Here is a 116995-nt window from a genome sequence, read left to right on the forward strand (position 1 = left end):
TTTTTTTTGTAAGATTACTAGCTCCGGTACCTATTTATGTAATGTAAACAAGTATATGAAAAGTAAAAAAAAATTTTCATAAAAATTTCTATTGATCATATTTTTTAAACATAATTTATGTTTGTTTTTTAAGACATTTTATTCGTTTTAAAAAAGTAATACTTTGAAAATTAATTTTAATGTAATCATTTATTTAATTGAACAATAGAAGATAAAGCCCTAAAATTCATTTCATGTTACAGTTTTTTAATTTTTAGGAAGCTAAAAATTTTACAGCCTCAAAATAATCAAGAAAAATTTTCGAAAGTAAGTGATTATTAGTTGTCTATTATTTGATATTGATAATGATGTATTTGAATTTCAAAATACATTTATCAAATTTATCAAGTTACGACTTACGCAATTAGAAAATTCTCAAAAACTTACTAGTAAAAATAATTGATCGATTTGGCTCATCTTCAAACTTAATCAAAGTACTCGCCTATTTAGAAAAAGTATAATTATATTATGATTTGTGACTTCAAAATATAAATTCGCGACGTGAATTCAAACCATTCAACAAATTCCTGAGAAACTTGAAAAATTATAAATTTTTAGTGGAAATTGAAATTTTTACATGCAATATTATATAGTATTGACAATATTGATATTAAAATTTACAATATAAGATAGCAATAGTTACCATCATCGATGGAAAAAAATATAGTAACTATTGCCATCAATAGATGATACACAGTAAAAAATTTTTCGTCATTGTGTAGAGTGTTAAAATTTGTGTGTTGAATATTACACTCTAGTGTGTAGAATTTAACACTCTCATGTGTTAATTTAATGATTTAACACACTAGAATGTTAAATTCTACAGACTTAAGTGTAATATTCAACACACAAATTTTAACACTCTACAAAATGACGAAAAATTTTTTACTGTGTATTTATTACCAAAATATTTTTATTTGACAAGATATATTGCCATTTCGTAATCATGGACATTTTTAAAGAGATAAGCTTATTCCGATGTTTCACTCATCGAGACCTGCCATTGGAGTAATCATGTGAATTTTTCATATTTTTACTAATTGTTAGAATTTAGTTATCAATTATAATCTTTAAGTTATTTTGGAAAATATCATAAAATTTTAATTTTAATTTTAATGAAAAATTTTTCCACACACCCACCACAACTTTGGAATCGGAATAATGGACCGCATTGACCCGTAACCGTGTTGACAAGCCCGATTATAATTTTATGTAAATTCCAACATAAGTACCTCTGTAACGGGCAGATTTCTAAAGAAATTTACCTAAAGAACTATTTGAAAACAATATTGAATTCTTTAAATACACGATGGTAACCATTACAATCATAATGGTAACCATTACTATCATAATGGAAACTATTACTATCATGATGGTTATTATTACTATCGTGATGGTAATAGTTATCATGCAAGATTTTAACCAATGACATAAAACTAAATAATATTTAAATTATTATCGGCAATGGCAATCATTAAAAATAAATAATAGTAATCATTACCATAAATTTCTCATCGTGTATTGCTTCGGAATTGGATTGATTAAAAAAAAAATCAATAGAAGAAAAAATCAATGGTAGCAAACAGCGAAAAAGTAATATTTTACACAAATTAAAATAAAGTGACACTTATAAATACCATATATGTAAACGTTTTATAAAAGGTTAATAATAAATAGTTCTTTGATGACCTTTTTCACGTTAAACAAATCATTGAATAAAATATAACGCAATTAACGTGATAAAAAATTTTATAATTATCACTTTTATTGTTTATTATTATTATTAGAGTACTTATTCAAAATTCATAACCATTTACATAAAAAATGTGTTTATAAAATACGTAGCGCCCGTTTGCAAAATTATACTTTTACAAATTTTATATTTCGAACTGAACAGAGATTGTTTTAAAAAAACTTTTTTATTTTTACATTATTACTTTTTCTCAGTTAATTCAGTGAAAAACTATTTTCATGCATATTTTTTTAGCTTCAGTAGTGCGAATATATTAGTAGCAATAAAAAATTTTATTGAATCAAATAAAAAGTATAATTAAATAATATCGATATACATTTGAAGTTTAATCAAATATTTACTTAATGTGATAAAATGTCCATCAAATAAATGTATTCATTTGAATTACACAATCATTCATTAAAATTTTTTTTTATGTAACACATATACGTTGTAACTTCATAAGTACTCGTTTAATTACATACATAGATGTACATTTTTTGTCCACGACTCTTGTTACTTCCATAATACTCTCCCTGGTGGATGATTGTAGAAATAAACGAAACTAAATATCCTATAGTACTTTTTAGCATCCATGCGGGAATGTAGAGACAGATAGAGAGAGAGAGAGAGAGATGTCACTTATCCTTACGTGTGCGTGAAAAGTAGACTCAACTATAGATGACCAGATATCATTCATTTTACCCCTCCTAACTATAGCTCGAAAATCCAAGTTTCGCGGTTGGTATTACAAATAGTATTTTTCTTACCTAGGGCAGGAAAATAAGAAATGTCTCAGATTACATGTAATTGTTGACCGAGGCGAAGCCGAGTGGTGTCCGTGGAAGTCCGTGGTGAGAATACTATTTTTCTCCTCGACGGAGGCGGAAAGCGGCATTTTCATTTAGCGCAGCGGGCGGAAAATTGACGCTTTCCGTCCGGAGGGAAGAAAAATTTTTTTCAACTTGTAATATATCAATGTAACATAATAAAACGGAAGTATCACAATGCAGACGTAAAGTATCCCAATATCGATTCACCGAAAAGCAAGCGGGTTATGATTATTATCCGGTTAAAAATTAATAGTAAAATGTCCTAAATCAGGCAATTAACAGAGGCACACAAGCGATAAGCTGCTAACGTAAAAAATTTTTTTCGTCTTAAAATGATTGAGTAGCTGTCTACCATATGCGGTGTTAATTGCTTTCTTTTAGACATTATATCCCTATTTTTTTCCCCCTCGCTTATAAATCTACTTGTGCAGTTTCCGTGAAACGGGACGAATGGGCTAGCTTTTGCCTATACAGATATACACTCACATATCTAACTTGCGAGACCACATCGAGTGGCTAATTCGTCAACGGTGCAACTCTATCCGGTCTTCATATATGTATTAGTATTAGTATTACATATATATGATAGTCATCTATATTATTAAGAGAATAAGCAAAATTTTGTGGCCAGTGTATTTATATGGTAAAATGGGTTTTTATGGTTAAATTTGGTATCGTTGGAAAAGTCTTGACCTTGTGCCTTTTCATGGTTTCATATCATTCTCACCAATAGTCAATTTATGATGATAAGTATTTAGGCTGCATTCGAAAATATTTCTATCTCTAGATAACATAATTAAGAAATGACCTTGTATCTCGTGAACTATTGACTTTTTTAAAGATATAACCTCATCCCAATGTTACACTCATTGAGACCTTTCATTTGAGTACCCACATCAATTTTTCATATATTTATATGTATTATATATATGTATATATGAAAAATATATCAAAATGCATGTGGGTACTCAAATGAAAGCTCTTGATGAGTGTAACATCGGGATTAGACAAAAGTCATTATTTAATAAAGCAAAATTTTATTTATTTATAGGTCAAGGCAGTCACATAGTGACTGCAAGGTTACTAGTATTCATAGTATCGGTAGAAATTCGTATACAAGTAATGAAGAATTAATATATATACACGAATAAACCAATATGTACTAATACTGAAGCATCTAAAACTCTTATACACAGAGATCTTTCTGTATAGTCATTGCGTGAATGTGAGGAGAAAAATATTTCGACGGAATAAAATTTACGAGCGACACGCGACAAAACCTAAAGCTTAACTATAATAAATATTTGCATCTATTTCTTTTGTTGATATTTTTTTTGACTTTAACAATGTATGGATTTATATTGTGTATACACACATATGATATATGTAATATAATAATAAAGGAGATATAAGATATATATTTATCCTTCACTTTTATTCTGTTGATATGTTGTGTATAAAAATAAGACCAGTTATATGATACATCTAATAATAAAATGACAAGTCATTTGCGTGATGATATAATTAAAAATTTTAATGAATATGTATGTATAAATAAATATATATTGAAACAGAACACAAAGCTTAATAATAAATATATATAGATGTATATACGGAGGAATATTAGATGAAAAACATTCACCTGTCACAAAAGTTGATTACTACTTTCAAACTGTCTGTATGAGTAAATTAAAACCCTCTAATCTCAGTAACCCGCGTGGCTCCTTGTCGACAGCCTACTAATTTTATCTTCCGGACATTCCTTGCCACCCTGAACTGACAGCAGCTCAAATTAGTCAGCTGATTAGTCAACAGTAAAGTTCTGAGGATGCAATTTTGTCGGCAACTTCCAAGAAGGAAATTTACTCTTTTTTTTTTTTTCATATAATTAAAAAAGCAAAAAATTAATTCAAATGAAAAACGGATGAATGAAAATTGTTAATGGTCTTGAAAATGAGGAAAAAGTTGTTAATAGAGTGAATATCATCAATCGGTGGGTACTGTGACAAATTTTTTTTTCTACTTCCGTAGACTTCTTTACGTTGCAACGAGGAAAAATTTATTTCTGAAATTACTTCATTATAGAATTTTAATTATTTTTTTTATCGTTTTATATTTTAGCTGTGGATATTTCAAACATTAAGTTAAAAAGTTTGGAAAATTCAAAAGTGCACGACTCATAATCCCATAATAAAATTGAGATGAAATGTATGTGAAACCAAACTATTCGTGATGTGATTGGTCGAATATATCATATGCATGAAAATATATGCAAAGTCTATAGTCAAGGCGCGCGCTTGCGCAGGCAAATTTGAATTCTAGTGCTCATTTAATTATGAAATATAAAAAAAAAAAAAAAAAAAACTTAAGTCGTTCAAAATTAATTGCCGAAAAAACAGCTGTAGTAGGAAGGTACTGCACAAGCGCCCCTGGTGTAATAAAATGTACATAATATCTATAGATATAGATATATCACCATCCATGTTAATTTTACATGGATATATATAGATAAATACAGTCTTGTAGTTTTCGTTTTTTATTAATTGCAATTAAACGACACTGAATTAATTAATCATTCGCATTCAGTGACCTACAATCGTCGATTAGAATTTAAAAAAAAAAAATTTAACTCAAATAATGGATTTTTTCACAAGTTACAGTGTTTCCGGGTTTCACACATGACGGACAGGAAAATTTTTTGACCTATTTTGGTGTTTTTTTTCCAATTCTATTGCAGTAAATCAATTTTTAAAAAGTATGAAATTAATCTCCATTAAATTATCTCGACAATAGTATGCAAAATATCTTGATTCCGTGAACTAACAAGGCTATAATAATAAAAATAGTCGCCAAAATGAGGCGAAAAAAATTTTTCGATCGTAAAGCACTCTCTGATGCTTCGCATCATGAGTCGTGCAAAATAAAGATATTTTTTTTTTGTAATAATACAAAAAATATATAAAAGAATGAGACAATGAAGTTTGATTTTTTAGAAAAAATAGTAATTTATGTCATTAAGTTGTAAAAGAGCGATTTTCCGACAACTTCAATGTTGCGACATGAGTAAGATTTGTGGCACAAATTTACACCCGTTTTCGTAAATTACCATCACAAACTTTAAAGCAAATATCGTAAAATCAATATTCTCGAATCTTCTCTTAGCTAATGAATAACACTCAATATTTTTTGTCATTTATCGCTCGAAGATCTCAAAAATTCACCAATCCCAAGCGGCACAAAAATTTTTTTGGTGATGCTTTGTTTAATTTAAGTTGACAATTACAAATTTCTGACTTCTTGTTGAATAAAATCTCCCAAAAAGTCAACAATTTTTTGTGACGCTTGGGATAGAAAAGCTTTCGAACGTTTCAAAACGAAAAAAGCGAAAAGTTCCAGAGATGGCCTGCCGGTTGACCGTTTTTCAGATTTTTTTAACGGCAAGTTAAAATAATTTTAGTAAAAAAAAAAAAAGACTGTTTTTGAGTTTTGAAAGTCAAGAATTGTGACTGATTTCTCTAACACATAGTCTTTTTTCATATAATTTTAAGGTACACCTATACATATACAAAAAATGTAATGTATTTTTCTAAATGATGAAAAGTGAATGGAGTTTGTTTAATTCATTAATTAAAAGTTTTTATATCTCATTACGACCATCTTTCATAAAATTTTAAATTTCGAAAAATCATTAAAAGTTTTCGCAATTTTTAGGTTCCTTTACTTTTTTCTAATGATGTAAATATGTAATAGCTAGGTTTTATTCTTTTAATAAATAAACACGAGTCCTCAAACTTTCAATTAATAATTTACTCATATCATAATTTAAACTGAAACAATTTATATATTATTCAATTTTATAACTTTACTTCTTATATGATCTGTATCTTATCATAAAATTAAAAAAAAACAACATATTTTCTTAAATAAAAATTGGTGATTCAATTTTTGAGTTTAATTTCAGTGTAGTTGAATCTAGCTGATGAAATTATGAATAATCGATGTCTTATCAAGTTTTCAGCGAGAATCATAGATAAGAAGTATAACGCTCCAGGTAAATTCAATCTATTACCGATATAAATTTGTAAAAAAAAAAAATCATCACTAGTATATCCTTTTCTGTCGACGTTTCCGGATAACAAATTTCCTTTCTTCCTCAAGTCTTATAATTTCATTTTAAATAAAAGTGTGAGATCTCTGCAAGCAAAATTTTTTTTCTGTTTAAATTATTATTATTAATATTTAGCAAAAATTTAAATGATTTTTTAAAAAAGATAATGAAGATAAATAATAGAAGAAAAAAACTCGGTTTTTATAGTCATATTTGAAAGCAAGTTGAGAAGGGTTATCAAAAACCAAAAAAAAAAATATTATTAGTTTAATTTAACGGATATAATAAACGGGTGGTGTTGTCTTTGAGTTAATATATGCATGTGTATTTTATAGAGAGTAGAATGAGCGCGCAATAGTCCGTGAAAGTTGACTGGTGGAGAGACCGCAAGATGAGGGATGTTGCCGTGCCAACTATGTTAATTAAAATGCATTACTAGCTCCTGCATAGCCCTAGAGTACTCGGAAAGGGACAAAAACCATTTCAGCAGATAAAGAAAGGAATAGAAGAGAAGACAGCGCAGAATAATGAATGAGAGTTGGAAGGTAAGGGTAAAAGAAAACGAAAAAGAAAACAAGAGGAAGGCCATAGAAGTAGCTGTGAATATAACCAAGAAACGGCTGCACGACCCAAATGAAACCTTCCTGATGGCTAATAACATGTCCCGGGCATGACAAACGTATGCTACTCAACCATCCCATCATTTTCTTCTTTTATTTCTCAACCCCCTTTTATTTCTCTTCCATTCTCCGCTAATATTATATTACATTAGTAAAAGGACTTTTGCTCACCATCACCATCATCACCAATGTCTTTGACACCGTGACATTCTCGAGCTTTGCATCTTGCACACTAAAATTCCAATGCATTTCTTTAATTTCTTCTTTAAAAATTTCTATTATTATTTTTTTAATTACTCGTTATAATTTGTTTAATATTGTTTTACACTATTGTATAAAAATTTTTTGTATTTACCTTGGAGGGCCGCAAGGAGTCTCGACTCCATGGCCTTAATAAATAAAAAATAATAATAATTTATAAAAAAAAATGCACTTATATCAAGTGATAAATTTCCAAAAATCCTGATAATTTTAACAGTTCATGAGAAGATATTCGAAAATCAAATAAGAAAGTTTTCTCGTCCATCAATTTATCTGCTGCATGAGTTCATGTGAAAAACTCGACAATCGATCTGATTATTTTTCTATTAGCTCAAGATTTTTGTAAGATAGAGTACTATTGACTTTCATTCTTATAATCTTTATCTGTAAATTAAAACAGTATCAGATAATTGTTTTTGAAAGAACGAATAACTAACTTTACTTTGTTTCTTAGCATAGTAAGTAGAAAAGTTACACGTGAGACTCTCAATTCCGTTAGCCAAAGTGACGAATAGTGCAAGAACCGCTAAAAAAAACTGACCCATAAAATCTAACAAAAATGGGGATATTAACTTTGGTTAGTAAAATAAATTTCCTGGTAAACGTTTTTGTTATCATTTGAGGAGCCACTTATTACTTATTAGCAGTTTTTGTTGATGATAACGGTTTTTAACCATACGATTTTGAAGGACAGTCGCATTCATAATTATCCGAGTTAAAAAATTAAAATAGAATGAAAGTAATTTTTTTTTTAATAGATAAAAAATGAAAATTTTTTACTACTTAATATATTTTTTGTAATTTTTGTAATGATTAATTTAAAAACACCAATTGATTTTATAAAAAATATTTTAAGCTTTATTTATCTATAAAAATATATTTTACTAATAATAAATTTATGTCAAATTTATGAGACCGATATTATAAATTTTTGATTTTTTAAAAAATTATATTGAATTGACTAATTTTATTTTTTATTATTGAAAAAAAAAACCAGGTAATTTATTTGAGAATGATGTTTTGCAATCATCGACTTTATAGTTAGGTTTGATAGAATTTTCTCTAACTAGGCTGCGAATATCCTGAGTTGTCAGAAAAGCAGACTCTAAATTTTCATCAGCAGAAGATGAGTCAGAATTCCTATAAACATCAGCAGCATATAAGTTAGAATTCCTATGAACATCAGCATTCGAGATATCGCAATCATCTTGATGTTCTTGAAATTCTAGAAAATCCATTCGACTAGATTGTTGATCATTTTCTATATTTTCATTTTGAGTACTAGTTATCAGAGGGTTAATTAAATCAACGTCATCATCCTCAAAATTTTCATATTCTTGAATTAATTCTTGATCACTAATGATTGTTCTGTCAATCGCGTCTGACACTCGATTATCATCAACAAGTTCTTCTGGGATTTGAGTAATGACACCATTTGGAAACTCTAACTCTGAATTAACTTGATTGTTGATTTTTGTGTTGTTAGACGAACACTTTGGCGAATGTGCCGATGGAATTTCACTCAATTCTGTAGAATCTTCCAATTTTTTGTTAGTTTCAAAATAATCATGATCCAAAAGCTGGCTATTGTTAGGAAAAGAATCATTTAACAACGAAATGATTTCAATAGGTTCTTCTTCAAGAGGTTTAAGTATTTTAATAAATTTATCAGGAACTTGAGTAGTTTCTTTTTCATCTAGCTTGCGTTTCCTATTCAACTTTTCTTTACTTTCTGAAGATTCTTTAGACTCATCTAGATCTGAAAGTTATAAATTTTTTCATTAGAATCAAATAGTTTTCACTAGCTCTCATGAATTTCAAGAATCATTATAATTTAAAATTTTTTATGATTTAAATTGTGTAAAAAGTTTATTAAGATTATAAATATATCATGTTTGCACCAACTTACTTTTTTCATTCAATATTTCAACTTTTTTATTACTCTCCTTTGGATCAGAGGCAGCTTGTGAAAAATTTTTATTTGGTATCTCGACTTGCACGTTACTTATAATTTTTATACCTTTACCACTTTGGCTGGAATCTAAAAATAAAAAAAAAATCCTTGCAAATCATCATCTTTACAAGCAATTAAAGATTAAAATATTATTGAATAATTAACGTCTACAAAATAAATAATTTAAGTAAGATCAGACCTTTTTTAGATTGCGTATTATCTAAAATATCTTGATTATTTGATTTGTCAACATTTTGATTTTTCGATGATATTTTCTTGGATACATCTAAAACACCCAAAATATCTTCAAACCTCTTTTTACGGCGAACTTCTGCACGCGACTGTGTACTTGGAACTAGATATAAAAATCATAAGTTTTAAATTAATGTCGATAATTTTTCAACGCCATCCGTACATTTCAAAGTTTTTAATCAGTTTATAAATATAAAGAATAATTATTATAAACTTAATAAATTGAAATAAGGCCTTATCATTTAATTTTTCACCATTCTTAACTAATTATAATTAAATAAAATTTCTAAATAAATTAGAATAAGAATTATTTTAATAGAAGAAAAGTTTTAAATAATATAATTCAGATTGAGTTCATGATAATTGATTTTATTTTTTATGGTATTAGTTTGTATCAATTGTATTTCATTATAAAATGAATAAATGAGCTTCTCTTTTAATCTAATCAGCATAATTGATCCTGAAACATTAGCTATGCACTTAGAGCAAACTCAAACAAAATTTATTTAATAAATCAAAATTAAACTAGTTAAGGATGTACGAGAACTGTGATAACTTTAAAATAAAGACTTGAATTTTTTTTATTATGTGTATATGTTTTAAAAACGTACAAAAAAGTTTGAAAATTTGAATGGAGGTAACCCAGGTGTTTTAATAAATAAATAATTGGTCTTATAGAGTAACATCTAAACATTGACACGTTCTTACATAATTAAAAGTAGAAATGATGATTGAAAAAAAAAAAAAAAAAAAAAAAAATGCATACTTAATTAAATAATTTAACCAAAAAATTTATATTCAAAATAAAAATACATGTAGCTACTAGCTAATGTTAAATAAATAGCTAGGGTAAAAGACCCCATTAGTGGCAGGGACCCTATTACTGACACTTTCTTTGATTTTGGTACTTATTCAATTAATGAAATCATTCATTTCAATAATGAATCTATTATTTCTAATCTTTAAGACCTTTAGATCAAAAAAATTTTTAATTTTTATTCCAAGTAGAACATTTTTTCATTGAAAGAAAAAGCGCCACTAATAGGGGTTAAAGGTGCCACTAATGGGGTCTTTTACCTTATATACTATGAAAAATCGAGCTGTTACTGTTTTTGTATTTTTTAATGACTGAAAAGAAAATAATTTATACATATAATACTGAGTGAAAAAAAAAATATTTTAAATTTAAGTAGTAAAATATCTAAACTACTCTATAATAGTTTTTGTTTTTAAATATTAAAATTTATGTAAACAATATATCGACTTAACAACGTATTTTTCGTATTATCAATAGCTTTACAGCATATTCGAACGTTCTCGTTAGCGTTCAGTTAATTAATTTACATTATATTAAAGAAGGTTCAGTTTTGCTCGAAAAGAAAACTTTTCTTTTTACTTAACTTACGTTTCTTTTCTAATTTTTCATCTTCGATATCTTTTGATATTTTATTCCTAGAATCTTTTTGAACTGCCGAAACAGTATTAGCAGATGATTTTTCACTTTCATCATCACTGTGATTTTGAACAACCGAGTTGACTTCCTGATTTAGATCTGAAATTAGTCTTTTAATTATTAATCTATTTTTTTAAAATATTTTTTATTTAACCTTAGCAAATTTTTATAATGAAAAAATCAAAATTTTTTTTAGATAAATTATCAAAATTTTTAATGTTGTTTATTAATAAAACTTACTTTTGTTCTTCAATTTTGGTAGCTCAGCTCTTGATAATTTTTCAGAATGTTTCGAAGTAGCTTTTGTTGACTTTCTACTTCCAGCTTTGCTATAATTTGCAAGATCCGACTCTTTATTTTTGTTTCGATCTAAAAATTATAAATTTTAAATAAATTTCCAGTATTACAATAATTTTTTATTAAACTTACATGTTTTATTCTGTGTCCCAATATCTTTTTTATCTTTCGATAATTTTATAACAGCCTCCTTTGGATTCTTTAAAACATTTTCACTTGACGACTTTCCACATTCGTTTTGCTGATTAGTTTCACCATTAAGTTTCTTATTTTTGTTTATGTCTGAAAATTTATTTTATAAAAACAATTATAACAAAACAGTAGAGCAAAATCCTAATTGTTTAGATTTTGAGCAGTATGAGTAACAATGAAAGTTAATTTTTACAATAGTAAAAAGCCTGGATCCTACCAGACTTTCCGCTCTAATCTCAAGAAACATATTTTGCAATATTATTAATAACACTGTTTATTTATTAATTTTTTAATTTTTTCTAGGCATCGCCAAATAAATTAATTATTTTGATTTTTGTTTAATTTTCGAGCCAAAATTTCAGAATTTAAAATTTATAATTCATATATTATAATTTAAGAAATATATTAATTGTTGTATAATGCCGATTGGCGTTCAAATGAATGAATAAATAAATAAATAGTTTCAAGCTTTTATTCTTAAAAAATTTGTAAATATTCAATTGTATAAATTTAAATCACATAATATTCATACTTGCCTGTTCTTTTGATATCAGTTGTCGACATCGCCTGAGATTTTTGCCTAACTTTTTGCGAAGCTTTAACATCAACCCATCTATTTTCACTAACTGGAGTATCACATCGAGATAACTCTAGACGAAGTTCTAACTTTTTTTGAGGAACATTTACTTGACCATCAATTATTTTTTCAGAAACAGGTTGATTTTCTTTCTGACGAACATGATCAAGCGCACCTTTTCTCTGATCTTCATTTATTTCTACCGTTTTTTGTACTGTTTTTCGTTTCTTTTGTGGTGAATCATTCCAAAATCGATTATGAACTTTTATTATTGAATTGCAATATTTTTTGGTAGAGCAGAATAAAATAGCACCCAATATTTCTACACAACGAACCATCCTCCTATTTTTTTCCCTGAGAGTTATCTGCAGAGCGTAATACTCTTTATCACTAATTAATTTTAAATTTTGATCCTGTTTATTCGGATAATATTCAATTATAATCATGTTTGGTTCCAACAGATCTTCTGTATCAAATGTAAACTTATGATACAAGAATGATTTACCGCCAGCAGCTTTAATGATAAGTCCATAATTATTACACTGTTTGGTTGAAAAAAATATAAAATTATAACCATCAAATATTCTTCTCCTATCGTCTGTTGAGTACAAAGGTGCATCTTTAAATTCTTCTGGAAGACAAGCATTTGTTATTATAAAATCTTCAACTTCAGGCAATTTAATATTTTGTTTAACAGAATGTAGAAAGTAGTCCCAATATTTTTTGTCGGTAATCGGCAGCCCATCAATAACTGCTAATATAAATTTAGGTGTTATTCTATTGCACATAGATAAATAATGTGTACATTTGCTGTTACATTCATTGAAGACTGTACCACCGATATCTTCAATAGCTTTAACTAATTTTTTTTTATTATCATGGTCATGACCACAACTTACAATACCTATTTTAGTATAATTTAATGTCCAGATATTCTTATTGCTACTAAACTTTATTTTATCACCTGGATTTAATTGAAAAGGTTGCGACGGTATTAATTTTATCTCCGTATCTCTGATAACATACGTTGAATATCTCGATCCTTGATCTGTTATTTCACAAATCGAATTATCCGTATTGCTATTTTCAGAGTAATTGCGGCTATTTTTGGTGTTTTGGTAAACAGTTATTTTAGCATGGTGTCGACTTATTGTTTGATCAGATGTTAAACACAAATCAGAAGATGGATTACGACCAATTTGAATTTCTTTTTTTTGTAAAGTTATATACACAACCATTCCATTTGGATGCACCAACGACCACATTTTGGAATTAATTTATTATCAATTTTACTTAAAACATTTCATGCAAAAAACATAACAAAAACTTTATAATCTTTACATTTAATAGGTTAGTTCGCAATTTATAGTTTGTTGCTTTTTCCGGAATTTGAATGTGAGACCTCTATTCAACTAATGTCGGTAAGGTAAATTATTAATGTTCTTAAGATCGGTATTAAAGTATGACACATTTAAAAAAATAAAAAAAAATATGATTCTGAAATTGGAACATTTGTTAATTTTTTAAAATTTTATAACAAATAAATTATAGCAGTAAAAAAATTAGAAAAAAAATTCCACATGCAGAAATTGCAAAATGATACTGAAGTCAGCTGACAACTATCAATTTAAAAATTTTTTTTTTCAAATCAATGATAAAAAAAAATGCTTCTAAAAATTTTCACTAATAGTTCTTTTTTAATTTCCATTTGCGGAATTTTTTATGACACTGAAATTAGCAGACACGACGGTTTTTTTATTTTTCTTGAAAAATAAACAAGGTGTAAAAAATTATTTAAAAAAATTTCATTTTTAATTTTTAAAAGCTCTGAAATGTGATATTTTTTAAATAATTTTTTTTGTGATAAATTAATTTGTTAAAAAATTTTTAAAAATTATTAGATGTCTTTCAATTTCAGTGTCATAATTTTTTATTAAATTTTTTTTTTCATAATTTAATTGCTATAAAATTCTAAAAAAATTTGTTATGTCTATCAACTTCAGTGTCTTAATTGTAAAATGTTTTAAGTTCAATCATTTGAAAATAATTTTTTTGTTAAATAAAATCCAAACAAATTAAAATGTCTGCTAATTTAAGTATCATTTAAAAAATAAACATAACAGAAAATGCATGAAACTTCGATTGTAATACAATTTATGCTTACTTAAATTTCTTATCTCATTCAATAATTTAGATATTTTTTAAAAATATTTGTGTTGTAAAAAAATAACTTTCTAACTTAAGATACTTTTTAACTTTTACACAAAAAATATTATTATTATTATTACTATTATTATTGTTAATTTTAGTAACCTTGAATAATAATTATATAAGAATTAGAATTTCCTTAGTCTATAAAGAAACACTCTCTGTATAATAAGCATTAACATTTAATTTTGTATACTTGTTACAAAGTATTATATGGGTTATACATATCTCTCATATTTATTTTAACATAAATGCATTGTCGGACAGATACAATAAAAAAATTTATATTCAAGTGTAATAAGATTTCAAAACATTCTATTTTATAAAAACGAACATACATGAAATCACTCATAAAGCACTATTATGTAAAAAATTCGTTTATCGATTCGAGTATTTTGACACATTAATCATGTTTGTTAGGAGCTGTGGTTACTGACCCTTAATTTAATTGAGTATTGTTATTTCAAAGTTTTTAGCACTTTATGATAGTTAAATTGTAGATTTAATAAAGCTGTAATTCAAAATGAATAAACTATTCGACACACAAAAAGTGAACAACCTTTTTTGATTTAATTCGTAAACAATCAATTTGAAAACGAAAAAATGTTTGACCATTTTTTCGTCTAAAAAATGTTGTATACTTTTTTTAATATTCATAAGCATAAGAAATTAAATAGCCTTAACATGGCTTATAAGTTAATAAGCAATAATTGATTAAATTGCATTGTCAGTAAAATTAAAAAAATTACTGAACTTAAAAATAACACAAAATTCAATGAAAAAAAATACGTTTTTAATAAAATCCTTTTTTGGCCATAATATCAAATTCTATTTCCAATGAAGCATTTCTCATTACTTCAGCGTAACTTTGAGAAATAATTTTTTTGTCGTTTTCACCTAATGACTCCCATTCATCTGCTAACTGGTTCATTAAAGCTTTTCTCAAGTCGTCACCTTCTGAGATTGGTGATTTTTTATCTTCAGCGATCCACTTTTCCCAAATACGTTTAGCGTCTTCACTGAAATTAAAAATTTAAAAAATATATTAATTATTTTTTAAAAATATATCTGTAACAAACATTATGTCTATTTATTATTTTCAATAAAAACAAAGTTGTTTTTTTGTTTCCGTTAATAATAAGTGATCGTAAAAAAAAAAAATCAAATAAAAAGAATATAATAATAAAAAAAAGTTACAAGCGACATTATAATCTATATTATTAAGTAGATAAGGGGCATTCCATAGTGACTAGTGGGACATTTGACTCTAGAATTCCATCAATTATAAGTTATAATTATGGGACTGAAACTTATACTACAGTAAAATTTATCTTATAATATATAATAGAAGAATAACTAAATAACAACATCCCTTTGTCAAAAACCTCCATTACTTTTTAAGTTTCTCGTAATTATCATTTGACTGAGTGTGACTGGTGGGACTAAGAAAAATCCTTCTCTCTTACCAAAGGTATACTTAAAGTCCAATTTCAGTTCAACCACTAAACTTTTAAAAAATACTTCCCTCTCAATACAAAATTTATCTTACAAACATTGAATATTATGAAGAATTAGACTGATTACCTACGTAAAAACAATTAAAATAATTTTTTTTATTGTGACTGGTGGGACAGGCATTTGTGACTGGTGGAACAAGTTCAAAATGTGTACATGAAGTTGTTTATTAAAAAGACTTTTATATTATTTCAACCTTAGAAACATTATTGTTTATATATTTAACTATAAATTATTTATGATATTAAAAAAAAAACTAATTAAAAAACACAAATAAAGGATTTAGCATGCTGACAACACGATCTTGATAAATTTAGGTGTTAATTAATAACGAACATAAGAAAATTTCTTCTTAAAACTATAATAAAAAATATGTTAGTTAATAAAAAACATAAAATGAATTTTTTCTTATAACTATTAAAACAACATTTGACCCGGATACAAATTAGTATGGCTGAAAAGTTACTAGGAGAGAAAAACCGATTTTTTTTATTGATTAAAAAAATTTTTTTTTACAAATTAGTAAAATATAAACTTTTAATAATAAATTAGGACTAAATTAAAATGGATTAGAGAATTTTTTAAATTTTAGTCATTTTCCCATTTCACATGGAATGCCCTATAAGCAAAATTTTGTGGCCAGTGTATTTATATTTATATGATAAAATGAGTTTTTATGGTTAAAATTTGGTATCGTTGGAAAATTTTTGACCTGGAGTTGTGCTTTTTCGAGGTTTCATGTCATTCTCACCAATAATCAATTTATAATGATATTTAAGCTGCATTCGAAAATGCTCTATCTCTAGGTACATAATTAAGAAATGACCTTGTATCTCGTGAACTATTGACATTTTTAAAGATATAAGCTCATCCCGATATTACACTCATCAAGACCTTTCATTTGAGTACCCATATCAATTTTTCATATATTTATATATTCTATACATATGAATATATGAAAAATAAATCAAAAATGCATGTGGGTACTCAAATGGAAGCTCTTGATGAGTGCAACATCGGATGAGCTTATATCTTTAAAAAGATCAATAGTTAAGAAATGACATTGTATCTTGTCAACTGATGACATTTTTAAAGATATAAGCTTATCCCGATGTTACACTCATCGAGACCTTTCATTTGAGTACCCACATCAATTTTATATATATTTTATATATTTATATATATTATATATATGTATGTATGAAAAATATATCAACATGCATGTGGGTACTCAAATGAAAGCTCTTGATGAGTACAACATCGAGATGAGCTTATATATCTTTAAAAAGATCAATAGTTAAGAAATGACATTGTATTTTGTCAACTAATGACATTTTTAAAGATATAAACTTATCCAGATGTTACACTCATCGAGACCTTTCATTTGAGTACCCACATCAATTTTTCATATATTTTATATATTTATATACATTATATATATGAAAAATATATCAACATGCATCAGGATTAGCTTATATCTTTAAAAACGTCAATAGTTAAAAAAGCAGAGTGCAATTTAACAAAATTCATTATTTAATAAAGCAAAATTTTATTTCTTTATAGTTCACAAGTCACGGCAGTCACATAGTAACTGCAAGGTTCCTAGTAATAAACAATGCAAGTTACATTAAAAACAAGAGAAACTGGCTTTCAGTCGCATTTCATCGAGGTATTTCTGAATAATTTTGGCACGAGAAACATTAATCAAAGTATAGACTACATGCACACATTGAATCGCGAGTGATTCACTGTTACGACATCATCAAAAACCCTTGGCATTGCTTAGACGGTCATGTATCGTAGCTCATAATAATTATCCACTTGACTTATTTTTACAAACGTATGTCATGCATCAATAAAATAAAAATAAGACAATATGATATAAAAATTACCTGTACATCTTTGAATCAGCGCATGTATCTTCGCGTTCTTTAAGCTGAATACTACGTTTCTCAATATTGTTTAATGCTGCTTCCTTGCTTGACGGATCAATATGTAAATCACGTCGTTGATAAATTTTTTTCTCCCTCAAAAGCTCTAAACGATTTCGCATGTCTCTCAAGCGCAGAGTCTCTTCCCAAAGATGTTTCAAGGATGCACGACTTTCTTTTACCTCAAGGTCTTCAATTTTCTTCTGCAAATCATTGTACATAAGATACAACACCATCATATCTGAAGAATTAGTGATCGTCGTCAGGGGACCTTTCTCTTGTTCCGGGTAGTCAGACGCAGTTTCCTTTGAATTATTCATTTCTTCACCGGGATTACTTTCTTGATTGTCAACGTTTTCACTCGAAATGAAATCAACTAAATCGTTTCCTTCTTGATTTTCCAAATTACTTTTATTATTCATACCGTCATCTGAAGCCTCCACAGCTGATATTTCGTCGCTCATAGCTTGTTGTTCATAAATGTCATGTGTATGCCCAGCAGTATCAAAAACATTTGTGTTTTCAAGACTTCTGTGAGCGTAACGTTCTTTAAATTTTCTATCAGGCACAAAAGCGGGATCTTTCTTCGAGTAATCCATTCGATCGGACATTGAATATTCACGATTTTCATTGAAAGCATCTGCTCTTTCGTCAAACGCTTTTTCATTTTGTTCATTAGAGTAATCCATTAGTGATGATTTATAATTATAAGGAGTATTACAATTGTTTTTAAATGGCGAGTCTGATCTTCTTTTTTTTAGATAATTTGAATTATCAAAAGACAATCGGGATAAATTACGAGTGATTGGCTCAGCGATATTATGTAATTTCGAATCGACACGTTCTGTTTCGGCAGGATTAGTAAAATATGATTTTAATCGGCGATGAATATTAGGATTATACAAGCTCAATTCTGCGCGTTTTTCTTTTAATTTTTCTTCCAACACCTCCAATGGTATCTTGTCTTTTGTAACTTTACGTGCTTTTAATTGATCACACTCTCGTTTATATGCTTGTTCTTCGTTTCTTAAGAGCACTTGGAGTTTATTGCGCCTTGAGTTGAGTGTTTCTGCTTTTTTTATATTATCCCAACGAATTGACTTAACATCAACGTTCCAGGTATTGAACTGTTTGGTCTTTTGAGATTCACGCTCAAAATATTGGGCAGTTTGACTGTAGTAATTGAATTTTTGATCTGATATATTTCGTTTGTGAGCTGCTAATTGATATCTTTTTTCAGATAGTGACCTAAATAAAAAATATAAATTCAATTAATATAAATTTATTATTTGTCATCTAATTATTTTTATACATACTAATAACTAAAAATAAATTAAATTAAGCGAATGGATAATAATTAGGAAAAGCAAGCATAGAAAGTAGGGAATAATTAGAGAGATTGAATAGTTATTAAAAAGAAGAATAGAAACTAAGGAATTAAGCAGAAGATAATAATCGTAGATATGAGAAGTTTGTGATGGCGTCCTAGAAGACGTCGATCAGCTATTTTTGTACTCTGATTTCGTGACGTCATACTCCGAAAATATAAAGTTTTTGGCCGCAACAGAAGGAGGAGGTAACTTAGTCACGGCCCTGGCGAGAAGTCCAGGTCTCGATCTTTCCTGACTTGAGAAAACTACAATTTTCCAAGCAAACCACCAAATAATAAATTCAGTGTAGGCAAGCTAATCAGTGCGCTAACCAGTGTTGAAGCTATCACGAGTTTAAACTCTTGTATCTCTTTCTTCATTTTAAATATTTTATACTAATATTATAATATTATAATTATAATTATATTTAAAATTCGTATTCTAAATAAGTATAATTTATTTTCGGAATCATGATCCCAGAAGTTATTGAATAAATTTTATTAAATATTTTAAATAAACAAATATAATTTAGTCTTTTTTTAAATTAGTGATTATTTGAACCGTCAGGATTGAATTTGGTTTTAAAGCTAAGAAGACAAGTATTTAGATAACGCAAGGTGATATTTAAAGAAGAAAAATAAAATAGGAGGGCAAAAAGCCACGAGAAAAACGATGCCGGGTGCGGGAGGTCAGCAACCTCAGAGAACAACATTTAGACCGCCGTGGGTCAAGGATGGACCAAATCCACTACCAATGCCCTCAGCACCGTGGGCACTTAATTCTAGAAGAGAATCTAAGACAAGTAGTGAAGATGCACCGGCATTCACTAAAGTCACACTAAAAGTAATTATTTATTTATTATTATTAACTTTGTATAAAACTGTTTCACATAAGATTCATCTTTTTTTACATCTAATTTTTATTTGTATTCAATTTCGTTGACAAAATCTTCAACTTATTTCAAAATAAATATGACGATATCTTTTAAATAAAATAAACAATAATTAACAAATTTATTTTAATAATTCTTCATTTTCTTTAACGGCAAATGTTAATTTAATGTTTATTACGTGCAATAAAATCAAATATAACATTGATTGAAAATCTGTTAACATTTTATTTAATTTTATGGCACAGTGCCACAATTGAAAATATGTTTTTAAAAATTATATTGAAAAAAAAATTTAATAAACAAAAAAAAATAATATTAAAATGTATTTTTAAAATATCGAAACATAAATCAGTGTATATATGTATGCTTATAAATAAATGATAGATTAGGTTATTTTCATTACATTAAGAGACGGAAAAAGAGACAGTGAGGAGTAAAAGATTCAAAGTTAAGCACCGAGACAACGTCTTAAGATGTAAAGTGAAAAGTGGCTCGTATATATATGCCTCTGGGTCATGATTATTTCAAGCACACGCCTCGATTTCAAATGTCTCTGAGAGTGTATCTCTTCCTCTTCGTTATTTGTATAAACTAAGTAATTTAATATGTTTTCATTTTTCATTATAATTATCGTTTAAAACTTTTAGATTCAATTTATCAGCATGATACAATACATTTTTTTTTGTCAAGATAAATTATTAAAAAATAATTAATCTAATAAATTTACGTAAACTATTACGACAACTCATAAAATATTAATAAATTGCGACACATAATTTTATTTTTAAATAAAAAAAAAAGTAATGATAATAATTCACATAAATCCTTGCGAATGTAAATGATCTATTTTTTAAATATATTTTTAAATGATGATGGTTAAGTTGATAAAAATAGAAATTTTAAACAACGAATGCACGTCTGGAACTGACATGATTGTACAAAAACATACGGTATTAGTAACTATTGTATTTGTTAAATAATAAATAATAAATAAAATTTAAAAATATAGTTCTATGATGACAAATTATTGGTGTCATAATTAATCATGCAATTATTTTAATATATACTTAAATATATATCTAAGTATTATTTAAAGAAAATAGAATGACGCCAAATTATTTTTTAAAGATTACTTTAATCCAAGATAGATCATTAGTGGTTTTAATTTTGAAGAGACGGCATTTAATAAATTCGATTATTGAAATAATAAATTACAATGGATATCGCTGGTTCCAGTTTGGATGAACCAAGCGAAATAACTTTTAGATGGACTAGTGATAATTTAGATAATCCAATACGAACAGTTAAACGTAGCAGTTTAAATATTAAATTAGTTAAGCGAATAAATATTTTTTTATTTTACAATAAATCCTATTTAATCAAAACGTCAAAAAAATAACATTAGTAATAATGCTAAAAATAATAATTATGTGATTATCGATACGTAAAAAAGTCCTAATAAATTCACCGCGTGAATATAAAAGCGTAGATTATCAGGACTTTTTTATATGTGAATATAAGTGTCCTAATAATTATTATTTAAAATTTTTTTCAGAGTGTAGCGAAACCGGCAGACGCTGTGGCACCACAAAAACAACCAGCAGAGCCTCAACCAAAAAAGCTAAGTAAAATAACTATCGTGCCAACGCAACCTAAAAGCGATAAGAATGCAACTAGTAAACTAGCAACATCAAACGTCAAACAGAGTGAGAATGAAAGAAGTAAAACATCAACGGCTCCTAAACTCGGACAGAAGAATGAATCGCGTACGGAGACACCGTCTTCGAAACCTCAGCTTGAAAGGCAGATTCGCGTTGAAAAATCTCAATCGCGTAGTGACAACAGAGTTCCTCTTTCTAAAAGTGAAAGTTCAACAGGTGAGAATATTTATAATATTTAAATTGTTAAAATTAAAATTGTTTTTTCGATTGTAATTAACGATACGAGATAAAATTTATTGGAATCAGAGCACAGTGAGCAAATTGAGTTATTTCGATCGTAACTGTCCTCATTGTCAGTATATTTATTTCACCGACCCTGTTAATTAGTTTAATTTATTGATTTGTTTATTCGTGTATTGTTATGGACTTAGGTGCACCGACATTATCAAAAAGTTCATCAAGGGCGGCGATACCACCGCCTCCACCGCCACGACCTCCACCACCACCTCCTGCTCGGGAAGTATTGAAAGATTTACCCGAGCTTACGAAAACGCAGCAGGAAAAATTGGAAATGCTTAAATCGAGGCCAAGAAAACGTCCTGATTGGGCTTGTATGATGAAAGAACTCGAGAGTAGTAAAAAGCTTAGGCATGTCAAGTGTAACGACAGAAGTGCTCCAATCATTGAGAGGGTTAGCAAAGTTACTGCCGATCCAGGTATTATTTAATTTCTAAAATAAAAAAATTCTTTTAAAATAGAGATAAAAATAAAATTCTGGATTTTATAGACTCTTTGATACTTTTCAGGAAACGCACACTTTGTTTTTGAATCAGAAAAATCAAACATGCATAATAAATTGCTGCAGCAGATTCAGTCGGGGGTTAAGTTGAAGAGTGTAAAGACAAATGATCGATCAAAACCAGTGTTGGTGGGATTGAGGAAATTTAGACGGCAATTAACTATTGAAGAACAGATGCACAAAGCAGATACTGCACCTGTCGATGATGCTGTACCCGATGAAATGGATGATATTGACGCAGTAAGAGATGACTTGCAAAGCACTAAACAGATGCTTGCATTGGAACTGAGAAATAAAGAGGCATTGGAAAGAGATAACAAGAGGCTACAGGTAGAATTAGATATGCTATATAACAAATATAATATTTCCATTTTAATTATTAGATCAAGTCATGAAGTTCATGTATGACATAAAAGTTGGGTTTTGCAAAGCTATTTGTTATAATTCCAGACAGAAAAAAAAGTTACTTGAATCAAGTAAATAATTTTGAAGAACTTAATTTTTTTTATTTGAGTAGAAAAATTCTTAAGGTAGTTCTTTCCCAACCTATAGTTTATGCTACTGCTCTCTTTTTCATTCGCTAGTATCGTCTCTCTTACGGGCTATTGCTCACTTACTTCCACGAACGACTTTATTTGTTTACTTTAATAGTTTATCAATGATTTCTCAAAAACTATGTGGTAGGGAATTCCAGAATTTTTTGGGGTAATTATACATCTATTAATCTAAGTAATATTAGTTTTTCGTGAAATTCTTAAAATTTTTTCAATACAAAAATAATAAAACTTCGCGGTTTTCTCTCTCTTTTCCCATACCACCTGTGTAAAAATGTAATTTTCAATTGCAATTATCTTTGGTGAGAAGTGGTAAATCGTCTCCAAATTTTAACAGCATGTACATTATGCATTTAATTACTTATATTATAAATTTGGAAGGTTTCTTGAAATTTAGCTCGCATGACCCAACTACCTTCTTAAACTAACTTCTTAACTATTTCTTAAACTAAAAAATTTTTCTTGGTTTAAGTAAATTTTACTTGATTAAAGAATTTTTCGTCTTGATTCAAGACAATGAATTTTTTTAAAATTATTTTCGTGGTTCAAAAATTTTTCGCTTGATTTAATTTAAGTTTTTTTTCTGTGCACCCATATTTAAATATGAATAATTAAATTGTTGGATTGAATACTTTGTATAAAAGCACAATGAATAGCTTCACAAACAAATTTTTTTAGGATACACTTTCTTTTGTTCCATGACTAAAAAAATGAAATAATTGTGAAATAAATTTTATTTTTCATCAGTCACCGTAAACAATCATTTAGAGAGCGGTGTTATCATGATTTCTTAAAATCCCATGAATTTTCTTAGATTTGCTATAATTTTGTATTATGATATGAAAATATTGTTTTTAAATTTTTATGCGGCTGATTAGAGATAGAATGCTTAATATTCAATTGATAAAATGATGTAAATTATCTACAATTGAAATAAATATACAATTAATTTCAGGCAAGACTTTTAAATTTGGAAGCAGAGAATGAAAGGTTGAAATTGCAACAAAATGTAACAGAGTACAAAAAGCAGGACGAAAAGATAGTAGAATCATTGAAAAATGAAGTAGGTCAAGCGCGAAAAGATGTTGAGAAAATAGAAAAAGAATTTTCAGTAGTTGCAGAAGAAAGAGATAGGACAAAACTTGAATTAGAAGATTTGAAAAAAATGTATGCTGCATTAGAAAAACGTATGAAGGCTGGTAAGTAGTTTATTTTGTTTTTTAATAAATTAAGTTTTTTAGTTGCTATTAATTGCGCTAATGCTGATAATTTATCGCTTATACTAACGCTTGCTTCAACTAATTTCGCTTAATTTTTTTCAACCTCGCAAACAGACTATTATTGGGATTGGGAACAAGTTGAACCTGAACCCATAGTAGAATTCCCACCAGAATCGGAAGCAACGTGGTATAATGTTTCAGGAATGGCATTAGCTGGATGTCCAAGTGCTAAAGATGTAGCAAAGATTGCTTCACAAAAAAGTATCGAGAAGGCAGAGAAGACTCCGAGTGAATCGGAGGAAGAAGAAGAGGAAGAAAGTTCTGAGGAAGAAGACGAGGATGAAGATCCGGAAGCTGTTGCTGAACGGAGAGCATTAAGAGAAATTAAATTATTAACAACTAAAATTAAAAATTTCAAGTAAATTTTTTATGGTTAATTAAATATAATTATCTATTAATTCAATGGAGGTAAAAATAACATTACTTTTAATATTTCAGAGATAAAGAAGACAATTCTAAAAAGGAGAGACATGCATTGAAAGAACAAATAAAACAACAGTTAAAATTATTGAAGGAAGAAAAGAAAAAGTACAAATCACTCCAAAAAGAAGTTGATAAAATGGCCAAGTTGATGGCTGATACTGACGAAGAAGATGGAGATGAAGAAGAAGAAGAGGAAGAAGTAGAAGAAGAAAGTGAATCTGAAGAAGAATCAGAGTCTGAAGAGTCTGAAGAAGACGAGGAATCAGAAATTGATGATGAAACAGCTGATTCAGAAGATCGAAAGACTAAACTACAGGTTTATTTTTTTTTTTAATTTCATTTTTATTAGTCCAAGTCCTTAGATTGATGTTTTAAAATGAAAATTTTATTTTTTTATTTGTCAGGCAATCGCAAAGAAACACGAAGGACGTTTAGCTTCATTGAAGAAAGGAAACTATTTATTAAAAGCTCAAGTTGATAGATTGAAAGACGATTTAGCTAAACAAAGAGAAGAAAGTTTATCTCTGCAGGAAGATCTTGATTCAGTACTGGCTGAATTAGGTTAATTTGAGTAGCAACTAAAGGTTATTTACAGTCGAGCACCCGTCATAAGCGTCCCCCTCATAAGCGTATTTACCTTACTCCACAGTAAAAGTCGATTCGCATTTAATGCAACGCATTATGAGTTCACTCTTTGTCAGACCGTATATGGAGGTTTTCCATACACCCTCCCTACCTGTGTGCTACCACCCATACGATCGGTCTCATAACGAAATTTTACTGTACTAAGTGAACAAAACTTTCCCGACTTAAATTAACTATTCCTTTGTGTTTTATACCAGAGCACTCAGAGTAAGTCTTTGTTAAAACTGTAAAAATTATGGTAATACACGGTAATATCGCCGGACAAAATATTACCGAGCAAAACATCACCCGATAAAATATTTGCAACATGTCGCAATACAAAATGTCTCCCGAAAAAATATTCCTGGAAAAAAATATTACCAGACAAATTTTTTTTTTTTCTCTATAAAATATCACCGTGATTTAATATTTATACAGAAAAATATCTAAATTAATGTGTTTTAAACAAATGAAAAATAATGAAAGTTAAGTTAGCCGACATCTAAAAATTGTTATAATTTTTTTTTATTGAAAAATTTTTTAGAAAAAAATTTTCATTTGTAAAAAACTTGAAAAAATTCAAGTGCAATTAAAAAAAATATTTTTTTGTTCCAATTTAATAAATAAAAAAAAAATACAAAAATTAGAAACGTCGGCTAACTTTAGTAGTATTAAAAAACATGCGGCTTTGCGGATATTTTACCAGAGGAATATTTTGTTTGAGGTATTAAAGCACGTAATCCAAAATTATAAACTTAATTTATAATAATTAATTAAATAAATTTTCTCACTCAACAACGGATGACTCTTCAAACTTAATATAGCGTTTTAATCAATTGAAAATCAAAACAATGTTGTATAACTACTTGAGTGCAGCGTGGACTACGGTAAAATAGGACCGGCTTATAAGGAGTGTTCAGAAAACTAAACTAATGGCGTAGTAGTAGGAGTACGGAAATTTCCAGAAATTTCTCCTACAACCCCTGCATCAGGCTTACGACCGGTACTCGAATGTGCCATCATACTATTTTAATTATAATTATACATTTAAAATAACTAAAATATTTATAATTATTTAAAACACACTTATACATGCACATTATTTATAAATTATATTAACTATCATTATAAAATAAGATTTGACATACGTTTTTGAATTTGACGTGGACAAAATGATGAGTTTATTTGAATGATGGATAAAGTTTATTGTTTTTCCTTTTTTGCTATTATGATAGTCTAAGATATTTTTTAATAAAGATTATTGGACATTACTAAACAAACTTATATTTTTTTTTATTTTAGGTTAGAATATTGTTTATTATTAATTGACTACTTACATTCTCTAATTATCGATCAAACTTTCAGTCGCAAAGCAACAACCAACCCATTTTAATATTTTGTTATCAAACAATTTATTTTGTTGAATGTTGTGACACGTTTGTTTGTACGCGCCAGAATGTTTTTGTTATAACCGACAACCGACACGCAATTTCAGTAGGTGTTATTGATTTTTAGCCCTTTTTGTGGCTGGCCTTGAATTCCCACTCTAAATTTGTGTCGAGTGTCTTCGTCTTAGAGTAAGAAAACTATAGGATATTTCGTGAAGAGGGGGCAAAAAAAATAGTAGGGGGCGCATGCAGGCTCTACCAAACTGTCTCAAAGGGCTAATTAAGCTTACCAACGACACAGCACAGGTAAAAAAAAAATTTGGAAAATCTAAAAATGCATGACTCATAACGCTCATTTAATTATGGAATAATAATAAAATATAAAATTAAAGGAAAATAAAAAATTAGAAATAGAGCGAATGTAAAAAAAAAAATATAAAACAGCTGAAATAGGACGATAACGTCCAAGCGCCCCTAGTGGGATAAATGTACACAATATGTATAGATATACAGTTTTTAAGTTATGATATTAAAGTTAGCTGTCCCTTGACCATTTTTTAATTTTATTTAACAAAAAGTTTTGTTCCAAAAAATTATTTTTAAAAAATTGCATTTTTAATTTATTAAAATTTCTAAATGTCCATTTTTTTTCTTATTTTTTTTATGCAGTAATTTATTTATTAGAAAAATTTTTAAAATTATAAAATATCTGCTAAATTAATTTTCATTTTAAGTTTTTTTTTTTTAATTTTATTAATTGCAAATAATCGAGTTACCCAACCATTCGCATTCGGTCTCCTATAATTTTTTCTAAGAATTAAAAAAAAAAAAATTTGACTCAATTAATGGATTTTTTCACAAGTTACAGTGTTTTCAGGATTTCATACATGAAAATGACGAACAGGAAAATTTTTTAATCAATTTTGATATTTTTTTCCGCTTCTATTGCACTTAATAAATTTTTGAAAAGTACAGAATTAATCTCCATTAAATTATTTTGACAATAGTATGCAAAATATCTTGATTCCGTAAACTAACAAGGCCACAATAATAAAAATAGTTGCCGAAGTGAGGCAAAATAAAGCACTCTCTAATGCTTCGCATTTTGAATCGTGCAAAACATAAATAAAAACAGTGTAGCCAACTGTCCTTGCAATTGCGGGAAATTATGAATACATCATTACAGAGTTAGAAATTTATTTTATTATAAAAAGTAATTGATAGTTAATAGTATAAAATATTAATGAAGAATCATAGCTTTTAAAAAATGTATGCAAAGCCGTTATTACAATAAAAATTTTCTAGTAAGGAAATTATACAAAAATAAAATGAAAAATGTATTTTAAATATTTTAATTCGACATAGAGATCATTAATTCCATATTTATATAAATATTTTTAACTTATTTTATTAAATCAATTTAAATACTACTAATTATAAAACTATGAAAAATTTAAACAAATTATATAAATTTTATCTGATAAATTTGTAATTTCTATATTAAATTTAAAAGAGGTGAATGATTAAATGATTAATTCACAAATTTATTACAAAAATTAAAACACAAGTTATATTAACTTAATTACTTACTTACACAAACTATATTTTAATATCCAGCGATAATGTGATGTAAATTAAGTAAGATATTGTTTTAAATGGCATTACATCATTCTTATGTGTAATAAATATTGCAGAATTATTATCTTTAAATTAGCATGAAAATTTCCAGAATATCATGCGTATGGGTCCGTAGTTGTTTATATTTTTTTTTTTTTTGAAATCACATAAATTAATGATAATACTAAAAATGACATACATACATACACATAAATAATTGCAAATATTACTATATCATTAATTTTTAAATAATATAACTAAATGTTGCTTCACGTTAAAGATAAAATTATCATACTATGTGATGATAGAAATTATTTTTATAAAATTAATTATTACTTAAATATAGAATTTTAATGGTTATTTACAACTAAATCACTTCAATAAAAACTAAGTTTTAGCAGCTAATAAATAAATATTGGTATTAATTACCAGAATATTTATTGAAATGAATTTTGCAATGAAATGAAAAGGTAAACGTTTCAATAGAAAATGTATGAATGATAGTGAGCTTTTCGAAAATGCGATTATTTTTAAATACACATTTTTATATACAACAATAATTGTACCATCGGCGAAATTCTATTTTTTTATCACTTTAGTTTTGTTACACTATTTTTTTAAATTCAATTATTATCGCACATTAACTATTCACAATTAATCTTTTTTATTTTTAAATACTATTGTCGCAAAACTAATAAGACTAAAATATCTTACAATAATATTTAAACTAAACAATATAACTATTGGTCAATAATTTTATAACCAATCAAATGAAAAATTTCTTACCAATAATTTTGTTTTTTTTTTTTTTTTACGTGTACCCAAAAGTAATAATAGTTTTCGGAAGACAATAATAAAAGTAAAATATTTTGTTATTTTCGATTGCACATAACAGACTGCTTCAAAACTATTAAAATTTTCAGTTGACATAAAATAAACAACAGTACTTTTTAAAAAATGAAAAACTATAAAAGTATCTATAATTATTGAAATTATTATTTAATTAATTATATTGTGAGAAAAATACTAGCATTTATCGCTGACTTTATATCATTTATGTTAGATTGATTACTATTCCAGGTACGACTTTTGTAATTTTATTTATATACCTCACGTTCTCTTGGTTTCTCTTTTATTTTTTTTTCTTCAACAAGTTTAACATCAGTAACATGTAAACTATGGATACTTCGTGCGGCAAATTTAATTACACTTTGAGTAGATACTTGAGTAGTATGTCGAAGATCAAGCCGTTTTATAGCTTTACATCTAGTTAAATGTTCTAAAGTAGTTTCTGTCAGTAGGCGACAGTCTGACAAGTTGAGAGATACAAGATTATTAATGGCTTGTGCAGGAGGAGTAGCAATTTGTGCGACACCAGCATCTGTAACTCTACCACATGAAGATAAATCCAGATTTTCTAGATGAGGCAGATGTTGAGCAATGTATCGCAAAGCTACGTCTGTTATATTACAACCAGCGAGAGATAAAATTTTTAGGTGTTTCAATCTTGAAGTCTTGTCAATCAATCCTGGTCTTGAATCAGGAGGTGGACTCAATACTTCTCTAACACTTGAATCATTGAGTCCAGAAACAAAACCAAGATCTAAGCTTGTTAATGGTGGACATGTACAGGTTTTCAGAGCACAAACTCCAGTAGCCCAATTGCAACCTTGCAGTGATAGATGCCGAAGTTGAGAAAGTCTTCCTAACAGCCAAGCTAATTGTCTTTTAGCAATATTGGTCCAGTCTAAACATAAACTAGCAGGTTGTCTTCGAACAATTCCAGTCAAATGTGCAGCAGTTAGATGTGTCCGCGTTAAATTCATATGCTTCCAAAGAATTGGATCAATACTATACCTCGCCCAAGTCCGGCAAACCAAAGCACACGTTGCTAAATCTTTTGGATTTAAAAATTTAAATATGGCGAGAAGTACTGTCCTATCATATATCGGTGGCAACTGACTATTAGGTTCAGAACGTTGAGCTAATGGTAACTGGACGGGTCTAACAACTACGTGAGGTTTCTTTAGAGATTTATTGCTTGAACCAACTAATTGCGCAGCTAATTGAGTCCTCAAAGCTGTTCGTTGATCACCTTCAGCAGGTTCACGGTCGTTCCATGTCTAAAATTTTATAACTATTGTTATTATTATGTTAATAAATAATTTAAGCCTTTCTGACTATTTTCTGACCAATAAATATTTTTTTTTTGAACCACGTTTTAAATACTTTCATTATTGAGCAATTATAAATGTAATTTTTTTACTGTTTGTAGAACAAATATTCTACATCTAAAAAACAAAAAGTTTGTTGTTCAAAAATAATCATAAGGGCTTTTATTGATGTGTTAAAAAAATTATTTTTGCACTGACCGATTAAAAATAAAAAAGGAATTAATAAAATAAAAAAATTTTTTAATTTTCTAATTGATTAATTAAAGTTACCTCAGTCGGCTCGGGTCTTGCTCTTTTACTTGGTGTCGTAGCTCTTTCAGAATCAGTCGTAGGAGCAGATGAGGCAGCGCTAGACACCGAGACTTTGCGAATTCGTGCTTTTACCTGACGTGGTCTGTGATCTAGATTTCGGCCACTCTGAAGACAAGACGGACATTCCCAACTGTTGGGTACGTCGTCACTAACTATTACTTTTTGCAGTTCAACTCCTAAACACTCTGGATGAGCGATATCGAAACAAATAGAGCACTCCATCAAGCTCGATGGCACTCCAGATATTGGCTTGCCTAAATTCAAATTTATAATTTGTTTTACATTGATATAACTGAAATCTATTATTATTAATAATAATAGAGTTGACAAAGTAGTGTTGATATAGTAGTGTTGACAAAGTTTTAATTAATTGATATTTGATATTTGTTTTATTAATTATTAATGAAATATTTATTAATTAAAACATGAATAAATTATTTTTGGATATTATGGGAATAAGTTCAGGTTGTTAGCCTGCCTTGATTTATTTAACATCATTTTAATAATTGATGTTTAATAATTGAGGTATGTGTTTTGATGTATTCTTAGACTTAGTCATAAATTTAATTTTTGAGTTGAGTTTATACTGTCCAAGTTATACAAAGTTATGATAATATTTTGTAATGTAATTATAAGAATATTACTGTAAATTATTTTGTATTTAATTGTTCTAGCACCTGAAGAAGTCGGGTGCACCAACGAAACGTTGTGAAAATTTAAATAAACATCGAATAAATATTTTCATCAAACTGTGAATTGTTATTATTTTATGAATTAATTATGGATATGAAAAACAAGACAATGAATTATTAATAATATTTACCCATCAATGGTGCCGGTTGCTGTCCCCAACCATCAAGTTTACATAGCTTACAAGCTGCAGTTACTGGCAACATTGGCCTCAAACACTGGCGAGTGATACAAGTTTGTTTAGCTCGTCCACTGCCACCGAATTTAACCATATCTTGACAGTAAACACATTCTCCACAATCTTGTCGCGTACACGCCTCACATTTTTTGCACCTCGTTCGTCGTCTTCGAGGCATTGACTTGGTTTCTAGTTTTGGAATCTTCGGATATTGTTTTTTAGGTACTTTAAGAAATTCCTACAGAAGAAGAAAATACTTGTAAATACTTTGTAATTACATATAAAAAATATTATGTTAAAAAAAAATTATTTACTCGTTCAGCAATGCTCATAGGTGGTGGTGCCGGTAAAATTGGATGACCCGTAATAGCTGCATCAGGATTATCGTGTCTGTGTTGCTCAACTAGGCCTCTTACGTCATGAATTAAAGCTACAGGATCACGAATTAATTCTGGTACATTTTTTTTTGTTGATGGTAGCGAATGTAAATACATAACTATTGATTTTAGCCCATGTAATTCAAACGGCGTTAGATGTTGATGATATTGCGGTGGTGATAAACGGTACCAAGAATGCTGACGATGAGCTTCTGGAACGTCTAAATGACTACGCCCCAAAAGCACATGAACATAACGCTCTAAAACGTACCTAAAATAAAATAATATAAAGCATATAAATTATAAATTTAAATTAATTAACAACTAAAATAAAAGTGAATTTCTTACCAAAGCATTTCTGTAAAAAATGGGTACCGATATTTCTGAGGAACTTTTGTATGCTCCTCAACTTGAGCAACTTTGAGTTGTTTTTCAATCCCAAAACTGTGTAAAAAATTACCACCAAATACTAAAGAATCTGCTGGGGTATAAACTGCGTGGATCCAACCAGTCGGAATAAAAAGAGTCATACCGGCTTCAAGGGAGACCCGACCACAACGATCAACCATATCACCAAAAAACACATCTGATTGTTTGCCACTTAAAACCCATTCTTGATATAAGTCTAAGTTTTTTTCAGTGGGTGGAATTAACCAAAATACTTTTTTTCCCCTGAGAATATGATACCAAACACTAGTTCCACCAAAATCAACATGAAAATCAGTATAACAACCTTTTACCGACATTAAACAATACAATTTTACTTTTGGATACATCATATCTCCTAGTACATTTGTAGATTCAGTTTGTGCTTCTATTAAATGCTGCGGCCAAACTGTATCGACCCAATCTAGTCGCCTTACTATTGTCGGAGATTGAACATAATTTTCCAGCTTTGTATGACTGAATTCTAACGATATTACATTGAGTAATCTTTCTTTTTCCGGATCTTCATAATATTTTTGCCAATCTTTCATTGACATTTCTTCGTTCTTCTGTGTATCTACATCCATAACTTCTAATATTCTCTTTGATCCTAAAAGAAATAAAAATTCATTTATTTACTTGTGTATAAAAAAACTTATTCATCATGCAGGTAATATCAATAAATTTACATTCAATTTTTATACTACAATTATAAAAGTTATTTCATTAATCTAAGTCATCAGTATTCTATAAATAAAATTGATTACTCATTAAATTTAGGCATCAAACATTTTACTTTAAAATTTAATGAAGGAATTTAATTTCAATTTCTTTATTTATAATTTAAAAGTAAAACCTTAATATTTATACAACTAATAATATTCTAAAGAATTGAACATTTGCAAAGTAATCAAGGATACATTAATAAATAATACAAATATTATCACTCACCAACACAAGTTCTAACATCGTTGATTGAAAAATTAGAACTTGGAACTCTTAAACCGAGTCCAGAACTGTCTCTAAAAAGTAATGGAATATTTAAGCCATGTTTTTGCACATAGGCAAGATTTAGCTCTGGTCCAGTCATTTCACGAAAAAGTCCCGAAAAGTTTTTAAGGTCATATCTTTCACATTCTATTTTTTCATCGAGTTGAAAAGTTCTTTTACCCTCAATTTCTTCATCACCATATGTGAAGTCGTCAGTATATAATTTCCTTGTTCGTTCTCTCTGTAAAAAATAATCAACATTGCAATATAATTATTATTCAGTTTATAATTTAATTGTTTATTTGATGTTTAATAAAATAATCGATTGTCGGCAAATATTTTCGGCCATTTGTTTACCAATTGACGCCGCCTGGGCAAAGGAGTGGTATTATCGGCCATTACGCACACGCTGTCAGATCACGTAACCCTTTAATTTCTAAATATATCGATTTATATACTATTATTAATTTTTAAAATACTTCTCAAAATAAGAAGTAATGGTTTTTCACTAAATAAATACATGTCACATTAATAAATTACAATAAAACAATTATTATTGTATGAGTACTTATTTCATTACGACTAAACAGCAAACACTGTCGCCATTTTACTACAGTAACAAAATAAACAACTTTTTACATGCGCGCACAAATCTAAATCTCACTAGGATAAGTGCGCTAGAGACATTTATAGTTTAGGAAAAAGAGCGGTATTATTTATAATTGTTTGGTCGATAACCTGTATTGAAATTTTATCAAATTTGACAGAAAGTTTTATAATTTCGCCTGACAGTTAAAATATCAGATATTATAAATAATTATATATAATATAAATAAAATAATTCATTGAAGGAACGGTAAAAAATTTTTAACTTTTAATTTTCAATAATTTTTTTTTAAATAAATTTTTAATTATAAAAATATGTTTTTAATAATACTATTTTTTTTTTAATTCTAATTTAACATTTTTTTTTAATTTTATAAAATATATATTTGTTTATAAAACTAGTAATAACTTATTATTTTGTTTTTCAGATAATATGGAGATTTTAAAGAAAAATCCAAAAAGTTTAATTCACCGAGCAATAATTAGTACTGACTCACGAAAATTAATTACAGAATATTTTCACTCAAAATTTGAGAATGACCAGATAAAGTGAATAAACAATTTATTAGTAATGGAAAAATAATTCTTAATTTAAAATAATTTTTTTGTTTCATCAGAAAATATCCAGAATTTGATGTTGCAAGATCTGGCCCTGAAATAGAATTATTAAAAGCGTGTAGAGAGTTATCACAAAATGAAAAAGAACTTGATGCAAAGCATGAAGAGTATGAGGAAAAACGAAAATTTATGAATCAACAATGGGCTGAAATGAGACGTAAAGAATCTTTATTACGGGAATCTTTTATAAAATTTGATAATTTCGTCAAGGAAAATCATGAAAAACGTTTGCGTGCTCAGAGAAAAATCAATGACGAAAAACATAATCAGAAAATATATCAAAATCAAGTATTATTTATTAAATAAATTAATTGATTTAACCAACATTGATAAATTACTTCTCTATATTTTTTTTTTTTTAGATTGCAGAATTTGAGGAAAAACTTGTATATCTGGCTGCTATTCGGGATAAAATGCAAAAGTATGTTAAAGATTATCGACCAGCTCAAAATTATTTAGAATCAGTTGTAAATGAGATTGGAGAGTTTCAATCAATCAGTCAGATTTTTAACCGATACGAAAATTTAATGGAAGTGAGACAAAATGTGGCTGAACATCAGGATAAAAATTTTCATACTCTAGAAGAAATTGGCATCGAAATGGTATTCAATTTTTTGTTATAATTTTTATAATTATTAGAATGATTCTCTAACGTTTTGCAGAAGTAAATTCAAAGTTTTTAATAGTTTAGAAGAATATTTTTTTTTTCTGAATTAATTTTTTCACAATAGCTTACTCAATTTATGTTTATAAGAAACATTGCAAAACATTATTTTCTAAGTTGGTAAAGAGTTTAAAAAGTGAAGAAAAAGTTAAAGAGTCATCAGTCACTGTGTTATGTCCAGAAACTAATGAAGCGTTTTTTAAATGTCTTAGTATAAGTTTTAAATGAGAAAGGTTTTAGAAACAATCCAGTCATCGTGAATTGAACAAAAATATATCATACTTCCTTTACAACTAGGATTCTTCGGTATAGATAATAAATATTGGGATAGCTCATAGTTTTTAAGATTTTTGAGACTAGTAAAAAATTGCTATAGTAAAATGAATTTTTTGTTTTGGTAATCTTTACTATTTTTCATTCTCACTCCATTAAATGAATCAAATAAACTAAACCATTGAAAATAAAATAAACTGTTGAAATAGCAACAAACTTTTTTTTTTTTTAGACTCAAATAAAAATCAATAAAAATAAAACATCAAATATGAAAAACTTATCAATTTTTAAATATTATTAGAATTAAAATATTTTAATAGGCTTACTTACTTTATAATAACTTTAAATACTTTTAAAGAACTGAGCGTTATTAAGTCCTCTGGTGATTGAACATTCATAACTTACATTCACGTTCATAAGGATTCTTTTATATCGACTAAAAGATATAAGTGATTAACTTAAAATCTATTTGTCAAGGTTATCTTTTTTTAAAAAATTTATCGTTTGAATAAAATCGCGGTTACAGTTTTTGGCTATACAATTACTAATTTTCTCACAATACTTATTTATTATTGTCATATAATTTACATGTAATTGGGAAATTTTTTTGTACATTCTCTGTGTATTATTTAATATCAAAAAGTATGTAAATAATTAAAATATTTGTGATTTAAACTTAAATCAAACAATTCTTATTCTATAATTTTCTATTTTATTTAGCAACGAATCACTGAAGGAAAAGGTCACACGTTGATTAGTCTGAACAATCAACTTGCAACTCTACAAAGCCGATACGATCGTGTTAAAGTAGAAGCATTGAAGTGGGAAAGTGCAGTATCGCGAATAAAATCCATTGCAGCTGAAAAAACTCTTGAATTAATTAGAATTCGTCTGGCATGCTGGAATCTTTATACTCAGATGTGCAAACGCAAAGGAATTCCAATAGACGTATCAAAAAATGACATTGAAAATCAATTAGTTCACATTAAACGAACTATTGTAGAGCTGAAACGAATTGTGAAAATCGCTGAAAAACGTTTTACTAAAGTAAATAAAACTCTTAAGAAATGGCAATAATCATAAATAAATAAATATTGATTACTTAAGATCATTAAATATTTTCGTAATTTAAATAATTCTAACTTTTTTTTTTTTTAAGTGTTGTTTGTTATATAATTGTATAATTTTAACTTTATAGTTATTATAATAACTAAAGTAATTGTTTCCTAAAAACATAAAACTTGTTATGAAAATAATTATCGAAACAAATTCAAGTTAAATTACAAATTTTGTCTGAGTTTTAACGTCGCAATTCTCTGTTAAATTATACAATATCCCGTAAAACGTGGGAATGTAAACTATTACGCTTAAAAAACAAAGACGCAGCTATCAATTTACAATAATGAATAATAAATGAATTATAAAAATTTATTGATATCGTTTTTGCATAATTTTTCGGGCTGCTGGTAAGTAACATCCAGAAACATTATGTAATAGCTGGGAGTTATCATTAATTGATTGAGCTGTATAAAGTTTCTCTTTGATGTCTTGACGTGTTAACGGAACTTCTAAACCTTCAGATACAGATTGGAGCACTTCTTTTTCAACACACCTGTTATTTATAATTAACCCAAGGGATAATTTAATAATCAAGGAAAATTTAAATATAGTAATGAGGAAATTGGATGGGAATAACTTATAATTATAAGGAACTCACAAAGAACATGGTTGGGTAGAAGCTATTTCAGATAACACAGGAATATTTAATTTTGGTTTACGTTCCTCATCTAGTCTAATAGTATCAGATTTTCCATTTACATCAACCCAGTGGACCTTGTTAAGCATTTCAGTTATTCTTTTTTCAATTATACCTAAGTAAAGCATGATGTTATTCATTGTAACGTGAGTATTGTCACCAAGAAGATTTAAAATTGAAGAATTATCACAGCCAATTGAATGAAAAAGTGCATCTATTCCTTCGAGTAATTTCTCTATTACTTCATTACACTAAAAAAATAAATTCAAGAATTTAAAACCATAACAATAATAGTTTAATTAAGGGGGTATTCTAGTCTAGAAGCATAAATTTCAGGTAACTACGGTCATCCCCAAATTTCAATTTTTACTATTTTTAAAAAATTCGAAAAAGTCAAAAAAAGTAGTAAAAAAAATATTTTTTTTTTTTTTTTTCAGACAGTCGCCATTTTGTGAAAAAAATTTTTTTTCAACTTTTCCTTAGTTCATGCCATAGCGACATTACTCTAGATTAATAATATTTTTTATTTTTTTATTTCAGAGTGCTAGGAGGTTTGGAATCGTGGGCATGGTCACGTGTCAATTTTTTGAGACCCCCCACTTCATCAGCTGCTAATTTTTTGAATCTTCAACTTTTTTATTTTTTTTTTGTATTCTTGTAATGTTAATAAAAAACTTATAAAAAAATGGATACTAAAAATATTGATTGTCTGTTTTTTACAGCATTTCAAAAAATGACCTGAAATTCATGCTTCTGGACTAGAATACTCCCTTAATTGAATAAATGAATAATAGCAACCTTAACTAAATTTTCTTCAGCATCATTTGCTTTTTTTTCCTGTTCTTCTAAATCTTTGGCAATTTTTTCAAGCGTTTCAGCTTGCTGGAAACCTCGACGAGCATTTAACGCTCGTGCTTCGTCGATATCATCTCGCAATTGTGCTACTCGTATTTGTAAACCTTCTAATTCATCATTAAGTTCATTAACATAACTGAACAACGCAAAATTTTCTTCTTCTTGCTTGAGAAAATACGTCGACAGATTATCTATGTCATTTTCACCTAAAAATAAAAATTACATATTATTACTTAAATTACTGACATTTATTAATAATTAAAAAAAATGTGTTACTTAGCCTGACCAGTAAATTGCTTAATTAAATTTAAAATTTCACTGTATGACGCTATTTTATTTTCTTTTTCTTCTTGTTTTGTACGAAGCTCAGCTTCTTTTCTAGCATTTAAATCAGCAGTTTCTCGGTACTGTCCTTTAATCCCAAGAAATTCTTGCAACTTCAATTCATTATCAAGCGTACGTTGTAATTCACACATCTCTGAGGTATGAGTTTTCAAATCTCTTGTACCTCTATAAAATAATTTTTAATAAAATAAATCAAAGTTATAAGAAAATTATGCTAAAAGTAATCATGCAGACTATTCATACCGTTCTCTTAAAGCATAAATTTTATTTAGCTCTTCGTCACGTTGATTAAATGTTATTGTTGCTTGTTCAATAATATCACTGATTACCATTTTACCAGTATTCAATTGACCAATCATTTTAGCCCAAAGAATATTGAATTGAGCACGTTCTTTAAGTAAACTGTCAATCCGAGCACGAAGTTGTGCATTCTCAGCTACCACAACATTAAATCGCTTTGTCGCAACGTCTAATCGATTCTCAAGTATTGCAATCATACGATGATGCTTTTCAGTTATTTCTCGTGACTGTGCATCTGTTCTTATTTTCATTTTTAATCCTACAACTTCCTTTGATACCTTTATTATTTGTTCTTGCAATTCATCAATCTGCTCTTTTTCATTATTTATCATTTTGATGTATTTTGATCGCTTGACTAGCAAACATTTCAATTTTTCATCCATTTCTTCGTCTTTTTTTGCATTAGATTCAGATTTTGAAGTTTTTATAGCCAATACAAGCTCAGATTTTTCAAATTCTAAACGTTCAATCATATTCTGCTGATTACGAAGTTGCAGACGCGCTTTTTCTGCATAAGTAGTACGATCGTTTTCCATCATTCGATATTGACGTTTTAGTCTTGATAACTCAGCCTCTGCCATTGTCTCCAGCTCCAATTCATCTTGAATAGGTTGTTTTCGATACGCCATTGCGAATAATTTAATTACGAATTAAAAAGGCAAAAACTGAAAGAATAATAAATAAATCATTTGTAAACAATTAACGATTATTATAATAGTGGTTTTTTAAATCAATCGAGTATCAATTGTGTTAATTTTACCTTTAAAAATTAGTTGATTATGAGGTTAGGATCAAAATTTAAAACGTGTAATACTGCATCTGCCTTGTTATACTTCCCCGGAAGACATCAGAGTACTTCCTTATTAATGAGTGTTACAATTCTCCCTCAATGCGCGTTCGTTTTTAAAGGGACATCTGCTACTTATATTGTAACCCTATACAGCTGAACAGCAGGACTAACAAAACTGTTTTTATTTTTCGTTGCACGAGCATCCAATCGTTTCCATAGTTATTCCGATCTTTAAATTTAAAATTTATTCCCGCTCATATCTACCAGAACAATTTAACTTATTCGTACTAATATTAGTACTAGCAACCTTGCAATCACTATGTAACTGCCGTGGCTTGTGAATTATAAATAAATAAAATTTTGCTTTATTAAATAATGACTTGTTAAATTGCACTGTACTTTTTTAACTAATGACTTTTCTAAAGATATAAGCTCATCCCGATGTTACACTCATCAAGAGCTTTCATTTAAGTACCCACATGCTTTTTTGATATATTTTTCATATATACATATATATAATATTTATAAATATATGAAAAATTGATGTGGGTAATCAAATGAAAGGTCTGGATGAATATAATGTCGGGGTGAGCTTATATCTTTGAAAATACCAATAGTTCACAAGATACAAGGTAATTTCTTAATTATGTATCTAGAGATAGAGCAGCCTAAATACTTATACAGCCTAAATTTCGAATGCAGCCTAAATACTTATCACCATAAATTGACTATCGGTGAGAATGATATGAAATTTTGAAAAGGCACAAATTCAAATCAAGACTTTTGCAATAACATTAAATTTTACAAAAAAAAACCGATTTTATCATGTGACTATCCTGGACACAAAATTTTTTTATTCTCTTAATAATATAGATTATTAATCGAAATAAAGAAGAAATGCTTAAATTTTCAACTTTTAATTGAAATGTTCCCACTAAATTTAGAGTCAACTAATTTAAAAGCCTTAAAATCTTGAAAGAAGTTCTGACATTAGTACCAGTAATTAATTACCAAATGATAATAAATGTAAAAGGCCGCTTTCATATAATCATCTATAATTCATTCGTCCGTGTGTATTCAGTCAGTGTATTCATCAGATAATATTGTATTAAATGATTCCATTGGTTGTCTTGAATAAAAGTAATTTACTCGATTAATAGAAAAAAGTAATTTCAAATCCAATAATCACTACCGGTTTTTTTATTGACCTGTTTTTTTCTTCACACCTATATGAGTGATTCATTTTAATCTCTGTCTTTAAAATGTTTTCAGCTGTATGTCAAGCACGTGTCAATACTGTCATAACTTTTTTCTATTTTTCTTTACACGTGTTTTATACTTATTGCTACTTATTTCTTAACTGGTTCGAAATATAATATATTTTTAAAGAAATATTAAATAATTTAATAAAACTATCTAAAGTATTTAATACAAAATATCTTTTTTTTTTCTATTTCTTCAGCTGTTGTTGTTTTATTAAGTTAAAATTTTTATATTTATTAAATAAAAATAACAATCTTAAGGCAACATTATACTGCAATAAAAAAGTATTTCAAAATACAATATAATAAATATTTCTATTGGTTTCAGGAAAATATAACAAACAGAACAAAAATAAAAAATTTAAAAACTGAAACAATTAGTAATTTCATTATATTTCTCAATTAAAAACATACTTGTAAATTTAAAGAAAATTCATAATGTTAATTTAAATCTAATCGAAAAATAAAAAATTAAATCAGCATGAAAAATATTTATAATCGAAGACATTCACTTGTAAAACATTTTGTAAGTATAAAATTATTAGGTAAAATTCGATAACATCGTATTATTCAAAAATATTTAATTATTATTAGTCATCTTCTCTCAACCACTTGCGTACACATAACAGTTTTTAAAAAACGAATATATTTGGGTGATATTAGTCATACGTGACTTTACTGGGTAGTTGAGTTTTTTACCAAATTACCATTATGTGTCAAAAACACACGACGGATTTTCTTAGTTAATAGAAGCGTTTAACTCACTATCGTTAAATTATTATTTATAAAAAACTAATATATGACTGTGGATTTTTTTGTATATCTATCTATACATTTTATTATAGTATTTTTTTTCCTCACCTTAGAGTTATAACGCCACTAAACCATAGCAGAGTTTTCTGTTTTTTATTATTTTGCTTTTTATCTTTTATTTTAATGAATTTTATTGTGGAAAATGAGATTATGAGGTGTGCACCTTTGGATTTTCCAAACTATTTTTCTTCTATTCACTGAATAAAAGTGATCGTTAAAAAACACGATTTAAATCTTGGTCAATAATTTTTTATAAATATAAAAAAAAGCAAATTTTTTTATAGAGATTAAAATCAATCATTAAAATATTTAGAAAGATTAAGATCAAATATTCTAAATGCAAAAAATCTACCAAAACTTTCATAACCACGGTGCATTATTCCTACACCTCCCAGAGGAAATTCAGGATAACCTTCAACCTCTAATGAATCAAAAAATAGGACTGTCGATTAGCAATCGGAAATAAAAAAATAAAAAAGATTATTAATCTAATAGTATTAAGAGTAATTTCGCTATGGTTGGAACTACAGTCATCCCCAAATTTCAAGATTTACTATTATTTAAAAATTCGAAAGTCAAAAAAAGTGGTAAAAATGTTTTCAGGCAGTTGCCGTTTTGTGAAAAAAATTTTTTATTTAAAACAATTTTTTTTAAAACAATCTTTTTTATTTTTTTGTTTTCGATTGCTAGAAGGGTTGGAATCGTGGGTATCGTCACATGTCAATTTTTATCAACCATCCCACCTCCCTTCATCAGCTGCTAATTTTTTTGAATTTTCAACTTTTTTTATTTTTTCTGTATTCTTATAATGTTAATGAATAACTTATAAAAAATGGATATTAAAAATATTGATTGCCTTTTTTTTTTACAGCACTTTAAAAAATACCTAAGATTTCATGCTTCTATAGACCAGAAAACCCCCTTAAATAATTGATTTGTAATAAAAATTAAAAAAAATTGTTGTTAAGAAATTGCATATCCACAAATTAATAATATATTACATACCTAAGCCAGTGAAGTAAGAAAAGTCACATGTAATAGTTGACCGAGGCGAAGTCGAGTCCGAAAAGAACTTATAAAAAAAAATTGAAACTAATCACCAAACTTCTGATCCAATACTTCGCCATTATACTTGCATAAAAAAAAAGGTAAAGTGCGCTCGCCTTTTAGTTAAATTTAACAGTAATGTAGTGAATCCCAAAGGTGTCAATGTTGTCCATCCACTTGAATTTTCGGTCATATGTAGTAGCTGGAGGATCACAGAACTTATTAAGTTATTCGTTTGATATAAATTTACGTTTTACCAAGGACGATTATGTAAAGGGCGTAGATATTTTCGATTTCCTATTTGATTTACCTGATGAGAAGCCCACTCCACTACATTGGGCAACAGCAGTGGATGATTCACCCACCATCAAGATGTTGATTGCACATGGAGCTGACATCAACGCGAAAACAAATTCAGATATTACTCCCTTGATGATTGCGGCTCAAGTAGATAATTTAAGGCCATTGCGAATTATTTTAGAACGAAAACCATTAATCGATGACGTAGAAATCTTCGGAAATAGAGCAATTCATTACATCTACAATGTTCGCGAAGCGCGTGAATCTCGTTACTTATATTTACAATCATCTGATCGGCAAGATGACAAGGATAGATTAGAGTTATTAGTTAACGCTAAGGCTAATATTGACGCCATGTGTTCGTTTGCATTCAACAAAGACTTGAAATCAATAATAGACTTAGCAGCCCATTTAGGAACGGTTCCAGCAATCAAATATCTTCTTTATGAAACGTGCTTGGGCGTCCAACAGCTAAAACATTCCCTTTCAAACCTTGCAAGCTATGATAACAATGCCGCTGATGCTGCATTAGGGAATAGTGACGATCTCAAAAGACGTTTACGGGATGAAGTCCTGCAGATACGAAGTTACTCTATACAACGAATAATACACTGGAACAAATCAAAGACTTTATTTCTCAAATGAAAGAAGATAATTTAGATTTCTATTATAATGATCATAGAAAATCTATGCTGGAAAGCAAAAATTATCTGAAGAGTTTACTAATAGGAAAAAATGGGCATACTTGCTGGGATTTCGTCGTTAAAAACCGTGAACAATTAGTTAAATTTGCTTTTGATGATAACTTAGTAGCTGATTTTAATTCATTAAATTTATCTCTTGATAAAAAAACATTTTATTATGCCGAAATATTGTCCGAAAATTTTAACTATGCAATGGCGAAAAGCAGAACCTTAAAAAAAATAATTGACATTATTTCGAATCTATTTATAACGCTAATCCCTTACGATTGCAGTGAGCGTATTGTTAATTGTTTTAATGATAAGGAATTAAAACAATTGATACAAAATTTTAAGCCACCTCACTTCAATTATATTAAGTTTTAAAGATTGACATTAGAAGCTCAATTTTGACTGTACATGCTATCATGTCTAAATCATCATCATTAAAAATATTAAAATCACCTTCGATCGATCCCATTGTGAAAAATCACGTTTAAATTTTAATTTCTTAATTTAATCATGGGATCTCATCGCACAACATACACCGAAGGTACTGGGCTACACTCGATATCACGCATCAAAAATATTAGACTAAAAATAAAAAATTAACTTGAATCAAATAAATAAATTTAATATGTGCGATTGCAAAATATTTTACTTTCTATGAAATTCGTGAAATTAATCTTCTAGGAATTGAAGAAATCTAAAGTACACAAAGACCCACACTAAGTATGTTCTGAAATGGTTCCTTTTAAACTTTAAATTTACATTTACAATAAAATTTTTAATTAAAAATTTTTCGTCAATTCAAAAAATTTGGAAATTCCAAAAGTTAACGCCTCATAATGTCATTGATTAAAATAAAATAATAAAAAAGGAAAAACTCAGGATGGAGTGCAATACCCCCTTCTTAGTTTGAAAATTCACATTAGCTCTCATTTTTTTCAGACTTTTGACTATTTCCAAACTATTACCCCGAACCGTGTATAATAACGGAGATATTAATAAATTATTTATCTTTTCCTTCTCATTCGCACTAACATTCATTTTGATGAACAGCCGCGCGATTTCAAATTGTTTTTGTTTAATTACTAATGATATTGGAACACTGAATTTAGCACCAATTTTGCTTGATATTTTATTAACTTTTTTCACATTTCTGGAGATGATAGCACTGATTAAATTTTTTCGAGCCTCCATAATTTTAGTTGGTCATGCACTATAAAAGAGTCTTAGATTTTAGTTTGTAATTTACTTTTAATTTTTCTATTTCTAATGACAAAAGAAGATGACATTAAAAATTTATAACTAATTTGTAGTCTGGGAAAATTTTATTAAATATGTTAAATTTTATTTTTCATTAATACTTCTGTTTATTATTGGGATAAATTGAAATATTGGCGCTTGAATCAAGAGTATTAAAAAATTTTTAATAAATAATAAAAAAAGGTTAGAAAAATTAAATTGTCAATTTTTTTAAAAAATTTTAAGTCGTCAATAATTAAATTCAATAAACTATTGATTTTTAGCAAAAGTATTTGTTTATTCAATAACTAAAGTTGAAGCGTTGGTCGTAATATAAAAATTTCTCATTAAATAATCATTTTAGGTCCTTCTAATTTTACCTAGTCATGCACTATAAAAGAGTCTTAGATTTTAGTTTGAAATTTACTTTTAATTTTTCTATTTCTAATAACAAAAGGAGATGACATTTAGTAAGACATTAAAAATGTATAACTAATTGTTAAGCTACGGAAAATTTTATTTTTGGTCTGGGAAAATTTTATTCTTAAATTAAATATATTAAATTTTATTTTTAATTTATTTATTTTTAATTTGACAATTTTTTAATTTTAATTGACAAAAAAATTAGTTTCCAAAAATTATTTTTAAGAAATTGAATTTTTAATTTATAAAAATTTAAAAATGTCAAATTTTATGACCAAAAAATTTTTTTTTTTTATTATTATATTATATTATATTTTTCAAATATAAAAAAATTATGCAAGATGTGTTGGATGAAGAAGACTTGCACGATGATGACAGATTCGCTCAAATCGTGAAAGACCAAGCAGCCAACGACGAAAAAGTTCTAAGACGCGATAGAATTAATTAGCCTTTACTTCTCTTAATTTTTCCTGAGTTTCCCCGTAAAAATTTCCAAGGTTCTTTTTTTAAAATATATTTTCTTAATTCAATAAGCAAAAAAGGGAGTAAATAAAAAATGAAATCACTGCAGTGTATTTAATCCGATCAAAAACAATTCCACTGCAAAAAATAGCGCCAAGTCCACGTTCATATATATAATATATATGAAATATATGAAAAATTGATGTGGGTACTCAAATGAAAGGTCTGGATGAATATAATGTCGGGATGAGCTTATATCTTTAAAAATACCAATAGTTCACAAGATACACGGTAATTTCTTATTTATGTATCTAAAGATAGAGCATTTTTGAATGCATCCTAAATACTTATCATCATAAATTGACTATCGGTGAGAATGATATGAAATTTTGAAAAGGCATAGATTCAAATCAAGACATTTGCAATGACACTAAATTTCACAAAAAAAAAACCGATTTTGTCATGTGACTATCCTGGACACAAAATTTTTCTTATTCTCTTAATAATATAGATTATTAATCGAAATAAAGAAGAAATGCTTTAATTTTAAACTTTTAATTGAAATGTTACCACTAAATTTAGAGTCAACTAATTTAAAAGTCTAAAGATCTGGGAACAAGTTCTGACATTAGTATCAGTAATTAATTACTAAATGATAATAAATGTAAAAGGCCGCTTTCATATAATCATCTATAATTCATTCGTCCGTGTATTCATCAGATAATATTGTATTAAATGATTCCATTGGTTGTCTTGAATAAAAGTAATTTACTCGATTAATAGAAAAAGTAATTTCAAATCCAATAATCACTACCGGTTTTCTTATTAGCCTGTTTTTTTTCACACCTCTACGAGTGTTTCATTCACTTTAATTTAAGTTCTATAAAATGTTTTCAGTCATTTGTCAAGCACGTGTCGAAATTGTCAGGATTTTTTTCTATTTTTATTTACACGTGTTTTATACTTATTGCTACTTATTTATTTAATAGAACTATCTGAAGTATTCAATGTAAAATATTTTTTTAAATTGTTTTGGTGTAATCTTTTTTTTTTTTTTTCTATTTCTTCAGCTGTTGTTGTTTTGTTAAGTTAAAATTTTATATTGATTAAATAAAAATAACAATCTTAAGGCAACATTATACTGCAATAAAAAAAGTATTTCAAAATACAATATAATAAATATTTCTATCGGTTTCAGGAAAAGATAACAGAAAGAACGAAAATAAAAAATTTAAAAACTGAATGATAATATAAATATAATTGAAAAAGAAAAAAATTTTCAATAAAAAATTAAATCGGCATGAAAAATATGTATAATCAAAGACATTCACTTGTAAAACATTTTCTATATACAAAATTATTAAGTAAAATTCGATGACATTGTATTATTCAGAAATATTTAATTAATATTAATCATCTTTTTTCAACCACTTGCGCACACATAACAGTTTTTAAAAAACGAATGTATTTGGGTGATATTAGTCATACGTGACTTTACTGGGTAATTTGAGTTTTTTACCAAATTACCATCTAAAAAAAAATTGCAAAAAGTTTTTAGAAGTCATTTAAATATTATCTTTCGTTTTATAATATCCACTGAAAGTAAATATATTTAAATATGTGCATCCACATTCAACTAAAACAAAATTCTTGAAAATTTATGGTTCTCATTTAAATTTATTTGACATAAAATTTTACAACTAATTCAAGCGCGCTGTAAAAATAATAATCTTAATTTAAGAGAAAAAATCATAAATCAAGAAATTGATTTTTATGAATTAGATAATCTTGAATCAAAAAAGTTTTTGTATTTTGTGTTTATGCAAATTTTAATTGATTCAAGAATTTGTCTGCTTAATCCAAGTGATTCAAATTCTTAAAAGTAATTTTCTTGGTTCAGAATTTTTTTGGGATTGTAATTTTTATCAATGCACAAAATTTGAAGATGAAAATTTTTCGACTGATTATTTGACTGACATTAAAGATAGCAGTCACTTTACCATTTTTTTATTTTTTTAACAAACAAATTTGTGCCAAAAAATTATTTGAAAAAAAAAAATTGCATTTAAAATTTTTTTTCAATTTCTACATCAATTTTTTTTGATTTTTTTTGTCATTATTTACTTGTTACAAAAATGATTAAAATTATCAAATATCTGCTAAATTAATTTTCATTAATTGACTTCTAATGTCATCTAATTGGATGTCATTACATTATTCATCTCATTATCATAATTATTGCCTTAATGAAAAGTGAATTTACTATATCGTATACTTCTCTAAATTGAAAGCCACGATGTAATGCGGTAGTGATAGTTTTATGCTTCATATCCATTACATGTATGATACAATTTGTATAAATACAAAATGCGGAGCTATTTTGCGGTGTGGGAGTAATAGTCATATAGCACAATATTCACCTGGTTACCAGGTGGTCTGGAGGGGGATCAGAGCAGGTCGGGTGTTCTGCAGTTATAGTTATAGACTACAGTAGTAATATGTATATTATGCATACATAAGTGTTTAAGTTCGTACTACACTCATACTACGTTACTTTTAAGTAAAGTAAATTTAGTACCTGGTGGGGACGAGCATTGACCGCATAGAGGGGGTAGCACAGACAGGTATCGTTCTAAACCGGGTACCAGCTGCGCACGAGTCTACCACACCAGACCAGTCAGCAGTGAGTCTGTTTTCGAGTGGAGTTACGCGGAGTAGCATAGTTTTAAAGTTTTGTTATTCTGTTTTTAATCTGGATTTTATTCTTCTGGTAATCCAAACTGATTACTGATGGGACTTAAAATTTTTCACCATTTAATTTATTTAAATTTTCGCGGGCAACACGACTGGATTTTTTACTTCATGCTCAAAAATAAAAAATAAAATAAATTATAACAAAAACAAAGCGTAAAGGAGAACGCCGGAGTGTGACGTTGATCAGTGAAAGGAAGAAATATATGTACCTAGAAAAGAATAACAGAAAAAAAGGAGTTAGTGGTGGTTCTTGTTGTTATATTACGATTACCTCTACTGTTCCTGTTCGTTCATATTAAGACGCGGATCCAACACTCCTTGTTCTCCTGGTGGTCGCTTCAGGATGCAGGATGATTCCGCAACGTTTATTTTCTGCTCACGAGAACTCTGAGTCACTCTCCATTACATGTACAGTAAACAAAAACAAAAATACATAAATAAAAGAAGAAAGGATTGAACGGCGAGACAATTTATTGCAAAGAAAAGGAAAATTATCAGTACATAATAAAATGGAATTTTTATTTTTAATAACGTCACATGTAAACAAAGTATTATTATTTTGCACTGAGGGTACAAGTATGATAAATAAAATCCATTCATCACGTGTAAAGTATCATCGATAATTTTATCACTTTAATAATTGGATTTATATTAAGTTAAGTGAACGTTAATGTTCTGCAATAAAATATCAAGAGGATTTATATCTATATTTCGGTTGAAATAATCAAGTTTCTTAATATTATTATTATTTCAAATTAAAATCATTTGAATAACAATAATAATTTCATTTCATTTTTTAGTTAAATTAATTTCCTGTTTTTAGTGTTTATTATAACACGGTGACGGATACAATAGTAAATAACAACCGAACCAAATCCAGTGGAATTTTTATATACATTTGTATATAATATTCAAATACAACCAGTATAATTGTGTGGGAACACTTGTATTTACGTTTTATTCACTGGTTTATTGCTCAATCGATCGAAGAATATTAAAAAAAAAAAAGGAATAATAATACTACAAAAAGCAGAATAGAGTTATCATTAAATAACTCTAATGTGGTTTACAACGAATAGATCTCAGTGTTATAGTAATCAATAAATAACTTGCGTGACACCACCTACGAGAAAAATATACATCAGAAGAATAAACATCGAAGGTAAATTTACGAGTGGTTGACCGAAAATTATTATAAAAACATTGACTCATAATTATAATAATCTGAATGTAGAAAAAAATTAATATAAAAAAGTTTATAGACAGTGAAATTTATTGCAAGTGTTACATTGATTACGATGTATTTATCTAATGGAAAAGCCTATGGAAGATGTCTGCGTTTTGAAGGTATAATGTCATGGACTAAAAATAATAAATTAATTGATGAGGCCACGTGGTTTAAGTTTATGTAAAAAAATAACTCGTGGTCGATCGATTTTACCTCGAGGCAATTAATTATATTGCTTTTATTATTATTTCATGACTCACTGTGGTATCCAAACACACGGAATATTGGCACTGTTAAAATTAGTGTACATATTTTATGATAAATACAAGTAAATTATTTATATTAAGTATTAAATTAATAAGTTTGTGATTTAGAGATAATAAAAAAAATCTGAAAATATCGATTAAAATTATCTTATAATAACTAAACGTGACTATATCTAGGTGAGTTGTAGAGTAATCGAGAACGTGTAAGTCAATAAATACCATCGTAAGTTTGTGACGTAATAGTCGATAATCGATGTCGACAGAAGAATGTTCATGGGACTTATTAAAACGTCATAGATTTATAGCAACACTAGTTGATATAAAAGTAATAATTGCGACGAATCAATAGCGATCATTCGTACGATACAACGTCATTGAATGTATTGACGTAGCATTGATAACGTCGCGGTGTAGCACCCGCGACGATATAATTTGCAGGTGGAAAACTGAACGTAATAAAGTTCGATATACAATCGACTTGTCAGCGTTTAAAAACATAGTTGTAACAATGCTGCCAAAGAAAGATGGTCAATTAGAGCCATTTTCCCTCGAAGATATGATTTCGGATCTGCAAACAAGAAGACACTCTTTGGATAATGATGATGACGTTGGAAACCCCCATGAACTTCTCAAGCAGCGTGAGAGAGATCTTGTGCTTGCTGCTGAACTTGGAAAAGCCTTGCTAGAAAGGAATCAAGAACTCACACGCCAGAGTGAAGCCATCGCTGAAGAATATGCAAATAAACTTGAGGTAAGTGTTTGTATCAGTATATTCTTGTTTAGCTACTCGATTAATGTCCATTATTTATTTTTATACAGTTAACTGCGTACCGGTCAGCATAATTCTATACATTTATATTCATAGTATATGTCAAATGTCAAAGTGCATACAACATAATGTATGATTATAAATGTATTCGATGTTGTGTAAATGATTACCGAAAAAATGTTCACCCCAGTGACTTAAACACTGAATTCGTGATATTTTTATACAGATTTCACTTTCACCAACATTGCTATCGGTGATCTCATTTTCTCTATATATTTTAATTTTACTTGTATTCATTCAATCTATTTACATTACGTTACCTTCGCTGATTTTTTATTTACCAAATTTCCATTTTAAATTTATTATAAAATACTTGATAGTTTAGATCAACTTTTATAAATGTCAAAAAAAAAAAATGAATTTAAAAGCAAATTCATATACATTTTTTATGAAATTTATTTACGAATCTGAAACTTGAAATTTTAGAGAAAATCCACATCAAGTTTATAAAAAAAATTTTTGTTTTATTGTTGATAATATCTCAATGAATTCCATCTTCAAAATAAATTCAAATTTTTTATTAACTGTTTCCGCGTTGATTTCCAATTAATTGAATGTTTTGGTAAAACAACAATAAATAATCGAATGTTATCCATTGTTATTTTCAGATATTTAAAAAAAAAAAACGTGATATCTTTTGTTTTTCTTGATAAAATATATAAGTATATTTATTGACGTAAATCAAAACAAAAATAATGAAACGCTTACACACATTCACTTCAACAATTGTCTCTTGAAGATTCCTTTACTTCAAGCGATGGTAACCCGAGTCGAAAAATAACTACGGTTTTAGGTCTCAAAATGCTATAAAATGAGGTTTGTCTCAGTTTAAGCCTCGCCATTTAAAACTCATGCCAGGAAAAACCTCATTTAGTACGCAATATTCCGGATTGAGACAAAAATGAGACATTTCTAAAGAGCATTTAAATTTGAAATGAGGTTTATCTAATACACCAAATTTTCTTACTCCGGGGCCCAAAGTGAGATATGTCTCATATACGGCCTCAACATATGACTGTAGATCGATAGAGGCATGTCTCACACACGTGTCTTAATTTTAACGACGTATACCTGAGACAAATCTCATTTTTGGTCAGACTGAAAAATCTTGTACTATATGTATATAATTCATAGTTTTATTTTATTTAGATTAGACTTACATTTATAAAATGAAAAGTTCGAATTTAATTCAATTGAAAAAAAATTTTATTTATTAATAATAAATCGATACCAATACATACTAGAATGAATACTAATTAATTTAATTTAATAACTGATCAAGTACATTACTGAATTTTGTAAAATTCTATATATAACTATGAATCAATTGAAGAGTTTTTGAGATAATTTTCATCATTATTATCATTGTCATCGTCATCATAATCATCATTATCACTTCTGATCCTATAAATCCGCGACCAGTATTTTCATCAACAGAATTATTGTCCAGCAGATCTTTATCATCTGGAATAACATTATTATAATTTATTTTAATTCAAAAATAGTTTGGTTTTGTACCATCCAAATTTACACTTATATAGTTACTTACCACTTATTTTCAAAATTTTAGAATCTAACACTTCAAATAATTTTGATCGTTCATTTTTCCACTTTAACTTTACACTAGCGTTTTCATATCGTGAATGGACAGGTATGTTTGAAGTTTTAATTGTCTGTAATTGTTTTGATTTGGTCCAAAAAATAAGCGCATATATTCCAGACATTTTTACAAAAATTTTTCATTTTAGTCAAGGAAATCAACAATAAAGTTAAAAATAACAAACTGATCACAATTAGTTTATTTGAACTTTTCACTTTATAGAATATGAGAAGTGCTCAATATGAAAGCCTAAAAAGTACTAACCGGGATATTCTTGAGATTGTTTAACTATGCTCGATTTTACTTGGTATGTATACATTGTTGTACATGTATACATGTTGTACATAGCCAGACATATGGCCAAAATTTTTTTGAAAGTAGTGTAGACAAATAAAATTTTTATAGCTCTTTAAAGTATTAGAGTCGTAAAAGTTGAAAGGCTTTCTTTGTATTTTAATTCTTTTCAAGGGTACAAAATTTTTAAGTATACGGGTTTCGGAAAAAATTGTTCCAATATTTAAACATTGTGTTTATTACTTATGAAAATTTATTATTTATGAAAATATATTTTTGATTTGTCAGCTATTTTAATTTTTTTATTAAGAAAAAAAATGAATAATACTTTCTGTCATTAAGTCATGCGATTTCAAGTATGGATCACCATATAAATTTATGAAATAATTCGTTTACACATTTGAGAGTTGTCGCTTACTCTGTCTCAAGTAAGAACTAGAAAAAGCATAAAATATAATATTTCAAGTAAACTAAAAATATATAATAATAAAATTCGACATAAATAATACCATAAATAATAAAATTCAACATAAATAATACCGTACTTTTATACACATTTTAACATCGTTATAAGAAAATATTTCTAAGTTCCAAATTATACCTTCTATCAAAAGAGAAAATTTTTCTAAGTGTATAAATGTGGAAATATTTCTAAGTTCCACATTATATATCTCATTTACTTCTCACTTCAAAATATTTGGATTAAGAGCGAAATGAGACTTTACTCGTAAACCGAAGTGTTTGAGGTCTTCTTGAAACTATTCCGAAAAATAATGACTATTTGAGACATGAATGAGACTTAAACTCACATTTGAGACCTAAAACCGTAATTATTTTTCGACTCGTGAAAGTGGTCGAAGACCCTGTCAATATTAGAGTCCTTAAGAAAATATTTTCATTTCATAGACTGAGATTAGTATATTTACAAAAAAAGTAGATAAAGAATAACCTGACTTTGGAAATTCCTTACCATCGCATTAATACTTTTTACAACATGTGAACAATGGAAGTTTTAAAATAATAAAAAATTAAATCGTTATCAAAATTGTGTTTATCATAAAACTGGTTTTTTCTTACGTTGTATTTGTCAATCTTTTTATTAAAAATTTTTTTATTTCTAAAAAATTATGCTGTCCAAATATTTTAACGCGATATGATAAATAATTTATTACGATAATTATTATTTTACATTACAATAACGATAAATTATAAAACGTTTTGTTATTTCGATAAAATTTTATCAGGTAAAAGCTTCGAAATCTAAAAAAAGTAGTGAGTCATATTAAGAAACACATATAAACGTAAATTACTAACGATTAATGACTAAAAACTTGTTGCAATAAACTTAGAAACTGATAACTTGAAAACAAGTTGTATGAACGTATATTAACAATATTTTCTTTAAGATATGTCAGTATTTTTTTTTCGATTTTGAATGAATCAATAAAACATCTATTGTTATATTATCATTATTCTTACATTCGCAAAATTATAAAATATTTCACATTAACTCAAATAATATAATTAAAAAATTAAACTAAATAATCAGTACATGAAACATTTAATAAAAATAAAAATTTCAATATGGAACATTTTACGCCAAGTCGAACACTATTTAGTTTTTGCATCTCCAATTTATTTCCGAATTTTTTATGTTATAGCATCAGTTGAAAGAGGCCTCCCTGATTTTTTTTTCTCCAATCGTATTCAAGATATCGATTTCCAAAAAAATACCTTACTGTTTTTTGCAATGCCCATAATTTTGCAAAAAATGGAATAAAAATTTTTAGAAATGTATTTCAACAAAATTTTGAAGTTTTTCATTTAAATATTGATTTTCAAAAAATGTTTAAAAAGAAAAATAAAAAAAAACATCCCTATCAACCCATTTTTTTTGTAAAGTTATGAGTTATGGGCAAAAGCCAAATGGTATTCGATTTGGTGTGGAATGTTTCATAGTTATAAATATTAATTTTTCGATGCATAATCTGAAGAGCATTAATTCAAATTTTCAATTTTACATTAAATAATCATTAATAATTTTTTATAGTTAATTATCATATAAAATACCACCATTTTTTTCAACTTATCATTTGCTGAAATCATCATTAGTTTCCTTGTTTTCACCGTCTCTTTTGCTATTACCATCACCATCATAATTAGTTTTGTAGATTAATTTATAATGAAAGCACATTAATTAAATTGAATTAAAAAATAAATTGCCTTGTTCCTAGTAGAGAATATGCACATGAACTTTAGTTACGACCTTGAGGCCTAGAGAATGGACATAAATAATGCACGCGTTATCATAAAGCGAGTCATGTATAATGAGTAATGATAAGATAGTTTAATATTGATACTACTACCGATGAGATTTTATTATAAATAAAAGTATATAGTATATTACACACCTAGGGAAGTAAAGTAAGAAATGTCTCAGATCACATGTAATTGTTGGCCGAGGCGAAGCCGAGTGTATACTATTTTTTTGCTCGATGAAGGCAGAAAGGGGCAACTTCGTTTAGCGCAGCGGGCCAAAAGTTGACGCTTTCTGCCCGTCGAGCAAAAAAAAATTTATTCCGCGAGTAAATATAGCTGACATACTATTTCATTTTAAATTTATTATCGCTTGAAATCTGTTTTTTTAATTAAAAACAAATTTGGCGGTCTATTCAAAAATGAATTCGTAAAGATAATGAAATAGAAAAATAATAGCTATAGTTATTGTGCACGCTGACACTTAAAAACCTATTTATCAAGCTAATTAATGATTTTTATTATGAAATAGTCAAACTTATGAAACAAATTTTTAACTTCCCGCTAAGAAAATTGAAAATTTTCAAAAATCGGGAAGTTATTGGTTTTACCCCGTTTTTCGAAAATCGAGTTTTCATCGGATCCCGACGTTTCGAGGTCCTAGGAAGCTTTCCTGACTATTTTCACGATGATATCCGTACGTCTGTGTGTGTGTGTGTGTGTGTGTGTGTGTGTGTGTGTGTGTGTGTGTGTGTGTGTGTGTGTGTGTGTGTTAACCTCTTGTAACTTTTGAACGGCTTGACCGATTTCATCGCGGTTGGTGTCATTCGAAAGGGCTTCGCCAAGTTTATATTCCCTGTAAGTTGGAACCGATTCAGACCAGTAGATTTCGAGAAATTTCAAAAAAAGTGACAAAAAAATTGTTTTTTTTTTTTCATTTTTTTTAAATATCTCCGAATTGGCTGAACCGATCAACTTCAAAAACTAATCAGCTCTTAACCTTAAAAACCCGTATCGATCGCCACATAGAGCGTCAGAATCGGTTGATGCGTTCGTGAGATATCGTTGTCGAAAAAAATCGAAAAAAGTGTTTTTTTTGTAATAACTCCGAAATTTTTCATCAGATCAATTTTTTTGTTCTAAATTTTTTATAGAGCTTTAAAAACCACATCGATCGCCGTCTACCGAGTGAAAATCGGTTGATTTATTAAAAAGTTAGTTTGAAAATTAGAAAAATCGTGTTTCATCAAATTGTGATAAGATTTTTGAGCTCGAAGAGCTCCAAATCATAGCAAAGCTATCTCTTTGAGCTCGGAGAGCTCAAAGTAACACATAAATTGTATTTTTGAGTTCGAAGACGTCAACCGTTTTTCTAATTTTTTTTTTTAAATATTATAATTGAAAAATAAGCAAAGTAGTATGAAAATAAAGTGTGGTTACATAGTAAATTTCAATGTGTAATGCATAATTGTGATTTTGTACGATAAGAATTGAAAAATCTATGAAAGCGTGGAAACAAGGTAGTTTGGCTTAAGCAACATATTGAAGAGTAAGAAAGACAATAGCCGGTAACACGCTCTGTCTGCCTTTCCGTGCTTTACCGTTCGGCTCTTTTTGACCTCTATTTACACAGTAAACACACTGTCATCTTAACACCTTACAATATTATATCTTGGTTCGCTTTTAAGGTGGTCCCTGCCACCATTTGAAGCTATGAGTCTGAATTATATTTATCCTTTAGATAAAAATAAAATATAACAAAATGGAAACGGTTATGCTGCATTAACTTACTCAGTCATGTGTGACTGGATAAAAAATTTTTTTCGAGAGATGATGAAATATTGTTAGCTTAAAAATTATTTCCTGTATCTTATGAAAATATATAATTGTGATGACAACCCGAAGCTAAATTTATTGTATTTATAAATTTTTTAGTTGAGGATCGGGAAATATACTAATTTTATTTTATCGAACACTTGAAAATAAACATTACATCCACTTCCTGTTATTTATTAATTATCGACTGTATGTTACATATTATACACTTATGGTACATAATCAATAGTTATAAATTATTACTGGAAGCATTAGAGAAAAATCGATATCATCGAAGTAGAAGTATAAGAGTAATCTATACTACCTATCATGCAGATAGGCTATGTATGCTCTACTTTAAAGTGAATAATAAAATCAGAAATACTTAATATAATTAGAAATCTGCGGATTTTCAGAAAATCCTATCAATATTTTAAAATTATGCAAAATATCTGTGAAAATTCCAAATCAATTTGAAATGTTTCTAAATTATATTTTTAAAATGATTGAGAATAGTCAACATTAATTTAAAATATTTTTTAACGATTCAGAATAATATTGAACAGAATAAAAAAATATACACTGTATTATAACTTTCATTATTTTTAATTTGAAAATTTTTAATTGATTATTATTTCAATCAAAACTTTTCATCTTTACGAATGATGAAAAAATTTTCTTTAATATTAAATAAATGTTTAAAGTGGAAATTATTCATAAATTCAAAATTCATGGTATAATTTTTTGAAGCAGAGAAAATATGAATATAGTAAATCTTGAAAATTTCAAAGAATTTTTTTTAATTTAAACAAAAAATATCTTGGATTGAAATTAACGATTGTTTTCATAAATTTTATGATTACAATCAATCTCTGTTTTGTCCTTCTTTTTCCATTGTATTCAAATGAAAATATTAATAATAATAAAAAAAATTGTTCGTAAAAGTACACGGAGAAAAAAATTTTGCTATAGGAACTCTATAGTAGTTAGTTAGTTGTAAAAAGTTCCAGTAGGTTAACGTATCCACAGATTCGGTAGAATCTGGCGCCAAGTTCCGTTCAAATCCGTTGTAAACGGAGCGCCAGACTACCGACTGTGTTTACTGTAAGCAGAACGGTATTTCGAGGTTGCAAAATTTTATTTAATTATATGGTTCTCCTTTTTCCAAAATAATATATTATAAAAGTAATTTATACTTTATTTTACTGATATTAATTAATTATAATCAATTATAACACTTAATTCACTTAAAATTATTAAATTTTATCAGCACAAACTATAGTAAGCCCAGAAATTTCGATCCTGACTTTTTTTTCGATGGGGAATATCAGCGCCACAGACTAGATAAAATAAAAATGTGTAGTAATCCTTCCTATAGACACGCAACTACAGTAAAAAGTGATTCATAGCTTGCATCTATGGCCGCCAGGGTGCACTGGAATTACATCTACATAAACTGTAGCTTTAAGGGGATAGTTTGCAGTAAAAAATGCAGTCAACACGAGATTTAAGTTGTTATCAATTGTAAATTTTCATTATAATTACAAAAAATACTAAAATCCGAACAAAAACAGTTTCACTGTAAAAAAGTCGCACCAAGTCCACGTTCATAAGACTATTAGGAAAAAATTTTTTTTCTTTACAAAAGATACAAAATAAAAAATTAAAAATCCGAGTAACCGATATGATTGTTTATGATTTTCGGAAATTAAAAAATTTTTTGTAAATTTAAAAATTAAAAAATTTTAGAACGTACTTGGTGTGCGTCATTGTGTATTTCAATTTTTTTTAAAGTCCTAGTAAATAGATTTTACGAATTTCATTAAAAGTAAAATATTTTGCAACCACGCACACTAAATACGTTCTAAAATTTTTTTTTAATTTTTAAATTTACAAAAAAATTTTTTTTAATTTCCGAAAATCATAAACAATCATATCGGTTACTCGGATTTTTTAATTTTTTTATTTTGTATCTTTTTGTAAAGAAAAAAAAAATTTTTTTTCCTAATAGTCTTATGAACGTGGACTTGGTGCGACTTTTTTACAGTGAAACTGTTTTTGTTCGGATTCTTATAGTAACAATACCGTTTGGCTCCTGCAACTCTACATCGTTGAGCTCTGAGAGCTAAACGTTATTTGCCTCTCACAACTCTACAGGATCGTTCTTATCTGAGACTATAATAAATTTTTGGAAGTCTGTTTAGTAATTTTTTTTTACGATTTAGCATTGATAATTTAATAAATACATGCAGCAGAATGAATTTATATTGCCAACAATAATTGTATATGACAAATAAGAATAGTATTATAATAGAAATAAAATAATAATAGAACTTATATTACAAATAAAAATTATTTGTAAAATAAAAATATGGTCGTCACAAAATTATCTTATTTTCTTAATTATATCAATAAATATTGGACATAAAATCATTACCGTATATGCACGAGAAAAGATAAATAAACGAAAACAAATTTTATTTTGTGTTAAATTGGGTCTTTTTAATGTATTTCGATAACTTATCACTTATCACAATATATTCAACTAATAAATTAAATTAATAGTCACTGCAAATGAACCTTGAAAAACCATAAATACAAAACTGTTCTAACGAAATTCAATTTGACAAAAAAAAACCTATTTCCTTAAATAAATAAATTAGGAACTTAATTGTCCTCATATATTTTTAATAATATAGATTAGTAAAAAATAATTATGTTTGGCATTTTAGAAGATTATGAAATATGTCAGCGCACTTTACTACTGCGCAACGTAGAGCGCTCCCAACTATACCGTTTGGCTCTAAGAACAATCCCGTAGAGCTCTGAGAGCTCAACAACATTGAGTTATCAGAACTAAATAACATTTTTTTACTGTAACTCTACAACGAACAGTAAATTGTGTATAGTTTTGGTAACTCTACAGTTACGTTACCAGAACGAAATTTTTTTTTCCGTGTATAGTAGTAAATTGACGAAATTAGAGAATAAAGAATGTTTCGCATTGATAAAAACTTATTGCACAATATTTCAAAAACTAGTTTCACAGTATGTAAAGAATCAAAGAAGCCAAGAAAATGAAAAGCAGTGATCCGTAAATCCAGTTTGCAGTGATCATTGAATTGCTGGTATATCTTACTTTTTATACATCAAACATCTGTCGCACAAGTAGATTAAAAAGTTTAATGTATTGATAACAAAGCTATTTTGCATTTAGCAATATTATTCATGTATGAACAATTCTATTCAAATATTTATTCAAGTTATTGGAAAAAAAAAAACTTATAAAATAATAATAATCATATTATAATACAACATAATACCCTTTTTCGTTTATAAATAAATAGCACAATTTTTCTTTCTTTTTCATTTTAGAATTCGGTTTTAAACATGCGGAAACGCCGTATATTTTTATGCGAATAAGAAGACAACTTCTTCTTCTTCTTCTTTCACCATTGTTCTGTCGATGTGTAAATTATACACGACTACACTACGGAAACTTGATCTTGTGGATATCCTGTGATGATGTAAAAAGTAGATCGTACAATAAGTGAATGACATGCACGCATATACATCCGGGAATAAATTTGAGTATCAATTTATCATACGTGCTAATTTTAAGATGAATTCTCAAAATTTGGCAGATGTTAGATTTTTTAGTAATTGAAAAGAAAGAATTTTGTGGTTTAAGTGGCCAACAAAATTGAATACATGACAGTATGTATATTTATTTATACATAGATATATAATAGTGATATATGTATTTGTAGAATTATCATAATATAACGATAATTATCTTTCTTTACATAAATACTTAACGAATTTTTTTTTCTATCATCCGGTTTTTCTATTGCTGGTTATTTCTACGATTGTTTAACGTTAACCCACATGGCAATTCACTTGAGAAAAATAGGCTCAGAGAATTAGCTAATTTAGAGTTAGAATTATAAAAATGTAAGGAAAAGATACACAAGCTGCGTATCCGGGCTATGAAACTGTAGAATTATATGAGATGAGGACAAAATAAGATTGAATAAGGAGAACGGAACATGCAAAACACAACGGAATTAATCAATTAACTTATTATATTTTATTCGTAACATAAAATTTATATTCGCGATATATTTATATATACATGTATTTAAATATTTAATTATTTTATTAAGTATTTATATAAAAATATCTAAGGAAATATATTCCAATACTATGTTAATACGATTTTAACACTGAAAGTGTTACTATTTCATATATAATCCATACTCACGCCTGTTATTGCTTATTACAAATTCTAAGTAAACTTTTCTTTCTCTCACATTTAATGAGCTCGAAGAATTGTACAACACATTGTCTGTAGTTTTAATGCCTACTAACCTATTTTACATTCAGTCATCATTAAATGCTTTAATTTGATTTTTTCTTAGATTCATTAATTAGCAATAAATGTTTATTTAATTATATTTCACGGCTAGACGGATAGATGACACTGATTTTATAGCTTTAATTAGGTTAATATATCATCAATTTTCTTCCACTGTAAATATGTTATTTCTTACTACGTTTTACAATAAGAAAATAAAAGAAAAACAATGACTAATAAATTTGATTGTTTTAAATATTATAAAAAAATTAATACACACAGGCAAGTTGAGGCCTCTTAAAGTTTTCAAAACCACATTTTTGAGTCAAAAATTAGTTCTTGGGATCTTTTTTCTTCGATTATTTTATAACATTTGCGTCTCAATGAAAATATAGTTCCATTAATAAGTACTTAATGGTAGATAAGTAGTTTTTGTATATTAATTAAATTTATATTCGTTCATTCCGACCTTCAAAGATTTAGGTTTATTTATAGAAATATAATTTTATCTCTTCAGCAATAATCAATATGACATTGATTATATTAATATAAAGTTTAAAATCAACAATTCGAAACGATAACAGTAACGATATGAAGGTTAATAACATTAAAATAATGAAACTTTATTAATGAAGTTATTAACAAGGTAACAAAAAAAATCATAACTTTTATGAAATTTTGTTGCAAAAATGATAAATCGTAATATATCTTAAGAAAAAAGTTTACCAAATAATAATATATTACATGCAGAAATAAAAAACATTTGCCTAATATTAATCTCCGAGTAAAAAAAAAATTTTTTTTTAAATATCAAAGTTTCACCTTAAGAAAAAGTAAAAATATTACCAGACCACAAAATTAGGAAAATTTCCTCGCTTTTTTGACATCCACTAAGTAAATACATAACTTGGAGTATAATCTAAATAAGCGATAGTAAAATAACTTTGAAACATTTTTAAGACCTATTTCCGACTTTTTATTCATAACTTTATCATTTCTATACTAGTAAGATACTACAATTAACGTAAGAGCGTAACTTTGAAAAATTTTTAAAACGATATTTAAAAAGCATTAGTAATTTCTTATTTAAAATTTTTTGAGCAATGCATCTTTTGATGTGACATAAATTCGTGACCTGTGTGTCAGAATAAAAGACTGAAATATATTGATGAAAAATCTTACAAATAAAATCTAAAAAATTGATCAACTATTTTTTTACATCTTTTAAATAGTTATGAGTTTATAAAAAAAATTGATTGAATTTATCATAAGATTGCATGTATAAAACTTATTTAAAAAGATTTAGACTTAATATGTTGCATGTGTATCGTTCTGAATTGTAAAGATTAATTTTGATGCATGGACCAACAGACAGTAGATTTTGTGACAATTTATTATTTTTTAAAGTTACTAATTTTAAAAAACATTTCGATTATTGTCCCATACTAATTTATATTTATTTTCAATAATTATTCAGAGGTTCAGAAGACATGCAAAAATTGATAAATAAGCCACACATCGTTTCCAATTTATTAACTAACTCAGTTAAGTTTTTTCTTTCTTTTTCTTGTATTTTTATTTTAGTCTTTTCTACGTTTACATAGAATAAGATCTTGTCAGCTATATTTATGTAAGAAATTCTTCTTTTCTGATGTCTAATATTTGGACTTCAGAAAATGAGTTACTCCAGATATTCTAGAGGGACATAAAAGTTATTATAAACACACAGCAGAAATAAGTAATACATACTATAAATATATGTATTTCGAACGCAATACTTTTTAGTAGACCATCAAGGTCGGTTGGATACATAGACTATTTTTTTTTGTACATAGCATGAAAACATTAACTTCAATATTAAATTTAATGTTACTTGAATTTAACCATTTAATTGTAGCCATATTAGTTGTATGAGCTCTCGAAATTTTTACTCTAAAAAATATCCATTTACATTAATTATAATTCGAAAGTAAAACTGTTAAGTTTTTTTTTTAATTCTTAAAATAACATTTACGTGCATAAAAAATTCATTTGATTGACACATTTATATTTATATCATCGCTTTTAACTCAAAAATAAAGATACCATCAATCAATTTTAATCGGCTTTCAGCTGTACAAAACATTATTAACCATTTCAAAATATTATTAATTTATATATTTAAAATTATGATGTCTATAAATTAAAATTTTTGAATGTACGTACATACATTAAAATAATTCACAACACAATATTATCCAGAAATATTTTCAGATTCAATGATAACATAAATTATAATTATTTAAATTGTTCATTTGCATATTGTGAGTATAAAAACTACAGGAAATAATATACGATGCTTTTTATAGACGTCTGGTAGTTTTACGTTCTCAAGAATAGAGCACACTATTTTCTGGTTTACGATTAACCCGAGTACATAATACTTAAGAACCTAATATAAACTTCATTAACATTAATATCATCAAAATTTAATATTATTTACTTTGATGTTGATTTTTTTCATTTACTTGAGATAACATTTATAAAAATGATATAATTTATGTTTAATTAAATAATACTTTAATCGGTTAAAATATAAGTCGCATATTTTGAATCATATTAATCACACTTTATTAGAGTAAGAGAGCAAATTAATATTCTTATCTTAAAACGGTACAAATTCTTAGAAAAAAAAGCAATTCATATTTCTTTTCGATGATGTTTTTTTTTTAAATTTTTAATCAAAAATCATTAATTAATTTGTTTATCGTTAAAAAAAAACTATAAAAACTAGTGTATAATTAGTAACTAATGACAAACTAAGCAATTAAAAATACACGCTGACACCAAATATAGTTATCGAATACTATTTCATTAGTTGAGAATTTTTTATAATTAATAGTGAAACGCTTAAATTAATAGTGTACACATAAAAAATTAATATTAATATAATATTTAATTATATACAGAACTATAAAATTTGGGCTTTAGATTAAAAATATGATAAATTAGATGGTAATAAAAAATAACATTTTAACCAACATTTTTTTCACAATTTTATTAACAGCATATTCAAATTAAAATAATATTATTCTCAAAAACCAAAATCTTATGAATAAATCCACTCTTGTTCTGTCATTCTTTTACCAGTAATATTTTAACGTTTTTGCGTGTTCTCAAGAGCTTGTCTTGAATGCATTTATGCTTATATATTTTTAATACTATTATAAATATATGAATGCGCGCTCTGTGTTTTATATAGGAGGTATGGATCATCTCACTTAAATATATCTTTAAATTGATTCTTTTGATGGCATTAAAAATACTCTTATCTTATTAAATTAAAACATATGCTTCTTATCAAAGAAAAATAATATATATCATTTAATCTGTTTTTTTTTTTTTTTTTAATTGTCATAACTTATGGTCTATTACTCATCAATTTAATTTTCATATCATTTATTATCGAGATTCATAAAATAAAATTATAAAAAATAATATCTGTTAAAACATGCAAATCGTAACAAATCATAAATCCTTTCCATTTTTATTAGCATATTAGCATTAGTGATTACTTTCGCTTAAATGTTAGTCGTAATAGTGAGCTTATATGCATAAAAACTCAATAAATCACTTGCTATTATATTTGGTGTTTGTACAAGGTATTTAATTTTCATTAATTTTTTTATGATTCTCAAAAAATCATCATTAGATAAATTAAAAGGTGTTTTATCAAATTAGTAATCACTCCAATAATTGTTCGACCTCAAGACTGTGGTAATAAATTATTTGTTATTTTTAAAAGTATAACAAATAACAAAAATCTAATATAAGCCTTTTTTGGTATTCTTGAAACAATTCGAAAAAATCTTGAATCAATGTTACTGTCTATCTTAATTCAAAAGAAAGAAATTCTGGAGTGAAATATGGGTTAACTTGTTTAAAAATAATAAAGTCTGTCGTTTAGGACTGAAATTTTTGAACGGAGAATTTCTTATCTTCATCGAAGAGTTTTATATTCTTGATTCAAGAATGAATTTCTTGAATTAAAAGAACTGAACATTTCGAAACAAGAGTGAAATTTTAAAGAGAGAATTTTTTCTTGAATCAAGTTGTTATTTTCAGTCTATAAATTATTTAAAAAACAGAACGTTTTAATATTTTTTTTTTTTTATAACTTTATTTCGTTAATAAGTATTAATCATACGTTTATGATTTATGAATTTATGGAATAAGATATGTTTTTCTTTTTTTTTTTTCAAGTATTTTAAATAGAGAAACTTTTTCTTAAACCAAGAATGTTAAATGAAATGAAGGAAAACGACATTATTCTTAGTTGAAAGGAATTGTGTTTTTCGATAATGAACTTAATTGTATCGATCAAACAATATACTCTTGATCAAAGTTGTAGAACTTCTTAAACTAAGAAAGCAAGTTTTAAGGCAAGAAATTCTGTAATCAAAATGTAAAGTTCTCTTCAAGATCGTTTTGCTACATCAAGTATGTCTCTTCAATCAAATAGTTTCTTTTTTTTTTTAGTTTATTCATATGAAATTCATGAATTTTTTATTAAATTATAAATTTATCTAAAATTATTCTCGATTACATCAAAAACACTTTCCATAGTTAATTTAATAGTCTACGCAATTTCCTCTGCTGTATTAATGTACCTTTGGTTAATAAAATTAATCTTTACTTTTTAATAATTAATTCGAAATACGATAAAAATAGTGCGTAGAAATTAGTATTGAGTAAGATTTATAAGATGAAAAATTGAAGCATTTTATTTTTAACCTTGAAGCATCTATTACATCAACTCATTACTCTTAGTTTTTTTCACACCTATTGTTAAAAAAATTCCCTCCTGAAAGTAATTAGCTTTAAGCACTTCCATTTAAATTAAGTTACAATTTCATCAGAATTCTCTGCTATTTCCTCCAAAGCTTGTGAATCAGACAATTACTTTTTTTCATCATTATCATTAAAGTTACGATTTCTCTAGGTTCCATCATCAAATTAGTGATAGACTTTTGTCGAACAAAGGAAATTGCTTTACGGGATCAATGGTTTATCTTTATTGACGATAATAAAAATTATTACTAAGCCTATATATAACTATAGTATACTATAGTTATAATCCATTATTTACCTATAACATTAAAATATAGTTATTAAAAAATAGATTCGAAGTACTTGATATTTCTGTATTTTAGTCTAATAGATGATTTCAACTGTACGATAGAGGGATTCTATACAGTATAATATGACATAACGTTATACAGATGAAAAATATCTTCGATACGTGTTTCGTAACCATTAGTTTTTGTTCTTGATACTTAAAAGCCATTATCTTTATCTCTACTCTTCATTCTATCCATTGAGCACGAACTTTAACGGGTACCTAATAATTAGGTTATAGATAATTAATTTACCGTAGGAAACACTTGGAGAAATTGAAACAAAAAATTTAAAAGAAAAATCAAATATAACAGAAAGTTTGTTTTACGAATAATTGTTTTACACTGAAAAAAAATTAATTTATTGAAGAATGTTTTCTTAAAAATTTCATGTTATCCAAATCTGACTATTTTTAGTAGTTTTCGTAGACAAAAAAAATTTACTACAATTAAGTAAGTAATTTTGCAGAACTTCATCTTTTTCATTTGAGTAGAAATATTCTTAAACTAAGAAATTTTTCTTAGTTTAAGTAACTTTTACTTGATTCAAGAATTTTTTGTCTTGATTAAAAACAATTGAAACTCTTTAGAAGTATTTTCTTGGTTCAAAAATTTTTCTCTTTATTCAAGTTAATTTTTTTTCAGTGTAGAAATCTGACTATTGTATTTGTCCTCATAAAATCAAATTAAAAATATCTCGCTATTTGACTCAGCTTCTTCCTTTAAATTTTCTTTTCCTTTTTTGCTAGTTTTCAGTTTCAAAAATTCTTTGCAGATCCTGCCAGTTTTTGGTTGCTTTTAGAAATCTACTTTTATTTCAGCTGCCAAATGACTTTTTATTTTGCTTAATTTATAAATCAGTCCTTAAAAAATATTCAACACAAATGTCAATTTTTTTTATAAATTTTCTTCTAATAATATTTAACTTTTTTCAAAAATTCAATTTTTAGCTCTTAATAGAACTTTAATTTTCAAAGTTAATCGGTTTTCTTTGAAATAACTTTCTTGCCACAAGAATATTTTTCTTTAATCGAAGTCTTTTTTTATCCAAACAACCATTAAAAGTTAACTTTTTTATTTGAGCATAAAAGGGTAAGCGAAGCCTTGAAAAAATTGTAATATAAAGCCTTTGCTCTCGGCACAAGACGTGAGAAAGGATACTTACTATACTAAGAAAACAGAAACTCAGGAAACGGGAAATGTATGAATGGAACAAAGAACGTTAATGTGGGCTATATCGTGTTTTGGAGCAGTCTAAGTTGTTTGCTGCTTTTTGTGTACAAATTAATTATTATATTGTTAAATAATATTTGTTTATTGTGTGTTAAATCAATTGAAGCTTAATGATTTTTATGGTCATTGTTGAATAATTATAATTATTTGTGTTTTTAAGTTACAAAGAAAAAAATAGTTTCGAAAATGCTAAAATTATAATTACATATATAAAAATAAAAACATAATGAAAGTAATTAGGTAAAACAACAGAAACAGTCGTTGATTATGAAATTAAATCTTATTTTTTATTAATAGAATTGTTGAGTATTTATATTTATTAAGACTCGCGGCGAGAAAGTACATACGACCATCATGGACAAACCAATGGCTTTTTATTCAGTACAAAAAAAAATAATATATACTGATATATTAAATTACAATTTGTAATGAGAGCTTCAAGTATAGATGTTATAAGTAATAAAAGATAAAAAATGGGCTCAAAAAGATAAAACTGAAATCTTAATACAAATATTTTATATTCTGACATTATCGGATTATTGATTTTTTTTTAAGATTTTTTGTAGTCAAATCAATAAAAATTTTTCGATCGTAAAGCACTCTCTGATGCTTCGCATCATGAGTCGTGCAAAAATAAAAAAAAATTCATGAATAGTTGAAATTAAAAGACAATCATCAGGCATAAAATATAACATAGTGAATGATAACTATCATTTAAAAAGAGAGATGTGTTTAATACATTCTGTAATTAAGATCAATTATCATTGCAGGATTATTATTAGCATAATAATGCTACTCGATAATGTGAAAATTAGCTGTTCTTCATAATATCATTTAAGTTTTCGAATTAAGCATTTACATCATGAATGTTGATTCACTATTCGTGTTATTAAAAGCCGATTTATGCCAAGATTGATGAACATACAATTATCACTAATATTTATTTTCACTTTTTTTTTTTTCCAAAAGAAGGATTTATCCGATTTCCAAAACATACATATATGTAATATAAAAAAAAGGAGAAAATAATTTTGCGAAATATTTTTATTGTTAATTTACGTAACAAGTGTTACTTTTGTTATAAAGATAATTTGACTTTAATCCGTGTCGAATTCAATTCTCATCAGCGGGTTAAAAAGTAAAAATTTTACAAGATTAAAGGAATGTGCAATTAATCTAAAGTGAAGAATTTCGTAAATTTTATTTTAAAATATAACTATTGAAATTTTATTATTTATTGTCAATATTTATTTATATTCTGTCATTTTTCCTTATTTATATTTAGTTTAAAAAGGTTACGATAATAAATAAACTCAAACTACTTAAAAACTTTTAAAATGATCTATACGATATGAATTTGAAAATTAAAGAACAATATTTATTGTTTTTTCCAAATTTTTAAAATTTATTTGATCGATACAAGAAAGTTTAAAATATTTGTTTTATAATTCTGGTTTTTTTTCAAAATTTCTTACACTGATAAAAACAAAATAATTTTATATTTTAAAAGTGAATAATATTAAACTTTATATATTTACTTCGAAGCTTAGTACCTTGAAGACAAAAATAGATCTTTTAATTTGAAGACAATATCAATGTGGTGCATCTTTGGATGAAACTTTAATATTTTATAGCGATAAATATAACTGCTTAAAAAATTCGTAATTTTAAAAAGTTATTAATATAAAATTCATGTATGAAGAATTTATCTCCCGTAAATCTTTTATAAAAACAATTAATCTACATTCAAAAATTATTTTTATTACAAATACTCGGACAAAATTTTCGCGTTTGAATAGCTCTATATATATACAATTTTTTTTCTTATAGAGTTCTTCAATGATTTTCTTTGAAAGCTGATTATTTTTTTTTATTAAATTAAATTAAAACATACTGTTAAGAATTAGAATAAAATATAATTTATAATTATTAATTATTAATGAAAAATAAAAGAAATTAATATTTTAGCTACACAAATAAATAAAAATTACTTGACATTTTTCGCTAATAATATTGAAACGGTATAAGTATTAATAAGTACTTGTAAACATTCAAAATATCGTTGGTAAACATACAGTTTTTCTTGTAATCACGCGAATAGAAAATAGAAAGACCGCTCAGATTTGGCATATAAATAAAGACTAAACATACATCCTTTTAAGTATGTTATTATATTTGCTAATCATTGCAGTATTACAATGTTAAGAGATTACACAGCAGTGTTACTTAATTTTTAACTTTTTATTTTTAAGGAAAATAATTTATTAATATTAATTAATTCTTTCACAAGATTCTCAGTAGATGTTTGCAATTACAATTTCCAATTTATGATTGCTAATGTTTATACTTCATATCTCTTAAAGAGTAATTTAAATTGTTGATTTTTAATATTAATTTATAAATATGCTATGCTTTACCAGAACAAACATTATTACTGCATGTTACAATATGTTTAACACAGTTACGGTGAAGCCTCTTAATCTCCAAAGCTTGTGAATTATTACCGAAAACAATCTTAAAATTCTACTTTAGGATTAGTTTAAATTCGAGTAGCCATAACATTTAAACATTTTTTTATTGCAATAATTAATCGTAAATATTTTTGTACACATTTGTTAGAAGAAAAAAAAACAGCGATTTATTAGTTTACTACAAAAAGAATATTTTTTATATTATAGAATGTTATATGGACCTAGAAAAAATGTCCTTAGATTCTGAAAGCATGAATTAATTTAATATTTCATTTATTATGAAGATGCTACGTATACGTCAGTAGGATTGCCCACTGGATAATAAGAACAGTTATTACTCATAACGATTGTGCTACAGAGCAGCGATTAGACTAGAGCACATAAGGTGTAATTTTACTTTCTACCGAGAAGCAATGACCGTTTCACGATTAAACCTCGATGTTGAAAATAAAATAGCCAGAATTATGTTGATGAAAACGAAAAGGAAACAAGCTAAAATCTCGTGATTTATCGCTTGTTATTTTATCTCTATTAATATATATTTTATCTACTTTACGGAGATCATTTTATTTTTTGTAATAAAAATATTTAATATGATATAAAATAATATCTGGATCTCGGAGATAGGATAATTATAATTATCTTCAATTCAACGTCATATAATACTATAATAAAAAATGTATGAAAATACAATTATGCGAAGACATTGTTATAAATTGCGAACTATATCATATATAATCATAAAAGGTAGGAAAAATTGTATTCACTTAATATAATGTTACAAATTTATCTTGTAATATCAGTACTAAACCTTCATAAAATAATCTATCTAAAAATATAATCTTAATTTAAATTGAATTGAACGTAATAGATTATGAAAAAAATCTTTATAAAATTTATTAAGTTGAAATTTTAAAACGAACTATCAAATTATAATTTTAACTCGGAGAAATTTCTTTAAAATAAAAATACAAGATAAAATTGAAGTCAGTCGAAATAATCAAACTTTTGTCTTCTTCAAAAAGTATTTACAGCGCATTTGCATGCATCCCAGTAAATTTCTAATAAATAAAAAAAATTTAGTTAATTCTCTGAAAAATTTGATTGGCGTTTAAAAAATATTTTGAAGACAAATAATAAAACATGGGTCAAAATTTGCTTAAGAACTTCTCATAACCAAATTTTTATTTTATTTTATTTGTAAAAAAATGCCCTCGGCAATTTACAACATTATGTTACATTTTTATGTATAGAATGTTTAGAACTTATGATTTTATACAATACATTGCATCTGCAAAGAGAAGATAAATTTAAGAAATTAAAAAAATTTAAGAAATTAAAAAAAAAACAAACAAAAAAAAATTTTTTTTAAATTTAAATTTGAAAGAAAAAATTATAAAAAAAATTTCAAAGATAAGAAAAACATAATATGTCATAGTTTATAATCACTATTTGTACACCTGGAATGTTATTATTTTAGAATCACCCTTTTTGCTTCACTTTTTATTTTATTTGCTGGTCCTCCAAAAATTTTATACAAGGAAATTTTCTATTTTATTTTACGTACGCAAAATTTTTATATCATAAAAATTACTAATAGTGATGATTAATATAATATTAATATTTATAAAGGTATCATATATTATTAGTTACATCACAAATTTGCGTTGAATAAAAAATAACAACTTTGAACAATAAATTATTTTAATGTGTATTTTCTATAATAAGTAATTGCAGGTATAATAATTTACTGACGAGAATACACAGATTAAAATGAAATAACCATTTTCGGAAATAAATATTTCTTCATCGCAGTAAAACAAGTAAAGTTCTTTTTTTTTATAAATTATCTCCGATCAGGATACTAAATCCTCTTATAATAATAAATTTTGCAATAAAATAATCTTTTAATCTGCAGAAATATTATATTCTATAAAATAATTTTTTACAATCCAAGACAATAATTGTTATAATAATATCTAATACTGCAACATAACACATATATTAAAGTGAAAATACATTACATTATTTTTTAATAAATTAATTTTTCTTTAGTGCAATAACTAATTATTGAAGTATTCAAATTTCTCAAGACAGTTTTTAAATACGTAAATTAAGACATATTATACAAGTTTATTTTGACACTTAATTATACTGACTATGTAATTACCAAGTAACTTAAAATAGTGAATTTGTAATTTTCACAAAAAATTGTGAGTATAACTGTAACTGTTCCGTATTTTACAAATTACGCAGATATCAATCTTGATTAGCGAGTTAGTTACATTCTGAACTCTTGCAGTTAGAGATTCCGCTAACGAGTTACACAAATTACCTGGGAAGTAATTATGATGACGCTTGACGGAGATGACGTTGACAATAGAAATAGTTGAATGCTCTGTGAGTTTTTTATGTCACACTGTATTTTTACTGTTTCTCAGAAAATTTTTCACTTTATATTGAATTAGTCATAGACTTTATGAAGATGACATTTATTGCTTATTATATTAGATTTTCATCTAAACATATGTGTAAATATGTTATAAATTTAAATATTGTTATGAATACTTTCCGCAAACTTGTTGAAAAGTTATCCAACGACGGAAATGAATAATTTTATCTTATTGCGATAATCCATCATTACATATTCTATGAATTGTATCGATATAAATATGCAAGAGAAAATGAAATATCTTTTCATTATATTCATTTTACGGAATTAATAAAATTTTTATTTTAATTAAAATTAATTACGCGAAAAAAGTAATTAATTTATGGAAGTTAGAATTTTTTATTAGAGTTTAATTAACAAATTTTTTAATTAATATTATTCGCAGCGAAATTTGAAAATTAACTTTTAGCTCGGTTATATAATTTATTGAAAACAAAATATATAGATCATTGTCATTGCATTGTCAAGGTAATCTCAATTACATTCGTTTCAAAGGTACTTCTATAAAAATAGTTGTGGTTATTCTATTAACACTTCAGTGTTAATATGTAATTTATAATAATATTACTTGACGTATATGTTAATGCTTACAAGAAAGTATCGTGCCAATCAAAAGTCAGTGTAACTAACCAGTAGCGTTAATTTGACGTGTTAATTGCACGTACAATAAAATCGACTGAAATAATAAAATTACTAATTCATATTCTCATTATTATTAAAATAAAAAATATGCATAATTATTATTCATTGTCAGAAATGAAACTTTCTGCAAATTTAAAAATTTCTTTGTCTGGGATCTGAGTTATAAGCATAGCCTTCAGACAATATCATTTATCGCTGAAATGAGATCATGAATACATAAATAATTTCAAAAGTATTAATGGGCTTTTATTTTGTTGATGAAAGAAAAAAAGTGTACAATTATAAATTATGTACTAAAGGTCTATTCATATGATAGACGAGTGTTGAAGTTTAACCTTCTAAGCATGACCTTGTTGTAAAACTTAAATTTATTGAAACTTATCAGTTCGTAGTGAAGCATTGTATGAATATTACATTGAAAAAGTTTTGGGTTACACAAAAGTAGATATTTTTAATACTCAGGAATCATAATGTGTCATTTAAAAATTTAATAATTTCAGTGGTGTAATTTACAAAAATTTTTAGTAACTCTATATTGCCTTCGTAATAATATTAAAATCAGCAGGCACAGAATAATTTTTTTATTTTATAGAAAAAAATAAATTATTATTTAATAAATATTCTTGAAAAATTACACTCCTAGTACTTTTTAATTTCCACACATGAAATTTTTTTTCCAGTATTTTATTTATTAAAAAAAATTTTTGACATTGTCAGATGTTTGTTAATTTCAAATATTTCTTTTTAATTAATTATCACGTCGACTTTAGGCATTTTAAGTGAAATTATGCAATTTATTTAACATATGGTAGACAAAAAAAAAAATGATTCATATTCCACCTGAACATTTTTTACATTTTTTGAATAGCCAAAGAAACTGTAAAAGTTACAATTTGTAACTGAACAACAAGTTTTACATTTTCAAACTGTAATTTCTCGTACAATAAATTAAAATATTAATTTACTTATTAGATCTTAGTTAAAACCTCAATAATTTTGGTACTAAAAATTCATTAATATTTTCACGTATTTTTCTTAGCTACATTTTAAAACTGCAAAATTTTCTGCCTAAACTACAACAAATTTTTTACAAATAAAGTTTTGATTTAAAAATTACAGCATAAATCTCTTATTTTAAATTTCAAGAGTTTTTACAAGTTATTTCGTAACATAATTAATCCCTTTATTCTCTCTCATTAAAGTAAATTTCAAATCTATTGTACAATTTATTTTGGTTTGTCGTACGACAAACTTATTTTAATTATATAGTTATAAGAACAGTTATCATATATATAACACTCTTAATATTAACACGGGTCAGTAATTTAGTGCTTAGTGAGAGTTAAATTATAGCTTATTTGCGAGTTAAAAACTAGCTAGTTACTTGAAAAATGGTATGAATTATAAATCATTAATTCAAAAATAATAATAATAAAAATAACCACATATGTATTTATTTTAATTAGTTAGCTGAACACAACGAACTTGCACAATATTAACAACCATACAGAAGGAGAAAATGTGTGTATAACAAAGGGTTCTCCAGAAGGATATTCAGTTCAAAATACACGTTACATATAAATCGTTACGTACATATATATAATAGCTCAATGTAGTAATGGAAATAATCGTATTACATTACATTCAATAAAGAAAATCCGTCATATAACATACAACCAAGCCTACTTATAAGTAATTTATTTCGGTTTTCCCTGTTCTATATTTGGAGTGTACACATCCTTCTATAAATTATTTATTTTAACGTAATAATTGTATTTTTCAACTATGAATTAACTTTTTACACAGTAAAACAGTGCGGAAATAAAATTAGGCAATTAAAAATAAATGTATAGATATTACATAGAAATAGTTTTTATTTATTTTTAAAATAATATAAACAATAAAAGTATTTTTACAATTGCTGGTAATTATATTTAATTGTGTGGTAAAAAAATTATGTCAACAATGAAAAAATAGAAGATGTATTCTTTCTCTGTAATAATATTCCTAAAGATCTTCGCGTTTCACCTTCTTTAACTTAATACAAAGCTGTATAGTCTCGATCTCGGGTTCGCCTTTCCATTTTTTTATATTTATGTTTTCGCATGAATAACCACCGCATGTATACCCATAAAAGTAATATCACAAGCTTATCAAATCATATATTATATTATGAATTCTTTATTTGTTACTGAACGATTTGCTAATCATAACAATTTTTAGTAACGTAATTCGTTATTTAAAAGAAAAATTCTCGCGAATTAAATGGAAATTCAATAACTAAGACATAAAAATAGCAAATTTTAACTGTTTATATTATATATACATATATCATAACTTGAAGTCACGTTAATTTATAAAAGGTGTGGATATAATGATAATAATACTCTTTTTTACGTATTGATTCACTCGGCAATGACTTCATTTCTTTTAAATAAATTTCAATAATTATCAATTAAACGTGATCTCATGATGACTTAATATCTTTAAATCAATGTATTATTTAATGAGTAATAAGTAATTAATTATTTATAACTATTAAAAAGTGGAGATCATACTATTTTTGACCATAAAATCAACATGATTAAATTTTTTTTTCTTGAAATTTATCAAAAATAAAATAATTAAAAACAATCAAAAATGTCTTTTGACAAGAACAATTTTTTGGTGAAAATCCAAAATAATAATAAATTTTAAAAAATTGAAATTAAAAAAATATTTTGAATTTACATGAAAAATACAGAGAAAAAAAGGCCATTTGGCAGCCGAAATGGAAATAGATTTCTCAAATAAAGAAAATTTATTTTTAATAAAATAATATCAATACTAATAATGTATAACTTAATTCATTAATTAAAAACAAAATTCAATAATAAATTTAAAACTATTCAAAACTAACTTTGTTTAAAAAATTATCTTGTAAAAAAATAGTTTCTCAAATATTTGTCAAACGATTTTGAAGATTATGAGATTTGAATTATGAATGTCCAAATTTTAAGTAACTGCTTAGAAACAACAATTTCCAAGTTAATCAGAATTTTGAAAACGGATGAAATTTTAATTGAAGAAAACGATACTTAGTGATAAAATGACTAAATTTTTTAAAAGTTGCGCCATGAGGACGGCTGCAATAGTTAAATTTTTATGAAATCTACTAAAAATATCATAAATCGCTTAACTTATTTTAATAAATTATATCAACAGTTTTCGATAGTCATTTAATTTTCTTCAACATTAAAAATCTTAACTTTTTATCGATAAAAAACTCTCCGCTTCTAAACGCTTATCTAATTATTTAATAGAATAATAATATAATAAACTACATTATAATTAATAAATTGTTTTATAATTTCAGTGCTTGGAACAAGAGAGGCATTTACTGCGTCGAAGACTAGAAGAAGCCAAAGGTGAGAGTGAAGCACGTGCTCTGGAACTACAAACAGACGTTGAAACATTGAGAAGCCAGTTGGAGGAACAAAGTGAACGTGCGAGACGAGCAGAACGTGAGCAAGCAACTTTAGTCAGTGAACTTACGGCTCAAAATATTCGACTAGCGGATCAATTAAGAGAAGCTTCTAAAACAGAAGATCAATTGCTCACAGAGATAAAACTACTTAGAGATAAATGCACATTGCGAAGTACAACTCTTCAGGATCACGTCAGTAGTCTAGAAATTCTCCGCGATGAGGTAACTTTTATTTTTATTTAAATCTTTATCGCATTAACGATAATAATCTATTGTATTATATTTATTGAGTAAGACGTTTATTTATTTGTACTTGTATTAATTTAAGGTGCAATTGGTTTCGGCACAAAGAACAGAGTTGGAAAGGCGATCACTTGAATTGCGAGAAGAGAGAGCTAGAGCTGTTTCAGCCCTGGAGGAAGCCGAGGAAAGGGCTGCGGCCTTGGAGAGACTCAGCCATGAAGCGGAACACCGAGCGAAAGCAGCCGAGCAGGAGAGGTAAAACACAATACAATAAATCCACTCAAACTAAAAAATTATTTTGTTTATCTATTATTCAATTATATTGTAGACAAATATAATTATTTTTGTTTTATTTTATAAAATCTCCGATTATTTAAGAAGTTATAATTGCTTATTATTATGGTTTGGTTTAAAAAATACTGATTGCAACTTAGATTGTTACCATAGTTATAATCTTGGAATAGTGCCCGCATTTCAACGCCCAAGAGTTGCTATGACTCATGAGTATGAGTTTGATTTCGCAATTTTGTGGTATTATTCAAGATCTCTAGTTCTATTCAACTATCACTTTTTTATATCTAAAATATAAATATTTATTTATCTTAAATATTTATTAACACTGTAAAAAAAAAAAACATTAATTTTTTCAAACCACACTGAGAAAAAAAATATTTTTGCTCAATTAACAATTTTTTGGCTCAAGAAACTCGCTGATGATCAAATATTCTATTATTATTAATTATTAATTTCTGAAGAGAAGAATATCAATATTTATCTTTGGATAATAATATATAAACAAAAGAATAGCTTTATTTAAATTAAGTAAAAATGATTTCAATCAATTTAACAATTTCTTGAGCTAACAATGTATATTCTTGAAAATTTTCAAGAACATAAATTCTTGTATCAAGAAAATTTTCTTAATAAAAGTATTTTTTTTTCTCGGTGCACATGAATTATATTTAATATTATCAGAAATAATGATTGTCAATATTTAGCATATTACTGTTGAATTTTGTAAAGACGAAAAAATTTATCAATTTTAGTTTATTATAGATTCATAACTCATAAGTAATCAATGTAATCATGATAAACCGGTTCATGAAACTGTCATTAATTTGTGTTGACGTACTTAAACACCCACGCTTCAATCTTTTAGCGAGTTTTTTCATTGATAAAGCAAAATAACGAATTATTTATGGTTAAATTATGTATACGCTTTAAATTTTAATAACATTAATGGGTAAATTATTTTAAAATAAAATGAAATTTTAGTAGATTTTTTTTTTAAATTAAAGTTTGACAAAAACATTATTAATGTATTTAATTTCGTAATTGAGTAATTAAAAAATGAAATTTATTATATTACAAAGAGAAATTTTATGCCAGTTGAGATTTACTGTATCGTTTTGTTAAATTATAGTAAGTGGAGATTTAAAATTTCACTTAACAAAAAATTGAAAAATACATTGGACATGTAATTTATTTAAAAAGTATGTCATGTATAATTACACTAATGAACTGAGCTAAAAAATTGATAATAACTCTAGCAATGAATTAAAACAAATCTACCAGACTGAAATAGTAACCATTTATTAATAATTTATTCTATTGTAATTACTGCTTGACCTTATAGTTGAAACTTTTTATAAAATTATTCGTCTCAATTTAATAAATTTTAACATTTCATTGAATGATTATTTATGTGAAAAGTGAGTAAAAAATTACTGAGCGAGTATTTATAAATATAAATAAATTTTATACTTGAGAGAGTCATAAATATTTTATTCTTTATAATGTAAAGCTTATGCTTATAATATTACTACGGATGTTGATATTATTTTTGTTCATCAGGAAAATTTAGTAATTTTTACTAAAATATTCTTCTAAATCAGTCTATATTATTAAAACAGAAGCTATAGTACACATATGTTCAATCTTTGCTACAAAAACACGACCAATAAATTTATGTATGTGTGGATAAAAAAAAAATAGCTTTATTAAATTTCTAAATATAATAAAATTTATCTTAATCATAATCTGAATTGTTATGATTTCTCGGTTATTGAATAAAAAAATTTTAATGTGCCGTAAACTTTTAAAAAATATAAAAATAAACAAAATAATTTACAGTACTCATAATTATTTGTAATAAAAAAAAATTGATAAACATGTATTCAACTCACATATAAAATTGATGATCGTTTTTATTGTTATCGGTAATAGAGATGAGCTATCTGCGGCACTAGCGGCGATCGAAGCAGAGAGAAGAGGTAGGTCTGGATCGATACAGAAGCCACCGAGGTCGTTGCAGGCGGAAATGGAGTGCGAGGTAAGCGGTAGCTCAATGGGGGAGCAAGAGGACATCAGAGCGGAAGTAGCGAGGGCGTGCAAACGACTACGAGAGCTTAACACGCACCTGCGACGGGGCGAGGACGACTCAGGACTGCAGAGTGACTGTGACGAGTCAATGCCCGTCATTGTCACCGGTGTTGAGACCGAGGTAATAACAGACTCTTTTTCACCTTTAATCCTCTCAAGATCACATTACATACTTTAAAAGTCTATTATGTGTTACGCACCCCGTATATTTTTAAAGACGTATTACTTTATTCAATTTTTAACGTTTATTTTTTTTTTCTATTTACTGAATAGAATAAAATTGATCATTAAAAAACACAATTTAAATTTTGGTCAATAATTTTTTATAAGTATAAAAAAAAGGAATTTTTTTTTATATAGATTAAAATCGATCATTAAAATAATTAGAAAGATTAAGGTCAAATATTCTAAATGCTAAAAATCCACCAAAACCTTCATGACCACGGTGCATTATTCCTACACCTCCCAGAGGAAATTCAGGATAACCTTCGGCCTCTAATGAATCAAAAAATGGGACTGTCGATTGACCAGCATCTTTTTTTAAATCAGAAGCTTGAAACCTTATAAATTGATTTGTTCTTGAATCCGGTTTATTTTCTGAAGATTTTGTTGGTTTGTCGGGGTTTTCTATAATCAATTCATTTCTGTAAAAAAATAATTTCATCACAAAGTGTAATTGGAGTAGCGTAGTCATTTTTATCAAAGATTACAGTTAAAAAATTTCTAGATGTTCAAAAATTTAATATAGGGTAGAAGTGCCCGGCTGCCCCATTTCAAAACACAGTAACTAACATTTAAAAATTTTTTTCAATTTTTCTTATTAAAAAAAAGTTTGCCCGCCAAATTGATGAAAAATTTGATTTGTGAGAAGAAAATACTTGAAATTAAGGTCTAAAAGCTGTACAAAATGCAGCAATACTAGAAAAAATCAGGTATAAAAATTTTGCAGTTACTGTGTTTTAAAATTGGGCAGCCGTACCGGTTTTGGCCATCTTAGGACCATTTTTGGCCATTTGATATTCTAGTTAATTTGTAAAAAATTTAACTATTCAAGTAGAATTTTTATAGAATTTATGAATTAGTACATTTATACGAATTAAATTCATAAAGTCTTGCGCTCATAGAAATATTTATACAATAATTTGAAAATAAAGTGGCCAAAAAAGGTACACTGGCCACAAATGGTACTTCTACCCTAGTAGCCATTGATTATTTACCAAAAAAAAAAGTATTAGAATGACCATGATTTTAAAAACACCAGATTTTCTAGTAATTGTTCAAATGTGCTAATCTTTACAGAAAATTCTCAAACCATGCACAAATATTTTATACAAACCTAAAAGCTCTGTAATCCGATGATATCCAATAAGTCTGATTGTGGTTCATAATTTCTCCTTGAAAATAGTCAAAAGGTGTCACTCTAATTTGTAATTCAATTGGGCCGCTTTTTAATTGAGGTGAATCAAGTGAGTCAATAGCAAATCTTAATCTAACACCAGTAACGACATAACCCTCCGGTGCAATTAAATCGTCAAAATTAAAAGTTTGTGGATGCCCATAGTCAACTCCCAATGTTAATGGGTTCCAGCTTTTATTGACTTGTTGAACATAATATTTTTCAATTTCGTCGTTGTAATCAAATTTCTCTATATCCTTCCATGCCGCTTCATCTACTAACGCTTGTGGTTTTAAAATTCCTTCTTTTATTTGCACATGAATCATATAATTTTTCTTGATGAATCTGATACCCACGACAACTCTAAAAAAAGTTCGTTAAAGATAATGAAAAGTTTAATAGATATCTAATAATAATTTCGAAATAAATTTACAATCATTTAATAACATATTGAATTACATAATAAAATCGTTCATGATAATAAAGTTAGCCGACGTTTTTGATTTTTTGATTTTGCTTTATTTATTAAATTAGAACTAAAAAATATTTTTTTTTAATTGCACTTATAGTTTTTCAAATTTTTTTACAAATGAAATTTTTTTTAATAATTTTTTCAATAAAAAAAATTCTTAAAATTTTATAGATGTCGGCTAACTTAATTTCCATAAATCGTTCAATGCCTAAGTGGTCAGTTAAGTAATAAGTACAATTATATTAAAGTATTCATAACACTTAAATCTTTACGCATTGCAAAACTGACCACTTAGACGTCAATCAATTTTTGCACCTAATCTAATTATAGTTATAAAAACAAAAAAATAATTATTAAACAACTAACCTGTTTTCATTAATATTTGAGACTTGGTCCCTAAAACTGATAGCAGTGACTGCCATCTATTCACGTTTTGATTTTCTTACACAACTACATACACAATAATCACAGTAGGTCAATCCTAGAGGATTATAATAACTATAAACAGATCTTAGTTCTCGAGGACACTTTTCGTTATTATTATCACCATAAATTACTCCGTTGCTGTCTCTAAACCAAGCGTAGCGTCTTGTAGGATCTTCATAGCTCTAAATTAGAAAAAATAAATATTTATACGATAAAGTATAAAAATAATTAATTCATCAATTATAAAATTTTTACTTACTAGTTCACAAATATCTAAACTACTGTCAATAAATCGGCATTCATATAATTCTGTACACTCTGCATGATCAATAGTGTCACGAAGATTACAATTTTCGCTGCAAGAATCACGGGATGCAGTCAGATCTTTTTCTTCAATTATTATAGCTTGAATCATTCTTTCTAATTCATAATATGACTCCTTGTTTACTACGAAAATATAAAGTATTACTTTCTTAACAGCTGATTCCCTCTTTTCAGTTTTATGTTTTTTTTTTAAACAAATAAGAATTTAAAAAAAAACACTCTGCTACGAAATAGATCATTAAAAAATCTATTACCTAGCAGAGCGTTTTTTTCAAAATTCTTCTTTGCCTAGGTAGAAAATATAAAGTTACAATCGTAGGGACCGGCTATTAAAATTATAACTGGACTGCTTATTGGAAAATTTTTTAATTTGAGAATAGTTTTCATTAAAATTTATTATTTATTTAATAATTAATCACGTTGAAAATTTCTTTCAATATTATCATTTTTTTTCTAAATATTCCATAATTTTTAATAAAAAAAATAGAAAAAATATGACAGTCGAAAAATTTTGAGTTTATATGAAAAAATTTTTCGATAACTTTCAAAGATAAAAATTTCTAATACCGAAAATTTACACAGATTTTTAAATAATTAAATTATATATGAAAAAAGAAAACCTTTTTTTTTTAATTTCAAATAAAATTAACTTACATTTTTCAAATTTTTTAACATCACATCGATGCATATAATGTCGAACATTTTTTAATACATTTTTTGTAAGCATCATATTTTTTGAAAAATCACTAATTAAATTTAATTTTTCATTTCTTGGGTCCATAGACATATCTGTTGGGATAAAAAAAAATTTTTTCAATACCTACATTAATATTTAAAATATGTAAATTAATTGAAGGAAAAAATTAAATACATACTGTCTCCACATCGGTCCTTAAAAATTTGAAGAAAATAAAACATAATAAATTTTTTAAGATAAGAAGTCATTGCTAATCGATAATAATCAAATATTCCTTGTTGAAATGAAAAAGTTAGACCACAAAAATTACTATTTTCTTCTTCCTGTCATATTAAAAAATTGCATTAGTTATTAAATAATTAATAAATAGATTTGTATAAAATGCTTACTTTCATATCTGATAAAATTTCAGTCATTAATTTTTCATATACTCTCTCATAATGTTGACCATGATACTTCAAAGCATTGAGAGCCCGTGTAATTTTCGGTACAAATGGGCAAAATCCTCCGATATCATCAAAAGAATTACGATCACGAATGAAGAGTAATGATCCAGCATAAGATTCAATTAGTTGTCGTTTTTCATCAATCAATATCAAATAACTCTCTACAGAATCCGACCGAGGATAATTATTTTTTATTTTATACTCTTGTAACAACTTCATAAAATATCTAAGTCCAAAGACAGAGCCTCTTTTATCATCAGTCACTTTATTTAATTCTTCCAATAAATTTGTCAGATCAATTAAAATTTTTTCTAAAATTTTATTTTTTTCATTCTCGGATAATGTTATATTAGTCAATTGATAATCGTTGTATATTTTCACTTCAATATCATCCATGAATTTCACTATTGATTTGAGATCGTAAATATTCGTCGCAATGATAGGTTGAATGGAATTAACTACAATAAAACTCAATATAAACATAAAAAGATACTTTGGAATCATTGTTTGATGCATTTGTCTAAACAATTATTTTCGAACACACTTAATGATGAAAGTTAATAAACAATTATAATTATATTTTGATAAATAAAAAGCTTATTTCGTAGCAACTATGCACTTGAAAAAACTTGATAATTTTTTTATTTAACTACCGACTTATAATTTCAACTGAGAGGATAGTTAAGACTGTTATAAGCTAAGATTGGCTTACAATTTCTTACAAATTAGTTGTGACGCATAATGGCGTACTCTGAACTTTGGTTGTAATAGTTAAGGTTAATACAGAGATGACAAATGGATTTCATCTATTTATACCTCTCAAGTATACACTAAGTATATGACAAATGTTGTGCTCCCATTTCTGCTAGTAAGATTTGAATATCTCGAATATCTAGAAGACATTACAATATTCTTATGACATAAATTTCAAAATATTTTTTTTAATACAATTTTTTAAAAATTGTTTTTCCGGTAAATGAATTAACAGTCCCTATTTTTTTGATATTATTAAGATTGTAATATTATTAATATACTCTTAAGTTAACCGGGTCAAAAAAAGTCCCTCGACAATGACACTATTTATTATTTTCTAAGTATAATATTCCAAAGAACTCTATATTGATTAACTGAAATATGTAAAAGTTTGATAATTACTTAGTTTCACGGTCGCTTGGTTTTTTAGGGTATAAAAAAATGGAAAAAATAACTTATTCAAGTTTTTTTCCGTTGTTTTTTGTCGTAGTAAATTTATGAATAAAATTTTGAAAAACAAGCTTTTCAACTAAACATTTTTCATTAAAATTCTTTAAACGTCATTTCGAGTACTAAACTATTTTTTTTTTCTGAAAGAGTAAATTTTAAACTTTTTTTCAATGATATTAAAACTATTCAATAATTTTTAAATATTAATTTACATGTTGTACATCGAAAGTAGAAAAATTTTCAAGAAAAATGAAATTATTTAATTATTATAATTTTGTAAAATCCTACTTAAATTAAAAAAAATTTTTTATTTCAATTTGTTTATTTTTTCATCTTAAAAAAAAAAAAAAAATAGTAATATTCTCTAAAAATTAATATCTAAAAAATTTCAATGAAGAACCATGCAAATGAATATTTTTTAATTTTCAAATTATATAACAAAATAAAAATGTAAAATTTTGTGAATTTTAATTAAAAAATTTATAAATCAGCCACGAAGATAATAAAAATGTATAAGAATTCGTCAATAATTCTATTTTTTTATTTTTTATGCTCAAAAAACCAGAAGAACTCTTTAAAATAAAATCAAATAATCATTTTATAAATAATAAGTTTTTAATTTATTGTTGATTTTATATCAATTTTACATTTCAGGACTATTGTTCGGGAGCACTCACTGAGCTTGTTGAAGAGACATACAGTCTTGCTCTGACCGGAAGAGGAGCACCAGGAGAGCTGGGTCTCGCAGTAGAATTGCATCGAGTTACTGAGGATTTGGAGCATACAAAACAGCAACTAAAACAAGTTCAAGATGAGTTAAAGAGACGTGGTGAAGCTTTACTGGACACGACAAGTAAATTGAGCGTGTGTGAAGCCGAGTTGCGTGGGGTACGTGAGGAACGTGATCGTGCTAGAGATGACATTGAGGACTCAGAGCTCAATAGAGATGAAGTGATTGCTCAAGCATACGCAGTGAGGGACCAAGCTGTTGCGAGAAAAAATAGAGCGGAAGTTGAATTAGCGAGAACCAGGATAGACGTGCTTCAGGTTAATAGTCAGCTGATGGAAGCGATTCAGCAGAAAATTGAACTAAGTCAGCAGCTGGAGCAATGGCAGATGGATATGCAGGCTCTCATTGATGACCATGTTAAGAGCAAACTTACCCCCCCTAGTGCTCATATAGGAAATGGTAATTCTAATGAGAATACTGAAGTTACCGCCCCTGTCAGAAAAAAACGCAGCACAGGCAGCTCCAAGAAAATGTTTGGGTTATTCTAGCGAACGGTTTCTTTTTTTTACAAGTGAAATAGTGATTAAACTTATATTAAGGATAGTATTTTAATAAAAATGTTTACTTAATTGCAAATATTAAGTATTACATTTTTATTCGATATAAATATCGTTCTGTTTTTTATTTATTTTTATTGAAATATTAAAAACTATGAACGATTGTAATTAATGTTCGGATGATATAATAATTTAATGAAAAGCGATTTTTATTTAAGTGATCTCGTGTTAATATTTATAACTATTAGAATTTCATTCCATAGTAACATTTTTACTGCTCGAAATATTATAGTGTGGATGCTTAAAGAGCACTAAGAAAAAAAATTAATTTTATACATATATTTTTATGTTGTGATAATTTTAATTTTGAAAAATTAAAATTTTATTAGAAATTTTTTATTGTAATACTGCGATTTTTTTTAATTCTATTGATAACTTTCAATTTTTTTCTGTAGAAACAATGGTTATCAATTCTAATGAAATGATGTAGTAGTGTATGACACAAATACAATTGATTCTTATGTTGAAAATGAATTACTATTTTGTAAATTATTTTTTTTTCTCATTAAACTTAAAATTTTAATACTGAAAATATCAGACATCTAAAAGTTTCCGTCATTGCCATTGACAATTTATAGGTTGTGAAAAAATGTGGTTAAAAATATGCACGTGAAAGTTTTCTAAAAATTTATCATACATATCTTTTGTTTTATCAATAATTTTATCTTTCAATACATTTTTAGATGTTTCTATCTTTAGGGTACTGATCATTCAAAATACATTATTCATAGAAATTTTAAAGAACCGTGTAAAAGTTTATAGTGACCATATGAAAATACAGAAGAAAACTATTCTATTGATTAGTCTTCAAAAATATTTTTTTGTTCTTCAGATTTTATATGTAACTTTGTAATTTGTACAATTGTAATTAATGAATCTATATTTAAATCTGAATTTTTCTGTATTCAAAAAAAGAAAAAAATTTTATGAAATTCTGAGCAATATAAAACTCTAATTCAAATCTGGGCCGAAGAAAAGATCTATTTTCTTGATTAGACTAAATGATTTTATATATTGAATGTAAAAAAAGTGCCGGCAAATAAATTTTACAATTAAAAAAAATAAGTTTAAAAAACAAATATGTAAATATTGTAAGCTAATATATAAATTAAGAAATTACATTATTTATTAGAGGTATTTCGTATTATGTGTACTTAAAAAAAAAACTTAATTTAATTGTAAAAGTATTATATCTTAATGTAAAAAAAAAATTATTAACCAGTGAGAAATATAATATTTTTTTAGACTGGTAAATTGCATGAATAATGTGTGATCCGTCCAATTAAAATTATTACTTACTAGATGTATATTATTAGACGTACATTAACACGTTAATGTAAAATTTTATATAAATGTAAAAGTCAAAATTAATATAAAGTAGAGAAACAATTTAAAAGCTATTAAATGTTAAAATTAATTTTTAAAAATGTTTTTATACTGAATGTTGCTAATAGAATTCCAGTCGCATTTTTAAATTTAATAATATATCAATTGTTTACAGACTGTAATATCAAATGATTTAATAGAATTGAAATGTACTTTCTCAAATGAAATACTTTTAATACTGTAATAAACTAGGTATAATTAAGAAATAGGTATATAATACATATTTATTTAATAAAAAATGAAAAATAAAGTGAAATCTGACTATTTAATTTCCTTTTTTAATTAATTTTTAATTTGTTGTAGATCAAGGTTAATAGTTAATTCGCAAAGTATAATTTGACAAATTTCTATAGAAAATTAAATTTAACCAAGATCCACAGATTCGGTAGAATCTGGCGCCAAGTTCCGTTCAAAAATCCCGTTGTAAACGGAGCGCCAGACTACCGACTGTGTTTATTGTAAGCAGAACGGTATTTCGAGGTTGCAAAATTTTATTTAATTATATGGTTCTCCTTTTTCCAAAATGATATATTATAAAAGTAATTTATACTTTATTTTACTGATATTAATTAATTATAATCAATTATAACACTTAATTCACTTAAAATTATTAAATTTTATCAGCACAAACTATAGTAAGCCCAGAAATTTCGATCCTGACTTTTTTTCGATGGGGAATATCAGCGCCACAGACTAGATAAAATGAATATGTGTAGTAATCCTTCCTATAGACACGCAACTACAGTAAAAAAAGCGTGTAAAAAAAAGTGATTCGTAGCTTGCATCTATGGCCGCCAGGGTGCACTGGAATTACATCTACATAAACTGTAGCTTCAAGGGGATAGTTTGCAGTAAAAAATGCAGTCAACACGAGATTTAAGTTGTTATCAATTGTAAATTTTCATTATAATTACAAAAATACTCCGAACAAAACATCACTGTAAGTCGCGCCAAGTCCACGTTCATAAGACTATTAGGAAAAAAAATTTTTTCTTTACAAGATACAAAATAAAAAAATTAAAAAATCTAAGTAACCGATATGATTGTTTATGATTTTCGGAAATTAAAAAAAATTTTATTGTAAATTTAAAAATTAAAAAAAAATTTTTAGAACGTACTTGGTGTGCGTCATTGTGTATTTCAATTTTTTTAAAGTCCTAGTAAATAGATTTTACGAATTTCATTAAAAGTAAAATATTTTGCAACCACGCACACTAAATACGTTCTAAAAATTTTTTATTTTTAAATTTACAATAAAATTTTTTTTAATTTCCGAAAATCATAAACAATCATATCGGTTACTTAGATTTTTTAATTTTTTTATTTTGTATCTTTTTGTAAAGAAAAAAAAAAATTTTTTTTTCCTAATAGTCTTATGAACGTGGACTTGGCGCGACTTTTTTACAGTGAAACTGTTTTTGTTCGGATTATAAGCATAACTAAACTATTATCGCCTGTAATCGAAACTCAACCAATAGTGTTCGTAAAGCAACAAAATTCAACTTGTTTCTTACATCATCTTTGTTTATAAATTTTACATCCTTACCTGGACGTAATAAAAATTAAGTAATAGTCAAAGCCAGAGATCAAGCATGATAATTTAATTACAAAAAGGGGAAGCAACATTATATATTTCCTTGAATAACTTTTTGTAACATTTTTCCCTCCAAGAAAGACCTAAGAATCTTAGCTTATACAGATGAGTTATGAATGAGATGATTGATCAATGGTTATAATACTTCTATCTAATTGTTCGAAGCGTTTTAAATAGAAAAGTAATTTGTGTATGTTTACTTTCTTTAACGGCAAATACGTACATGATTTTCTTTTTGTACGCATCGATGACACAGTACCTTCCAAATAATATAAGCTTCATTTTTATTTTACCGGTCATCTTATATCATTCATATGAATATATGAATATATGTTATTAAATAACTGTGGGAAAATATTTTAAGCTTTGTTACACCAAGATATGATATAACGATTTAGTAAAATATAAAATGAATTCAAATAAAATATACCATTGATTAACTAATTAGTGATTACAACTTGAAGTTATGAAGTTAATATGTATGATTAATTAGCAAATAGTAAATCTTCAATATTTGCGGAGGAAGAAGAGTAGAATTTTTTTGTTTAATTTGATATCAACCGAGTAGGTACTGGTTCATTAATCTAGTAATTATCTAATTAAATTTTTGTCATTGATAAACATAGTTTTTTGATCGCAATCTTTTGGAAATTCTTCATTCGGTTTTTGAAAAAATATAATCAAATTGAAATAATAATTATCAAATGCAGAATGTAAAAGACCAAACCAACTCTATATTTTACTTCCTATTGAATTAAACAATACTTCATCAGCATTATTTTAATATCATCACATCATCAGATATTTATAAGACATTTGACAAAATAAAAACAAACATTAATTATTAAAATTAACAAATTAAAAATTAAGTATCATAAATCAGTGAATAAATAAGTAAAAGTTATTAACTACTCAATTAAACAATTAAAAAAACAAGTAAAACAAAGAATTAGTTTGGTCTTTTACATTCTGAATTTAATTATTATTGAAGAAAATTTTATCTGATATCAATTATGAATTAGTAATAATTAGATGCAAATCATTGTTCGTTGAGTACTTTGAAACAGAAATACTTCACGGTTCGGTACTTGTTTACGACTGATCAAACTACTAATATTTTATTATTGATATTAAAATGAACATTAGTTTGATTATTATGTGATCAAAAAAATGGTGCATCAATGAAAATTAATGTATTCACTTTCATAGTAAAAATACAAACAAAATCATTGAAACTATTGATATTCTGAAAATTTGTGCTGTAGGGTAAGTACCTTCAAAGTTTTCGTTAGAATTTTTTAAGTCAATTAATATCCTGCTTTATATAAAGGAGTGGGAGCCGCAAAATGGGTTACTGCAAGATGTACTATATTTGGGTCTCTGAAAACTAAGCATTTCCTGAAGTACATGATTTAAATAATAAAACTTCAATTTTGAAATTTTAAATACAGAGAAGAAAACTTTCGGCTACAATTCGAAGTACAGAGTAGAATTCCTATTCATGTGCTATTCGTGACTGGAGTTTGAATACTTAAAAAATGTGATCTAATAGTATAGGTTGCATTGTATCAATAGTAAATGAATTTGAAACTTTTATGCAAAAAAATATTTTTGCAACCCGCCTACACTATTCTTTTTATCCTTTTTTTCATATTGTTTTGTAACTCTATTAAGTTATGAATATATCTTAATTGGTTACCTACATGTAAGCACAGTATAGAAGCTATACCAAATAATTGGCGCCCTTTTTCTAACTCTTTTATATTTACATACTGTTGTATTATTAATAGGGTGACCACATACTAAGAAACTTAATTCAACTGGAAATATCAGTTAATTTATACAATTCAATATGATTCAAAATTTTTTTAAAATATCTTTAATTTTTTTCAATTATATTTTAATTTGTATATTTCTTAGATAGAATTATCAACATTATGGAAAAAATGATTTATTTATAAACTATTAATCGTTATTTTTTTTTTTTTATTTTTTATCGATAACAATAATATTATGAAAAAGTAAAATTTGTTCGTTTATTATCGATGCGAAGCGGGAACTAGCTATAAAAGTAAGTAAAGAATCATCAAAGGAATATTTATGAGTTTAATAAAGAATGCAAAATTAATTTTATACTTATAAGAATTATGTCTCTATTTAATTTACTTTATTATAATGGATTGCTTTTAACATCACTAAAGTTGATCATATCATGTTTTTTATAACATAAATTATAGCGCAATAATAATAAATTTAATTCAGGTGGAATTAATGTAAATATTCACTAAACTCACGACTTCACATTAGTTAAAAATTTATAGTTTTAGATTACTACCGTATTTTCAAATAAATTTTTAGTTAAATTTTCAAATTATTATATTCTCATTACAAATTTTAAGTCGTTAAATGTATAAACAGACGAAAATATAATTCATAATTCCGTGATAGACCTCTTAAGGGGCACAACTAGTATGGCAACCTAAAAAAAAGGCGATTTTTGGGAATTAAAATAAAAAAAACTCCTGTATGAATTGTTTTTAAATTTTAAAGGTATATTAATACATATTTTAAGAATATACAGTAAAATTTTTGAAGAAAAAAATTGAATATTTTTTTAGTTACACGCGATTTCCGATGGCGCTAAAAAAAGGTCCCCCACTGCTGCAGTGATTCCGGCCCCGGCCGTCTCCATGAATGAAACATAAAAAAAAAAATTCTCGTTCAACTAGAAGATATTGTTTGTACAATGACCCTCGGTCGAAAAAAAATGTCAAAAATTGACAAAATGGCGGCGTTTTAAAAAAAAAAAAGTTGAATTTTACCCAAAATTTTGGTCGTTTTTGGCCTGCCAAAATTCGATTTTTGATCAGATCAAAAAACTGAAGGGTCATTGCATGGAGAACTATATACAGAACATGCAGAAAAAAATTTGGTAGTGATCGGATCATTTGTCTTCGAGTAATCACTGCAGCAAATTCGAAAAATGCTGTTTCGAGAAAAACGCGTTGAAAGATAAAATGATCCTATTCTTACTGCCGAGCGGCTACTCTTTAAATGGGTGTAACTCAAAAACTATTTGAGATATCGATTAAAAATTTTAATATGTTATTTTTAAAGGTACAGCCTATTGAAATATGAAAAAAATCGATTTTTTGAAAATTTCGCATTAGTTGTGCGCCCCTTAAAATTGGAATTTTGAGTTCCGCTTTTAACATGAGTTGTGTTTGGGTATTTCCTAAGATATTTTGAGAGTAAGGGTTATTTAATTTTCATAGAATTTTTACAGGAGCTTTGTTTGGGCACTTCCGGCCAAATTTTTAAATTTCAACGAAAATGCCCAAACAAAGCTCCTGTTAAAAAATTCTCTGAAAATCATATAAATCCCTTACCCTCAAAATATCTCAGGAAATGCCGAAACACAACTCCTGTTAAAAGCGGAACTCAAAATTCCAATTTTAAGAGGTCCATCACGGAAGTTGAATTTTGGCACACCCTAATGCATATGGTTAGAAAAATAAGCTTCAGAGAAATTAAATTTATGTTTGAACATATCATTTTGAATATTTCATAGATTTTGCTCAAAAAATGACATTCAATTTTTGTAGTTTATTTTTATCATTTACTAAATACTTCATTTTATTTGGCAACATTTCATTTTATGCGTAAATTTAGTTTTGAAATAGCCTCATCAGGTATTATGTTTACATATCTTAAAAACATAATAAATAAGTTAAAATTTTTTAAAAGCTATTTTCCTCTGAAAATCATATTTTTCACCTCATCGGATTGTATAAATAATGAGTAAACCGTAAAAGAAGGTCACAAAAACAAAGTATGAATACTAAACAATATTATTAATTTTGTTATAATGGTTTATCAAGCAAAAGACAGAACAAACTAAAAACTCAAAGTAGAGTTGCATAAAAATAGCATAGCATTTTCTGAGCAGTGGAGGTAGTAAACAAGTAGCCAGTGTGGGGTAACATCGTGGTACGAAGTAATTTCATTTCAGTAAGCGTCGCGACACCAGTAGAGAAAGAACAATTAGCTAAATTCGTTCTTTTGTCTTGTTCATCTAAATAAAAGTCAATAAAATTATGAGAATAAGTATAATTTAACTGTACATACTTATTACAATTTCAGTTTACAAACACAAAGCACAATTAGTATAAATACATGTGTTAAAGGTAATGATACTCAAATGGGGGTCAGTGATAATTATTTTCGTGTAACAATTTCACTTAAAAAGGAACCAAATACTGGACCAGTTTATTGTAAAATGGAAAAATCAAATAAGTATCGTCAGCAAAAAACTGTAAAATTATTTTGTGATGCGATGTACCGTTTTGATGTGAGCTTCAAGCCACCTCAACAGTTAGAGTAAGTGGAATAAAATATGAAAATTAATTTAGCAGATATTTGATAATTTTAAAAATTGTTGTAACAAATAAATTATAGCAAAAAAAATTAGAAAAAAAATTGACATGTAAAAATTTTTTAAAATTAAAAATGCAATTTTTTTAAAATAATTTTTTGGAACAAATTTTTTACTTAAAGAAAATTTAAAAATTGTCCAGCGACAGCTAAATTTAATATCATGAATAAAATAAATTATCTGTTGAATTGGTTTTAATTTTTGCACAAATGTTTGATTAAAAAATTTTATTCTTTGATAGTACTGATTAATTTGTTAGAAATTTATTCCAAGTTAAAAATTAATGATTCTAAAATAAGTAAATAATTTTATTAACTACACATTTTTTGATCTATTGTTTTTTTTTTATCATTTTCTAGACAAAAAAAAAACAAATAATTACTAAATATCTTCTGAATTCCAGCAACTATCATTCAAACCCCTCAATATAAGAAACTTTTATTAGTTTTGAAAATAAGCAACCAATGAAAATATTTACAACAGTTGTCACGCTTGAATTTCACGATGGTTTAATATCCGTTCCCAACTTCATTTATTTTGAATTCTTTTTTGTACTTAATGAATCTGATGAATTCGAGCAAAAAATTTATAAAATATACAAATAAATACCGAGTATCAAAAGAATGGAATAAAATTTATAATGAAATATGTTTAATGGATTGTAACATTTGCATCAATTTTTCCAAGGTACGGAAAAGTATGTTATAAGAACACGAGAATATTGAATATTAATTAAATTAGAGACCTAGAATTAGTTAGCGATCGACATCTAAAAATGTAATGAACTTTGATGTTTAAGAATTTGATAAAAATTTTAATACATTTTAAAATAAAAGTTCGTATCTCCAATTTACAAGTTATCTTGTAATACTTTAATAGTTTATTTTGTTTTAAAATTATGCTAAACAATATAAGCCAATTTATGAATTTATAAATGACTAAATCCTTGAAAACTAGTTTCTGAAAATCACCAACTTTGAATAGCTAATTATTAAAACTAGTCAAACTTATAACGTAAAATACAGTTGGATAGTTATGAATTGAAGATAATATGAATACAATCCACATATTATACCTACTCAAGTTCTAGCAAATTTTCTTTCACAATAAACATACTTCAAGTCATAGGAATTTATACCACTAACATAATAATATAAGTACAATACTCATCAATATCCCACAATAGCAGTACTGTAGCAGAAATAATGCAATATAATACCTTACTACATTTAATTGTTAAATCTATTTGTCGAAATTATCTCTAATTTGATATTTAATTGAAAATGTAATTCATGAAATATGACTTTCAATAAAGCAACAGAATAACTTTTTTAATATTCAATTAAAATGAAAATGTTACTTGAAAAAAAAAAAAATAATTTTATACCGAATATTCATAGCAATTAAATACAAAAATTAATTCATCAATGCATAAAAAATTCACACTATTCTAATGTGAAGATGATCGATATGTCTGAATGAAAATAATACATTATTTTTTGTTTAATATTCTTTCATAAATATTTTTATCAATATTATTTGAAACGTGTTGAATAACTTATCGAAGAAATTGATTGATAGATCAATTTTTTATAATTTAAATATTTATTTAATTGATGTCGTTGATACAAATAACAAAGAATCATATCGTAGCTATTTACATTGAATAATTGATGAATAAGAACTAGTAATACTGCATTGTATATTCAGCACCTAGTAGTACACCAAAGTATCGATCATACATAGCATGAGATTTTCTGACCTAAAAAGAAATACGATTACCCAAAGAAAATGTAAATGACTGCATGAAATCATGCAATAATTAACCTCATGCGAGAAAGTGATTATTATTTTTAAAAAATACATGTTCATGTTTAAATCAAATTATAAGTTGTGAATTTTGTTTTTTTTATTTTTTTATTCAAGTATTAGATTATTTCAGCGGTTGTTAGAAAATGTAGAGTTTTGTTATTAAGCATTGTATACAGAAAAAAAAATGTTCTTGAATCAAGTATATAATTTTGAAAAACTTAATTTTCTTGATTTGAGTAGAAAAATTCTTGAACTAATAAATTTTTCTTGATTTAAGGAAATTTTACTTGATTCACGAATTTTTCGTCTTGATTCAAAAAAATTACCCTCTTCAAAATCATTTTCTTAGTTTAAGAATTTTTCTCTCGAATCAAGTTAATTTTTTTTTTAGTGTACGAAATTCGATATTTGACCTAATAGTTTATGGTTAAAAAAGTTACGAGTGATAATTTTTAAGATTTTTTTTTAGTAAATAAATAATTATAAAGAAAAACAAAAAAAAAATTTTATTTACAACTATTTATTTGTTAAAAAAATTATCAGCTGTCTGCTGATTCCAGTATCATAAATATTTTGAGTATCATAAATTACTCTCCAAGATAAATTACTCAATGTGTTCAATATAGTTATACTACTTGTTGATTGCTTCAATTAATAATCAAAATAAAATTATGGAAATCAATAACTATTACTTGTATCGCGATATTTATATCCATAACTTAGAAAAAAAAGTTAAGTATTTTTTTTTATTAAATTAAAATGCTTTGAAATTACAAGTAGTTGTGTATAATACAAATAATTCATTGTGAAAATTTGGGCGTTGGAAAAACCATATGCGAAAAAAAAATAGCACTATTTTTTATCTACTTCAAATATTCGCTCAAATTCATGCTTTAATTAAATAAAACTCTTTGAAGATACAAAGGCTTGGATAACTTGAAAACTATGAATGTCGAGCAATTGATTGCAATTGATGATGTAAAGAGATCACAATTAATAGAACATGTGAACTGTACAGCAAATTAATTCATTTGTTGGCTACTATTGACTTGAGTATTCACACTAATCATAAAAAAGTTCAATTAATTTTATGATATGAAAGCAACAAGCGATTGCATATAAACAAAATAGTTATATTAATATTGAAGCTAACTGCAGAATTTTCGATGAAATGCTAATTCACTAAAATTGACGCTTGAATTTTATCACGAAAATGTAAATCTTACAATTTTTTACACCAAGCAATATTAATTCTTAGAAAATATTTAATATAAAAAATAAACAGTTCTTAAAGTAGAAAAATTATAGTAATAAAATGCTAGTTTTATTAAACGCATTAACGATTTTATTCAAGTAGCTTCATTACATTTTTATTGAAAAAGTCTTTTTATTTTTAATGTTTTTTTTTTTCAATTGTTATTCTTAAGCGCTTAATTAATACATATCGACGTTCTAATTAGCAATTGGTCTAACTCCTTATTTTTAAGAGGGTGATTTTTTAACATTTTGATGTAGCAATAGCCCAATTATAAATTATTTGAATGATCCAAACCAAAATATTTATACCTTCATTAGATATTAAATTGTTTTTTAAAGTGATAATAAATTTTGAACTAATTGCTTTTTCGTACAAATGGAAGATCCTCTAAAATGGAGTTAGACAATTTGCTAATTAAAACTTCGATATGCTATTATACTCAAATAATAATATTAAGTGACATATGTTATAAGATTTTTATTACTGCATTAAAATCGGTCCAACTGTTTAGGAGGAGTTCAGTGACAAACACACGCACAGAAGAAATATATATATATATATATAAAGATAAAAATTAAAAAAAAAACGAATGAGCCTCATAGACATAATATAAGGTCACAATAGAAGTGGAACTTTTTTAATCGTTAAGTTGGTCTATATTATATGTATATGAATAATATAGCATCTCATGTTTTGAACAACTCAAGAAAATAATTTTATCAATTACCCGGTATTTAAGAAATAAAACACAAAAGTTTGAAAAATCCAAAAATGCACGCCTCATAACACTAATTCATTTTTTAAGAAAAAAAAATTGTGCAATTGATTAAAAAAAAATAATAATTAATTTCTTACAGAGTATTTTTTATTTTTTTTTTTTAATATCGGCGCCCGTTTTTCTTTTCATATAAGCACGGAGTCTAAAAAAATATAGCTTGATCAAGTGGCACCATAGTTTTCATGTGAGAGAAATAAGAAAAGTTTTTTATTTTTGTACGTGTGTATTGTACTGAATTATAAAAAAATTCAATTTAAAAAAAAAATACGTAAGCTAGGCTACTAATATGAAATACGGCACCAGTTCATCGAATTCTTAAACTAATAAAAAAAGCCCGGTCTCGAAATATCAATTTTTTCGGGAGTAATCGTTGGTACATCCAAAATGGGGTGACATCAGGACGTTCACATAAATTTTTTTTTTTTTTTTTTTTTTTTTTTTTTCAAAATAGCAACATGAAATGATTTTAGAAAGTAAAAGATAGTTTAATTTAAATGTTTTCTCGGTCCACATCTACCCATATTATTGTATAAGTGCAATATGGTTGTGATAGAGGCATTTCAAGATCACAAAATATCTTGAACTTGACGAGTTGAGTGTAAAGCACAACCTCACGCGCTTCGCGCTATGAGGCGTACAATTACACTTATTAATTAATATATTCATGAATTTATTAATAAGAATATTATTAAAATAGCTGATATAACAAAATATATTTCTAAATAACGTACTTAAATTTCGACGCATGTGCCAAACAATACATATGTAGGCGATAATAACAGTTGAAAATACATATCTACATACTATACCCTATGTTAAAAATGTACTCGGGTAAAAGACCCCATTAGTGACGGGGACCCCATTACTGACACTTTCTTTGATTTTGGTACTTATTCAATTAATGAAATCATTAATTTCAATAATGAATATGTTATTTCTAAACTTTAAGACCTTTAGATCAAAAAAATTTTTAATTTTTATTCCGAGTAGAACATTTTTTCATTGAAAGAAAAAGTGCCACTAATAGGGGTTAAAGGTGCCACTAATGGGGTCTTTTACCTTATTGTATGATCAAATGAGCATTATAAGTCTATACTTTTGAATTTTCCAAACTTGTTTAATTATTAAATTTTGTTACAGGTTATTTACCATAGATGGAGAATTAATAGAAGTAACAGAACAGTTAAGAGATGGAACCGCATGTGCTTACAGCGCTTATTATTCAACAAACAATGCAAATCCAAGTCCTCGGGGTCAGCGTAAAGAATTGCCAATGACAATCCGGGTGTTTGGATCAGAAGACCTAAAAAGTAGTCTTCAAATAAAATATTATAGGTCAGATGACCACAAACACTGTGAATATGGCTCTAAGTTGCATTGTATTGAATTAGATTGTTCGAGTTTAGACGGTAATCTTGCTACTGTCGACAAAGAAACTTATAGAAAAATTGGCGTTGATCCATAGCATTCACAGTCAGGATCTCCTTCAGAGATCGCATCGCTAAACGGAATAAACATTATTAATAAAATTTAAGTTCATACAAATTTTATCATGTAATTATTATGCTTCAATTACAATGTTATGTATTCTACCTCAATTTATGATGCATTTTAATTAACAAAGCTTTGTTCTAGGACATGAATAAAAATAAACATATGAACGTTGTTGTTTACAACTCTTGATTAAAATTAAATGTTTCTCTGTATATTCTTATCAAAAATAAAAATAATATATTTATCTATTGTATATATAAGAAATATATAATTATTTATTACAATTAATATATACATATATAGCTTTTTAATTAATACTTAATATAAATGTTTTATGGAAAAATTTATTGAAAGTTGGAATTAAAAAAAAAAACTCAGTTGTTGCATGAAACAAATATTAAATTTAAAGGAATAAATATAATACATTTGACGTTTATATAAGTACCGTCCAATCGAAACAAAAAGTCAATTTCATTGTTCACTATAAAAATCAACAAAATGATAGGATGTATTTGTGGTCTAAAATCGATAAGTCGAGAATTCATTTACTTTAATAAATTATACTCGACGAACAATATAAATTTATAAGCCGATATTGCTTTTTATTAATAACTTATCAAATCTATAAACCCTGTTTAAAAATGTTGATTGAAAAAAATTCGCTCTATGCAAATTATATATCCATAGATATATACTGAGAAATTGAAATACTTGAAAAAAAATTAAAATCTTATGATAATACATTTTTTTCAATGAATATTTTTAAACAGGGAAATTAATTGTAATAACAATAACGGTTTCACAGTTTACAGTGAATTACAAAAGAAAAGAGAAGAAAAAATACAATTATTTTTGTAACTCTGTAGTTACATAAAAGCAGTATTAATTTTTAAAAATCAAGCTATATTTTCGCTATTGTATTTATGGATAAGACCAATGTATTTAAATATATCTGTAAAGAAACTAATATAAATATAATTAACAATAATAAAAATTTTAAAAACGTATCCTTGTATTATTTATAAAATTACATTGATGAAAAATACTTTTTGACACATGTATTCTTGACATTTATTAATAATATATATTCTTGTCTGAAAAATTGATCGAATTGATAAAAATAGTCTTCATTTGATTTAAAAATAAAGTTGTTCGTGTGTTTGTCTATGATCATGAATTCCCAGATGAAAAATATTATGTGCAGTAGTTTGCGTAATTTGCGAGGATAATGATATTCTAATTTATTCTAATGTAAATAGTAAAAAGATTTTTTTTACATTTTGGGAGCTAAAACGAGAGGACACCGAAAATTTTCCTGAAAAATAAATCTAGTTTTTCAAGGTGGAGATCATAGATCATAGATCACAATCAGCATACTTAGAACTCAACAACTTAGACATCTTCTTAGTAAATTTTGACTTGAAAACAATAAAATAATTAGAGGGTTTTGTATTAAAATAATTAGATAAATCCTAGACATCCCCGTACGTTTTAATAAAAAAATTGAATAATCTCAAGGCCAATTTTTGTAAGAGTGGTAATTCATTCAAGGTATTTGGAATTCGACATCCTATACATCTTCTCCATAGATTTTGACGGAAAAACTTAAATAATTGAGAATATATTTTCTTTTAGGAAGAAAAATTTTTATTTAATTCCAATAATGTTTGTTTATTATAATGGAAGTAGATATTTATATTGTTTTGTCAAGAAATTAATAAATAAAATGGTTAATTTTAATAAATTATTGAGCTAAGAAATTTTTATTATAAAAAATTTTTTTCTTATTCTCGGTGTGAATGGACAATACAATTTTAATATAACCAAATATATGTGAAGTCATGTAAATTTTTGATGAAAAACTTTTTTTCAATTTATGATTCTTCAATGATTAAGTATAGCAGTCAATAATTTCATGAATTTTTTAATTTTTTCATGAGTTACAAATTACAAGGAATGTATTTTTTTTTTGAGTTCTCATTCAAGTTGCAAGAAATAATTTTTTGTTACGACTATACTAAGGACTGTTTTTTTCTACCGAATAGAATATTAAAAAAAAATAGTTTACTTGAATAATATACTGTTTTACATTTTGAAGTTCCTGCAATAAACAAGAAAAAATTTGTCCATTGTATATTTAAGTGAAAAATCTACTTCCATTCCGGCTGCCCAATTGCCTCTTATTTTATTCATTGAAATGTTGAGTTTAAATTTAAAACACGCGATAGTTAGAAATATGGAATAAGGAATAAAAAATAAATATTTTCAGAGTAAAGTTATCGCGTTGGCTGGAAAATGAGAGAAGTTTACACGTGAAAGCTTTGGTAAAAAGAAAAATAAAATTAGAGTAGTTAGTAAATATATTTAAATTCAAGTAAATACATTATAAAGAAAAAAATTCTATTGAACCAAGTACATATTTCAACAAAAAAAACAACAAAAAAAAAGACAGAAAATAAAAGTATAATTTTTTTAACAAGTATTTACTCAATTTATTTTTAATAAGTTACTGTACATTCGATAGTAATTACAATTAACTATTCTCTATATACTGTTGACTTCGTAAAACTTGATTGATGAAAAAGTTTGAAACTTTACAATAATCATGAATAAATTAATATTGAAAAATAAACAATTATTTCAATTAAACGTTATTTTTCCCCTACATGAAACATACCTCACTAAAAATGAATTTATTTTGTCGAAACATAATTTTTGAAGCGATAAAACAATTATTATTTTTTTTTAACTTAGTTTCATTTTAATTAGTATTTATCATTGAAATATTCTTTAATAATAAATTTTGCAAATAAATTATTTTAGCTGTAAAAATTAGCTCTTGGTATAGAATCGTTTTGGAGCAAAAATTTCATTTTTAAAAATTTTTAACTTTTTTATTCGTTTTTCTAAACAAAAATCATTACAATAGTAACGTTTTTTAATTTAAAAAATTTAGTTTATAATAATACATTAATAATTTCATGTTAATTTATTTAATACTTTTAAGCGCATGAAGAAGAAAATAATAAAATACTTGATCAAAAAATTTTTAAAACAGACGACATAAAGAAAAAAAATTTCTTTAAATCAGTTAATTACTCTACGTAACAAATTTTTTTAGTTCATTAAAAATTGTAAATAAGAATTGTGAATATGTCCTAAATAAAATTGGTTAAAAATATTAATAATAAAATCATTTCTAACATTTACTTCTTACTTCTTTTTACTATTTATTTTTTATAAAATCTATATACATTAAAATACTTACATTGTTTTGATTTGACTGTATTCATAAAATTACTTCTTATGAAATAAGCCTCAACCATTAGTTACAGCATTCTGTAATTAGTTGAATAATTTGTTCTTTGATAATAGTATGCAAAACATCAAGCGGCATGATGGCCGAGCGGACTAAGTCATTATCCCGTTAGTTCGTTCGTGCATCATGTCGTGAGGCGAGGATTCGAGCCCCGACGGTTGTTCGAATAATTCCAACACCAACCGTCGGGGGTCGCTCCGGTAGCCAAACTGTACTGGCATGAGTTTTCTCTGTGGTTTCCCCATCGCCACTATTCCAACACCGATAGAAAGGGGTGAGGAATAGGGTAAATACAGTACAGAAAGCACAAGTCGGTCCACAGCCGCATTGAGAATAAAGTTATGTGCGAAATTATATGTTGATTATAAAAAGTGGAGAACATGTTGTTGATTATAAAAAGAGTGGAGAATATGTTGATAATAAAAGAGTTGAAAGATTGTGTTGATAATATAGAGCGGAGCATATATTGATAAGAAAGAGTTGAAAAAGAGACTACATGCGGAGATGCTGAGACAATTAGCCTTGTAAAAACCATAAATCGGTATACAAGTAAAACTCATAATAATAATAATAATAATAATAATAATAATAATAGTATGCAAAACAATCATTACGCATAAAATAACTCAGAATAAGTAAATATTTATATACAATCTAAATATTGAAAGAATATTCTCGAGAAATTCGTACTCGGAGGCATTCTGTTTCGGTATTTTATTATTTCTAGCAACAATAATCAGCTTTGATCTTAACGACTTTTAATTATTGCGGTTCAGAAAATTAGCCAAAGAATTTAATTAAAATTTTGCATTCTAGCATTTAAACAACGTTAAGGAGAATTTGATGTAGAACTTGATGAATATATTGATAAGTTTTGTCACCACAAATATTTATTTTTAACTTCCCGCTAAGAAAATTGAAAATTTTCGAAAATCGGGAAGTTATTGGTTTTACCTGGTTTTTCGAAAATCGAGTTTTCATCGGATCTCGACGTTTCGAGGTCCTAGGAAGCTTTCCTGACTATTTTCACGATGATGTCCGTACGTCTGTATATATATATATATATATATATATAGGGAAAGTGGGTTTCGTAGACCGTCAATCACGCAAAAACTACTGAACATATTGACATGGGACTAGGACCATTCGACGCGGAATGAATTGTAGATGGTTATAGGCTACTTATTTTTCGAATTCCATCAATCCTTCACCATTTTATTTCTATTTAACTTAGATAAACATTTTTCCCGCCCATAAAAACAAAAGACGAGCATTTTTCTTTAATTCATTTTTTTTTATCGGCATAAAGGGTTTTTTTTTTTTTTTTTTGAGAATTTAGTTCCATCTACCATCGCGTGGGCGGATGCGTGGGCAGAAGCATGGGCGGATGCGTGGGTGGAAAATTTCACTAATTATTTCATTTAGGCATGAAGGGTATTACGTTTTTTTTTTTTTTTTTTTTTGAGAATTTAGTTCCATCTACCAACGCGTGGGCGGATGCGTGGGCAGATGCGTGGGCGGATGCGTGAGTGTAATATATAGATGCGAAATAGGGTTTCTTTGACTAAAGTTGACGTCAAAACTACTGAAGCTATCTGGATGGGACTGCTACCATTCGACGCAGAATTTTCCGTATATGGTTATAGGCTACTTATTTTTTGGATTTCATCAACCATTTGTCATTTTTTTTACGATTTACTTTTACATACATTTTTTCCCGCTAAGAAAAACAAAAGACTCTCATTTTTTATTCATTTGTTTTTAATACGATTTTCTTTTGTTTTTATTACATAACCTTGATATTTGATTGATTTAACGTCATTTAAAAAAAGTTTAAGAACAAGAAGCTTATTATTTTTGGTGAACTAAGTGTCGAAAATTTATGTTTATATGCTGGTCGTATGTTTGGTTATGATAATTATCTGAAAATTAATTGGTTTCATGAAATAAAATAGTTAGATATCTATGAAATCTACTGAAAATGTTGTTGTTTATAAACTAGAACTTTTTGAAACATGAAACTTCAACCATATCTATTGAGATTTAATAACATTTACTAAAAATTTCCTTACAGCAAACGTCTCTTTAGCAGCGGGAAAAAAGTAATTGCTAGGTTTCCAAAACTTAACATTACATGTAGTAATTCGGTCAACGGATTAAGAATTTTATAAACATATTATTTTTGCTGATTACATAACTTATAAATTGTTCTTATTGCGGGATCGCGGGAATGTATCTGATTAAAATGAAGGCATTTTCCAAACACTGGGTATGTGAAAAATAAATTTGGCTACTTATTTAAATAGAATTCGTAAAAAACATGCTAAATTTATTTTCTATAAAATATTGATGTCACTGAGAAAATTTTAAATAACAAAAAAATTCTTTACAATTGAAGCTAGACAGATTTCAACTTTACTTATGAGACTTGCAGTGACTTTAACTAAAATTTCAATACTTATTTGGAATCTGTACAAATCAAAACAATACTCTAATTAAATTTCAAGTCTAGATCTAAAAATGCAATTCTATAAAGCGCCCAGCGAAGCGGGCGGGTAACAGCTAGTATATATATATATATATATATACTAGTATTGAAAAGTATTGGATTGACTAGAAAACCAATACTTTTTAATACTTTTTTCTTTGTCTCAATACTTTTTAACTTCCCGCTAAGAAAATCGAAGATTTTCAAAAATCGGGAAGTTATTGTTTTCACCCCGTTTTGCAAAAATCGAGTTTTCATCAGATCTCGATGTTTAAAGGTTATAGGAAGCTTCCCTGACTATCCCCGCGAGGTTGTCACGGTGTGTGTGTGTGTGTGTGTGTGTGTGTGTGTGTGTGTGTGTGTGTGTGTGTGTGTGTGTTAACCTCTTGTAACTTTTGAACGGCTTGACCTATTTCATCGCGGTTGGTGTCATTCGAAAGGGATTCGCCAAACTTAGATTTCCTGTAAGTTGGAACCGATTCGGACCAGTAGATTTCGAGAAATTTCAAAAAAAGTGAAAAAAAAAGTTGTTTTTTTTTTTTCATTTTTTTTTAAATATCTCCGAATTGGCTGAACCGATCAACTTCAAAAACTAATCAGCTCTTAACCTTGAAATCCCGCATCGATCGCCACATAGAGCGTCAGAATCGGTTGATGCGTTCGTGAGATATCGTTGTCGAAAAAAATCGAAAAAAATGTTTTTTTGTAATAACTCCGAAATTTTTTATCAGATCAATTTTTTTGTTTAGAATCATTTATAGAGCTTAAAAAACCACATCGATCGCCGCCTACCGCGTGAAAATCGGTTAATTTATTAAAAAGTTACAGCAGTTAGAAAATTAGAAAAATCGTGTTTCATCGAATTTTGATAAGACTCGAAGAGCTCAAAAGCATAGCAAAGCCATCTCTTTGAGCTCGGAGAGCTCAAAATAACACATAAATTGTATTTTTGAGCTCGAAGAGCTCGAAAACGTCATAAGTGCAATTTTAAGCGCCTAGGTATGGAATTAGCGGGAAGTTGCAGGGATGGCCTTCAGGGTCAACCGTTTTTCTAATTTTTGTTTTTTTTTTTTTTAGTAAAATTAATTAGCTTAAGTTTTAATAAGAGTAACTGCCACAAATAAATAAAAAAAATCAATCAAAAATTATAATATTGAAAATATTTAAAACCACCGTTTAGAGGCGCAACTACCCTGATAGCTGTACAAAAGTATTTCAATTAAGTTGTAGTAAAGTTGAAAGGAAATTTAACTACAAGTTTGATTGTTAACTTGTATTCAAATTGCGGCAGTAGATTTTCATCAATTTGCTTACAATTATTGCCAACTTGGTGTTACGAGTTTAAGATTGAAATTCATATTTTGATACAAATATGAATTAGTTTTGAGATCAATCTAAATTTGAAATTGATTTGTAGATAGAAATTAGCGTGCCTGTAGAACTTTCGATGCTGCTTCAGAATTTTAATAAAGACTTAAGAATATTTTATATATAAAATTTATCCTAAATATTCTTGTCTTTATTAAAATTCTGAAGCAGGATCGAAAGTTCTACAGGCGTACTAATTTCTATCTACAAATCAATTTCAAATTTTGATTGATTTCAAAACTAATTCATATTTGTGTCAAAATATGAATTTTAATCTTAAATTCATTTTGAATCAGAATTTTTTTTGCACGGGTAAGTTAACGAGAACTGTGGAAAGTCAACTACTTTCTAAAAAAGCCTAGCTATCAGGGTAGTGTTGGCATAACATGATATAGATCGGGCATCATTGAACAATTTGGGAAGTATGGTACTGCTATTTGAGGAGGCATAGTAGCTTGAACATTCATAGAAGGTCCAGGAATTCTCAATCCTAAATTACCAACCACTGATTGTTGAAGCGATTGCTGCGAAGCTGATTGCAATCGCTTACGTTCTTGACGTTTTTCCTCCAGTTCTTTTCTAATTGAATAAGTCTTCTCTGCAAGTAGTTGCATGTACTCCGATCTAGAATTAGCTGATTCATACATATCACGTTCTACTTTTATTGCATATCTGTATAAATTGTGTATTCTATTGTCGAAAACTATCATTGTGTTGTTAGGCCATATTTTTTTAACAATATGAATAATAAAATGTTTCCTTAAATCTAACGTCAGGCTTTGATGCCACTCTTTCACGACTTGTGTTGGTGTAGCTAGATCTAGTCCCCGGAGACCTAACGGTATGTCTAGCGGTTGATTTCCATTCAATGTAGCTGGTTGTAAATTATCTGATACTTCTGCACCCTCTGCGGTCGTTATACTTCCAATCGGAGCAGATGGAAGGTTTGCATTAGATGCCATTATATGTGATTGATTAGCAATAACTTCGCGTTTTCTACGCCTGTCTTCAATTTCAATTCGACTTGAAATAATTTTATCAGCGAGTAACTGGTTGTATTCAACTTCGGAGTTAGCCGTGTTATATATTTCATTTTCAACTTTTTGGGCATAATTCAACAAATGATTGAGCCTATCATCAAATATCGATTCTGCAAGTCCATTTGTAAATATTGCTTCAATTAAGCAATTGACGTTATCTTTTCTATTTTCTTCAGATAAAGATAGTTGCCAATTTTTTACTTTCTGAACTGGTTTAACTTGAGTTTGTGAGTACGACGATTGGTCTGGTGTAGATACAGTGTAGGTACATTGGTTTAGTGTAGGTACTCTACTATTGAAAGTTTGAAAGTTATTCAAATAATGAAGATTAGAACTAGGTAAATTTATAGGCCTACTGGTTAAATTCAATGAATTTGATGTATTGGAAGTAGGAAATAATGTGATAGATGAATGAACTGACACTGGTAATCCCTGATTAGCTACTGATTGGTTAAAACTTGATTGAGCTTGAGGATGGACAGATTGCATTTTTGTAGCCTCTATACCTGAAGGACATTGCATAAAATTAGTTGATATTTTGTTCAAGTCAGTACTATGGAGGGTAGAGGTAGGTTACCTCTTCCCTCCATAGTCAGTACTAATATATGTGTCGTTCTCTGTAAGGATGTTTTTTGCTGTCTCGGGCATGTTTTTATTAGGAAAATTGTTATTTTGTTACTAAAAAAAATTTATTACGAAAGTAAAAAAACATTTCTATTTGGAGCATTGAAAACTAAAATGAAATAAATTTTGGTTTTTTTGCTATAAATTCGTAAACCACTGAAATAACAGTCCCCTGGGCTGTCCCATTCCCAAAATTGAAACTTTAAGATTAAATTTTAAGTTATTCGTCCATAATATATGGGTCATTCCACCAAATAAGAACATTTTTACGGGGCGAACCTCGCGGATTATGTTTAAAATTTATGGAGGTGTTCTCTATAATAAGAAATAAATTCCCTACAAGTTTCAGCCCTTAATATGCAGCGGTTCTGGAGTTATGATTTTTTGAAATTTTGAAAAAAAATTTATTTTAACTTTTTTATTAATTTTTCTGATGAGGAAAACTTTTTTATTAAAATCCACGAAAAATCTTATCTTGTCGGAAAAATTCTCAGCTTTTGAATGAAAATATCCATTTTATCATAAACACATCAGAAGACCCTTTGAAATCCAATTAAAGTGGAAAAATTGATTTTTCTAGGTACATCCAATTTGACTTTTTTTTCTGAAAGATCAGAGTTTTTTACACAAAATATATGGTTTTCACGATGTGCATATTTTTTGTTCAATCACAATTAAATTAAACGTTATATCGGCTAAGCGTTATACGATTATTCGGGATAGTAAAATAATTTTCTGTTAAATATTTAAAATAGTTAAAAAATTGAGTTTATACAATGCAGATGGCGCTCACAACTACGATTCCATTTTCTTATTTAGGATGTAATTTTCCAAAATTTGCGAGAAATACTGATTGGATTATGGAAACTTAATCAATTTATAAAAATTTGTTGAATAAATTGATTTGTAATAATCCAACGGAATCGTGCTTCTTCAGAAGTTGTAATAGATGTCCAAACAATGAAGAAATCATTAATTACTTTCATCCATCGTTTAAAGAATTTGATGTAAATGAAATCGAATTTAAAATGTGGACACCAACCGATCGATGTACCATTGTAAACGTTATTTCGGATTCCGATGACTTTATTGATACCTTAGCGACGCAACTTGAGAAACTTTTAAAACATGACTTTATAGTAAAAATACAAAGTCGGTTTTTCCCTAATGCGAAATTAAATTTGAAGAGTGGTGAATTAGCGGTAGTTTTTAACTTGGTAGAAAATTGCGTTTGTTGTGCAGGAAGCTGCTCAAGGCTATCATTGGAATAATGACCAAGCTACTATATTTCAAATGGTGGTTTACTAAAACGAAAATGATACTATTAAGCATTTAGGCTTAGTTAGTATCTCAGATTGCCTTAAACATGACACAGTTTTGATTTATTTATTTCAAGAACAATTGATTTCTTTTTTAAGACAAAAATTTGCTGTTATTGAAAGGATTTTTTACTTCTCAGATGGAGCACCTCAGCAATTTAGAAATAAAAAAACATTTACTAATTTATGTTATCATTATGCTGACTTTAGAATCATCGTTGAGTGGCATTTTTTTGCGACTACCCATGGCAAAGGACCATGCGATGGGCTTGTAGGTCCAGTAAAACGACATGCTGCTAGAGCTTCATTACAAATGGAAAATAAAAAACATATACTGGCACCACAAGATTTGAATTCCTGGGCAATCAAGAATTTTACAGGCGTTGATTTTACTTTCATAACGAATGATGATTATTTAGACAAAAAAAATGTGTTAGACGTACGATATTCTTTATCAAAAACGGTAAAGGGTACACAGACATTGCACACTTTTACCGATAAATGATAAAATTGGATATGCTCTTATTAAAACTGTATCAACATCTGAAAAAAGTTCAAAAATAAAAGTATTTTAATTATAAAGATTTTACGTTTAATTTAATTGCGATTGAACAAAAAATATGCACATCGTGAAAACCATATATTTTGTGTAAAAAACTCTGATTTTTCAGAAAAAAAAGTCAAATTGGATGTACCTTGCACCGCACACCGAGAAAAATCAATTTTTCCACTTTAATTGGATTTCAAAGGGTCTTCTGATGTGTTTATAATAAAATGAATATTTTTATTCAAAAGCTGAGCATTTTTCCCACAAGATAAGATTTTTCGTGGATTTTAATAAAAAAGCTTTCTTCTTCAGAAAAATTAATAAAAAAGTTAAAAAAAATTTTTTTTCAAAATTTCAAAAAATCATAACTCCAGAACCGCTGCATGTTAAGGGCTGAAACTTGTAGGGAATTTATTTCTTATTATAGAGAACACCATAAATTTTAAACATAATCCGCGAGGGTCACCCCGTAAAAATGTTCTTATTTGGTGGAATGACCCATACAATTTGGTCCATAATGTTTATAAACTTAATTAGTTAACTAACAATCTTCTTCAATAAAAAGTACCGAAAATTAATTTGTTTCATTAAATTCATTAAATCAAAGTTTGTCCCAGGCATTCTAAGAACAGTCCCCTGCCAGAAGTTCAAAGCCAAAAAAAAAAAATCCAGCGTGTTATTTTACCTTTTGTAAGGTTTATAAGGATCTAACTAGTCTTAAGTTAATAACCATAGAGCTGTTAGCGCTTTATCGCTATTTTATTTAGTGTCAAAGCACCGTTTGTGCTGGAAATATGTGTCTGGGCCACTTCAAAACTCAGTCTCCTGGTAACTATTTTTATTTATAATTTATTTATAAAATTGGATCCATAAGTCTTAATATTATTCTAATTAATATAAACATTCATTGAGAACTTGAAAAGCTGAATGCATTGAAATAGTTTGCTTGATTTTTCTCAATTTGATTAAAAAAAACAGTCCCCTGTCATGTTATATGGCAAAAAATAGTTTTGTAGCCCTTGTTAATTTTATTTCTAATAAAATCAAAAATAATTTGGTCGGACAATTTTGTACAGATTTAAGACGTCCTTACAGAGAAACACCCATATAAACTAAGCCAACATGTTTGATAATTTTTATTGCTTGTAATTTTATTTAATTTATTTGTTATTAGTTGCTGATGTTTACAGATCAGTAATATTATTGAGTTTATATTAGTTTATTTATAATTTTTTAAATGACTGCATTAATTTTTCTGTTAAACTGGGTCTCTGAGGATGTCGGAATAAAACCGACGAAACGTCGTATAACGAATAATTGTGCTAAAATTTATTGATGGTCTTTTCACCTGATTCTTATTACGAATTTTTATAAATTTATTGCTAATAATAGAAACTTACCAAATTGAGAAGTTACATCAGCTACTGATCGTTGTGTTGCTGGTTCACGATTCGTTTGACCATTTGCTAGACAATTAAATTGTAGTTGATGGCCATTACTTCCAAGCTCTGGTGCTGTCAATTCGTCAGGAAGAAGATCTTCAATCGTCAAAATATCTAATGCGGATGAAGATTCTAAATTGGACAGTAAAAATATAATTACAAAATTTTTCATTATAATCGCATTAAAATTTCATTCAGTTTAATTGACTATCTATTAGTATCTTATACTTTGTATTAAGAATTTGCCAGCATTAATTAATTCAGTTGCAGTAAGCTGTCGCCAATGCAGCCAACAAAGTATTTTTGAATTTAAGCTTTATGCATGTTAATATAAATTATTACTTACCCATTTCAACGAGATTTGCTTTACAATCCTTGGATAAACTGTGTTATGTTGATTTAAATTGTACTTAATAATATAATTATTTACATACTACGTGCAAATTATTGTAGAATTTGAACCTAAACGTGGTGCTCAATTTGCTGTATGCAGTTGTAGCTCAAATTGCAATTGATCAACCTTGATGTATAGGTTAAGTTGCGTAATACAAAAAATATAATAACATTTTAAATTTTAATTTATTTTTGAAAAATCCAGTAGTTTTCATAAAATGAAAAATAATTACTATACTTTTTAAAAATAAAAAATAAATCGTCGTATAAATTGAAACGTACAATAATGAATGAACCAAACACCGCACAAGCAAAACCGTAAATAAAAGATCTTTTTTTCGAAAAAAGGAAAAAAAAATCTACAGCAGTTAATATAGTCTTACGCACTATAGCGTAAGAATTTCCGAACAAAAACAGATGTACATTTAATTTAACGGAGTTTCTCACTATTCAGGACGTAAATTTGAGCATCACAAGTTTTTGACCACAATGAGAATAATCACATTATCAATGTATCAATTACGGAGTACAATAATTCGCAGGCATGCTCAAATTATTTAATGAAAGATAAATTGAATAAAATGAATTATAATCGATACAGTCGTGGAGTTAAATGTGATAAAGAAGGTCGATACGGAATGCTTATGAACAGAGATGTAAATTCGTCTAAAAATATTCACTCAATTAGTACATCGTTGGCAGCTAAGAGAAGAACAAAAGGACACATTGTATTCCTTGATAGTAAGGAAACTAAAAAGAAAAAAAAAGTCGAAACCACGGATAATAAAGATTGCAAGTAAACAAGGAAAAACAATGAAGGCAGACAGCAGCAGGATGAAATCAGCTTCATATCCTCCACCCATTGGGCTCGTTCAAGTTTACTAAGTTCTTAGCTGGACTGAGCTTAGATTAGTATATCTTGCATTGTTTTCTTATCGATATTTTTTAGAGATAATGTAGTCAACTTTTAGTTTTTAGTATAAGATCTGCTAAGAGCTTAGTAAACTTGAACCAGCCCATTAGTTATAAAGTAGACTACATTATGGTATTGATTTTAACAAAATTCAATATCATTAATCGATTGCTATGCTTCCTAAAATAATTGGTGTCATCATAGAAAATTGACGACTGCAATTGGCGAAGTTGGTTTTCTAGTGATGCTTGTGCTTTACAGGCAGCATTGACTTATTGCTTATTGAAGAACTAAATTGACTCTAATAACTTCTCTTAAAATATTGCCCAAGAAAAGTAAATATGAATAATTAGCATCATAATTATACATTTCAGCTAGATGCTGCGTTGAATAAGATATGTCGGTTGATAAATTTGAGACTTCATTGAAAAATTCTCCATTAAATTCTATTATTACATTAGATTTTACTATTATCAATTCAAACTTCTTGAATTTATACGCTTTATACATATGTATAAAAAATATGAAAAATAAGATTTATTATCAATTATCATGCTAGCAATTTATAAAATAGCTGCGTTCAGGTTTACTAAGTTCTGAGCAGGGCTGACTTTATCTACCAAAAAAATTAATTTTAAACACACTTAAATAAATATACCTTGCATTGTTTTATTATAGATTAAAAAAAAAATAATATAGTTATTTTAAGTTGTTGCTATAAGATATGCTCAGATCTGCTAAGAACTTAGTAAACTTGAACGCAGCCAATAACAGTTAATTAAAATCTGTTCATTTGACGTTATTATAGAGTTTATTCTAATTGTTTACTGGCTAAAATTTAAATTATTTTAATTTTATCTAAATTCAAAAATGATTTTCTAATTCAAAAAATACTTTTCTTTACTTATTAAATGAAGATATGTGTATACTTCTTGTTTTAATTTAAAATCTTAATTTTTTTTTGTTAAACTCCGTCAGTGGTGTAATAATGAATATAGATTATAAAATGAAATAATAATGCGACAACATAAACTAAAACGATTAAATATTAAAATTTCATTTTTTAATTAAAATTATATAATGAGTATAAGTTACTTAAAAAAATCTACTCAAGCGTTTTATTTTTTCACATCATTATATTATTATTATATTTAATATAATCCACAGTACAAAGGACAAAGAATATTATATTAATTAATATACGTATATCTGTACATTGAGCGCATCGAGCCCGAGTCGCACGAGTCTTCTTTTGAATTGTTATCAATAATCCATTCGTCGTACATATTTTTTAAAAGAACTATTTACATTCATGTCGTCAAAGGACAAAAATCCCTTTGAGTATAATGAAATTAAAAAATTGTATTTGACATATATACATATGTATATATACATATATGTTTATATATATATATATATATACATATACATATATAAATTAATAAGTGTATATGTACGTTTTTTTATTATTTGACAAGAATATCTTATAATTAATTGATAGTAAAATACACCAACTTGCAAATAAATATGAGCGTTAAATATTTATACGATTTAACGTCTATTTGAAATGATTAACAATATTATATCGTCGATAAACGGACTATCGAGGCTTTATATGCACTATTATATATTTATTTATTTATGTACAAAACGGACGATTCATAATAAAGAAGTAATACGAAAGATTGATAAAATAAAAAAAAATATTTTTTTTTTTTTTTTTAATATATATGCCATTGTTTTATTTAGTTTAAATAGTAATTAATTAAAAACACGAGTTTCATGGCAATTCGCTTAATGCACGTCGCATATATTTATATAAAATTATCCTGGGAATATCTATGTACTTAAGGATCTAAAAAATTCAATATATATACAATTTTTCAACAATAAGGAATAATAATATGATGGGACATATTTCACGTGAATAAATGATTAATAATTATAAATGTAATTATATTTTTTTAAACGTAAACATTAGAAAATTGATTTATACAATAATGTTAATTAAATACAAGAAGATCAACGATTAGTTTTAAAAATTATTCATTCGTTTACACTTCTTTTATTTACGACAAATTTGTTTTCTTTTATATTACCATTTGGTTTATAAATCTCAAAAAAAAAAATCATTCAAGTAATAAAAAATAATAAATAAGATAATATCTATATATACACATCTTTTATCATACATTATCATATATAATAAACAAAAAAAATGAAATAAAATGCAGTAAAGAAAAATTACTATAAACTCGAAAAAGCATAAATTATGTCTAGATTTTTTTTTTAATTCTTTAGCACAAATTATTTCTATAGAATACTTATCTTAAATAAATTATTAATTATTAATTCAATACTAAGTATAACAAAAATAATAATAATGCTTAATGTAATAATTACACCCTTATATTAATTCATTATTATTATTATTATTATTATTATTATTATTATTATTATTATTATTATTATTATTATTATTATTATCATTTTTATTATTACTATTTTTTTTTTTTGCTTTTTTAATTATTTATGTATTATCGGTACGTAGTCAAGTTTATCGATCAATTAATAAATTTATCAATTTCAATTTATATAAAGGTAAACTTACATCACTTACGTTAAGTTTAACATTGATTGATATAAAAAAGAATTAGAATAGTAGAAGAAAGTCATTTTCATCATTCGTTTTCAGTTATTATGTTACAAAATAGCAAATTGCCACGAATACTTCGCGTACCAACGTATATTCAAATTAAATAACAATAAACTATTTGAAAAAAATCAAATACAATAAAATTTTTAAAATGATGGGCAAAATATAATCTACATTAATCTGTTATCACCGAACTCACCGATTATTATTAATATTTTGTTTTTAAAATTCTTAATTTAGACGAAGCAAGTACAATTACTGATTTACGTACACATATACTCAACGTCACGATTTTTTATTAATTAATATTATTACTGTTAATATTTATTCAATAATCTACATGCGTACTAGCGAATCACTTTATATATAATTATAAATCTTTAGCATAGGCCAAGTTTTTTTCTTTTATTTTATTTCAATTAAGAATTACCTTAAAAAATTATACAAATAAAACTACCATATGCACAATATTCAATTATCTATAATGAGTTATTAAATTTTTCGTATTTTTTTTTTTTTCTAATAATAATTTACGTGGATCTGAGATCGTAAAATATATATTTATATATAATTCTGTGTATTTGAAAAATAAAACGAAAAAGAAATTGGCTTAATTTTAAATCGTTGGTATGCGCAGTGTTCGAACGTTTGTGTTATTAATTTAACAATTATCTAAACTACACGGATAAAACACCCAGTATTTAATTCACCATCGGATTTACAACACTGCCCTAGACACAGCCAATTACTAAGCCAAATATTTTTGGATTTTTCGTCATTAGTCAATACAATTACTCGTTATCTGGCTAACATTATTTGTTTTTTTGTCACTCTCTTTCACACATTTTCACTATCAATCTCTTAGTCTCTCCCCCGTCTGCAATTAACTGATAAAATTATCTTATTAATACTTAAAACCTAAAGTAAACTTGATTTCTATGTTAATTTTTTTTTTTTTTTTTTTTTTCAATTATTTATTTTTCGACTTAATAATTATTCGTATATTTACAATAGTGTCCTTTGTGGGGAAACTCATAAATTAATCATAATTAATTATTATAATTATGTTATCGAATGTAGCAAATAAGTTAATGTTATTTGATTTTTTAATTAAAAAGCACACTAATGTATAAAATGAATTCGGCGATTGAATTTTTCATTTGCATTTTTTTTTTCGTTAACGTAATTATTTCAAAAAATTTAATATCTACAAATGCTGATGCCGATTTCAAATCATCGGATTCTTTTATTATTTTAATTTATATTATTATTATTACTATTTTTATTATTATTATTATTATTATTATCATAAACTATAATAACGTTACGTTGTTAATAAAAAAAGAAAAAGAATAATAATAAAATAAGATGATAAAAATAAACAGATAAATTTGTAAGAAAAGAAAAATCAAAGTATTTACTTTTGTACAGCATTGGCATATTAAAATTAGCCTTATTTTAGCATATGAGGATATTTTTTATATTATCGCTAATTTATATCTCAAATATTAAAATATGTAATGTTCTTTTCTTCTACTAATATTATTATCAAATTATAATATTTAATGATAATCTATAAACTTATAATATAATACGCAGATATATTAATAATAATTGATTGTATAATAAATTATTGTATATTATTTACAGAGTGGGATTTTTTAGCTGTTACAAGTACGTTCTTTTTTTTTATCAAGATCTTACTGCTTATATATTATTATTTTATCTTTTTCAATCAAGACAAATCTGTCGTGATTACATTTTGATTAGTCTATACAAAGTGAGTTTGATGACAAAGAAATAAACATCATTTCTTTATGATCAACACCGCTCACTTATTATATTCCCTAGCAGCCATATACTATGAACTTAATATATTCGTTTTAATTTTTCTAGGAAATAAATTTTATTTTACTATTTCGTTCAATAGTTTAAAGAAATCACTGCATAAAAAATTATTAAAAAAAAGTTAAAACAATAATAAAGAATGCTATTTATTTTTATCTATATATATATATATCTTATATATTTTTCAAAATTGCATAAATAAATCAGTAGTACCTACAGCTCATACTGTATCACTACTGATTAATTTTTAATTTTGTATTTAAATTTTACATTAATAACATTAGCATATACAGCAGCACATTTGTACGATTTTGTTCGATCCGTTTCACTGAGAATCGAAAAAAAATTTTTTGTTTT

The 116995-nt window shown here is 26.7% G+C and overlaps 10 protein-coding genes across 15 annotated transcripts; 4 read left to right on the top strand and 6 right to left on the bottom strand.

The window, feature by feature from the left end:
* Window positions 1-8512: 8512 nt before the first annotated feature.
* LOC123261094 (nibrin-like) lies at window positions 8513-13788 on the bottom strand. Of its 3 annotated transcripts, none has more exons than XM_044722588.1 (8): window positions 13283-13788; window positions 12278-13069; window positions 11682-11831; window positions 11493-11621; window positions 11205-11351; window positions 9747-9902; window positions 9503-9634; window positions 8513-9352 (listed from the first exon to the last, which is right to left on the bottom strand). In XM_044722588.1, exons 1-8 carry the CDS (start codon window positions 13581-13583, stop codon window positions 8571-8573), a joined length of 2589 nt encoding a protein of 862 aa, XP_044578523.1. In that variant the 5' UTR covers window positions 13584-13788; the 3' UTR covers window positions 8513-8570. The 3 variants fall into 3 exon arrangements, with proteins under 3 accessions (XP_044578523.1, XP_044578522.1, XP_044578521.1); XM_044722587.1 differs by having other exon boundaries at window positions 8513-8737; window positions 8771-9352; window positions 12278-13787; XM_044722586.1 differs by having other exon boundaries at window positions 12278-13787.
* A 904-nt stretch (window positions 13789-14692) lies between these two features.
* Window positions 14693-27071, bottom strand: LOC123261020. The gene is made up of 3 exons (XM_044722473.1): window positions 26913-27071; window positions 17934-19220; window positions 14693-15545 (listed from the first exon to the last, which is right to left on the bottom strand). Coding segments are annotated over exons 1-3 (1515 nt in total). The 5' UTR covers window positions 26915-27071; the 3' UTR covers window positions 14693-15319.
* LOC123261009 (glutamic acid-rich protein-like) lies at window positions 19460-25872 on the top strand. 3 transcript variants are annotated; one of them, XM_044722445.1, is made up of 8 exons: window positions 19460-20185; window positions 21790-22111; window positions 22327-22611; window positions 22702-23024; window positions 24204-24447; window positions 24583-24886; window positions 24967-25267; window positions 25356-25872. In XM_044722445.1, the coding sequence occupies exons 1-8, from the start codon at window positions 20015-20017 to the stop codon at window positions 25515-25517; spliced, it is 2112 nt and encodes a 703-aa protein (XP_044578380.1). In that variant the 5' UTR covers window positions 19460-20014; the 3' UTR covers window positions 25518-25872. The 3 variants fall into 3 exon arrangements, with proteins under 3 accessions (XP_044578380.1, XP_044578382.1, XP_044578381.1); XM_044722447.1 differs by having other exon boundaries at window positions 19463-20185; window positions 24670-24886; XM_044722446.1 differs by lacking the exon at window positions 19460-20185 and adding an exon at window positions 21406-21567.
* A 147-nt stretch (window positions 27072-27218) lies between the features above and the next one.
* On the top strand, window positions 27219-36965 carry LOC123260496 (coiled-coil domain-containing protein 42 homolog). The gene is made up of 5 exons (XM_044721619.1): window positions 27219-27269; window positions 34762-34882; window positions 34951-35239; window positions 35314-35553; window positions 36609-36965. The coding sequence occupies exons 2-5, from the start codon at window positions 34767-34769 to the stop codon at window positions 36963-36965; spliced, it is 1002 nt and encodes a 333-aa protein (XP_044577554.1). The 5' UTR covers window positions 27219-27269; window positions 34762-34766.
* On the bottom strand, window positions 29248-34343 carry LOC123261002 (jmjC domain-containing histone demethylation protein 1-like). Its single transcript, XM_044722432.1, has 7 exons — window positions 34085-34343; window positions 33689-33968; window positions 32660-33347; window positions 32249-32582; window positions 31890-32172; window positions 31025-31320; window positions 29248-30703 (listed from the first exon to the last, which is right to left on the bottom strand). Exons 1-7 carry the CDS (start codon window positions 34124-34126, stop codon window positions 29678-29680), a joined length of 2949 nt encoding a protein of 982 aa, XP_044578367.1. The 5' UTR covers window positions 34127-34343; the 3' UTR covers window positions 29248-29677.
* Window positions 36966-37304: 339 nt separating the features above from the next.
* Window positions 37305-40310, bottom strand: LOC123261017 (coiled-coil domain-containing protein 63-like). The gene is made up of 6 exons (XM_044722466.1): window positions 39905-40310; window positions 39088-39809; window positions 38786-39009; window positions 38443-38705; window positions 37606-37895; window positions 37305-37500 (listed from the first exon to the last, which is right to left on the bottom strand). The coding sequence occupies exons 2-6, from the start codon at window positions 39771-39773 to the stop codon at window positions 37317-37319; spliced, it is 1647 nt and encodes a 548-aa protein (XP_044578401.1). The 5' UTR covers window positions 39774-39809; window positions 39905-40310; the 3' UTR covers window positions 37305-37316.
* An 8504-nt stretch (window positions 40311-48814) lies between these two features.
* Window positions 48815-85947, top strand: LOC123261016 (bicaudal D-related protein homolog). 2 transcript variants are annotated; one of them, XM_044722464.1, is made up of 6 exons: window positions 48815-49651; window positions 49724-51168; window positions 76878-77210; window positions 77317-77486; window positions 79458-79734; window positions 85232-85947. In XM_044722464.1, the coding sequence occupies exons 2-6, from the start codon at window positions 50926-50928 to the stop codon at window positions 85853-85855; spliced, it is 1647 nt and encodes a 548-aa protein (XP_044578399.1). In that variant the 5' UTR covers window positions 48815-49651; window positions 49724-50925; the 3' UTR covers window positions 85856-85947. The 2 variants fall into 2 exon arrangements, with proteins under 2 accessions (XP_044578399.1, XP_044578400.1); XM_044722465.1 differs by lacking the exon at window positions 48815-49651 and having other exon boundaries at window positions 49677-51168.
* Window positions 79928-83003, bottom strand: LOC123261029. Its single transcript, XM_044722503.1, has 5 exons — window positions 82886-83003; window positions 82167-82354; window positions 81848-82089; window positions 80950-81372; window positions 79928-80257 (listed from the first exon to the last, which is right to left on the bottom strand). Exons 3-5 carry the CDS (start codon window positions 81901-81903, stop codon window positions 79975-79977), a joined length of 762 nt encoding a protein of 253 aa, XP_044578438.1. The 5' UTR covers window positions 81904-82089; window positions 82167-82354; window positions 82886-83003; the 3' UTR covers window positions 79928-79974.
* A 6943-nt stretch (window positions 85948-92890) lies between the features above and the next one.
* On the top strand, window positions 92891-98726 carry LOC123261036 (CB1 cannabinoid receptor-interacting protein 1-like). The gene is made up of 2 exons (XM_044722510.1): window positions 92891-93284; window positions 98328-98726. Exons 1-2 carry the CDS (start codon window positions 93106-93108, stop codon window positions 98650-98652), a joined length of 504 nt encoding a protein of 167 aa, XP_044578445.1. The 5' UTR covers window positions 92891-93105; the 3' UTR covers window positions 98653-98726.
* A 7449-nt stretch (window positions 98727-106175) lies between these two features.
* On the bottom strand, window positions 106176-111309 carry LOC123261021 (CREB-binding protein-like). The gene is made up of 3 exons (XM_044722474.1): window positions 111175-111309; window positions 110787-110960; window positions 106176-107402 (listed from the first exon to the last, which is right to left on the bottom strand). Exons 1-3 carry the CDS (start codon window positions 111176-111178, stop codon window positions 106222-106224), a joined length of 1359 nt encoding a protein of 452 aa, XP_044578409.1. The 5' UTR covers window positions 111179-111309; the 3' UTR covers window positions 106176-106221.
* Window positions 111310-116995: the final 5686 nt, after the last annotated feature.

Source organism: Cotesia glomerata, linkage group LG3 (genome assembly GCF_020080835.1).
Source record: "Cotesia glomerata isolate CgM1 linkage group LG3, MPM_Cglom_v2.3, whole genome shotgun sequence".
Lineage (NCBI taxonomy): Eukaryota > Metazoa > Arthropoda > Insecta > Hymenoptera > Braconidae > Cotesia > Cotesia glomerata.

What these genes read in the sequence shown, in the direction of transcription:
- LOC123261094 (XM_044722586.1), bottom strand. Translation starts at nt 13,583, where the DNA reads ATGTGGTCGTTGGTGCATCCAAATGGAATGGTTGTGTATATAACTTTA. An exon ending in AACTGATATCAAAAGAACAG is followed by an intron (nt 11,832 to 12,277) that starts GCAAGTATGAAT and finishes ATAAATTTTCAG; the next exon opens with ACATAAACAAAAATAAGAAA. An exon ending in TAATACGCAATCTAAAAAAG is followed by an intron (nt 9,635 to 9,746) that starts GTCTGATCTTAC and finishes TTTTATTTTTAG; the next exon opens with ATTCCAGCCAAAGTGGTAAA.
- LOC123261009 (XM_044722445.1), top strand. Translation starts at nt 20,015, where the DNA reads ATGCCGGGTGCGGGAGGTCAGCAACCTCAGAGAACAACATTTAGACCG. An exon ending in TCACTAAAGTCACACTAAAA is followed by an intron (nt 20,186 to 21,789) that starts GTAATTATTTAT and finishes AATTTTTTTCAG; the next exon opens with AGTGTAGCGAAACCGGCAGA. An exon ending in CAAAGTTACTGCCGATCCAG is followed by an intron (nt 22,612 to 22,701) that starts GTATTATTTAAT and finishes GATACTTTTCAG; the next exon opens with GAAACGCACACTTTGTTTTT.
- LOC123261020 (XM_044722473.1), bottom strand. An exon ending in GCTGATTCAAAGATGTACAG is followed by an intron (nt 15,546 to 17,933) that starts GTAATTTTTATA and finishes TTTTAATTTCAG; the next exon opens with TGAAGACGCTAAACGTATTT.
- LOC123261002 (XM_044722432.1), bottom strand. Translation starts at nt 34,126, where the DNA reads ATGGCCGATAATACCACTCCTTTGCCCAGGCGGCGTCAATTG. An exon ending in CTATGAGCATTGCTGAACGA is followed by an intron (nt 32,173 to 32,248) that starts GTAAATAATTTT and finishes CTTCTTCTGTAG; the next exon opens with GAATTTCTTAAAGTACCTAA. An exon ending in CAAGACCCGAGCCGACTGAG is followed by an intron (nt 30,704 to 31,024) that starts GTAACTTTAATT and finishes ATAAAATTTTAG; the next exon opens with ACATGGAACGACCGTGAACC.
- LOC123260496 (XM_044721619.1), top strand. Translation starts at nt 34,767, where the DNA reads ATGGAGATTTTAAAGAAAAATCCAAAAAGTTTAATTCACCGAGCAATA. An exon ending in AGAAAATATATCAAAATCAA is followed by an intron (nt 35,240 to 35,313) that starts GTATTATTTATT and finishes TTTTTTTTTTAG; the next exon opens with ATTGCAGAATTTGAGGAAAA. An exon ending in AAGAAATTGGCATCGAAATG is followed by an intron (nt 35,554 to 36,608) that starts GTATTCAATTTT and finishes TATTTTATTTAG; the next exon opens with CAACGAATCACTGAAGGAAA.
- LOC123261017 (XM_044722466.1), bottom strand. Translation starts at nt 39,773, where the DNA reads ATGGCGTATCGAAAACAACCTATTCAAGATGAATTGGAGCTGGAGACA. An exon ending in CTGAAGAAAATTTAGTTAAG is followed by an intron (nt 37,896 to 38,442) that starts GTTGCTATTATT and finishes TTATTTTTTTAG; the next exon opens with TGTAATGAAGTAATAGAGAA. An exon ending in TCTACCCAACCATGTTCTTT is followed by an intron (nt 37,501 to 37,605) that starts GTGAGTTCCTTA and finishes TATAAATAACAG; the next exon opens with GTGTGTTGAAAAAGAAGTGC.
- LOC123261016 (XM_044722464.1), top strand. Translation starts at nt 50,926, where the DNA reads ATGCTGCCAAAGAAAGATGGTCAATTAGAGCCATTTTCCCTCGAAGAT. An exon ending in AAAGCAGCCGAGCAGGAGAG is followed by an intron (nt 77,487 to 79,457) that starts GTAAAACACAAT and finishes TATCGGTAATAG; the next exon opens with AGATGAGCTATCTGCGGCAC. An exon ending in TCACCGGTGTTGAGACCGAG is followed by an intron (nt 79,735 to 85,231) that starts GTAATAACAGAC and finishes TTTACATTTCAG; the next exon opens with GACTATTGTTCGGGAGCACT.
- LOC123261029 (XM_044722503.1), bottom strand. Translation starts at nt 81,903, where the DNA reads ATGGCAGTCACTGCTATCAGTTTTAGGGACCAAGTCTCAAATATTAAT. An exon ending in TCAAATATTAATGAAAACAG is followed by an intron (nt 81,373 to 81,847) that starts GTTAGTTGTTTA and finishes AACTTTTTTTAG; the next exon opens with AGTTGTCGTGGGTATCAGAT. An exon ending in TCGGATTACAGAGCTTTTAG is followed by an intron (nt 80,258 to 80,949) that starts GTTTGTATAAAA and finishes ATTTTTTTACAG; the next exon opens with AAATGAATTGATTATAGAAA.
- LOC123261036 (XM_044722510.1), top strand. Translation starts at nt 93,106, where the DNA reads ATGGGGGTCAGTGATAATTATTTTCGTGTAACAATTTCACTTAAAAAG. An exon ending in AAGCCACCTCAACAGTTAGA is followed by an intron (nt 93,285 to 98,327) that starts GTAAGTGGAATA and finishes ATTTTGTTACAG; the next exon opens with GTTATTTACCATAGATGGAG.
- LOC123261021 (XM_044722474.1), bottom strand. An exon ending in TGATGTAACTTCTCAATTTG is followed by an intron (nt 107,403 to 110,786) that starts GTAAGTTTCTAT and finishes AATGTCCTTCAG; the next exon opens with GTATAGAGGCTACAAAAATG.